Here is a 118,454-nt window from a genome sequence, read left to right as displayed (position 1 = left end):
CCCCACCGCACCACGAGGTGAGGGTCTCGCAACCGCCGCTATGCCCCGTCTGGCCGTAGGATTCCTCCTAGGCCGGGGCCTGCTAACCGCTGCCCTTGCCGGCACCCGGCCTGGAGGGTCCCGGGAGGGGCTCCTGCGCCTGCGGGGGGCATGTGGCCCAGAATCTGGCGACAGCCGCTCGGGGGGCCTCGACCGCCGAGCTCGCCGCTCCAAAGGGGGGACCGCTGGCGAGGATCCTCCACCGCCGCCATCCACTAGGTGAGCCACCTGCGCTTCCAGCCACCCAGGAGGGCGCGAAGCTGCAGCCGCCCTCAGGCTCTCCAAGACGGCATCCACGCTGGCCATGTCGCTTCTGCAGAGGTGAGCGGGAAACTGACCAGCCCCCACCCCCTGCCCCTTACACTACCTCTCACAGCAAGCCCACCCCCCACATAATTATCCTAACAACGCCCACCTCCTCTCCTAACCCATGTCATGATGGCCTTCGCTTAGGGGGGAGGGGGCGGCTGGCTCCGGCCTGTCCTTTCCTACACCAGGGGTTCAACAAATACACATACCATAATGGCTCATTTAGACAGGAGTATTATATGGACGTGTGCTGCCCAAATAGAAATGGGGCGGCACACTCACCAATGTAGGGGCAGATACCCTGATTCCAGTAATGTATCACTTACTTTATCTGGTGCTACAGTTTTGATTAATAACTGTTTTATCTGCTGTAAATCTCCCAGTTCTCTGAGTGTTGATCTCTGTATAATCCCACCCACACCACTGATCGGCAGCTTTTTAAAGTACACTGTGCATAGGCAGAAAGTTGTCCAATCAGTGGTGTGGGTGGGGTTATATAGAGCTCATGAATACGAAGGACTACATGGCAGCAGGTTTACTAGTCCTATAACAATAATCTACTGCTGATAAAATAATGATTTTATCAAAACTACAGCAAGCAACCCAGTAAGTGACACATCACTGGAATCAGGGTCTCTGTCTTTATTTTATGGTGTTCTCAGTTTAGGTAGTAAAAACTTGATTCTACATTTTCTTTTAGGCCCTAACGCTGATTGTTTTCAAATATGAAAGGAGCATTGATATAAGATACATATAATGCTTGGTGGAAGAGGAAAGTAAGTTGGCTGCAGTTTGAGAATGGGTATCTCTGATTAGCCAACCCCTATAAAGTATATAGACACATTGGGGGAAATGTTTATTTTATTTAAATGCATCTATTCTGGTCTAAACACAGTTGTGTTTCATTAAAAAATGTTGCCCCATTTGCCTTCTATGTCTTCCAGATGTGCCTTTTCTGCGGTGGCTGGGGGCGGATGTTTTTAGCCAGGGGGGGCCAATAACCATGGACCCTCTCTAGGCTATTAATATCTGCCCTCAGTCACTGGCTCTCCCACTCTGGCGGAGAAAATTGCGCAGGAGCCCTCGCCAGTTTTTTTCAGTGATTTAACCCTTTATATTAACACCTAGAGCTCCAAAATTTTGCACACAGACACTTCTAACATTAGTAGGAATATGTAAAAATCTAACGGATATGAAATGGTTTACTGTATGTAACCATGTCTCATATCCTGTCAGGTTTGGTAAGGACTTGGCAAAAGCCGGCAATTGAATTACCGGCTTTTATGCTATCTAGCTCTGTATTAAATATAAATATAAATATATATATATATATATATATATATATATATGTGTCTCATATATATATACACTCACCGGCCACTTTATTAGGTACACCATGCTAGTAACGGGTTGGACCCCTTTTGCCTTCAGAACTGCCTCAATTCTTCGTGGCATAGATTCAACAAGGTGCTGGAAGCATTCCTCAGAGATTTTGGTCCATATTGACATGATGGCATCACACAGTTGCCGCAGATTTGTCGGCTGCACATCCCAAAGATGCTCCATACAAGGCAGGATGGATCCATGCTTTCATGTTGTTTACGCCAAATTCTGACCCTACCATCCGAATGTCGCAGCAGAAATCGAGACTCATCAGACCAAGCAACGTTTTTCCAATCTTCTACTGTCCAATTTCGATGAGCTTGTACAAATTGTAGCCTCAGTTTCCTGTTCTTAGCTGAAAGGAGTGGTACCCGGTGTGGTCTTCTGCTGCTGTAGCCCATCTGCCTCAAAGTTCGACGCACTGTGCGTTCAGAGATGCTCTTAGGCCTACCTTGGTTGTAACGGGTGGCGATTTGAGTCACTGTTGCCTTTCTATCAGCTGGAACCAGTCTGCCCATTCTCCTCTGACCTCTGGCATCAACAAGGCATTTCCGCCCACAGAACTGCCGCTCACTGGATTTTTTTTCTTTTTCGGACCATTCTCTGTAAACCCTAGAGGTGGTTGTGCGTGAAAATCCCAGTAGATCAGCAGTTTCTGAAATACTCAGACCAGCCCTTCTGGCACCAACAACCATGCCACGTTCAAAGGCACTCAAATCACCTTTCTTCCCCATACTGATGCTCGGTTTGAACTGCAGGAGATTGTCTTGACCATGTCTACATGCCTAAATGCACTGAGTTGCCGCCATGTGATTGGCTGATTAGAAATTAAGTGTTAACAAGAAGTTGGACAGGTGTACCTAATAAAGTGGCCGGTGAGTGTGTATATATATATATATATATATATATATATATATATATATATATATATACATATATACATATATATATATATATATATATATATATATATATATGTATACCTAGTCCATGTGTAGACTTTTATTTTATCTGTTCTATTCTATTCTGTCAGTGTGATTTTACTGTACACCGCACTGAATTACCGGCTTTTCTATAGAACACCGGTGCATATTTCTTGCAAGTCACACGTGTGGTCCGTGTGTAATCCGTATTTTTCACGCCCCCATAGACTTGCATTGGTGTATTTTACTCGAAATACGCTGACAATGGCAGCATGCTGCGATTTTCTCAGCCCGTAAAATACGGCTGAGAAATATACCGCTGATGGAAGCTGCCCCCATAGAGAAACATTGGTCCGAGTGCAATGCGTAGTTTTTGCACCTCTCATACGTCCGTATTTCTCTCTAGTGTGACCGATGCCTTAGAGGCAGATGATGGCTGATAATCAGCCATCATCTGCCAGGAAATATGTGGGCTTGGCTTGCGAGTCTGCATCAGAGGCAAGGACACAACATATGACGAAACTGTACACCATATGTTGTGAAGGGGTCAAAAGTGTCAGTGGGCCCAGTTCTGATGCTTCCCTCGTATTATCGTACAGCGCACGTGAAATTAGAACGTTATGGTAGCATTCAAAAGAGGAGTCCATGGCATCCATACTATGCTAGTGTCACATTAGAGGCCAATTTCACCCTAGTTGTAGACTTCTGTGCTACTATACACTAGTTATACTAGAGTGGACTTGCATGATCTTGTCTGTACTACGGTACTTCAAAGCATTGTATGGTGTTATCCAAAATAACGTTGTGATCAAGTTGCAGTTCTGCTCACCTGGTAGGGTTGTGTTAGACGTATCTCTAATATCCTATTAATTAAGGTTCCAACTGCTGCAGCCCCTCTGGTTGGTAGATGTAGGATTGGAGATAGTGGGTATTCTGTGTGGCGCTAAACTTCTTTAACAGAATTTGTGGTTCTCCTGAAGAAGTTGTAATACTTGGAAACATGTCGAGAATAAACCACACTGCAATATCTTTGCTCGATTGCAGCTCCTTTATTGATTGCAGACTAGCAGCCCAGAATACAAGCTATCTCCCTTCCTATATACAGTCGTATGAAAAAGTGTTTGCCTCCTTCCAGACATCCTATTCCTTTGCTTGTTTGTCACACAATCCAAACACATCACCAAACAAATTTAAATATTAGACAAAGACAACACAAGTAAACTCAAAATGCAGTTTTTAAATGAAGGTATTTATTATTAAGGGAGAAAGAAATCCAAACCCATAGGGCCCTGTGTGAAAAAGTTATTTCTTCACACCCCACCCCCTTCCTGAAAACATAAATTAGCTGTGGTTTATCACATCTTTGGGAAGCTGAGTTCAAATTACTTAGCCACACCCAGGTCTGATTATTGACACACCTGTTCTCAATCAAGAAATCATTTAAATAGGACCTGCCTGACAAAGAGAAATAGACTAAAAGATACTCAAAAGCTAGACATCATGCCCTGATCATAAAGAAATTTTGGAACAAATGAGAAATAAAGTAATTGATCTTTCAGTCTGGAAAAAGGTTATAAAGCCATTTCTAAAGCTTTGGGACTCGAGTGAACCACAGTGAGAAACATTATTCACAAATTGTAAAAACATGGAACAATGGTGAACCTTCCTAGGAGTGTCCGGCTAACCAAAATTAACCCAAGAGCGCAGTGACAACTCTTCTAAGAGGTCACAAAAGACCCCACAACAACATCCAAACTACAGGCCTCACTTGCCTCAGTTAAGGTCAGTGTTCATGACACCACCATAAGAAACAGACTGGGCAAAAATGGCCTGCATGGCAGAGATCCAAGACAAAAACCACCACTGATGAACAATAGGAACATAATGGCTCTTCTCAGTTTTGCCAGAAAACATCTTGATGATCCCAAAGACTTTTCTGAGAATACTTTGTTGACTGATGAGACAAAAGTTGAACTATTTGGAAGGTGTATGTCCCATTGCAACTGGTGTAGAAGTAACACAGCATTTCAGAAAAGAAGCATGAAAGCAACAGTAAAATATGGTGGTGGTAGTGTGATGGCCTGGGGCCTGCTGCTTCTGGACCAGGAAGACTTGCTTTGGTAAATGGAACTATGAATTCTGCTGATTACCAAAAAACCCTGAAGGAGAATGTCTGGCCATCTGTTCGTGACCCCAAGCTGAAGCACACTTGGGTTATGCAGCAGGACAATGATCCAAAACACACCCGCAAGTCCACCTCTAAATGCCTTAAGAAAAGCAAAATTAAGACTTTGAAGTGACCTTGTCAAAGTCCTGACCTTAATCAGATTTAGATGCTGTGGCATGACCTTAAAAAGGTGGTTCATGCTTTGAAACCATCCAATATGGCTGAATTACATTGATTCTGCAAAGATGGGTGGCCAAAATTCATCCGGAGCATTGTAAAAGACTCATTATCAATTATCGCAAACGTTTGGTTGGAGTTGTTGCTAAGGGTGACCCAACCAGTTATTAGGTTTAGGGGGCAATCACTTTTCCATACAGGGCCCTGTAGGTTTAGATTTCTTTTTCCCTTAATAATAAAGACCTTCATTTATAAACTGCATTTTGTGTTACTTGTGTTATCTTTGTCTAATATTTAAATTTGTTTGGTGACAAACATTTAAGTGTGACAAAATACAAAAAAATAGGAAATCAGGAAGTGGGCAAATACTTTTTCACACCACTGAATCTAGCCTAAATGGCATGATAAAACTTATGTATGGAGTCATAGCATGGTAATATGGGTATTCTTCTAAACGTGCAAAAAACAATGCAGGTCTTCATTAGTGTAATTTCCACTTTGCCAAATATTCAGATGGTATTTTCGAAAGTAACCTTCCTTTTTTGTGAGATTGTAGCTATAGATCAAAGAAGAAGGGAGCTAAAACCATAGGTGCATGCCAAGTGTTCATACTCGCATTGCCATACATGGGACACGGTGTTCTCCCCACCACTAATCTGCTCTTCTCCGGTTAGGACGTCATGTCAAATGACATTATACACACTACTTGTTTAAGTAAACCTCCTGTTTCCTACACAGAATTCAGCCCAAAGATATTTTTATTCAGAGCAGAAAACTCTCCAAACCACTAACAGGGAAAAACAAACTTTTCCATTCTTTCCAGATACGTTTACTGGACGGTAATTAGCTTACCAGATGCGTACAGTCAGTGATCCTAGAGAAATGCAAATCAGTGCTGCGAGGTGAGGCTGCTCTTCTGCATACGGACATAAATTGAAAGTTTGAAATAATATTTATGATTTGGCCCTTAAAAAAATATTTACTTGGTGAAGTAAAAAAATATAGATTTCAATGTATTGGGTGTAGATAAAGTTGTGTGCACTAATATATGGATGAAACAAATGAAAACTGAGGGTTCCCTGAATTCCGGACCTGGGACTAAAGGTGTCATCACCCCAACACACCAACTCTCTCTGGGCTCATTCAGATGGCCGATTTTTCTACGTATGAGAAAAATGGACCAATTGTTCTGATCAGAGTTTGGTCCACTTTTCTCGCATGTGGAGCAATAAAATTTTTTGGGGCCACCTCCTTTCTAAGAGTCCATGAAAATCGGACTGCACTCTGATGATATCCGTGTGCAGTCCAATTTTTCCACATACCCTTTGACCCTTAGCTCAAAATTGGACATGTCTCTGTGGTTTTTCATGGACCTTTTGGTCTAAGGCAAGAGTCGGACTTGTGAATAGCCCAGTAGACTGTAACAGGTACGAGTGCTGCCCGTGAAAACCATGGATAGCACTCGTACAAAAACTTTGGACATCTAAATGAGTTCTAAGATAGAGACTATAGAATTAGTGCAGTAGTGAGTAATGCACTCTGTCTACAAGGAAAGTGCCCATCTGTACAGTTTATATAGGGTTGAGGGTGGACCCTCTCCCTTGCTGACCCCATTAGGCTCTATTCTATCAGTGAACCATTCAGTCCAGTTACTTCATAATGTTTACTCCACGAAACCTCATGACTCACCTAATCATAAATTGAGAATGTCAAATTTGATGGCACAACACTAGTACCCCTGTACCTGTCACTTAACCCAAAACTATAGCAAAAGCTCGGTCACCAATTTAAAACCTATTTTGGTGCACATACCAGTGTAATATGCCCAGAAACTATCCCAATTATTATGTTCAGTAACTTCCCATATTGAGAGGGAGATACTTCTTCACTGACGTTTTGCCAGCACTATAGGTTTTGGAATGTTGTTTCCTTTGCTTCCCAGTAAACACTGTACCTGCTATTATTCTGTTTCTTGCCTTTCCTGGACTGAAACCTCAACCTGCTATGTACAGTGAGGAGCAAAAGGGTAATAATGTTTTGAACTTTTGACTTTCAGGCTCCATATCTCACCATCCACTACTGCTTCGAAGATGAGACTACATCATGACAACAATCTGCATAACTAATCATATGCTAAATAGTTGCAAGCCAGATTTATGCATGACATAGAGAAGATGTCTATAAAGTGATGGTAGTTTCATGTTTGATGAAGTAGTGGATGGTGAGATATGGAGCCTGAAAGTTAAAAGTTCAAAACATTATTACTCTTTTGCTAATGATCACTGTATATATGCTATTTATCACAAAGACAAGCAGGAGCGGAAAGATTAGGACCCCACTCTGACATCCCGATTTAATAAAAGACAGCAGGAAGTAATCAGCATATTAGGCAAAAAGGAACTTAAAAGGTCATATTTACTACATAAAATACTTTGCTATTTTATTAATCATTGTTTTGGCCATCAGACGAACCTAAGTTTATTGAAACAATAGTGACCATTAAAGATTTGTGGGAACCAATGAAACAAGAAGCGGTGTCGTCCAGACGCTGCACAGAAGGAACACACCGACCAGCCAGGTCCAGGTAATGAAAGCTGTTGAATTGGCTACACGTTTCAAGGACTGTCTGCCCTCTTCATCAGGCACATACACACAATACATACATACAGGACCTGTATACAGGCAGATAATGGCATCACAATTGCATATAACATGAATAAAAAATATACATTTTATGTATAAAAATATAAAATAAATAATCTACTATTCATTCCATTAAGAGCAAAATGATGACCATAGAAACCGCTGATAGCAGTGCACCCCAAATTGATCTTGGTCTATAGATATCCACAAGCAAAACTCACTGTTCTATGATATTTATTTACCTTTAATTGCATTAAAGTATAAACCTTAGTTAGGGAATTTGGAGAAGGTTGTTGTTACTCATCTATTGTTACCGATCATTCTTCAACCTAATTACAGCTGAAAAATATATAAGCCCACATACCTACTTCTATGTTCAATTACATCAAGACTATGTATACGGATGAATATAATCATTTTCTTGAATTGGAGATTATATAAGGGAGGGTTATACTATAAATCCCAACAGCAAACTCCTAATCGCCCCTCAATCCAGAAAAGGATATTCTATTGTTAACCCTAACCTTACTATGGGCGCTCAATGGTTTCATTAAGACCCTCAGGGTTAATTGTTGCCAATTTAAAGATCCAAAAGGACTGATTGATCAATCTCTGAAACCGATCAGAGATTTTGTCTGATATATGTTCTAATATTTTTAAAGGCAGACTCTCAGCGTTATTTTATGATAAATCAAAAAAAATGTTTTGATAAACTGTAGGCCAATACCTCACTTCTATTGTGGGTAGCTGGCACCACCAACCTACTGAAGTCCACAGCTGCATTTGAGTAGATAAATTAAAAAAAGATGAATTACAATTTAACGATTGATGGGAAAGACCTCACCAGTAATGGAATAGAATGGAAGTGTCTTCACCCATGTGGAATCGTCCCGCAACATAAACATTTAGAACCCCGCATCCATAAACCTCTACCGATTCAGGATAAACGGAATAATAACCAGTTTGTAGGTTCAGTACTTTCTTACTAATACAGCTAGGTGTAAATAAAATCCTTCAAATTTCTATTTTTCCTAAAAACAATATGGTTTTCTTTTTTGGTATACTCTGAGCAAGTATAAGGTCATTCCCCAGAATGAACCAATACTTCCTAAGCAATCCCCTAACCTGATTGTGGGAATTGTTAAAAGGTTACAAAACTGAATTTGGACTTTTCATCAATCTAATATCCCGACCCAGTCATAGATTGCTTTATACTCATTATTGATTTTCGCTGAACAATCCAACTGCCTTAAGTTCCTAGTACTTCTGAACGCAACTTTTAAAATGCCCTTAGGAAAGCCCTTTTCCCGGAACCGTTTCCTCAGAACCCGTAACTCCTGAAGAAAATCACTATCATTTGTTCACTTTTTTCGTTTCTGCCAATATTGGCCGTACGGCACGTTCCATTTAGGTCAGTGGCTACTTGAGAGATCCAAATGGCTACTTACATCCACTTTCTTGAAATGGGTAGCCGTGAAGACTGAAGATCCCTACTGAGTCATTCTTAGAAATAACCACATCTAGGAATTTTATACAAGTATCAGAAAAAGTGAACCCCCAAACCCATGAGTTTATCTTCAAATTGTCCACAGACATTGGGCTTCATCTCGTGTCCCTGTCCAAATGAAAAATAAATTATCTATAAATCTCTTGTAGAACAGAATGTGGTCCATCGGCACGAACAACTGCCCAATGAATAGGGATTCGAAACTCCCCATGAGCAGATTGGCATAACTGGGTGTGAATCTTGTCCCCATGGCACAGCCCCTCAGCTGCTGTTAGGTCACATCCTCAAAAGAAAAAACATTATGATCCAAAATGAATTAAAAATTAATTAAATTATAAAAGATTTGTAAAATGCTATGTGAACATTGCAATAGTCATTTTTGGGTTTTCTCCATCAGGGCTTTAAACTATAAGTCCGCAGTAATTCTATGCGACTGAAGACTTGTGAATCCTCACATCAGGCTCTCCACGAGAATTCAACGTATCAGCGCCGGAAGCAGGTAGTCCTGTGACTGGAAGTACGTTATTTGCCTACTTCGGGCCACTTTCCGACAAGACTGTATCTGGCCTCGCTCAATACACTGGCATTGAGTGCCCAATGGAAGGATTCACAAAGAGTGACTGCAGACTTCTAATTTAAGACCTTTCAACTCCTTTAAAAAAAAAAAAAAAAAAATACCGGTACATGTTTTATATGCTATGTTTGCACAAAAATTGTGTGACATATCACCATTTTGTGCTTTCGTTCCCCACACATTTCAAAGCTGTGACAAGTGAGGTGGACAGTGGTTATGGGAGGTGGTTGACAGATTTGCAATAATTTACGCCAGATATTGGAATTAATTACAAAACAAATCTACACCTGCTATGATTTCATTTTCTGGTCCATGGACAGATAAAGAAATGCCAAATTTCTAAAGCGAAGTGAGCCGCTTATATTTGGTTCATCCTGCTCCAACACAACTGAATGTAAGATTGGTACATGACACGCCAGTCACAGTAAAATCTGCCCATAATCGTGATGTTCGGGGGCGTTTTAGATGAAGTGTATATAGAAATGTCGGCCAAAGTCATCATATGCAGGGCTCCACGCCACGAGGACAGAACAGAGAGAACATGGATTCCTTTCTTGCTTCTCAGGCTGATTATATCACTTTGTGAAGACCAGGTGTCCTTCTTCAGATAAGTCGGGACTGGCCGTGTCTACACTCAGACCACAGCTGATTGGGGATGTTTTGATTGGTATTGGTCAGATAAGTACAATGTGGAGCAGCTGTGGATTACATCGTCCTGTTTTATATATCTACGTCAAAAGCTTTGACATATGTTTATTGACATTTCTGTGTTTTCGTGGAGTAAGACAAGGGAATTTCAAAGTGCTCAGTGCAATCAAAAGAAGCCCAAATTATGAGGTCAGTTCCAGAGCAAGAAAATTGTGATTACCAAAACTTTACAATATCAGGAAAACTCTATGTGACATAAGTGTCACTTTGAAGAGGACCAGTCAGCTTCTGAGATATCTGCTTTTGTATACAGTACACAAAAATAACATTGCTGGAGAATATTTTCTTTGAACACTGAGTTGTGCTTCTTTTATTCTCTTGTCCCTGCTGATTGTCTGTGCCCTATCCCATCCTCCTTTCAGTGTTAGAGATAGCAGAAGAGATAGGGACTTGTAAACAGAGAGGCCAGAAAGTATTTTGGAGGGTACAGAAAACTGGCTGAAAACACATAGAGAATAAATAAATACTCTATTACACATATGCTGATACATGAATGCAAGTGAAGACAGTAGCAACCTGGATATACACAGAGCTCACATCCAGCCTATATTACTGGAAGAGACACTCTCACAAGAGAATCTGACACTTGGATCATACTGCACCTGCCCATCTTTGGGTTGAAAATTAATGACAGAAAGAAGATTACAGGATGAACTTAGTGGTTACCTTTACTAAAATTGTACTAATACAGTTGTGTGAAAGTGTTTTCCCCCTTCCTGATTTCTTATTCTTTTGCATGTTTGTCACACTTAAATGTTTTTGATCACTAAACAAATTTAAATATTAGACAAAGATAACACAAGTAAACACAAAATGCAGTTTTTACATGAAGATATTTATTATTAAGGGAAAAATAAATACAAACCTACAGGGCCCTGTGTGAAAAAGTGATTGCCCTTCCCCCCCCCCTTGAAACATAAATTAACTGTGGGTTATCATGTCTTTGGGAAGCAGAGTTCAAATTCTCTAGCCACATGCAGGCCTGATTACTGCCACAGCTGTTCTCAATCAAGAAATCACTTAACTAGGGCCTGCCTGACAAAGTGAAGTACACCAAAAGGTCCTCAAAAGCTAGACATTATGCCACAATCTAAAGAAATTAAGGAACAAATGACAAAGTAATTGAGATCTATCAGTTTGGAATAGGTTATAAAATCATTTTTCAAGCTTTGGGACTCCAGCGAACCACAGTGAAAGCCATTATCCACAAATGGTGAAAACATAGAACAGTGGTGAACCTTCCCAGGAGTGGCTGGCCTACAAAAATTACCTCAAGAGCGCAGCAATGACTTGTGCAAGAGGTCACAAAAGACTCCACAACAATATCCGAAGAACTGCAGGCATCACTTGACTCAGTTAAGTACAGTGTTCATGACTCCACCATAAGAAAGAGACTGGGCAAAAATGGCCTGCATGGCAGAGTTCCAAGATGAAAACCGCTGCTGAGCAATAAGAACATAAAGGCTCCTCTCAGTTTACCAGAAAACATCTGGATGATCCCAAGACTTTTGGGAGAATAATCTGAGGACTGACGAGACAAAAGTTGAACTTTTTGGAAGATGTCAGATTACATCTGGCATAGAAGTAACAGCATTTCAGAAAAGGTACATCACACCAATAGTAAAATATGGTGGAGGTAGTGTGATGATCTGAGGCTGTTTTGCTGCTTCAGTACCTGGAAGACTTGCTGTAGTAAATGGAACCGTGAATTCTGCTGTCTACCAAAAAAACCTGAAGGACAATGTCCGTTCGTGACCTCAAGCTGAAGCAAACTTCGGTTATGCAATATGACAATGATCCAAAACACACCAGCAATTCCACTTCTGAAGGGCCTAAGAAATACAAAATTAAGACTTTGGAGTGGCCTAGTCAAAGTCCTGACATTTATATAATTGAGATGCTGTGGAATGACCTTAAAATGGCGATTCATGCATGGAAACCTTCCAATGTGGCTGAATTACAACAATTCTGCAAAGATAAGTGGTCCAAAATTCCTCCAGAACATTGTAAAATACTCATTGTCAGTAAGCTTGATTGCAATTGTTGCTGCTAAGGGTGGCCCAGCCAGTTATTAAGTTCAGGAGGCAATCACTTTTTCACACAGGGCCCTGTAGGTTTGTATTAATTTTTCCCTTAAAAATAAATATCTTCATGTAAAAACTGCATTTTGTGATTACTTGTGTTATCTTTGTCTAACATTTAAATTTGTTTGGTGATCTGAAACATTTAAGAGTGACAAACATACAAAATAATAGGAAATCAGGAAGGGGGCAAACACTTTTTCACACAGCTGTATATTTAAAAAAAAAGCTTGTTTCAATGTTCCATACTATAGGCCTCTATACTAATGTGTATGACGACCCCCGACAGATGGTGTTGAAGCAGATTTTGAAGGCCCTGCATATCTGATTTTGGAATCCTTTTGTTTTCTAAGGGCTTAGCCGCTGCCAGAGATGTCTGACAGTGACTTTTACCTGGCAGGCACGTAACTACAACAAGTGCAGGGGTTGCAATAGCGACCCGGGCCCTAGAACTGAAGGGGCCCCAAAAGTCTCTTTGGTCTATATAAAAAGACCAAACCTATGAAAGACTTGCAATAATTGGGGGGCCCTGTTGGAATTTTTTCAGTTGGGCACACGAGCTTCAAGTTACGCCACTGACTCCTGGTAATAAGAGAGTCAGGCGAGATACCAGACAGCCGAGTGTTGTGAATTCCGTTCTCGAACTCCCTACTTTGGTCATGAATGGTACTTCGGCGAGTTCTGTCCGTGGACCCCCTCTGGTGGCTGTGAGTGGAACTGCTGGTTCTGAGGTTCCTTCCTCAGCTGCCTTCGTTTGCGGCTAGGCTGGTTTCTCTATTTAACTCCACTCAGATCGTTACTCCATGCCAGCTGTCAATGTATCTGCACTGGTTCAGATCTCTCTCGGATCTTTCTGATGACCTGTCTACTCCAGCAGAAGCTAAGTCCCTGCTAGTTCATTTGTTGTTCATTGTGTACTGAATATTTATTTCTTAGTACTTGCTAAGTTCTAGTCCAGCTTGCTAACATGATATTGCCTTGCTAGCTGGAAGCTCTGGGTTGCAGAGTGGCACCTCCGCACCGTGAGTCGGTGCGGGGGTCTTTTTGCACACTCTGCGTGGCTTTTTGTAGATTTTTGTGCTGACCGCATAGATCCCTTTCCTATCCTCAGTCTATTTAGTAAGTCTGGCCTCCTTTGCTGAAACCTGTTTCATCCATGTGTTTGTGACTTTCCTCTTAACTCACAGTTAATATATGTGGGGGGCTTCCTTTACCTTTGGGGAATTTTCTCTGAGGCAAGGAAAGGCTTATTTTCCTATCTTTAGGGGTAGTTAGCTCTTAGGCTGTGAAGAGGCGTCTAGGGAGAGTTAGGTACGCTCCACAGCTATTTCTAGTGTGTGTGTTATAGGATTAGGATTGCGGTCAGCAGAGTTCCCACTTCCCAGAGCTTGTCCTGTTTTTTAGTTTAACCATCAGGTCATTCCAGGTGCACCTAACCACCAGGTCCATAACAGTACAGCTGGCCAACAAAGTGTTAATGCTTCTCAATAGAGGGATAAGAGAAGTTCTGAGACCATTTTTTTTTCTTTGCAGTGTGTTTTGTCTTTCTTTTCCCCTTAACCTCTGGGTGGTCCAGGACTCAGGTGTAGATATGGACATTCAAGGTCTGTCCTCTTGTGTTGATCAACTCACTGCAAGGGTACAAACATTCAAGATTATGTAGTTCCGAATCCTATGTTAGAGCCTAGAATTCCAATTCCTGATTTGTTTTCTGGGGATAGATCTAAATTTCTGAATTTCAAAAATAATTGTAGACTGTTTCTTGCTTTGAAACCCCGCTCCTCTGGTGACCCCATTCAGCAAGTAAAAATCATTATTTCTTTGTTACGTGGCGACCCTCAAGACTGGGCATTCTCCCTTGTGCCAGGAGATCCTGCATTGCTTAATGTAGGTGCGTTTTTTCTGGCGCTTGGATTGCTTTATGACGAACCTAACTCTGTGGATCAGGCTGAGAAAATCTTGCTGGCTTTGTGTCAGGGTCAGGGTGAAGCGGAGGTATATTGCCAGAAGTTTAGAAAGTGGTCTGTGCTCACTCAATGGAATGAGTGTGCCCTTGCAGCAATTTTCAGAAAAGGTCTTTCTGAAGCCCTTAAGGATGTTATGGTGGGGTTTCCCACGCCTGCTGGTCTGAATGAATCAATGTCCTTGGCCATTCAGATCGATCGGCGCTTGCGTGAACGCAAGCTTGTGCGCCATTTGGCAGTATCCTCTGAGCAGAGGCCTGAGCCTATGCAATGTGATAGGACTTTGACCAGAGCTGAACGGCAAGAACACAGACGTCAGAATGGGCTGTGTTTTTACTGTGGTGACTCCACTCATGCTATCTCTGATTGTCCTAAGCGCACTAAGCGGTTCGCTAGGTCTGTCACCATTGGTACTGTACAGCCTAAATTTCTTTTGTCCGTTACTCTGATTTGCTCTTTGTCTTCCTACTCTGTTATGGCATTTGTGGACTCAGGCGCTGCCCTGAATTTGATGGACTTGGAGTTTGCCAGGCGCTGTGGTTTTTTCTTGGAGCCCTTGCAGTATCCTATTCCATTAAGGGGAATTGATGCTACGCCTTTGGCCAAGAATAAACCTCAGTACTGGACTCAGTTGACCATGTGCATGGCTCCTGCACATCAGGAAGATATTCGCTTTTTGGTGTTGCATAATTTGCATGATGTGGTCGTGTTGGGTTTGCCATGGCTACAGGTCCATAATCCAGTATTGGATTGGAAATCGATGTCTGTGTCCAGTTGGGGTTGTCAAGGGGTACATGGTGACGTTCCGTTGTTGTCAATTTCTCCTTCTACTCCTTCTGAAGTCCCTGAGTTTTTGTCGGATTACCGAGATGTATTTAATGAGCCCAAATCCAGTGCCCTACCTCCTCATAGGGATTGTGATTGTGCTATTAATTTGATTCCTGGTAGTAAATTTCCTAAGGGACGGCTTTTCAATTTATCTGTGCCGGAACACGCCGCTATGTGGAGTTATATAAAGGAGTCCTTGGAGAAAGGGCATATTCGCCGTTGTCGTCACCGTTGGGAGCAGGGTTCTATTTTGTGGCCAAGAAGGATGGTTCTCTGAGACCTTGTATAGATTACCGCCTTCTCAATAAAATCACGGTCAAATTTCAGTACCCTTTGCCTCTACTGTCTGATTTGTTTGCTCGGATTAAGGGGGCTAGTTGGTTCACTGTCATGGTTCCCAATGGCAAGGGAACGTAAAAAACACATAAGTAACGAACGAGCTCTCGGGTGATGGAAACTCGAGTTGACCGTGAGCTAAATCTACCACACAACTAACAGTAGCCAGGGAGCATACCTACGGCTTCCTATATGCCACACGCCAGCCGGAGGACTAACTACGCCTGGTAGAGGAAGAAACAGACCTGGCTTACCTCTAGGGAAATACCCCAAAAGATGATAGCAGCCCCCCACATGTAATAACGGTGAATTAAGAGGAAAAGACATACACAGTATGAAAGTAGATTTAGCAAAGAGAGATCCACTTTCTAGATAGCAGAAGGATACAAAAGAGGACTTCACGGTCAACTGAAAACCCTTTCAAAAAACCATCCTGAAATTACTTTAAGACTCCTGTGTCAACTCATGACACAGGAGTGGCAATTTCAGCCCGCAAGAGCTTCCAGCTACAGAGAATCACAAAAACTGCAAACTGGACAAAAGGTACAAAACAAAAGGACAAAGTCCACTTAGCTGATCAGCAGACTAGTAGCAGGAACATGCAACCGAAGGCTCTGGTTACAATGATGACCGGCAAGGAAATGACTGGAGAGCAAGGCTAAATAGGAAACTCCCAAACACCGATGGAAGCAGGTGAACAGAAGAAGCAAAGTGCAAACAAGTCACCAATACCACCAGCAACCACCAGGGGAGCCCAAAAAGCGGATACACAACAGTACCCTCCCCTTAAGGAGGGGGCACCGAACCCTCACAAGAACCGCCAGGGCGATCTGGATGAGCCCTATGAAAGGCACAAACCAAATCCGAGGCATGAACATCAGAGGCAGTTACCCAAGAATTATCTTCCTGACCATAGCCTTTCCATTTAACCAGATATTGAAGTCTCCGTCTGGAAATACGGGAGTCCAAGATCTTCTCCACGACGTACTCCAATTCACCCTCCACCAGCACAGGAGCAGGAGGTTCAGTAGAAGGAACCACCGGTACCTCATATCTCCGCAACAACGACCGATGGAACACATTATGGATAGCGAAAGATGCCGGGAGGTCCAAACGAAAGGAAACAGGGTTAAGAATCTCCAAAATCCTATAAGGACCGATGAACCGAGGCTTAAATTTGGGAGAAGAAACCCTCATAGGGACAAAACGGGAAGACAACCACACCAAGTCCCCAACGTGAAGGTGGGGACCAACATGACGACGACGGTTAGCAAACTGCTGAGTCCTCTCCTGGGACAATTCCAAATTATCCACCACTTGTCCCCAAATCCGATGCAACCGATCCACCACCGCATCCACTCCAGGACAATCCGAAGATTCAACCTGACCAGATGAAAAACGCGGATGAAACCCTGAATTGCAAAAGAAAGGAGAAACCAAAGTGGCAGAACTAGCCCGATTATTAAGAGCAAACTCCGCCAACGGCAGAAAGGCAACCCAATCATCCTGATCCGCAGACACAAAACACCTCAAATAAGTCTCCAAAGTTTGATTAGTTCGCTCCGTCTGGCCATTGGTCTGAGGATGGAATGCAGACGAAAAGGACAAATCAATGCCCAACCTGGCACAGACTGCCCGCCAAAATCTAGACACGAACTGGGTACCCCTGTCAGAAACGATGTTTTCCGGAATACCATGCAAGCGAACCACATTTTGAAAAAACAGAGGGACCAACTCAGATGAGGAAGGCAACTTAGGCAATGGCACCAAATGAACCATTTTAGAAAAACGGTCACACACCACCCAGATGACAGACATCTTCTGAGAAACAGGGAGATCCGAGATAAAGTCCATAGAGATGTGCGTCCAAGGCCTCTTCGGAATAGGCAAGGGCAACAACAACCCACTAGCCCTAGAACAACAAGGCTTGGCCCGAGCACACACATCGCAAGACTGCACAAAAACACGCACATCTCGAGACAGGGAAGGCCACCAGAAGGATCTAGCCACCAAATCTCTGGTGCCAAAAATTCCCGGATGACCTGCCAGAGTAGAAGAATGAACTTCCGAGATGACTCTAGTGGTCCACTCGTCAGGAACAAACAGTCTACCAGACGGACAACGATCAGGTTTATCCGCCTGAAATTCTTGCAAAGCACGTCGCAAATCTGGAGAGACAGCAGACAAAACCACTCCATCCTTAAGGACACCAGCAGGTTCAGAATTCCCAGGAGAGTCAGGCTCAAAACTCCTAGAAAGAGCATCTGCTTTCACATTCCTAGAACCCGGTAAGTACGAGACCACAAAATTAAACCGGGAAAAGAACAACGACCAACGTGCCTGTCTAGGATTCAGGCGCCTGGCAGACTCCAAATAAATTAAATTCTTGTGATCAGTCAAAACTACCACCTGATGTCTGGCACCCTCAAGCCAATGACGCCACTCCTCAAATGCCCACTTCATGGCCAAAAGCTCCCGATTACCAACATCATAGTTTCGCTCGGCGGCCGAAAATTTTCGCGAAAAGAACGCACAAGGTCTCATCACTGAGCAGTCGGAACTTTTCTGCGACAAAACCGCCCCCGCTCCGATCTCGGAAGCATCGACCTCAACCTGAAAGGGAAGAGAAACATCAGGCTGGCGCAACACAGGGGCAGACAAAAAGCGGCGCTTAAGCTCCCGAAAGGCCTCCACGGCAGCAGGGGACCAATTGGCAACATCAGCACCCTTTTTAGTCAAATCCGTCAGAGGTTTAGCAACGCCAGAAAAACCAGCTATAAATCGACGATAAAAATTAGCAAAGCCCAAGAATTTCTGGAGACTCTTCAGAGAAGTAGGCTGCGTCCAGTCGTAAATAGCCCGAACCTTGACAGGGTCCATCTCAATAGAAGAAGGGGAAAAAATATACCCCAAAAATGAAATTTTTTGAACTCCAAAAACACACTTTGAACCCTTTACACACAAAGAATTCTCCCGCAAAACCTGAAAAACCCTCCTGACCTGCTGAACATGAGACTCCCAGTCATCAGAAAAAATCAAAATATCATCCAAGTACACAATCATAAATTTATCCAAATATTCCCGGAAAATATCATGCATTAAGGACTGAAAGACAGAAGGTGCATTAGAAAGGCCGAAAGGCATTACCAAATACTCAAAATGGCCCTCAGGCGTATTAAATGCGGTCTTCCACTCATCCCCCTGCTTAATTCGCACCAAATTATACGCCCCACGAAGATCAATCTTAGAGAACCACTTAGCCCCCCCTTATGCGAGCAAACAAATCAGTCAGCAAAGGCAACGGATACTGATATTTGACTGTAATTTTATTCAGGAGACGATAATCAATACAAGGCCTCAGAGAGCCATCCTTTTTAGAGACAAAGAAAAAACCGGCTCCTAAAGGTGATGAAGAAGGACGAATATGTCCCTTTTCCAGGGACTCCTTAATATACTCGCGCATAGCAGCATGTTCAGGTACAGATAGGTTAAACAAACGACCCTTTGGAAATTTACTGCCAGGAATCAGATCTATGGCGCAATCACAATCCCTGTGAGGAGGGAGTGAACCAATCTTAGGCTCTTCAAAAATATCACGATAATCAGACAAAAATGCTGGAATCTCAGATGGAATAGATGACGAAATGGACACCATAGGAGTGTCCCCATGAGCCCCCCGACATCCCCAGCTTAACACAGACATAGCCTTCCAGTCAAGGACTGGGTTATGAGACTGTAACCATGGTAATCCAAGCACCAAAACATCATGTAAATTGTACAACACAAGGAAGCGAATCACCTCCTGATGGTCTGGAGTCATACGCATAGTCACTTGCGTCCAGAACTGTGGTTTATTACAAGCCAAAGGTGTAGAATCAATACCCTTCAGAGGTATAGGGACTTCCAGAGGCTCTAAATCAAACCCACAGCGCCTGGCAAAGGACCAGTCCATAAGACTCAGAGCGGCGCCCGAGTCCACATAGGCATCCACGGTAATAACTGATAATGAACAAATCAAGGTTACAGACAAAATAAATTTGGACTGTAAAGTGCCAATTGAAATGGACTTGTCAACCTTCCTAGTACGCTTAGAGCATGCCGATATAACATGAGCAGAATCACCACAATAGAAGCATAACCCATTTTTACGCCTATAATTCTGCCGCTCGCTTCTGGACATAACTCTGTCACATTGCATTTTCTCTGGCGTCTCTTCAGAAGATACCGCCAAATGGTGCACGGGTTTGCGCTCCCGCAAACGCCGATCAATCTGAATTGCCATTGTCATGGACTCATTCAGACCTGTAGGCGCAGGGAACCCGACCATAACATCTTTAACGGCATCAGAAAGGCCCTCTCTGAAATTTGCCGCTAAGGCGCACTCATTCCACTGAGTAAGCACAGACCACCTACGAAATTTTTGGCAGTATATCTCCGCTTCATCTTGCCCTTGAGATAGGGCTATCAAAGCTTTTTCAGCTTGAATCTCCAAATTAGGTTCCTCATAAAGCAACCCTAAAGCCAGGAAAAACGCATCCACATTGAGCAACGCAGGATCCCCTGGTGCCAATGAAAATGCCCAATTTTGAGGGTCACCTCGCAGCAAAGAGATTACAATCTTAACCTGCTGGACAGGATCTCCTGAGGAGTGAGGTCTGAGAGAAAGGAATAATTTACAATTATATTTGAAATTCAAAAACCGAGATCTATCTCCGGAAAACACCTCTGGTGTAGGGATTTTAGGTTCAGAAATAGGAGCATGTATAACAAAATCTTGTAAATTTTGAACCTTCGTAGCAAGATTATTTAAACATGCAGCCAAACTCTGGACATCCATGTTAAACAGCTAAGGTCAGAGCCATTCAAGGGTTAAGAGGAGGTAAGAAGCAGCTAGACAGCAATTAAGGGCTAGGCAGCAAAACTCTGAGGGAAAGAAAAAAAAAAAAAAAAATTTCCCTTCAACACTTCTTTTTCTCCTGCTTCAGCCCAAACAATTAACACTTTGTTGGCCGGTCATACTGTCATGGTTCCCAATGGCAAGGGAACGTAAAAAACACATAAGTAACGAACGAGCTCTCGGGTGATGGAAACTCGAGTTGACCGTGAGCTAAATCTACCACACAACTAACAGTAGCCAGGGAGCATACCTACGGCTTCCTATATGCCACGCGCCAGCCGGAGGACTAACTACGCCTGGTAGAGGAAGAAACAGACCTGGCTTACCTCTAGGGAAATACCCCAAAAGATGATAGCAGCCCCCCACATGTAATAACGGTGAATTAAGAGGAAAAGACATACACAGTATGAAAGTAGATTTAGCAAAGAGAGGTCCACTTTCTAGATAGCAGAAGGATACAAAAGAGGACTTCACGGTCAACTGAAAACCCTTTCAAAAAACCATCCTGAAATTACTTTAAGACTCCTGTGTCAACTCATGACACAGGAGTGGCAATTTCAGCCCGCAAGAGCTTCCAGCTATAGAGAATCACAAAAACTGCAAACTGGACAAAAGGTACAAAACAAAAGGACAAAGTCCACTTAGCTGATCAGCAGACTAGTAGCAGGAACATGCAACCGAAGGCTCTGGTTACAATGATGACCGGCAAGGAAATGACTGGAGAGCAAGGCTAAATAGGAAACTCCCAAACACTGATGGAAGCAGGTGAACAGAAGAAGCAAAGTGCAAACAAGTCACCAATACCACCAGCAACCACCAGGGGAGCCCAAAAAGCGGATACACAACAGTTCACTAAGATAGATCTTCGAGGGGCGTATAATCTTGTGCGTATTAAACAGGGCGATAAATGGAAAACTGCATTTAATACGCCCGAGGGCCATTTTGAGTACCTGGTGATGCCATTCGGGCTTTCTAATGCTCCATCTGTGTTTCAGTCCTTTATGCATGACATCTTCCGAAAGTATTTGGATAGATTCATTATTGTATATTTGGATTATATTTTGGTCTTTTCAGATGATTGAGAGTCTCATGTGAAGCAGGTCAGAATAGTGTTCCAGGTCCTTCGTGCTAATTCTTTGTTTGTGAAGGGGTCTAAATGTCTCTACGGAGTTCAGAAGGTTTCCTTTTTGGGCTTCATTTTTTCCCCGTCTACTATCGAGATGGATCCTGTTAAAGTCCAAGCTATTTATGATTGGACTCAGCCTACATCTGTGAAGAGCCTTCAGAAATTCCTGGGCTTTGCTAATTTTTACCGTCGCTTCATCGCTAATTTTTCTAGTGTTGTTAAACCGTTGACTGATTTGACCAAGAAAGGTGCTGATGTGGTGAATTGGTCATCTGCGGCCGTTGAGGCCTTTCGGGAGTTGAAACGTCGTTTCTCTTCGGCCCCTGTGTTGTGTCAGCCAGATGTTTCGCTCCCTTTTCAGGTCGAGGTTGATGCTTCTGAGATTGGAGCAGGGGCTGTTTTGTCTCAGAGATGTTCTGATGGCTCTGTGATGAAGCCGTGTGCTTTCTTTTCTAGAAAGTTTTCGCCTGCTGAGCGTAATTATGATGTTGGCAATCGGGAGTTGTTGGCTATGAAGTGGGCGTTCGAGGAGTGGCGACATTGGCTTGAGGGAGCCAAGCATCGCGTAGTGGTCTTGACGGATCACAAGAATCTGACTTATCTCGAGTCTGCTAAGTGGTTGAATCCTAGACAGGCTCGATGGTCGCTGTTTTTCTCCCGTTTCAATTTTGTGGTTTCATACCTTCCGGGTTCTAAGAATGTGAAGGCCGATGTCCTTTCAAGGAGTTTTGTGCCTGATTCCCCGGGAGTTCCTGAGCCGGCTGGTATTCTCAAAGAAGGGATAATTCTGTCTGCCATCTCACCTGATTTGCGGCGGGTGCTGCAGGAGTTTCAGGCTGTTAGACCTGACTGTTGTCCAGCAGAGAAACTGTTTGTCCCTGATAGATGGACTAGTAGAGTTATCTCTGAGATTCATTGTTCGGTGTTGGCTGGTCATCCTGGGATTTTTGGTACCAGAGATTTGGTGGCTAGGTCCTTTTGGTGGCCTTCCTTGTCACGGGATGTGCGTTCTTTTGTGCAGTCCTGTGGGACTTGTGCTCGGGCCAAGCCCTGCTGTTCTCATGCCAATGGGTTACTTTTGCCCTTGCCAGTCCCGAAAAGGCCTTGGACGCATGTTTCCATGGATTTTATTTCAGATCTCCCTGTCTCTCAAAGGATGTCGGTCATCTGGGTGGTTTGTGATCGCTTCTCTAAGATGGTCCATTTGGTACCCTTGCCTAAATTGCCTTCCTCCTCTGATTTGGTTCCACTATTTTTCCAGCATGTGGTTCGTTTGCATGGCATTCCGGAGAACATCGTGTCGGACAGAGGTTCCCAGTTTGTTTCAAGGTTTTGGCGGTCCTTTTGTGCTAAGATGGGCATTGATTTGTCTTTCTCTTCGGCTTTCCATCCTCAGACAAATGGCCAAACCGAACGAACTAATCAGACTTTGGAGACCTATCTGAGATGCTTTGTTTCTGCTGATCAGGATGATTGGGTGACCTTCTTGCCATTGGCTGAGTTCGCCCTTAATAATCGGGCCAGTTCGGCTACTTTGTTTCCGCCTTTTTTTTGTAATTCTGGTTTTCATCCTCGTTTTTCTTCAGGGCAGGTTGAGCCTTCGGACTGTCCTGGTGTGGATTCTGTGGTGGACAGGTTACAGCAAATTTGGACTCATGTAGTGGACAATTTGACATTGTCCCAGGAGAAGGCTCAACGTTTCGCCAACCGCCGTCGCTGTGTTGGTCCCCGACTTCGTGTTGGGGATTTGGTTTGGTTGTCGTCTCGTCATGTCCCTATGAAGGTTTCTTCTCCTAAGTTTAAGCCTCGTTTCATTGGTCCTTATAAGATTTCTGAAATTCTCAATCCTGTGTCGTTTCGTTTGGCCCTTCCAGCTTCTTTTGCCATCCATAATGTGTTCCATAGGTCGTTGTTGCGGAGATATGTGGCGCCTATGGTTCCCTCCGTTGACCCTCCTGCTCCGGTGTTGGTCGAGGGGGAGTTGGAGTATGTGGTGGAGAAGATTTTGGATTCTCGTATTTCGAGACGGAAACTTCAGTACCTGGTCAAATGGAAGGGCTATGGTCAGGAGGATAATTCCTGGGATTTTGCCTCCGATGTCCATGCGGCCGAGTTGGTTCATGCCTTTCATTTGGCTCGTCCTGATCGGCCCGGGGGCTCTGGTGAGGGTTCGGTGACCCCTCCTCAAGGGGGGGGTACTGTTGTGAATTCCGTTCTCAAACTCCCTCCTGTGGTCATGAATGGTACTTCGGAGAGTTCTGTCCGTGGACTCCCTCTGGTGGCTGTGAGTGGAACTGCTGGTTCTGAGGTTCCTTCCTCAGCTGCCTTTGTTTGCGGCTAGGCTGGTTTCTCTATAACTCCACTCAGATCGTTACTCCATGCCAGCTGTCAATGTATCTGCACTGGTTCAGATCTCTCTCGGATCTTTCTGATGACCTGTCTACTCCAGCAGAAGCTAAGTCCCTGCTAGTTCATTTGTTGTTCATGGTGTACTGAATATTTATTTCTTAGTACTTGCTAAGTTCTAGTCCAGCTTGCTAACATGATATTGCCTTGCTAGCTGGAAGCTCTGGGTTGCAGAGTGGCACCTCCGCACCGTGAGTCGGTGCAGGGGTCTTTTTGCACACTCTGCGTGGCTTTTTGTAGATTTTTGTGCTGACCGCATAGATCCCTTTCCTATCCTCAGTCTATTTAGTAAGTCTGGCCTCCTTTGCTGAAACCTGTTTCATCCCTGTGTTTGTGACTTTCCTCTTAACTCACAGTTAATATATGTGGGGGGCTTCCTTTACCTTTGGGGAATTTTCTCTGAGGCAAGGAAAGGCTTATTTTCCTATCTTTAGGGGTAGTTAGCTCTTAGGCTGTGAAGAGGAGTCTAGGGAGAGTTAGGTATGCTCCACAGCTATTTCTAGTGTGTGTGTTATAGGATTAGGATTGCGGTCAGCAGAGTTCCCACTTCCCAGAGCTTGTCCTGTTTTTTAGTTTAACCATCAGGTCATTCCAGGTGCACCTAACCACCAGGTCCATAACAGCCGAGCAATCGGCCGAATCATTGTTCGGCTGTCAGATATCTAAAGTGTATGGGGGGACTAAGAGTACTATGATGGCAGACACAGGGACCGTCATGTTACTAATCAGTATTTTGCTGCATTGTAAATTATAATTACCAGAGTTCCGAGAAGGCCGCAGTGTTTCCTATCACATCGGCTCATTGTGAATTCACAGCTCAGTACAGAACCTCTTGGTGAAATGTAACACTGTTAACCTCATTACATCCTGCAGACGGCACAGTACTCCTCCATTTATCTGCAGTATGAAGGAAATATGTGATGATGCTGAAGTGGTTGCCTAGTAACAGCCATCAGTACAGTACCCTGCAAAGCAATGAGCACAAAACTTCAGGCTGAGATGTTCCCATTAACACCTCAGGGACAATTCAACATGTAGCCAAGAAAATCAAATTGATGTCTCCCCCTTAGAAAGCATGTCTGTGTAAAGTGCACAATATAATGACAGCTAGAGCAAATGTGCTCAATCTAATGTATTTCCTAGCTATCCATCATATAAATGCAATATCGATCCATGTATCTATCTATGGAAATCCCAGGATGGATAGACATGTGAATGATATGCAAATTATTTAAAAAATGGAAAAAAATGTTTTGAAACAACTCGATTTATTCACTATGAGCGCCATGAACATCCCTTCAGTTACACATCTTGGCTGCAATACATGAGGCTATTAATGGCTGTCTGAGGAATGTGTAACGTGGCACAGGGTGGTAACCGTGGGTGAAGAACTTGTGCTTCATGTCCCGGCATGCTAAATGAAAATGGGGGTCCTGGATGGGCGTGTGGACTTTGGTGGCGATACGACTTTGCATACCGCATGGTGCCGTTGTTTTCAACCGGCCAGGACCAGGTGTTGCAAAGATCAATGAGAGAGGCCATTGCTCATAAATAAACTTATTTTTACTGAACAATAACGTCTGAAGAACTATGTTCAGCAGATAGTAGACATTCATCTTCGTGGACGTTTCTGTTATTACAGGGAACATTATCACACACTTTCCTGGAATCACTCTCTCTTTCCGCTTCTCAGCTCCTCTCTCTCAGCACAGCCCAGCACACTATCCCAGGAGCCTCCTCGTCCCCCAATAACGGCACTACAGTGCAGCAAGCAAGAGTCGTATACTTTCACCTGCGGTTCCATATCCTTCTCCTAGGTTAGTTTTCTATGCCAATAATTGCGCAACTTAGCTTTCCGCTTTATTGATGCTTCTGGACCATGACACAGGGCACTTCCTCTTCATTTCGCTTATCTTTCCTTCTCTGGCCCATTACCCAACTGCCAGACAAGTCCATACCGTTCCTCTAGGCTTCCTGCCCCAGGCCTGATACTTACTTTCCTCTCTTTCACTCTGAACAGATTCCAGACTGTGACTCGCTTCTCCGTAGGATTTTACTATCTGCTCGGTTGTCCCTCTTTTGTCACAGGACACCCACTGCACGCAGTTCTGCTTCTCAGTCAGACCTAAGGTCTGTAGTGCTGCATGCTCGTCCCTATCTGACCCACTACCAGGAAGTTATTTGCTGTGCCGTTACTTAGTTTATCCCCCCTTTTTACCCTGGGCTAGTCCCAAATATTAACTCCACCTATTTCTGTCAAGTACCCAGTTCTGGGCAGAACAGAACTCCATTTCCAACAATATAAATCATTAGACACTTCAAACACCGTAAGGCATAACATTATTTTACATATCTTCAAGGTGAAACATGGGCAACACTTCCACTTCCTTACTAATGTTCTGGCACACAGATTGCACTTGGGCATCAAGATCCACTGCTGACAGCTCCATATGCAACCTCCCAGATGTGGTTGATGGTAGACAAGTGTAAAGTTACAAGAGCTGTGATCAAGACTGAGCTTCTCTCCGGTAATGCTCTGGAACTTTAAAGAAAAACAATGTCCCAGTCAAAGTATGCTGGCAGGCGTGGGGTGCATCACACTCACTTGTAGACCGCAGGTCTCTGCTATCTTGACGCCTCCATCACGAGCTGCTGCACACAGTTCAGGGGATACCAAGTTCATTGCAACAAGCAAACGTTTACTGGTCAGTTCAAATTCATCAGGTTGTGACATGTGGGATAATACACAACACTTCATACTTCCTTAGTACATCACCTCTTCAGCCCTACCATTTGTTTGTTCTGGACTGTCCGTAAAGGCTGAGTCACACATAACGATATCGTTAACACGTCACGCTTTTGGTGACATAAGCAACGATCCCGCTAACGATCTCGTTATGTGTGACAGCGACCAACGATCAGGCCCCTGCTGGGAGTTCGTTGGTCGATGGGAATGATCAGGACCTTTTTTTTGGTCGCTGATCACCTGCTGTCATCGCTGGATCGGCGTGTGACGCCGATCCAGCGATGTGTTCACTTGTAACCAGGGTAAATATCGGGTTACTAAGTGCAGGGCCGCGCTTAGTGACCCGATATTTACCCTGGTTACCATTGTAAAAGTTAAAAAAAAAAAAACACTACATACTCACATTCTGATGTCTGTCATGTCCCCCGGCGTCCACAGGGTTGACTGTGTCAGCGCCGGCCGTAAAGCAGAGCACAGCGGTGACGTCACCGCTGTTACTGCCGGCGCTGACACATTCAGTGCAGGGAAGCTCTCGGCAGCAGCGCGTGCATTACCAGCGCTCCTGCCGAAAGCAGTTTTAACCCTGTGGACGCCGGGGGACGTGACAGACATCAGAATGTGAGTATGTACTGTTTTTTTTCTTTTAACTTTTACAATGGTAACCAGGGTAAATATCGGGTTACTAAGCGCGGCCCTGCACTTAGTAACCCGATGTTTACCCTTTGTTACCCGGGTGCTGCAGGGGTACTTCGGCATCGTTGAAGACAGTTTCAACGATGCTGAAGTCGTTTCCCTGATCGTTGGTCGCTGGAGAGAGCTGTGTGACAGCTCCCCAGCGACCACACGACTTACCAATGATCACGGCCAGGTCGTATCGCTGGTCGTGATCGTTGGTAAGTCATTTAGTGTAACGGTACCTTAAGACTGCTGACTTCATCAGCCTCAAGAATTTCCTGTCCACCTAAACAGTGCACCTGGGATCCAGTATCTTCCATCTACACAGGTCACTGTTCATATTTCCCTGTACGCCAGAGGACAAGATGTGCCCCACAGCCCCCTATCCCAGACCTTGGGCTCCAGACATGACAAGAGCTTCCTCTCAAGACTCCAATAGGCCTCTCACTGCTTCAAACGACTGATACATGCCAGACCTAGCAGCCCACTGTACTTGAACTTGACCTTGTCACTGCACTGTTGTTGTTGTTCTAAAACGAGTAAATAAAACTGGCCAGACAGAAGTAAAAACCAAGTACATGGGCAATAACCACAGGGTAGAAGAACTCACATGGAGTCAAAGAAATAACCTTATAATTAATGAGCAAGTATCTAACCACTTGGTGGCATTAGCGTATACAAATGCTGTCAATACTCTAAATTGCCATACTATAAATGCATATTAGCGATGAGCGAACATGCTCGGATAAGGCATTATCCAAGCATGCTCGTGTGCTAACTGGGGAGTTTGGTAGGCAATGCCTGGATGCGCTGCGGCTATCGAACAGCCATGAGACATGCACCTGCGGGAACTCGCACATATTTTTCGAGCATTCTGAAGACAGTCAATTCGAACAAGAACATGCTCGGATAACACATTACCCAAGCTTGTTTGCTCATCACTAATGCATATATGCTAAATGGTAGGATAATAAGCCTCAAGAAATCTCAATGTAGGAGGCGAAAATGCCTTCAAAAGAAATACCAACGAACCCTGTTGAACGCACACAAGCTAAATACATATGTCCTATTAAACATAATAAAATACAGTGTCAAAGACAAACAAGCTCAGGTGGAGCCAGTTTTGTCTGAAATAAAAAAGGTACTATGGTCTGGCTATGTCTATTATCCAGAAATCCATAAGCCAAGTAACTTTTTACTTCAGGCCATATTGTCTCCACCTGAGCGTGTTTTTCTTTGATACTGTATATTATGTTTGAGTCAGTGATGTCCACCACCTAGGACAGTGTTCCCCAACTCCGGTCCTCAAGAGCCACCAACAGGTCAGGTTTTCAGGATTTCCTTAGCACTGCTCAGGTGACAATTGCAGAACCTGCACAGGCAACAAGTCCATCACCTGGGCAATACTAAGGAAATCCTGAAAACATGACCTGTTGGTGGCTCTTGAGGACTTGAGCTGGGGAACACGGACCTAGGAAATACTCATTTTAGTGGGATGAAACTGCTTTGGCATTAGTTTACCACCATTACTATTTTCATCTATTTAACACGACACATGCATTTAGCATGTGTGGGTTCCACAGAGTTCAAATTTCTGTCTTGAATGTTGAGCTTTTAATTTTAAAAAAAAGTCCCTAACGGACGATATACAAGAACATGAAGTGGATGAGTTATTATTCTCAATAACATTTTGGACTTCACGGTCTGGGAAATTCCATGTAATTCCTTTCCACATCTCCCTTTAGAGGTCAATCATTATCAACCCTCTACACTAGACATCTCAGCCAGATGCAGGGTGTAGTACTACTAACGCGTGTATATCCCATAAATATAAAAGAGCATCACATTAAATTGTTACCTTTCACCTCATTACATAATTCCCATAAAATACACTATAAATGTGTTTATTGGGACTTTGTAGTACAGTTACTGTCCAACGTTTAGGGAATGTGCACACAATGCCTTTTAGATGATGCTTTATTCCTGAAGAGTCTTTATTGATACCTTTTAGAGGTGCTTTTTTTATTTCTGTTTTATAACCTATTGAGCGAATGGAAGCCGCCTGAAGAATAGTCAGGTCACTTTTTTTATAACGTCAGAATCCTGAAGAGATTAAAATAATTTCAAAAGACAGAACATATGTACAGCAATTCATTTTTACATAGAAAAGCATATGCTTATTCTTCTTAGAATTTATTTAGTGCTGTTGTAAAATGCTGCAGAGCGGTAGCCACGAGCGAGCTGCTGTCCGGTTACGCTCAGCACTTTATAGACAAGGGGTGTCCCTGTCCCGGTGTGCTGTAGGGTCCTGGGGTGCACCACACTCACTTGTAGGCCGCAGGCCCCCGCTGCGTCCAGGCCTCCATCATCAGTAGCCGCCGCACACAATTCATGGGACACCAAGTTCTTTATAACAGGCAAACGTTTACTAGTCAGTTTAAGTTCATCATGTGGGTGGAGATGGGATAGCGCACAGCAATTCGCATTTCCTTCCTCCTTAGTACATCTCCTCTTCTGTCTCGCCACCCGTTCATCCTGAACTACCCCCAAGCCCCCTGACTCCATCAGCCTCAGAGATTCGTTATCCATTCCGGCAGTGCACCGGCCTCCTGTCCCCCACCTAATTCCACATTTACTGACCTAGTGATGTCAGAAGACCAGGCCCGCGCAGTGGTACCTGGCCTGAGCCCTAGGCCCCAGACTTTGTAGAATTGTCAATCAGAGCACTCTATGCCGTCTCCCACTGCCTCGAAGAGTTGGCCCATGATGTCCCTAGTAACACACCGCACCTGAACTTGGCCTTCACTATAAACTTCTCTAACTACTCCTACCTCACTACCCCACGTCTACCAGGAAGTGCCCCCCTTTTATTAACACTAGTGCCCATCCCTGGGCTAATCCTATTTTTAACCATTTCCTATCTCATATGCTGTTGCTAAACCACTTACTGTATTAGCCTTACTTATGCTATCCTAAGCTATAGTCTACTCACATTATGCATCAACACTTCACATACTGTAGAAACAGGGTGAGACAGTCCACATCCCTACATTTCTTCAAGTGTAGAGCACCTCTTCGTCCCTTGTTAAAGTAAATGTTAGGCCCCGATAAAATAATAAAGCCTATACTCACCTCCCGTGCCGGCGCCATTCCCGCATTGCCGGCACTCGCGGTCCTGGGGCTGTGATGCGGTGGAATGACACATGATGCCGACGCCCAATCAGTGCTGGCGTCACTGTCTCCGCCTTCAGACAAACTGAAAATGAAGAGGAAGCCAGGGCTCCAGCTGATCCCGGACTTCCTCTTCATGTTCAGTTTGTCCAAAATCAAAGACAGTGATGCCGGTGCTGATTGGGCGCGTGTCATTCCGCTAACATTTAGTTTAAGAAGGGGTTTTCCTACTAATGATCAACCCCTTTAAGAGTATGGTAAAAATGAATTTTTTTGAAAATTATGCCAAAGGACTCAGCTAGATCACATTATGTGAACATGTCCTTACAGCGATATAAATGGCAAATTCACACTCACGCGGGAGATCAGAAACCAAATTGTTTTCATTATTTATTGAATGTGTCGGCTTTGTTATTTTTGTATACTGTTCTGATTCTGCATTATTTATGGTGTTGGAATATTATTTTCCCTTACAGCAGCTTAACAGGAGCAGACTTTTTTTGTCCTTTTTTTGCAGATCTCTACTGACTTCTATATCGGATATTCTGCGTTGCAGATTAGTAAGGTTTAGCTGAGGTTTCTGGATCCTTTGGATACTTCCGCCTGGATTAGCAACTCCGGTTGTTCTGGGCCACAGCGATTCCAATGAGCCTTGTTCTCTTTTTCAGTTCTCCACCTTTACAACTGGTCTCAAAAACTTGGGGTTTGTGCACACAGTTTTTTTCTGAGCTTTAGGAGCAGAAACTCCTAACACTGGGGATTACATAAATCTATCCCCCCATTAGATTTTGTTACCAGTCTCTTTCCACCTTGTATTGTATTCCATCATATGAGGGGCCTCTGGATTTACTACTGGTCATAGCCATTGATCATGGATTCCATGTGAATTTTCAAATATTTTTCGCTCAGTCTGTTGTTTTTGTGTTATTTTTTACTTTACTTGTATAAGTCAATTAAAACGCCAAATGCATAGATATTTTTCAGACACATGAAGGTGTAACCAGGTGCTCGTTCATCAGCTGATTGGCCCATTAATACAGGTCATTAAATTGTTAAATGCGTTTTGTACAAGAGCTGATCAACTCGTTTACAGTTGGTAAGAGATCTGCCCATGTATACACATGCCATGGCCTCAGTCAGTTATTTTCTTTTACACCAAAAAAATGAGTTTCAACAGTCACTTTTCAGGTATGAAAAAGAAAAAAAATAGAATGCTTCACCTACTGTGAGCAAAATAAGTATTTGATACAGACGATTTTGTAAGTTTTCCCACCTACAAAGAATGGAGAGGTCTGCAAATTTTATCAAACTGCAACTATGAGAGACAAAATCTTTAAAAAAATAATCCAGAAAAATCACATTGTACGATTTTCACATAGTTCAAATCTGAAGTAATTATTTGCTCACCTACTAACCAGCAAGAATTCTGGCTCTCACAGACCTGTTAGTTTTTCTTTATGAAGCCCTCCTATTCTGCACTCATTACCTGTATTAATTGCACCTGTTTGAACTTGTTACCTGTATAAAAGACACCTGTCCACACAATCAATCACACTCCAACCTCTCCACCATGGCCAAGACCAAAGAGCAGTCTAAGGACACCAGGGCCAAATTTGTAGATTTGGACAGGCTACAGGACAATAATCAAGCAGCTTGGTGTGAAGGCAACAACTGTTGGCACAATTATTAGAAAATGGAAGACACACAAGATGTCTGTCAATCTTCCTCAGTCTGGGGCTCCATGCAAGATCTAGCCTCGTGGGGTAAGGATGATTCTGAGAAAGGTCAGGAATCAGCCGAGAACTACATGGGAGGACCTGGTCAGGAACCTGAAGAGAGTTGGGACCATAGTCTAAAACATTACCATTAGTAACACACTACGCTGTCATGGACTAAAATCCCACAAGGCACACAAGGTTCCTTTGCACATGCAGCACATGTCCAGGTCCATATGAAGTTCACCAATGACCATCTGGATGATCCAGAGGAGGCATGGGAGAAGTTCATGTGGTCAGATGATACCAAAATAAAACTTTTTGGCATCATCTCAACTCGCCGTGTTTGGAGCAAGAATGATGAGTACAACCCCAAAAACACCATCCCAATCATGAAACATGATGGGGAAAACATCATACTTTGTGGGTGCTTTTCTGCAAAGGGGACAAGATGACTGCACTGTATTAAAGGGAGGATGGATGGGGTCATGTATCGCAAGATTTTGACCAACAACCCCCTTCCCTCAGTAAGAGCATTGAAGATGGGTCGTGGCTGGGTCTTCTAGTGTGATAATGACTCAAAAAAGACAGCCAGGGCAACTAAGGAGTGGCTCCGGAAGAAAGGTCCTTATTTAATGCAATAAAATTCTAATTAATTATGTAAAAATCATACAAGGTGACATTGTTTTTATTTTTAGATTCTCTCACAGTTGAAGTGTACCTACAATAAAAATTACAGACCAGTAGGTGGGAAAATCTGCAGCGTATCAAATACTTATTATTCCTACTGTATCCATTAAATTGTTAGTCAGTGATGCCATCCGTGTGTTGTCCGCGATTTCACTTGGTTAAGTAATTTTGATCCATAATTTGGATCTAAAAACAAACAAGTCTCTATGGTTTTCTTTTTGCAGATGCAAAAAAAACACTCCAACTCCACAGACAATAACGGGAACATTTTAGCTTCGAAAAACTGGTAGAACATGTACATTGATTAACAGATGTCTGAATGAAGCCCACCAATGACTACTGATTGTCTGCAGTGGTCATAGGCAGAAAGCCAGTAACTAAAAGACAGGAAGAAATAAACAAGCATCAGTGCAGAAAGAACAAAAACAAATGGGAATATTGTTTTCTAACATTTGCATAGGCAAATATCAGGCTGTTGAGTTTGGGCTGGGAGACTCACAGACAGCCTGAGGATTGGGGGTCCGTGTTCAGAGTTCCACGGACACCTGCATAAGCCCAATGTCAAAATTTAACATCTATATTGAAAACGTGGTCTGCTTTGCATACGCATTCTGGAACTCAGTCCTAACCTATGGCCCAAAGTGAAGTAGAACAAGTGCAATAAGATTCTGGTATTGTGGGGTGGATGTAATCAGTGTTAGACTGGGGTGCCAAGGACACACCAGTAACCAAAGCCAGGATCCCACGTTTCAACTACATGCAAATGTGACATTAACCTCAATCACAATTCTATAGAAATGATCCGGGCAGATTGTGAAATAAATAAGATTCTGCCTGTGTCGGAACATAGTGATTCAAGTATATAGTGCCAAGTACTGCTCATAAAAGAAGGTAGTGGCCCACCAGAGGATTCTCCTGTGGCCCAGTCCAAGGCTGGCTATAATCAAAGTTCTAGCAATTGTGTCCTGTTTGGGTGAAATTAGCTTTAGTTAGTGGCTAATAATCACTACTCGGATTTTAGTTCCAGGAACTCACATGGTTAATTCATCCCAAATGGCACATGGTATTGAAATTAGCAATCATTTACACAATGTTCAGAGACCTATACAGAACTAATGCCATGTGTGACCCAATTCGCTATACAACAACAATTCAGTGAGAAACTCAGATTTCACGTCCTGAGCTGCTGTAACTGTGGCTATTCACCGGCATTTACCCGGCTGACCTGGTAGATCAACATGTACAAGTGCTTGTCACAAAATTAGAATATCATCAAAAAGTTAATTTATTTCAGTTCTTCAATACAAAAAGTGAAACTTATATATTATATAGAGTTATGACAGAGTGATAGTGATCTATTTCCAGTGAAACTGCAAAAGGGATTATCTCAGTAAATTAGAATACTTTGTAACACCAGCTTGAAAAATGATCTTAAAATCCGAAATGTTGGCCTCCTGAAATGTATGTTTAGTAAATGCACTCAATACTTGGTCGGGGCTCCTCTTGCATCAATTACTGCATCAATGTGGCATGGCATGGAGGCGATCAGCCTGTGGCACTGCTGAGGTGTTATGGAAGCCCAGGTTGCTTTGATAGCAGCCTTCACCTGGTCTGCATTGTTGGGTCCAGTGTCTCATCTTCCTCTTGACAATATCCTATAGATTAGGACAGGCCAGTTTGCTGACCAATCAAGCACAGTTAATGTTTTATTAATCTTTATTTTTTATATAGCGCTAACATATTCCGCAGTGCTTTACAGTTTGCACTCATTATCATCGCTGTCCCCGATGGGGCTCACAATCTAAATTCCCCATCAGTATGTCTTTGGAATGTGGGAGGAAACCGGATAACCCAGAGGAAACCCACACAAACACGGAGAGAACATACAAACTCTTTGCAGATGTTGTCCAAGGTGGGATTAGAACCCAGGACCCCAGCGCTGCAAGGCTTCAGTGCTAACCACTGCGCCAGTTGTTTCTAAACCAGGTATTGGTACTTCTGGCAGTGTGGACAGGTGCCAAGTCCTGCTGGAGAATGAAATTTCCATCTCCAAAAAGCTTGTTGGCAGAGGGAAGCATGAGGTGCTCTAAAATTTCCTGGTAGACAGCTGCGCTGACATTGGTCTCTATAAAACACAGTGGGCCTACACCAGCAGATGACATGGCTCCACAAACCATCACTGATTGTGGAAACTTCAGAATCACAATAGACTTCAAGCAACCTTGGATTGTGGCCTCTCCGCTCTTCCTCCAGACTCTGGAACCTTGATTTTCTAAATGAAATGCAAAATTTACTTTTATCTGAAAACACCTTGGATCAGAGTAACAGTCCAGTTCTTTTTCTCCTTGGCCCAGGTAAGACACTTCTGGCGTTGTCTATTGGTCATGAGTGGCTTCACACGAGGAATGCGACACTTGTAGCCCGTGTCCTGGGTACGTGTGTGTGTGGTGGCTCTTGAAGCAATGACTCCAGCAGCAGTCCTCTCCTTGTGAATCTCCCCCAAATTTTTGAATGGCCTTTTCTTAACAATCCTTTCAAGGTTGCGGCTATCCTGGTTGCTTTTTCTGCCACACGTTTTCCTTCCACTCAACTTTCCATTAATATGCTTGGATACAGCACTCTATGAACAACCAGCTTCTTTAGCAATGACCTTTTGTGGCTTACCCTCCTTGTGGAGTGTGTCAATGACAGCGTTCTGGACATCTGTCAGGTCAGCAGTCTTCCCCATGATTGTGGAGCTACTGAAACAGACTAAGGGGCCTTTATAAACGCTCAGGAAGCCTTTGCAGGTGTTTTTTGTTAATTCTAATTTACTGAGATAATGACTTGAGTTTTCACTGGCTGTAAGCCATAATCATCAACATTAACGGAAATAAACACTGGAAATAGATCACTCTGTAATGACTATATATGAGTTTCACTTTTTGTATTGAAGAACTGAAATAAATTAGCTTTTTGATGATATTCTAATTTAGTGAGAAGCACCCGTAGAAGATCAATAAGGTCCACATTATACAGACCCGTATGTTCTCTACCCAACGGGACACCTCCCACATCACGGAGCCGCAGCGCTTCCTGCACCAGCCTCGGGGTTACAAGAGAGTAATTAAAAAATACAGGAAGCCGGGGATTGAATGATCAGATTCTAAAAACACATTACTTTCCACAGGGTGAGACTACGCTCCACTGCACCTGTAATTCAATGATATCCCATGACACAATCCCCCCTCCCTTGATGTACGCCATTTACTAGAATACTAACAATTGCCGTGCTCCAGTGAAAGGATAACACTGCGTCATTTATAGCTCTGACCTATTGCTCCATCTTCTTTCTTCCTCCGCAATAACAGGAGAATGGAAGCAATTTTAAAGAGTAAAGGTTAGAAGAATAAACATTGAGAAACCCGTGTGCCTGATGGAATGGCTGAAGGAATGGCAGATTATGAAACGGTTACTCCATAGAGGAGGCAGCGTGCAATGGTTCCTATACATTGTGTTTGGAGAGCAGGTATCCAGCACATAATATGTGAGCCAAACATGAATCTTTATATTTTACCATTTTTAGGACTTTTCAGATGATCTAGAGAATGATGGAGAAATTGGTTTATGCTCCAATACTGCCATCTAGTGGCTGAAATAAAATACAGCATTTATTGTAACTGCATGAATTAAAGTGTCACTTTAAGACCTCATTCAGACGTCCGTGTTGTATGTGCTTCTTTTACATGTTCTAGCCCCTTTTTTTCCTCGCAGATACAACCCATACCCATTATAATCCATGGGGCCAATCACAGGTCCATATTTTTTTCACAGACTGTCTGTGCAAAGGTCTCGGAAACCTGTTTTTCGGCGGTATCACAGATGAAAATAGCCAAATACAAGATCTACGGGTCTGTGAAAAATACATACAGCACCAAGATGGCAGTGGTGTGCAGTTCGCGTTCAATATTGCAAAGTAAAGGAAAAGCTTTCTAACACAACACTTCCATGGCAAAAATGGACACACGGCCCATACACCGATCACCCAGTACCATTTTTCACATAAGTCTTTAAAGCACAGGTGTGAATGAGGCCTAAAAGGAAGTCTGACAGACAGAAAATTACTGTTAAAAAAAAAAAGGCGCATGGTGCACCCCTAACATGGTCAAACCGTTTATTTGACCTTCCTGCCTAAAATCAGTATTTATTTTACTCAGACAGCGCCATTAATGCCACAGGGCATTACAGATATCATCGCATATGTATATATTGCACAGTGCTAACCACTGAGCCAACCTGCTACCCTATATATTGCAGTGCTAACCACTAAGCCACCATGCTGCCCTATATGTAGCACAGGGCTTACCACTGATCCACCCTGCTGCCCTACAAATAGTAGTGCTTACCACTGAGACACCGTGCTGCCCTATATATAGTAGTGCTAACCACTGAGCCACCCTGTCCTATATATAGTGCAGTGGTTACCACTGAGCAACTTTGCTACCCTATATATAGTAGGGCTAACCACTGAGCTACTGTGCTGTCCTATATGTAGTACAGAGCTAACCACTGAGCCACCGTGCTGCCCTTTATACAGCACAGTGCTAACCACTGAGCCACGTGCTGTCCTATATGTAGTACAGTGCTAATCACTGATTCACCGTGCTGCCCTATATACAGCAGCAGTGCTAACAACTGAGCCACCTTGTTGCCCTATATATAGCACAGTGCTAACCACTGAGCCACCATGCTGCCCTTTTTGTAGTACAGTGCAAACCACTGAGCCACCCTGCTGCCCTATATAGTAGTGCTTACCACTGAGCCAGGTTGCTATATATATATATATATATATATATATATATATATATATATTGCAGTGCTTATCACTGAGACACCCTGCTGACCTATATGCAGTACAGTGCTAACCACTGAGCCACTGTGCTGCCATATAAATAATAATCTTTATTTTTATATAGCGCTAACATATTCCGCAGAGCTTTACAGGTTGCACACATTATCATCGCTGTCCCCGATGGGGCTCACAATCTAGATTCCCTATCAGTATGTCTTTGGAATGTGGGAAGAAACCGGAGTACATGGAGGAAACCCACGCAAACAAGGGGAGAACATAAACTCCTTGCAGATGTTGTCCTTGGTGGGAATTGAACCCAGGACTCCAGCGCTGCAAGGCTGCAGTGCTATTCACTGAGCCAACATGCTGCCCTATATATAGCGCAGTGCTAACCACTGAGCCACCGTGCTGCCCTATATGTAGTACAGTGCTAACCACTAAGTCACCGTGCTGCCCTATATGTAGCACAGGGCTAACCATTGAGCCACAGTGCTGTCCTATATATATAGTACAGTGCTAACCACTGAGGCACCATGCTGCCCTATACAGTACAGTGCTTACCACTGAGCCACCCTGCAGACCTATATGTATAGCACAATGCTAACCATTGAGCCACCATGCTGTCTATATAGTAAATTGCTAACCACTGAGCCACCCTGTTGCCCTATATATAGTACAGTGCTTACCACTGAGCCATAATGCTGCCCTATATGTAGTACAGTGCTAACCACTGAGTCACCCTGTTGACCTATATATAGTACAGTGGTTAAAAGAGCCACCCTGCTACTCTATATATAGTAGTGCTTAACACTGAGCCAATGTGCTACCCTATATAGTAGGGCTAACCACTGAGCCACCCTGCTGCCCTATATACATCGCAGTGCTACCCACTGAGCTGCCCTATATATAGTAGTGCTAACCACTGAGGCACCCTGCTGCCCTATATAGTACAATGCTAACCACTGAGCCACCCTGCTGTCCTATATATACCACAGTGCTAACCACTGAGCCACCATGCTGCCCTATACATAGTAGTGCTTACCACTGAACCACCGTGCTGCCCTATATGTAGTACAGTGCTTACCACTGAACCACTGTGCTGCCATATATAGTAGTGCTAACCACTGAGTCACCCTATATGTAGCACAGGGTGCTTACCACTGAGCCACCCTGCTGCCCTATATATAGCACAGTGCCACTAGTGTTGAGCCAACCCCCTAGTGTTCGAGTTTGGTTTGTCGAATTGGGGCGTGTTCGACAACACCGTCGAACCCCATTGAAACCAATGGCAGGCAAACACAAAAACATAGAAAACACCTTAAGGGAACCTGTCGCCTGAATTTGGTGGGCCCTTTTTTCAGTCCGATGGGCGGTGTTTTATTCACCCTTTCCTTTCCCGCTGGCCGCAATATCGTCTTGAAGTTGATTCGCTTTCCTTCGTAGAACACGCCTGCGCAAGGCAATCTTGCCTTGCGCACGTGCAGTATGCTTTGCCCAACTGCGGGCAAAGCTGAAAAGCATTAGTGCGCATGCGCCGGCGCACTATGTCCCGGAACACAGCGAAATACTTCCGGGACATAGTGAGGCGTTTAGTTCTCTAACAGAAAATTTGCTTGCAAAAAACAAACACTCTTACGGTATGTGCACATGTTCAGGATTTTTCGTATTTTTTCGCGATAAAAACGCATAAAAAACGCATACCTATGCTTCCTATAATTTAGAATGCATTCCGCAATTTTTGTGCACATGATGCTGTTTTTTCCGCTAAAAAAAAACGAATCGCGGTAAAAAAAGCAGCATGTTCATTAATTTTGCGGATTTTTAGCATTTTTCCCGCTATTTAATGCATTGGGAAAGCTCAAGAAAAAAAAACGCGCAAAAACTGCATGCGGATTTCTGGCAGAAATGTCCGTTTTTTGTCAGGAAATTTCTGCAAGAAATCCTGAACGTGTGCACATACCCTTATACCGTATAGCGCCCACAGCAGCAGCAGTGCCGTCTAACACTAAGCTGCAGCAGTGAGGAAATGGTGGCGACGGAGAAAATGGCTGGTTCTTATAGGGCAAGGACATGTAACATACACAGCCAATGACACATGCCCTTGCTTGTGTGCATCACATGCACATTGTTGTGTGTGTGCACTGCTGATAGGCTGAGAGACTGCACCGCCCCACTGTAAATGCGGGAAAGAAAAAAAAAAATGGAGATCGGCGTTATTTCAGCACAGATCTATCACCCGTCCACTATACACTGAAACAGTCTATTAACATTGATAAACAGTTTTAATGTGAAAATCAAGTTAGGCTTTTGTTGAACAAACCGTTATCGAACAGAGACTCAAACAGCCGAATTTTAAGCAAATTGTTCGAGTTCGTCAAACGACTCGAACACCGCCCAAAACAGCTCGAATTTGAAATTGGCGAACAGTTCGACTAGAACACCGCTCATCTCTACTTACCACTGAGCCACTGTTCTACCATATATAGTAGTGCTAACCACTGAGCCACCCTGCTGCCCTATATGTAAGCACAGGGCTAACCATTGCGCTACCATGCTGACCTATATATAGCACAGTGCTAACCACTGAGCCACAGTGCTGCCCTATATATAGTACAATACTTACCACTATCGCAATTAACGACCTCACACTTTCCCTCGTACCGGAAGTCCGCTGCCTCGGCGTAACCCTTGACTCTGCCCTGTCCTTCAAACCGCACATCCAAGCTCTTTCCACCTCCTGTCGCCTCCAGCTGAAAAATATCTCCAGAATTCATCCTTTCCTCCATCGTCAATCTACTAAAATGCTTGTGCATGCCCTCTTCATCTCCCGCCTTGACTACTGCAGCATTCTTTTCTGTGGCCTCCCTGCTAACACCCTTGCACCTCTCCAGTCAGTCCTTAACTCTGCTGCCCGACTAATTCATCTCTCTCCTCGCTACTCCTCCGCAAATCTCTTCACTGGCTCCCATTCCCTCAGCGTATCCAGTTCAAATTACTAACACTGACCTACAAGGCCATCCATAACCTGTCTCCTCCATATATCTCTGAACTAATCTCCCGATATCTTCCCTTACGTAATCTCCGGTCCTCCCAAGACCTCCTTCTCTCCTCCACACTTATCCGCTCCTCACCCAACCGCCTCCAAGACTTCTCCCGAATATCCCCCATCCTCTGGAGTTCTCTGCCCCAACACGTCCGGTTATCAAGCACATTCAGAACCTTCAGACGGAACCTGAAAACTCACCTCTTCAGGAAAGCTACAGCCTGCACTGACCCCGCTGCCTCCTCATCACTACCGGAGCTACCGACTCACCAACACCGGAGCTCCTACAACCCCCAACCTACTGTCTCCTTCCCCATAATCCTGTAGAATGTAAGCCCGCAAGGGCGGGGTCCTCGCCCCTCTGTATCAGTCTGTCATTGTAAGTTTATTTACTGTAGGTGATATCTGTAACTTGTATGTAACCCCTTCTCATGTACAGCACCATGCAATCAATGGTGCTATATAAATAACTAGATGGTGGCCCGATTCTAACGCATCGGGTATTCTAGAATATGTATGCGTAGTGTATAGCGCAGCCCACGCTGTACATTGCGCAGCCCACGCTGTACATTGCGCAGCCCACGCTGTACATTGCGCAGCCCACGCTGTACATTGCGCAGCCCACGCTGTACATTGCGCAGCCCACGCTGTACATTGCGCAGCCCACGCTGTACATTGCGCAGCCCACGCTGTACATTGCGCAGCCCACGCTGTACATTGCGCAGCCCACGCTGTACATTGCGCAGCCCACGCTGTACATTGCGCAGCCCACGCTGTACATTGCGCAGCCCACGCTGTACATTGCGCAGCCCACGCTGTACATTGCGCAGCCCACGCTGTACATTGCGCAGCCCACGCTGTACATTGCGCAGCCCACGCTGTACATTGCGCAGCCCACGTAGTATATAGCAATGTGGGCATCATGTCCCTGTTAAAAAAATAAAAATAAATAAATAAAAAATAGTTATATACTCACCTTCCGGAGCCCCCAGATCCAAGCGAAGCGGTTACCGACGCTGCCCGTGCGCTCCGGTCTCAAGAGTGCATTGCAACCTCGCGAGATGACGTAGCGGTCTCGCGAGACCGCCACGTCATCATCTCGTGAGATCGCAGCATGGACCGGTTACCGGAGCGTTGCGAGCGGGAAGGGCCTGTTGTCGATCCGGGGGCCGACGGACGGTGAGTTTTTTTATTATTTTTAACATTAGATCGTTTTACTATTCATGCTGCATAGGCAGCATGAATAGTGAAAAGTTAGTAACACAGGGTTTAGGGTATGTGCACACGTTGCGGATTTGCTGCGGATCCGCAGTGTTTTTTGAGGTGCAGAAACGCTGCAGATCCGCAATTGATTTACAGTACAGTGTAAATCAATGAGAAAAAAAAATGCTGTGCACACTTTGCGGAAAATCCGCTGCGGAAACGCTGCGGTTTAAAAGAAGTAGCATGTCACTACTTTTTTGTGAATCTGCAGCGTTTTTGTACCCATTCCATTATAGAAAACGCAGCAAATCCGCAAGAAAACCTCAGCAAAAACGCACAAAAAACGCTGCGAAATCACACAAAAAACCGCAGGTGCGTTTTCTGCCAGGAGAGACAGAATCCGCACCAGAAATTCCTAAGCCTAATCCGCAACGTGTGCACATAGCCTAATAGCAGCTAACGGAGTGCATTACACTGCGGCATAACGCGGTCCGTTACCGCTGCCATTAACCCTGTGAGGGCAGACTGGAGGGGAGTATGGAGCGGGCACTGACTGCAGGGAGAAGAGTGGCCATTTTTCCGCCGGACTGTGCCCGTCGCTGATTGGTAGTGGCTGTTTTGCCACGACCAATCAGCGACTTGGATTACATGACAGACAGAGGCCACGACCAATGAATATCCGTGACAGAAAGACAGAAGTGACCCTTAGACAATTATATAGCAGATAATATATATAGTACAGTGCTAACCACTGAGACACCATGCAGCCCAAAAGTTTATCGTCCATTTCTATATTCTTCCTGCATTCACAGCTCAGGCTTAACAACAGCTGAGAAGGGCAGAAGCAGGTGGGACGTTGCACTGAACGGTTTGGTGAAGCCAAGGGTGCATTGGATGCCTGTGCTTGGTTTGAGTAGGCATTTTGTTCTGACCCCATATAAAAAAAAAAAAAAGTTACTAATATTATGACACAAGATTAGAAACCCGTTTTTCGATCACCACTATGATTACCCTGGCAGTAATCACGGCCAAGTGTCGACCTGACATTTGGACTACCAATTCCTTTCTGTAGCAATAGTGTGAAGGGGGGGGGGGGGGACAGACAAATTCTATGGGTACATTTCCACTGCCGAGAGACAAATCGGTCCGTAATCTGGACCGAAAAAACGGATGTAACGTATGCGATTGTCATGCGAGTGCAATGCGATTTTTAATCGCATCATCAGTATGACATCCGTATTGCTGTCCGATTTTTACGCACCAGTGTCCTTTGAAAAGCCGGCAAATCAGCGCCGTGTACAGTAAAATCACACTGACAGGTTAGAATAGAGTAGATATATGCACATATATATATGTATATACACACATTCTATGTCAGTGAGACACCTATATATGTATATTTATATTTAATGCAGCGCTAGATAGCATAAAAGCCGCTAATTCAATTGCCGGCTTTTGCTCTCTCCTTCACAAACTCGACATGATATGAGACATGGTTTACATACAGTAAACCATCTCATATCCCCTTTTTTTTTTGCATATTCCACACTACTAATGTTAGTAGTGTGTATGTGCAAAATTTGGCCGCTGTAGCTGCTCAAATAAAGGGTTAAATGGCGGAAAAAATTGGCGTGGGCTCCCGCGCAATTTTCTCCGCCAGAATGGTAAAGCCAGTGACTGAGGGCAGATATTAATAGCCAGGAGAGGGTCCATGGTTATTGGCCCCCCCGTGGCTACAAACATCTGCCCCCAGCCACCCCAGAAAAGGCACATCTGGAAGATGCGCCTATTCTGGCACTTGGCCACTCTCTTCCCACTCCCTGTAGCGGTGGGCTATGGGGTAATGAAGGGTTAATGCCACCTTGCTATTGGAAGGTGACATTAAGCCAGATTAATAATGGAGAGGCGTCAATTATGACACCTATCCATTATTAATCCAATTGTTGGAAAGGGTTAAAAAACACACACACACACATGATTTAAAAGTAGTTTAATGCAATAAACACAGCGGTTGTTGTAATAATTTATTGTTCTCTCAATCCATCAGGAACACCCTCGCTTTGAAAAATAATAAACGCACAAGATACATACCTTCTGGTGAACCGTCTCGTCCCACGAAGTAATCCATCTGAAGGGGTTAACTAATATTACAGGCAGGAGCCCTGCTAAATGCAGCGGTGCTCGTGCTTGTAATTCCCCGGTGAATGAATGAAATGTAGGTCATTGACCTACATTTCCTTCAGTCGCGGTGATGCGCCCCCTGGTGGATGTCCTCATATGACCTGGAGCGTGGGAAAAAGTTCCCAGGCTGCAGTTCATGAGAACATCCACCAGAGGGCGCCTCACCGCGACTGAATGTAAGTATAGATCCTGCTTTCCTTTCAGCACCCGGGGATTACAGGTACGAGCGAGTGGTTTATCGCAGCTCTGCCTGTAATATTAGTTAACCCCTTCAGATGGATTACTTCGTGGGACGAGACGGTTCACCAGAAGGTATGTATCTTGTGCGTTTATTATTTTTCCAAGCGAGGGTGTTCCTGATGGATTGAGAGAACAATAAATTATTACAACAACCGCTGTGTTTATTGCATTAAACTACTTTTAAATCATGTGTGTGTGTGTGTGTGTGTGTTTTTTAACCCTTTCCAACAATTGGATTAATAATGGATAGGTGTCATAATTGACGCCTCTCCATTATTAATCTGGCTTAATGTCACCTTCCAATAGCAAGGTGGCATTAACCCTTCATTACCCCATATCCCACCGCTACAGGGAGTGGGAAGAGAGTGGCCAAGTGCCAGAATAGGCGCATCTTCCAGATGTGCCTTTTCTGGGGTGGCTGGGGGCAGATGTTTGTAGCCAGGGGGGGGGCAATAACCATGGACCCTCTCCTGGCTATTAATATCTGCCCTCAGTCACTGGCTTTACCATTCTGGCGGAGAAAATTGCGCGGGAGCCCACGCCAATTTTTTCCGCCATTTAACCCTTTATTTGAGCAGCTACAGCGGCCAAATTTTGCACATACACACTACTAACAGTAGTGTGGAATATGCAAAAAAAAAGAGGATATGAGATGGTTTACTGTATGTAAACCATGTCTCATATCATGTCGGGTTTGTGAAGGAGAGAGCAAAAGCCGGCAATTGAATTAGCGGCTTTTATGCTATCTAGCGCTGCATTAAATATAAATATACATATATAGGTGTCTCACTGACATATATATATGTATATACACACATTCTATGTGCATATATCTACTCTATTCTAACCTGTCAGTGTGATTTTACTGTACACCGCGCTGAATTACCGGCTTTTCAAAGGACACCGGTGCGTAAAAATCGGACAGAACTCGCATGGTGTGAGTGCTGTGCGATTTTTTTCTCGCACCCATTGACTTGCATTGGCGAGTCTCGTCCAAGACTCGCAGCAAATCGCAGCAAGCTGCGATTTTTTTCTCAGTCCGATTTCGGCCGAGAAAAAAATCGCAAATGAAAAGACACCTATTGAATAACATTGGTCCGAGTGCAATCCGATTTTTTATCGGATTGCACTCGTCCGTTTTCCTCGCCAGTGGAAATGTAGCCTAACAGTGTGCTTATGGGCGGAGGTGAAAATCCCTTTTTGCCTGGATAATTTACCCTTCCAACCCTCCACCCACTCATTGTCTCCCAATGTCCAATACATAAAACTAATTTAGAAAGAAACCGGGCAAGTTCTCACCGATGTATTCTATACATGATGGTAACAGGTGTCAAAACATTCATTTCCAGGAGGAACATCAGAAATCACAACCATTGCTCTGGCATTATTATTGGTTGAAAATATTTAGATAAAATTGGCATTTGTGACCAGTGGACAAGTTCCTCCTTATGACCGGACAACATTTTTCAAATCTGCCCAGTGTCACCTTATGTGGCAATAACTCTGGTACTTCGACAGTGATTAGACCTTCCCTGACACGTAGGGTTGAGCGACTTTTGCTTTTTTAGGATCGAGTTGGGTTTTGTGAAACCCGACCTTCTCGAAAGTCGGATCGCGTGAAATCGGCCGATTCTACAAGTCAATGTGGATTATTTTTTACATTTACTTAATCTCTCTCTCTCTCCTCTCCTCCGTGCAAAGCATATGTTGTGTTTGACTGCGGAAATCACTGCAGCCCAAACGGTAATATGGCTCTATGACGCCGCAGAAACCAGGCCGGAACCTATGTCATCACGCTGCCCACACGCCTTAATTGGCTGAAAAAATGGCGGGGAAGGCGTCATACAAAACGCGACTTTGGCGCCAAGATCGCCGACCACGTGGCCGATCCCACGCTGGAGTCGGGTCGGGTTTCACGAAACCCGACTTTGCCAAAAGTCGACGACTTTTGAAAATGAACGATCCGTTTCGCTCAACCCTACTGACACGTTCTATTTTATGACAATGCTAAAATTTAGGTCGATCACATATACACACAAAAATTGTAGCACTAGTTTTTCAAAAAAATGTACAACTTTTTTACGGGCCTATTCATCTTTGAAGTGACTTATTAGAAAACTCCCAAAAGTGATACCATTTTGATAACATTGTCAGTGAACATTCAAACCTGTTTTCAGGTAGTTAATTAAAGGGAACCTGTCACCCCGTTTTTTCGGTATGAGATAAAAATACTGTTAAATAGGGCCTGAGCTGTGCATTACAATAGTGTATTTTGTGGACCCCGATTCCCCACCTATGCTGCCAAAATACGTTACCAAAGTAGTCGTTTTCGCCTGTCAATCAGGCTGGTCTGGTCAAAAGGGCGTGGTGTCTTCCCCCAGATCTTGCTTAGTTTTCCGTTGGTGGCGTAGTGGTGTGCGCATGCCCAAGGTCCCGAATCCACTGCACAGGGGAGTTAAAAGAGCGCGATGTGCACTATTTCATTGGTGATCGGTGGGGGCGGCCATCTTCCTTTGGCCGCGCGTGCGCAGAAGCGGCGCTTTGCTGGCTGCGGCTTCAGGAAAATGGCCGCGGGATGCCGCGCGTGCGCAGATGGAGATCGCGGCGGCCATTTTCCTGAAGCAGAGTTCGCATCTCGGCTTCAGGAAAATGGCCGCCGCGATCTCCATCTGCGCACGCGCGGCATCCCGCGGCCATTTTCCTGAAGCCGCGGCCAGCAGAGCCAAAGGAAGATGGCCGCCCCCACCGATCACCAATGAAATAGTGCGCATCGTGCTCTTTTAACTCCCCTGTGCAGTGGATTCGGGACCTTGGGCATGCGCAAACCACTACGCCACCAACGGAAAACTAAGCAAGATCTGGGGGAAGACACCACGCCCTTTTGACCAGACCAGCCTGATTGACAGGCGAAAACGGCTACTTTGGTAACGTATTTTGGCAGCATAGGTGGGGAATCGGGGTCCACAAAATACACTGTTGTAATGCACAGCTCAGGCCCTATTTAACAGTATTTTTATCTCATACTGAAAAAACGGGGTGACAGGTGCCCTTTAACCCTTCAGGTGCTTTTCAGGAATTTATTCTGAGTAGGCCCCCTATAGCAGGTAAACTCTAAGGCCATTGTTTGGCTATGGCAAACCATAAGGACCACAGTCATGATCTCAGGGTGCCGAGGGGGTTAATGAAGGAGCACCCACATTCTGTTAACCATCTATATGCTGTAGTCTCCTATTGACCGCAGCATCTAAGGAGTTAAACGGCCATGGTCAGTGCCAACACCAATCGTGGCTGATGCAGCAGGGTGCCCGCTATAGTGCACAGCCGACATCTTCACCCCTCCGGGGATGCTGTTCACTTTTATCTCAGGTCAGTTTTAGGTCATATTGGTGGTCACTAAGGGGTTAAATGTGGTCTTTGAGTATTTAACATTTTAACAAGTCTGCTTTTTACCTCTAGAAACTGAGCAAAGTAATTTGTGTCCATGGGCTGCGCCTGGTATCGCATCAAAGCCTATTGAACTGAATCATGATGAGCAGCAATACTGAACACAGGTTTTGGATAAGCACAATTTTTTCCACCTCCTAATAAGAAAATTACAAGCTCCACACTTGTACATAATTGGGTCGAGTTATTCTTATCCTTTTCATAAAGGTTATAAAAAAGAAAAAAAAAATGCAGCACAAACCCAGCCTTAAGGGGTATTCCCATCTTCAAGATCCTATTTCAAAATGTAGCAATTGTATTATTATTAATAATATTAGCAAATGCCTACAAATTACTGATGTAGAATAGTTTTTCTGATTAGTCATGTCTCTTTCTTCATGTGCAGGCATTGCAAGACATTAGGTATCCATGGTTACGGCCACTAGCAACTAACCAATTACCTGTCACTGTATCAGTGGTCGTAACTACGGATACCTAAGGTCCGACAATTTATAATTTGCGGCATTTGCTAATATAATTACACCTACTACATATTGGGATAGGATCTTGGAGGATGGGAATATCCATTTAAGGCAAATTGAGATCTTGCTTCAAAAGTTGAAGCATAATTCTAGTGTTAGAGATGGTAAAAAGCTTGTAAGTTATGCCCTATACCAGTGATTTTCAACCTTTTTTGAGCCGCGGCACAGTTTTTATACTTAAAAAATCCCGGGGCACACCACCAACCAAAATAGCACCAAATGACAATAAAACAGTACATATTCTACATATAGTTAATAATATAGATTCTAAATGTATTTATACTCACTCAGTGTGCAACCCTAGCCCTAAGTGCAACCCTAGCCCTAAGTGCAACCCTAGCCCTAAGTGCAACCCTAGCCCTAAGTGCAACCCTAGCCCTAAGTGCAACCCTAGCCCTACCCCTAACCCAAAACCCTAATGGAAAAACAAAAATAATTATATTTTCTGTATTTTATTATTGTCCCTACCTATGGGGGTGATAAAGGGGGGGGTTTATTTACAATTTTTTTATTTTGATCGCTGTGATAGAACTTATCACAGTGACCAAAATGTACAGGAACGAATCTGCCGGCCGGCAGATTCGGCGGGCGCACTGCGCATGCGCCCGCCATTTTCCAAGATGGCGGCACCCATGGAGAAGACGGCCGGACACCGGGAGGGACTTCGGAGCTAGGCAAGTATGGGGGGGTGGGATCGGAACACGGGGGGGAAAATCGGAGGACCGGGGGAGCGGACAGGAGGGAGGAGGGGAGCGGACAGGAGATCGGGGCAGAAAGGACGACTGGGGAGGCGATCGGTGGCGGTGGGTAGATCGGGGTCTCCAGCCATGGCAGATGCTATTGCAGCATCGGCCATGGCTGGATTGTAATATTTCACCATTTTCATAGGTGAAATATTACAAATCGCTCTGATTGGCTGTTGAAAGTGAAACAGCCAATCAGAGCGGGTGAAGCCACCCCCCCTGGGCTGAAGTATCACTCCCCCTGTCCCTGCAGATCGGGTGAAATTGGAGTTAACCCTTTCACCCGATCTGCAGGGACGCGATCTTTCCATGACGCCACATAGGCGTCATGGGTCGGATTGGCACCGACTTTCATGACGCCTACGTGGCGTCATGGGTCGGGAAGGGGTTAATGATTATACACAGCATTATTGGCGGGCATTACCTTGGCGGCGGGCAAATGTGAGAGTCTCTCCGCTCTCAGGATGACGCGCCGGCCTCGGTGACGTCATTAAGTCGCGCGAGCGTTCAAAGCTCGCGCATGTGTTATTCCGTGACTGCGCATTGCCGGGGAACAAAACAAAGGGGGCACCATAGTTTGGGGAACTTTCCCCGCGGCACACCCGACCATGTGTCGCGGCACACTAGTGTGCCGCGGAACACTGGTTGAAAATCACTGCCCTATACACAGGATAGCAGATAACTTCCCAATCGTTGGAGGGTCGCCCGCCCGCCTGGCACCCCACTGATCTGGAGAGAAGAGCTCTCTTCGCCCTTCATTCTCTATTGGAACGGCGTAGGTAGCCAAGCGCTGCATTCAGCTGGTCTCCGGCACTCTCATTAGAATGAGTGGAGCGGCAGTGATCAACAACCGCTCCAGTCACAAAGACTTCTTCAGAGCCTCCGTTCTTGGGAGCGGTGGGGGTCCCAGCAGCCATATTCCTAGCAATAGGCAATAACGTTTTACCCAGTTTGGAAGTTAAAACCAAACCGAACGTCAGTTCTACTAAGTCAGGAAATACGGTCGGTGTTGGAATTTTAATTTTCCTTCCCGAGTTTGACATCAAGGTTACTACGAGGCCAGTTTCACACATCCACGCATAGCAATAAATACGGACCATGAAGCACAGACCCTCTACAGGGCTCCTGATCCGGACTCCGCAGACTCAGGAACATACGACACGGTCACATTTGGGTTAGGAAACCTGTGGTCGACACTGACATCACAGCACAGACACGGATCTGTGAAATTGGCCTTCTGGTAGACCGGAATGACCGTCTCCAGCACTTACATGACCCTAGTCCACACGCAGGGCAATATGAATTTATACATATCCAAGTTTATACACAGGCAAGACAGAATTTGGACATATTGCAATAATATATCAATGCGCAGTTTGATATATTGGCAGGCGCTAATAGATATCTACAGCAGTCCGCTACAAAATGTGTCTCCAAGAAAATAAAGCAGGATTAAAAAGGAATTTGTTGCTGATAACACAAGAAACAGAGCAGATATTGGAGATCCGGTCTCTTGCACATGGCCACATGGCTCAGATTCACACTGAGAAGCGTTCGCATAAAAAAAGGTACCTGAGGGCTCATCAGTAGCCAAATCCCATTAACATGTCACCGGACACAGCCTGCGTATACCATGGTACAAGGTTAGGTAAATGTTATTTTTTCCCCTCACACCACACTGGGGGCACATGTAAAGTCAAAGAATGGGGTGGAAAACCCCATTTTCAGCATATGACAGAACCATACCTGGTCCATGTAAAAGATTCATGGGGAGAAGAGATCACTAATTGTGTATAATGGAGCACGCCAGAATACTACAGGTATGGCCCAGTATAACATATCAGCACTTCTACTGGAGCCCATCATGGAGCTGTAGGATGGCCATGTGCATGAGGCTCCACATATTTATTCATAACGTAGGAATTCATCTTGACCACAAGAGTAAGAGGTAAGTGGCACTTGTCCCATCATGCCTTCAGTGCGTAGGTGCCACTTTTTAGTCTTTATACTCTAATATGACAGAATTACGGCTCACACCAGAGTGGGTCAAGGAGGCACCTTGCACTTATCTCAGTGTAAAGCCAGAGAACTCATTGAAATTTATACCTCAACGGTCAATTTAGCAAATCTATACTGAAGGGACGTGAGGTTCCTAATTAGCACAAGTCCAGCCTTGTCTTCAGGTTGACCAGATAACATGTGTGCTAGTCCCGTTAAACTAACAAAGCCTAAGCCCTCGCCACATCCCACAACCATGGAGAAATCTCCTTGGGTTACATAACCTAGAAGCAGCCGCCTGCAGTGTGTGGTGAGCGCCGGTAGAGGACTAGGCCAGAGCCCTAGCGTCAGGTCATCACTACACGAGGGCTCTTCTGTGGCATCATTTCTGTCCGTTTCATCATTTGTCTTTACTTTCTTTTTCTTTTTGTCCTTCTTAATTTTCAGTATTTTCTTCTTAAAACGATCCCCATGTTTGGGTTCCACGGGACCAGCGAATGACTTGTCTTGTTGCAGGTTAAGAAAGTCCTGCTCAGATGGGATGCAGATCAAGGAGTGGAGCTCGGGACTCCCCTTAGTCACCATTGACAGCCGGACCCAAACCAAGGACCGTGGGAAGTCGGACAGAACGGAGCCCAATAGACTGGACAAGTCGTGAGTACGCAGATCACTTGGTCTTTTACTTCCATGGCCAACTGGAGCAACAAGGGCAGAAAGCATCTTCAGGATCTTTTTACTCCTAGTGAACAGAAAAGAAAAAAATATGTTTATCCGGGCAGGGCCGAGTACATGAACTGCTAAAGGGAACCTGTCAGGCAATTCACGCAGAAAGAATCGCAGACCAGCTGCACGATTGAGGCAAAGCATATTATTCTCCGAAATTCTTCTCAGAGACGATAATCTTTGAAGGAACAAGTCAAGCAAGTCCCAGCAAGAGCTTGCAAGTGCTGCACTCCTAACCTAACAGACTGGGAACCTCAGAAGTGGCCGGTAACCTAGGCATCGAGCAATAAACTATACAAAATGAAAAAAAAAAAATATCACTGTTCTTGAAAAGGGCAAGTATTATTAATAAGGGAAGTTGCAAAACAGCTTGCTTGCAATTTTACCCATTTATGGTAACTCCCCATTCATTTTCCAGCCACATCTGCTGCAACTTTTTTCCCAAGCAGTTATTACTTTTCAGTAAAAAATACTTTGACATTATTTCAGCATTAAAAATTCTACAAACCTTAGGACAGAGAAGTCTCTTCTCGTGTCCTCCTCCAGCGTGGTCTCCTGCCCAGCGTTGACTGCAGATAACTCCATTTCTTCATTATTTGGAGAAGTTTTTACTTTGGTCTCAAGTTCATCGATCTGTGGCTTCACTTTAGAAAGTTCCACCCCAATGGGAAGCCGCATCTGCCATTCTCCTGTGAGCTGATTCCAGGGGCAATAAAAAGGGGCCAAAACACCATGCTTGATAAAATTTGTTCGCTTTGCGGGTGGACGTCTAGTGTAGACCATAAAAAGTGATGTTAGATCTTTAAATATTATCCTAAAGTGCAAATGTTTCTTAATGATTAGTGATGAGCGAGTATACTCGTTGCTCAGGTTTTCCAGAGCACGCTCGAGTGGTCTCCGAGTATTTGTGACTGCTTGGAGATTAGTTTTTGTTGATGCAGCTGAATGATTTACAGCTACTAGCCAGCCTGAGTACATGTGGGGGTTGCTTGGTTGCTAGGGAATCCCCACATGTAATCAAGCTGTCTAGTAGCCGCAAATCATTCATCTGCGGCAAGGAAAACTAGATCTCCGAACAGTCACAAATACTCGGAGATCACTCGAGTGTGCTCTGGAAAACCTGAGCAACGAGTACACTCGCTCATCACTATTAATGATAAAAAAAAAAAAAAGTACTTTTTTTTTTTTTTTTTGAGGGTGGTGGCGGGGGATTTACATACCTTTTTTTAGGCTCAAATTATTATTTATTATTGTACCCTCAAATTATAATAAAATCATGGCCACATCAGTGAATTGAGCAGTGGGCGTGAATCCACATTTTCCCTCCATTAACACAGGGCACATTAATTGTTATGTTTCAGCAACAGGAGAGGGTTGGGCGTGCACAGATCCCCTGCGACATGTAGTGAGAAATTACTTTAAGCCTTTTGTGCCTCACAGCATGGTTGGATGGCAGCTGTGGGTGCAAAGAACATAATTGACAAGCCAATGCCGATTTACCATTTTTTTAAATTATTTTTTCGGACTATAAGAACCACTGGACCATAAGACGCACCTAGGTTTTAGAAGGAAGTTCGGGGGGGGGGGGGGGGGGGGTAAATGAAGCAAATAATATGGTCAATTTTGTACTTCTGTAATATCCCCTTATCCTGGTATGCATGGCCCCCCTCATCCCCTTATCCTGGGGTGCATGGTCCCCCCCCTCATCCCCATCCTGGGGTGCATGGTCCCCTTATCCCTAGCCTAGTATGCATGGCCCCCCTCTGTTATGATCCGGTGACCTTGGAGCCGCATGAAAACTTTCTCTGGAGTCGGTGGAACCTGTACTGACCACAAATCCTGAACTAACACCGCAACTAGAAGTAGCCGTGGGGTGTGCCTAACAAACCCTAGACACCTCGACACAGCCGGAGGACTAAATACCCCTATAGATGGAAATAGGAATGCTATCTTGCCTCAGAGCAGACCCCCAAAGGTTAGGCAGCCCCCCACGAATAATGACTGAGTAGTAGAAGAATAGACACAAGCAGGTAGAAAACAGGATTTAGCAAAATAGTCCACTCTAGCTAAATAGGAAAGGATAGGACAGATTACTAGGCGGTCAGTATTAAAACCCTTCCAAAAATATCCACAACAGATAATACAAAAAGTTCCACAATCTAACTAAAGACATGGAATGTATATCTGCCACTCCAGAGAATCCAGCAAGACTGAGAAAATACTGACACAATCTAAGCTGGACAAGAAAACACAAAGAATAGCACTGAATTGTGAAGCACACAACATGTGTGCCACAGAAAAAAAAAACCAGACACTTATCTTTGCTGATTTGGCAGAGAGACAGGAGGAACCAGGCAGAGGTCCAACACCTCCCAACAACAATTGACAACTGGCAAGGACTAATGAATCCTGCACACCTAAATACCCCAGTCAGAACTGCAATCAGCAGACACCTGACCAGGACTGCAACCCAGGGACAACTGCATTACCACCTACTACCACCGAAGGGAACCCAAAAGCAGAATTCACAACACCCCTCATCCCCATCCTGGGGTGCATGGCCTCCCCATCTCCATCCTGGTATGCATGGCCCCCTTCATCCCCATCCTGGGGTGCACGGTTCCCCCCCCCCCCCCCATCCTGGGGTGCATGGCACCCTCAGGCCCATCCTGGTATGCACTGCCCCCTCCTCATCCCTAGCCTGTTGCGTCTTATAGTCTGAGAAATACGGTATATATTGGCCAAAAGATAACTTTTGAAAGCTACATCTGAATAAAGCCATGACTCTGGGGTTGTCCACATGTGCTACAAAAATATGAAAACACCACAAAATACCGCAGTTTAATGGTCTTACCTGTTGTACTTTTCAAGCAGCTGGGCTTTAGCCTCCTGTGCAGACAGGACTCCAGCAAGGGTGTCAGGGAAGTCACCTGGCACATTTGGAGCCCCCATATATCTATAGTGTTGCAGCCCTTGCTGTTGACCCCCAACCCGGACACCCCTGTAAATCTGAAAATTTGCATTATATAGACTCCAAATGGCATTGCAATAAGTTAAACAAATAAAATAATAATAAGTTATAAAACCATTCACTTACAAGTGGAATCCAGAAGGCCATTGCCCATCCTTTTGGAAGGCAAATGTCCCATCCGCTGCCCCATCCTGGGCGATCTTTACCAGTCGCCTTGCCAGGCTGCTGGATTAACAGGACCGGGATCTTGGACTCATGATTGCCTAGCTGCAGCTTTGAACCTGGTACAAGCAGCGAACTCCTTAGTCTGTTAATATCCTGTAATATAACAGCTGTAAATACTAGAATTCAGAAGTAACACACTTTGTTTGCCATCTCTGTTAGTCAGCTAGATGTAGTTGCGCTTGCATAAAAAGTTTTAGGCTAAGTGCACACGTTGCCGGATTGCAGCGGAAATTTCTGCGGCAATTCTGCAACTCCTGCCGCGGGTATATCGCATGCGGAATTGGCATGCGTTTTCCCGCTAAACACTAGCATTTTACATGCGTAATTAGCTTGCAGAATGCTAGCGTTTTCCAAGCGATCTGTAGCATCACTTGGAAAACTGAATGACAGGTTGGTCACACTTGTCAAACATAGTGTTTAACAAGTGTGACCAACTTTTTACTATTGCTGCTGCCTATGCAGCATCAATAGTAAAAGATAGAATGTTCAAAATAATAAAAAAAAATGTTTGTTTTTTTAAATGGTTATACTCACCTTCTGATGGCCCCGGATCTCCTCAGTGGCTTCCGTTCCTATAGATGCTGTGTGTGAAGGACCTGCGATGACGTCACGGTCACCTGACCGCGACGTCATCGCAGGTCCTTCACACACAGCATCCCTGGGAATGGAAGCGGTAGCGTGCTCCGCTGAGAAGCGGGAAGACTCCGGGGCCATCAGAAGGTGAGTATATCACGATTTTTTATTTTTATTTTAACAATTATATGGTGCCCAGTCCGTGGAGGAAAGTCTCCTCTCCTCCACCCTGGGTACCAACCGCACATGATCTGCTAACTTCCCGCATGGTGGGCATTGCCACATGCGGAAAGTAAGCGGATCAATGCATTCCTAGGTGTGCGGAATCCCCGCGATTCTGCAAATTTAATGAACATGCTGTGTTTTTTTCTGAAATGCGAATCCGCTCAGGAAAACAACGCAGCATGTGCACAAAAAATGCGGATTGCATTCTATTAAATAGGATGCTTAATGTGAGTGTTTTTTTTCACGGTTTTATAGCGTTTTTATAGCGAAAAAAAACACGAAAAATCTTCTTCGTGTGCACACAGCCTTAGGGTACTATAAACATACCTCTAATTCAGGTCATAGACCAGATCAGGATTCCTCCCACCCCCCCATACACATGCATGCTCAGATCAGCAGATCACACATGTGTTCTCAATAGTGAGGAATACTCGGCCCAATTTTATTCAAATGAGGCAGTGCAGATCTAAGTATTTTTTCTTAGCTGTAATTCGCATGTTGCGATTTACTCTGAAATCTGATTGGTGGGGGGGGAGAGAAAAAATAAATAAATGATAAATCTGAAGCCGTATGGACCACCAGTATGACATTTAATTTTTACAAATGGCACACAATTCTGTAGCATAGGAAACTGTAAATGGTCCTGTGAAAGATTAATATTAATGAGATCTCTCAAGGGCAGGTGCACAGGACCAAGAATAGGGCCAATCATGCAGATGACACGCTGATCAAACCTTAATCAGTGTCAGCATAGTGTGACCCGATTCTCTTGAATGAGAGATCCGGAGTACACTGTGGAGAAGATGAAGAACACAATTTCTCCATCTTCTCCATTGTGTCAGTGCATGGAAATCAGAGGACATCTGTGTGCAGTCCGAGGAGTTCCATGCACTCCCTGATTTGCATGGCCGCATGCGATCAGATAATTGGATAAAGCGGACATGCTGCAATCTTTTCCTGAGGCCGGCTTGGTCCGAGGGGAGAAGATAAAAAAACAACAAAAAAAAAACAACAAAAAAAAACACACACACAGCACGAGACGTCTATAAATGTAATTTCCTTTTCTGGAACTGAAAGACCATGTGATTTTTTTGCGCAGTGAAAATTTCCAGTGTCAAAAACTCATTAGGGGAACTTTACCTAAAGGTTGCATTCATCACAACAGTTTCCGGTCAGGCCCACCTCGTGTTACTATGTGACTAGGAGACCTCACATACAGAAACAGCAGCGGTGACTGAGCAGAGTGGGTCTAAAAGGGCTACAACGCCATCTTAGGAGTCTAACAGAGAGCAACACTATCGCAAAGGGACAGTGGCCTATTACAGCAGTCATAAGCCCAACTATGGCCTCCAAGTCTGCTACATCTTTCTTTTAGGCCATGCCATATACATGGCCTAATAGTTTCACAATAACACAGGAATCGCTCGATTATGAGGCCCCACATAAGTTTGCAGCATGCCTATATTCAGATCTTTGCTTGAAATCAAAGTAAACAAAATGTCCGAAGAAATATTGCCTTGAGCAGAATGACCCTAGAGCAGACCTGGGCGAAATATGTATGTATATATATTTGAGATGAAGACGGCAGTGAATACATTGGAGAAGAATGGCACCGCCAGCTCCTTCTTCCACCAATCTGTCTGTGTGACACAGCAGCCGCGAGGAAGTCACAAGATCACGTCTGCTGTGCAGAGAGTCAGTGCACCGGAGACCATAGAAGAGTGACGGGAGAGGAGTGTGTGGGTTTTTTTCTAATTGTAGGTGTATGGGATGTATGCCTGTATATATTTGGCTATGGGGAGGGAGTGGAGCGCAGGGGCTGGAAGGAGAGTCAGCATACTCCATTTTGCTCAATATTAGGCGATACAAATTGTATTAATATAAAATAATTAAAAACACAATAATGTTGAGCAGAATTAAATTTCAGCCTATTCGTGCAGCCCTCCACAACAGTCACAGTCTCTCATACAGACCCCTTGGGAATACTGATTGCCCACCCCTGCCTTGGAGATATTGCCCTGCATTCACCTGCTCTGACATTTTATTATCCACCACGTGCGATCGCACATCAGAAGACCAGATGAGACTCTCCGTGCACTCCACGGGAACTCCTGCCACCACTAAGGACTTCACCTTCTCTCCATCTAGAGGATGAAAAAACAGAGGACAAATTCCATCTATCAACAGGCAAACGCTGCCGAATCTGGAACATCTGTACAGATCGCAGCGACAGGCTCCGAAGGGTTCACCCAACTCCACCAGTGACCTTTAACGGAAATTCCTACCATCACCAGGGGTGTCTACATACATACAGGACATACATATAGACACACACCACCAGGAATAATGCATGAATCAGCAAGAAAATCAGCAGCGTAGTCTATTTGGCCAAGCCAGGAATCGAACCTGGGTCATCTGTATGGAAAGACAGAGGCTCCCACCGAGCACAAGGCCAGTAGAGAAATAAAAGGGCAACCTAAAATCCTCAAAAAGGCTGCCGGAAGATCGGAGCTTCACCTGTGTAGTTTTCTAGATTTGGAATGGATTTTGTCCTTTTATTGGGCAAGTTCAGCCTTGGATCCCCGACAGTGAGGCCCAAAATGGTTCCAGCTGGTATCTGTGCGGGAGACTCTAAGCCTGGAAACACACAGCACAACAGGTTTATACAGATTTGTGAAATTAAAAAATGGCTACCATGGGACAAAATAAAAAAAAAAAAAAATATATATATATATATACAGCTTTATTACATTAATTAAAAAATAAACTATACACATTTTGATGCAAAGATGAACAAACAAGTTATGATAAAAACAAAAAAAATGTATTAGAAAATCATGGATCAATTATCCTCATAAGACGCACTATACCTGTCCGTAGGTAGTGTCTGGTATTGCAGATCTGCCTAAATGAAGAGAATGGGTCTGAGCTCCAAGACAGATGTGGCGCTTTTTCCCCATTGGAGCTAGCAGCCATGTTTTTGCAATGTTTTGAACCTATTAAAAGTTTGCAGCCATAAAAGCCACTCTCCATTTACTGAGAATTGTACCAAAGGTGGATATAAGATGCGCCATCAGGACAGCCCTGTGTTCGCCTGGATATAAATGTTGCGCCATCAGGACAGCCTCTATTCGTCTTGTAGGGTATATGTAGCCTTTGTTCCCGCAAATTTAAGTTCAATGTAATACTGCAGCGATACACCAAGTGTGCGCCTTACTTAATTCTATGACAAATGTAGTTCTAAAAGAATACTTTTACTTTAAATAGTGCTTACCGGTAAAGGCAAAAGGGTGGGTGGCATCGGACTGGATCCAAGAATACCCCAACGTACGTTTCGCTTCTTTAATGCATAGCTTTATCAAGGGGATGGAACCAATATAAACATGCAGATGCTGAATAGGAAAGACTTACTTTTCAGTAACTTAAACAAAGATTCCTGACTGCTATGACGAAGAACATCATCTGGATTTTGACAATAATCTGACCACCAGTTGTGCGGTCCTGAATCTTCAGTGTCCTGTGTGGGAAACCATTATTCACCATCATAGTTAAATTTATTATATCAAAAAGGAAAAACAAAAATTTTAAAGGGAAAAATATTTCAGCTTCTGTAGGGTAAACAGGAGCCTATGGATACATTTAACAAAATGGCCAAGAACCAGATTACAAAACGCACACATTAAATCTTGTGCACCTGGTGAGGCTGGTGTACATTCTATGTTAGATATAATTTTTTTTGCTTCTTTTTTTAATGTAGAGATCGATAAGACAAAAAAAGGCAGGCGCTAATCATCTGCTCACCTTATGCAGTGGGGCAACATGCAGGGCATCACCAAGCACACAGCTGGACATTGGCCCAACAAGTCTATAGCGTACAATTTCCATTGTCAGGTCTCTGGGGGAAAAAAAAAAAAAGTTAAATTCTATTTATTATTTTGAGGTTGAGCATTTATTGAGTTCGACTAGAGAACGCGCGAACGTAAAAGCCAAATATATTGTGCAGAAAACCAGGCCTACAACTTGTAATAGACAGTAGAACGAGTCCCATCCTTATGTATAGGAAATAGTGATGAGCGAATATACTTGTTACTCGAGATTTCCTAAGCACGCTTGGGTGTCCTCCGAGTATTTGTTAGTGCTTGGAGATTTAGTTTTCATCGCCTCAGCTGAATGATTTACAGCTACTAGCCAGCCTGAGTACATTTGGGGGTTGCCTGGTTGCTAGGGAATCCCCACATGTAATCAAGCAGGCTAGTAGCTGTAAATCATCCAGCTGCAGCAAAAAAAAAATCTCCGAGCACTAAAAAAAATACTCGGAGGACACCCAAGTATTCTCGAGTAACGAGTATATTTGCTCATCACTAATAGGAAACAAATATATTTACCATCATCTTGGCCACCCTGAGTATGGGGCCAGAATATCTGTGTAGCTAGACAATGTAATCTCTAGATCAGCTTTAATTCTCAGGACATACAGCAGATCTAGAAAGTCTGCATACTGGAAAAAGTGTCAGGATGCTTTTTTACATGACAAGAAGGAAGTCATACAATCATTTGAGAACTTTTTGCACCTTTATAATGGGTTGTCCACTACCAGGACAAACTCTTCTTGATCTAAATGTTTGGTTTCGATCAAAAAAAATAAAAAAAAATAAAAAAAATCTTGTACCGGCGCGGTTCCTGCAGTGTCTGCACTCACTTTCCCGGGTCTCGCGTGTGGTTGTATGACACGTGGTGCCCAACGTCCAATCAGCGCTGGTGTCACTGTCCAAGCCCCTTGTCGAATTGAGCAGGAAGAGGCAGTCAGAAATCAGCTGCACCAGGACTTCCTCTTCATGTTCAATTTCGTATTAAGAGAGGGACAGTGACGCCACCGCTGACTGGGCGCCAGGCTCACGTGTCACAACAACCGCACGCAAGCCCCGGGAAAGCGAGTGCAGACACCGCCGGAACAGTGCCAGCACAGGAGGTGTTTTTTTACTTTATCGAGGGCAAACATTTAAACCAAGAAGAGGTTGTCCTAGTAGTGGAAAATCCCTTTAATGTCACCATAATCTGTACAAATCCAGAGAAACAACCTGAACTCATTTTGAAGGGGAAAATAAATGTATCCAAACTAAAAACGTTGTTGCACAAGTGTGATCACCCCCTTATAATTGGGGATGTGGTTGTGTGCCAAATTCACCACAGTTAAACTCACTTAGGCTACTTGCACACTAGCGTTAACTGCAATACGTCGCAAATGCGTCGTTTTGCCGAAAAAACGCATCCTGCAAAAGTGCTTGCAGGATGCGTTTTTTCAGCATTGACTAACATTAGCGACGCATTTGCGACGCAATGACACACGTCGCAACCGTCGTGCGACGGTTGCACCGTGCTGTGGCGGACTGTCGGGACCAAAAAACGTTACATGTAACGTTTTTTGCTCCCGACGGTCCGCTTTTTCCGACCGCGCATGCGCGGCCGGAACTCCGCCCCCACCTCCCCGCACCTCACAATGGGGCAGCGGATGCGCTGGAAAAATGCATCCGCTGCCCCCGTTGTGCGTCGGGGACAACGCTAGCGTCGGGGACCTCGGCCCGACGTACTGCGACGGGCCGAGCCCGACGCTAGTGTGAAAGAAGCCTAAGTAGTAGTGAGACAGTGGTCATCATTTAAAGGAATTCTAATTATCCCAATATATTATGTTTAGCTGCTCTCGGATTCCATTTTTTTATTTTTTTTTTACTCTTGCCATGCTTTAATAGCCTTGGGAGGCTAGAAGCTGACATCGCCTGATCGGCTCTGCTACATGGGAACAATGCTCAGATCGCTCCTATGTAGCAGAATTACAGCATTGCTATGAGCGCCGACCACAAGGTGGCGCTCACAGCAATCTGGCATCAACAACCATAGAGGTCTTCAGAAGAACTCTGGTTGTTATGCCAATGCACCGATGACCCCCAATCACATGACAGCGCTTGTTAAATGCTGATGTCAGCGTTTGACAGCGGCATTTAACTAGTTAATGGTGGCGGGTGGATCGCGATTCTACCTGCCGCTATTGCGGGCACATGTCAACTGTTTTGTACAGCTGACATGTCCCAGCTTTGATGTGGGCTCACCGCCGGAGCCCGCATCAAAGCAGGGGATCTGACCTCGGATTTACCATTTCATCCGATGGCAGAAAGGGGTTAAAGACACATGATGGCTGAATAAATCAGCATGTGAGCCCGCATCAAAGGCAGATACAAAACAAATGACATACATTAAAAAGTCACAAAGCAATTTAACTTGGCTCGGCGATATAGGACTGGATGTCCCTCATAAATTGATGAAATGACAAGTAGAAAACTGGTCCAGGAGGCTCCATGAAGCCCACAACAACATTAAATGAGCTGCAGCAATTTCTGGCAATTACTGGTTGTGTACTGCATGCAACAACAAGCTTTCATATTATTTATATGTCTGGCCTGTGGGGTAGGATGGCAAGATGGTAGCTTGTTCTTTTAGAGAAAAACCATCCATGTCTATCTATATTTTGCCAAAACCTACATCAACCCTGCCAAAAGCAGCAGGAGGGGGGTGGAATATGTGTTATAGACTGATGAGTCCAAGGTTGAATTTTTGGCTACAATTATATATATATATATATATATATATATATATATATATATATATATATATATATATATATATATATATATATATATATATATATATTTATTAAAAAAAAAAAAAAAAAACACGTATGTTTGGGGCAAAGCCAGCACTACTCATTAGCAGAAGAACACCATACGCACAGTGAAGAATGGTGGAGGCAGTGGGGCTGTTTTTCCACAGCAGAAACTGGGTATTTGGTTAAAGAGGAGGGAATTAAGAATTCCTCCAAGTATCAGTCAATTTTGCTATCAAAGTTTCAGGCCGCTGATAAAAACTGAAGGGGAATTTTAACTTTCAACACGACAACAACCCTGAGCATAACTAAAAAAAATAAACAAAAGAGTGGCTTTGCCAGAAGATGATGAAATAGCCCAGCCAGAATCCAATTGAAAGTCTGTGCATTGATACACAGGAGAAACCCTCAATCTGACAGATTTAGAGCTGCTGCAAGAGTGGGCAAAGATTGGCAATTCTAGATATGCCATGCAGATAGATTCCTACCCAAAAAGGCTGAATGCTGTCAAATTCAAAGGGTTCTTCAACAAGGTTTAGTTTACAGGTGAGTATATTTATGCAACCACATTTTTTTTTCGTCTTTATATATCCATTTCCATTCGAAAAGATTACAATCTATTGATCAATGGAAATGTACAGATTATGAGTGACATGAAAAAGGTGGAAGAAGTTCTGAAATATTTCTCCTTTGCATGATTTTTTTTACATTACAAATTGACATTTTAACATGGGTGTGTAGAATTTTTATACCCTTTACATCAGTAATATCAACCTCATACAGTATTCCCACACCACCCGATCAAATGATTTATTTATTTTTTGCCAAAAATTTGAACATTCAAGAGCCAAGGTGTAGACAAAAAAAAAAAAAAAAAAAAAAAAATATATATATATATATATTCCCCAACAGTAAAGAAAGTAAAAAAAAATAAATAAATACCGTAAATATATGGAAGTATGGAATACCTTAAAATGATAGAATGAAGAAAAAAATTAAAATAAAATTCAAACCCAATAATAGTCTGTTCGTACCGTACGGTAATGCCGGTTTGTGTTGAGGTCCAGTAATAAGGTTCAGGGGTTGCCCTTGTTCCATCCCCGATGATCTTTTTCACAGGCACAGCTTTTTCTCCTTCTTTGTCGCGCAATTTCCTCTTTCTCCCTGCGCTGGTCACCCTTGCTGGTGGCTCTTCCTTCGGAGGAGGTTGTGCTGGCTCTGAGATACTTACAAAGTTGTCAGGCCTGTCTTCACACACGCAAACAAGTCTCAGCTCCTTTAGGCAATCCTGACAAAGAAAAATCACATGGGAGCACTAAATATAACATTAGATTGCCGCCTTGTCATGGTAAAAACAGTCTACGTGCATGCGATTAGTCCACGGTCCTCCTGTAGATGCGGTTTTCCTGTAAAACTGAATTTTGATGAAGTTTTTATTTCAAAAGGTCACAATTTAGGTGTAATGGAAAAAGAAGAAGGTCAATCTTAGCCCATGATAAGTGGTCCTACTCTAGCATAGTGGGACGGTATACACAACAGTGAGGAGGTGGTCCATTATTACCGCTTTTAGAGCAGGGTGCATCCATATCCAGAGCTGTCTCTTATCACTCGCGGTTTCTGAAACACTCCTGGGCTTCCAGATAAAGCTGACATGACCGAGTGCCTCCGATGGGTATTTATCAGCTCTGTAGAGGACCAGGGAGCCCTGCCGTCTCCCAGATATACATGGGGCAGCCATAAATGTTGGACCTAGGCACAACAACATATAAACATAAGGCGGAAGACTAAACATAACCTAGAAAAAAGGTTCCCTCCCCATAGACCATAGTAAGTAGAATTGAGCAAAAATATTCAATCTAACCTGGTAAGGCGTCCAATTAGGTCCACCATTGCACCCGGACCAGCGCAGTGTTCACTGGCAATGCGCTGGCACCTCTGCTGCTTTCTAGGCTGCTGCACGGTCAGGAGGTTGTGCGAGGTCTAGTAAGCAGCAGAGGGGCCCAGGATGCTGGTCAGAGGATTGTCAGCGCACAAGAAGTGAACCCTGTCCTGGTCCGGCTGCCATAGAAAACTGCACTGGATGTCGGACCGGGTGACTTAATCTTTTGCTCATTTCTAGTAATAACGCTGCACTACAAATACGACTTTACATTCACCAAAAGTCCCAGCAAATATATGATCAGATATGTACAACTGGATCCCATTGCACCTGTGGCACAGATTTATATTACATCCAATACGCTTTTTTCTTGTATACAGTTGTAATGAAGTCACTTTTACATTTAATACAGTTGGAGTCGTGTGATCTGAGCCAAACATACAATCACACGTCCGTGGATAAACTGGGATATCTTCTGCAGGGTATTAAAAGGGTATTCTCAAGTTTGGAAACAATCTTATTCATGCATGTGAAAGATGACAACATTCCAATCGTTGGTTACCTGACCACCAAGACCTCCATCGATCCCGAGAAAAGTCTTGTGTGAATGGTGTGGTGGTCACTCATGCGCCCTGCTGCTCCATTCATTCTCATGGGACTGCTGAAGACCCACCGGCGGTTCCACTAAATGACTGTCTGCACAGAATGACTGTTCAAACCAAGTACAGTCGCTCAATGCTTCACTGCGGGGCCAAATATTTATGCATGCCTTCCAACCTGCTTGGTTTCCATCTGTCTCCATAAAGTCAGACATGTCAAAGACTAGTGGGAGGTGGAGATAAAGAGAAAGCAGGTGTGACTGTGTATATAAGTGACTGGAGCACTGAGCTGCAGGACTTTGTCAGCATAGAATGACTGTTCAAAAGTCCCTTTAAAGAATGAATTGAGCCGCAGCATGCATGATCGACCACTACTTCATTCACACAATCCTCTTCAGAGCCCCGGTACTCAGGATAGGTGGTGGTCCCGGTCAGACCCATAAATTAGGGGATAATTTCCAAACCCAAGAATACAGCGTTAAGCATTGGAGGGTCCAAAAGATGCTCTTTAATGTGCTTGTGAGTTAATTAACGTTGCTATTTTTATTATATGCACTGCAAAAAGGTAAAGCAATGAAAGGTTTTTGAACATCTTTTCAGAGCAAATGCATAGCAAAAATATTAATACCTGTATCTACACTGCAAAGTCTGGACAGCGCCTTCACAAGATCTTCCTCTTTGCCCAATACCTCCACACAACAGTAGTAAGACAGATCCTAGCAAAACAGGACAGTCATGATATAGATCAGCAAGATGTAAAACTAACACAAAGAAGTAACTGCATTAAAGTTCTATTAGTAAGATAGTCGTTACAGACTGAGGAACGTCCAACAAACTAGTAGTAAGGTGAAACAACCCCCATGCAATCTGGCAACTCGCATGTTGTCACCCATGTTTCCTCTAGGATATTCCGACAATATCTAACTGGTGGGAGACCAACCACCATGACGCCTGCTGGCTGCTGGCACAATGTGGCAGCACCGTGTCCCTTTGACTTCACTTAATAATGAGCCAATAAGATCGTTACCTGGAGAAGACAGTGATTAGACTGGGCGCGGTAACACGCTCTGTAACTCTTCATTGTCGGCCGGTCTGCCAGGCAGTAACCCCACTTCTTCAACATGTGAAAGCGCTTTGTGTGCCATATGTGGGTCTCCAGCCAGATGTTCTTCCTCTGCCTTCGGTTAAACTCCAACTGAAGATTGCCATGGCGTCTAAGTGCTTTACGACATTTGCTTTTTGACTGTTCTTTCTTCTGGTGCACAGTTTTCTCCATCTAAAATATACAAAAAATGTAGATCCATAAGATCTCAAAGCAACAGAAAAAAAACAAACACTAAATATTGCAGTTGTTTTAGCTGTAGCTACATGCCTTAAAGCATCTTGGAATTTTCCACATTATTCTTGCACAATGACAGGTTTTTACCTATATGGCAAGTGTGTAACCCGAGGGTCAAGACATGCAAGGCCAAAAATCCATTACTGACAAATGCAAAGGGGAAAGTCCAAGTTCAGCAGAACTTCTACTTTACTATTCTGTGTGGCACATACCTCTTTTTTCGCAATCTCACGCAGTCTTCTAGGCAGTCGTTTAATGTTGTGCCCCATGGCTCGCCTCCGCATGTGTCTGGGTAAAGTCTGAAACACCAGGGAGTTGGAAGATTTCTGAGAGACAGCCTTCAGCATGGCGTTTATTTCTGCAGCACGGGCCTGAGCAAACATTGTGGCTGGAGAATAAATGCCGAGAGTTATAAAGGACAGGAGTGCCATAATATATTAACGACAGACCAATAGATGAATCCTAAAATGTAAATGACCCCACAGTTCTTATGTGCCCAATTAAAGGGAGATCTGGCCAAGAATTTTCTATATCGCAGTGATTAAAGTCTATCGATAGGATTCCATGTCAATGCAGCTCAGTTACTGTACTTTATAGCAGGGCTGTGGAGTCAGAGTCGGCATTAAATGGACAGACTCCTAAAATATATAATAAATTGGGTTCAGTAATACAATGCAGGATGTGCTGTAAATGTTTTTATCAGACTCTTGTTATCCAAGAAGTATCGTTTCTCCTTGCGGAGATTGACATGCTAAGCATGCTGAGATGAGGAGACTTAAAGCCTCAATGCTCCTCTGGGTAATATGCTAATTATGCAAATTGTCTCTTCAGAGGGGAAGAGAACTAGAACACTAGTGCCACCTATTGGAAGGTAGCAATCCTACAAGTCAATGTTGACCCTTTAACGAGCCTTGTAACATGACTTAGGATAATAGTCAAACCAGAATCTCAATTTGCAGATACTGTTAGTACCCGAAACACAGTGTCTGCAAATTGAGATTCTGGTTTGACTATTATCCTAAGTCATGTGACAAAGCTCGTTAAAGGGTTAACATTGACTTGTTGGATTGCTACCTTCCAATAGGTGGCACTAGAGTTCTAGTCCTCTTCCTCTCTGAAGACACAATTTGTATAAGAATCTTAGAAAGTTATGAAATGTCCTATAAATGTCTGTTCTGTTCCTGATCTAAGGATCTCGGCCTTTAGTCTAGATAAATCTGTGCTGAAATTTATGTACATGCTCAGTAGTAACCAGTGCTGTGAAGTCGAGGTCAGGGAAATTAAAGAGTTGGAAGTTTGGCTTACTGACTCAACAGCCCTGCTTTAGAAAGCAGAAATGCGCAGGACGGCTCTTGACGACAAAGCAGTGACACAGGTGAGTAGAAAACATCATAAAAGAGGCCCTCAGCCACAGCATACACTTACCAGTCACATATTTTGGAGTTGTCTGGGACTCGCTGTGTCCCCCCCTTCCTCTACCTCCCCTAGAGTGGAAACGTGACTGGTGGGCATCCCTCTGCTGCTGGCCAGAGGAACCAGGGTTACATCCTTAAAACAAAACAAAAATTATTTATTTTTACAAGAAATGAAATAGCTGTTTCTATGTATAATAATTAGCAGATTGTGCTAGCCTCATCTTATCAATTCCTTTTCTATCTAGAGTTGCCCCTTCCAGCCCATTTAGTGTTCATATAAATGCGGTAATGAAACATTCAGGCAGTGTCAAGTGATCACAATGATCCAGCCCATACTCAAAAAAGTGATATTCTGTTCTCAATCATGCCACATGGTAGCGAATAGCCACCATGGTGTCACCTTGATTATTCATGGGGGGTGGATGACAATTGGAAGCTCCAGTCATGTAATAGACATGGACATCATGCAATAACATGCATGTAAAAACCTGAGGCTGGCAAGCAGGACATGCAGAATAGGTTTTTTAACAAACTTTATTTTTACATTTTAAAGAAGCCCTTTCACTGGAGGGTTGTGTTGTTTTTTTTTGTTTTTTAACATAAACCAAGTACTTCCTCAGCTGCATTTCTGGACTGCTTTTTCTTTCATATCGTTCCATTCCAAAGTCATGCTCCATAGTAATAAAAGTACAAAGTTTCAATTCAACCAACTAGTCCTCTACCACCAAAGCGTAGCCATGTTTTCATAGCTTTTTTCTCCTCTGATGTTGGCCAAAGGCCAAAAAGAAATTCTGTGTACATGTCCAGGTGACTTACGAGAAAATTTGCATCTTTATTACCAGGGGTTATAGCTTTGGAATGAAAGGGGGGACAGAAGACAAACGAAAAGTTTTCCATACTCAACGGTACAGCACCGATTGGAGGATGGGCTCCATTTAATTAAAAAAAAAAAAAAATCAATTGAAAAAGTCTTCATTATAGAAATTGCTTCAAAGAAGGAACCGTGGCTCAAAAAGGAGTTTACCTCTGTACGGTTGAAAGGAGGAGCCGCGTCCTTCATGGTGGGGATGGCCATCGCTCTGATCAAGACTCACATTAGAAGGCTGATTTCGCATTCGCTTGGCATATTTCTTTTCTTTTGCTGTAGACATGACGTCATTTGTTTGATGAGAAGCTGCAAATGAAATAAGACAGCTGGAATTTACTACACAGCCGTCAGGAAAAGGGAAAAAACTAAAAATGACAAAAACCACAGCACTGTGATGCCAAGGCTGGATCTATACATAGTGATAAAAGGAAAAGCTTCTTCGTATTCACTCCCATTTGGCTCGAAAAGTTCTGCAACATCACAGCTTATATACATCATTCACGTGACTGCTGCAGACAATCATTTGCTCAGAGATCACCTTGGCATGTTCAGCCAAAGGCCGCAATTGGCTGCAGCGGTCTCACAATTAATGGCTGTAATGCCTTTACTGCCCGACTGATGGAGCAGCAGGGGAGTTGACATGTAAGTAATGGATATTTCTTTATTTTAGAACATGCTTCATTCCTGGTCACGTTTCTCAAGAGCCATGCTAAACCTTCACCCTGTAATGTCAAATTGGTCAAATATTCAGACACGAAGAAGCTGCTGCAAGGTAAAGAGGACCTGACCAGTTCAGACATGGGGGGTTCTATTTAGGGCTCATTTTTATTGTCTTTAACAAGGGGACGACGCTTCCTGGATTCTCTGGGGTGGGGGAATTTAGGTTTTTCTACATAATTATCTGTAAGCATCAGGCCCTTATAAAGCCCAGAAAAATTGTGCCAAAGAGGCCCAGAGCTGTGCAATTATATGGTGGATTTAAAAATGAATTAAAAAAAATAAATACAATTTGGAACACTCAGGGAAGCAGCGACAAACCAAGAGCAAGAACTGGTGACAGGTCCTTTTTAGGCTACGTTCCCATAATGAGTTATTGGTGAGTTTTTGATGTTGCAGATTCTCTGCCTTTTTCTTGGTAAATTGGGCTATTTGATATTTTTTTTTTAACATGCATTTCTAATTGCATTTTTTTTTTAAGCTGGTGTTTGTCTGTTGTTGGTATATTATGTTTCAAATAAAGCTTTTTTTTAATAGTTCCTGGGATTTGGCTTTAACAAAACTTTATTGATCTAGTCATGTTCTTAGGGCTGTCCCACACGTCCAGATAATTCCGGTACCGGAATAAATCGGTACCGGAGTTATCCGTGTCCGTGTGCCTGGGAACTCACGGAGGCCATACGTGCGGCACACGTGTGCCGCCCGTATGGCGAGTGGGTACCACACGGAGCGTGTGGTACCCACTCTGCATCGTGCTGAAGCCGCGATTCATATGTTCCCTGCAGCAGCGTTTGCTGCAGAGAAAATATGAATAATAGTGTTTAAAATAAAGATCTATGTGTCCGCCGCTCCCCCACCCCCTGTGCGCCCCCCCGCTGGTCAGAAAATACTTACCCGGGTCCCCCGTCGGCTGTCGCTCCTTCCTGGTCTGGCCGCGGCTTCTAGTGTATGCGGTCACTTGGGCCCGATCATTTACAGTCATGAATATGTGGCTCCACCTCCCATAGGGGCGGAGCCGACTATTCACGATTGTAAATGATCGGCCCCACGTGACCGCATACAGTAAGCCGCGGCCAGACCAGGAAGGAGCAACAGCCGACGGGGGACCCAGGTAAGTATTTTCTGACCAGCGGGGGGGCGGCGGACACATAGATCTTTATTTTAAACACTATTATTCATATTTTCTCTGCAGCAAACGCTGCTACAGGGAACATATGAATCGCGGCTTCAGCACCATGTGGGGGGGACAGCGTTTACTGTAGCGCTGTCTCCTGCACGCACACGGACCCCAGACGGAGAATGTCCGTGTTTTACACGGACCCATTGACTTTAATGGGTCCGTGTAATACGTGCGCTCCCACGAACACTGACATGTCTCCGTGTTTGGCACACGGAGACACGGTCCGCAAAAAATCAATGACATCTGAACAGATGCATTGATTTTTATGGGTCTACGTGTGTCAGTGTCTCCGGTACGTGAGGAAACTGTCACCTCACGTACCGGAGCCACTGACGTGTGAAACCGGCCTTAGATGGATTTCAGCCATGGCAACGAGTGTGCGTTTTTGTTTTTACCTGCATATTTTCATGCTTCCAGTGCAAGTCTATGGGGAAAAGTGCACAGAACACTCGGTGTATCCACAAGAGAAATTGACATGTGGATGTGAAACGCGCAGCGCAGGTCAGGTCAGGTTACACCGAGTGAAAAACAAGTACACACAGTAGGAGATTTCAATAAATCCCATCCACTTGGCTGGGACTATAAGATGCTGCGTTTTTCATGACTTGAAAATAGAAAATACGCAGCAGGAAAAAAAACAAACATACAAACAAAAAAAACAAACAAACAAACAAAAAAACACACAGTGAGCACAGAGCCTGAAAATGAACGCATTATCAGAAAATTACCTATTGTTTGGGGGAGCTGCTCGTCATGCCGGATGTGGGGATCACAGATTACATATTGGGCAAGTGTGGCTCCCCCAATACACACTGTGCAAGCATGGGTGGGATATACAGCAAAAATCACAGGACATAAATCAAATTGCACGGGTGGGGACAACCCTAACAAAGGCATGATGCACAGCCCTACGACTAAACAAGCAGGTAACCAAGAACTACATAAATACATGATTTTGACCACTGCCTCCTACTACAGATCCTCTCCTCCTTTGGCATCAAAAACCTTGCCCTATCCTGGATCTCCTCGTACCTTTCCAACTGCACATTCAGCTTCTCCCACACTCGCACACTACCTCCTCATCCCATCCTCTCTCTGTGTAAGTCCCCCTACTCTTTTCAATCTACACACTTGGCCTGGGACAACTCAAAGTCCCATGGATTCCAGTACCATCTTTATACTGATGACACTCAGATGTACCTCTCTGGCCCAGACGTCACCGCTCTGCTGTCCAGAATCCCAGAGTGCCTTTCAGCCATATCCTCATTCTCCTCTCGCTTCCTCAAACTCAATGTGGACAAATCTGAACTCATCATCTTTCCTCCATCCCACAGATCTTCCTTACCTGACCTATCTATCGCAATTAACGACATCACGCTTTCCCCCGTACCGGAAGTCCGCTGCCTCGGAGTAACCTTCGACTCTGCCCTGTCCTTCAAACCGCAAATCCAGCTCTTTCCACCTCCTGTCGCCTCCAGCTCAAAAACGTCTCCAGAATCCGTCCTTTCCTCAACCGTCAATCTACTAAAATGCTTGTGCATGCCCTCATCATCTCCCGCCTTGACTACAGCAACATCCTTTTCTGTGGCCTCCCTGCTAACACCGTCGAACCCCTCCAGTCCATCCTTAACTCTGCTGCCCGACTAATTCATCTCTCTCCTCGCTACTCCTCCGCTTCCCCCCTCTGCAAATCTCTTCACTCGCTCCCATTCCCTCAGCGTATCCAGTTCAAATTACTAATACTAACCTACAAAGCCATCCATAACCTGTCTCCTCCATATATCTCTGAACTAATCTCCCGATATCTTCCCTCACGTAATCTCCGGTCCTCCCAAGACCTCCTTCTCTCCTCCACACTTATTCGCTCCTCATCCAACCGCCTCCAAGACTTCCCCCAAATATCCCCCATCCTCTGGAATTCTCTGCCCCAACACGTCCGACTATCAACCACATTCGGATCCTTCAGACGGAACCTGAAAACCCATCTCTTCAGGAAAGCTACAGCCTGCACTGACCCCGCTGCCTCCTCATCACTACCGAAGCTACCGCCTCACCAACACCGGAGCTCCTGCAACCCCCAACCTAATGTCTCCTTCCCCATAATCCTGCAGAATGTAAGCCCGCAAGGGCAGGGTCCTCGCCCCTCTGTATCAGTCTGTCATTGTAAGTTTGCTTACTGTAAGTGATATCTGTAACTTGTGTGTAACTCCTTCTCATGTACAGCACCATGGAATCAATGGTGCTATATAAATAAATAATAATAATAATTTTGTTATAAGGATTACAGCGGCGATTTTGATTAAAAAAAAAAAAAAAAGTGTTAGTGATGCCCCAACAGCGCACTGGGGAGACTTTAGATGCTGCAAATGACGTGACTGGTTCTCTTTAAGCCAGGACCCCTTTAAAAAGTGCATTTGCTGTGGCAGATATACAGGCAACACCACAACTGTACGGCCCTGCACGTAGTCACTGCTCCGTGCCCCATATTGGCTCAAGAGGGAGACCCAACCAGGAGGCCATTATGTAGATCTAGAATAAAGGTCTGGGGAGGGGGGATGGTACAAAAGGCCCAAATTTCAGATTAAAAGAAAAAAAAAAATACACAAGAAAAAAAAAGTATCAGAAAATCATTTTGAACAAGAAACCCAGAAATGAAAACAGAGGATCTGCTGAAGTGACTGCCACCAGGTCAGGTGGGATTATTAACCCTTTAGGTGCTGGAAGACGCAGCAGAGAACAGGACAGCAGACATTGTGGACTCCCTCTCCTTTGACGAACTTTATATTTCCTACCTCAAGTGGCTGATAACAGGGAACAATAGACTGCACTGACTGCATGACTAGAGCAGACAATGCACGTGTAGATACGTCTGACGTGCGCCACACCGATCACTGTGCAGACCGAAGGCAACAGGAAGCCTCGACTCTCGGCTACAAGAAAACCAGCAGTAAGCAGATAACTGGAGATCAGTGTACCGCACCAGAGAGCATGGTGAGCGCCGCAGACCCGAGAACAACTCACCAGCACACAACTTCCAGGGTCAGTGACTGCTCTTCATTCACACGTGGTAAAGGTGCTCTGCGTTCCAAGCCTCGCTCTAAAACACCGGCTGTGATTGTGATTGGTGGCTTTAGGTACACGTGACGTCTTTAGAACGTTTCCCTGAGAAGCTGAGCACTACGCATGCGCGGAGCACATGTGAGCGTTCTCTACTCTAGACTGAGCTGTAGAAAGTCCATAGTTTGTGTCACGTCGGGTGGAGCTGTCAGCCATGGCGTCCGTGGTCAGGAGGATTATCTGCAGCGCCAAAGCGCCGGCGGCTATCGGCCCCTACAGGTAATGTGCACTGGAGTGTAATACAGTAGTATAATAGTGTGAGGTGACTGAGCTGACTGCACCGGGTGCAGACCGTGTACTGCTCATTACCTGTGTGCTCACAATGGATAGAATACATATTCTAATATTACATATCCTACATATTATTATACCTTCCTCAATATGGAACTGCAATGCAAAGAAGAAAAAGTCATAGAATGATGGAACTCTCTGGATGGAGCCATTACTGATCTGTAACTGAAAAACATCTGTATTTATTCAGTATCGAGTATGGGCGCAACACAGAAATCCCTGCGCTTACACATGTCGTGTGATTGCAACGAGGTTATTAATGGTTGAGGAATGTTCTGCCAGGTTGAATGCACTTTGGCAAATCATCAAGATCCACTGCTGGCAGCTCCCTGTGCAATTACTGAATAATGACATCCCAGATGTGCTCAATGGGACACCATTCTGGAGGCGCTGCAGGCCATGGTAGAACGTGTAGGTCATGTAGGATGCTCAAAGTAGCATGAGTAATATGCGGCCTGGGGTTGTCAAGTTGAAAATGGCTCCTGTGACACATGGTGAAATAGCCGTACCACTGGTTCCACCACCGAGTCAATGTAACGCCGAGCTGTTAGTAGATCTGGAATGAAAACTAGAGGGGTCCGGCTATTGCACATTGTGCCACCCCCACACCATAATCCCAGGATTAGGACCAGTGTGACATTCCTTTCTGAAAGCCTCTCATAGTGTCGCCCACGTGATCTCCATCATTGCATCCAAGATAAAAGTGGGATTTCTCACTGGAGAGGATAGACCCCCATTGCTGCTTTACTCTGCACCATGGTAGCCTTTGAAAGTGGTGGCGTGAGATCCTTGGACACCTGTAACTGGACGTCTGACTGGTAGCCCAGTTTCTGATGGTTTGTGTAGACACTGACCACTTATCCTTTGTATGTGACATCCAATTTCACTTGCAGTACAGAATGGATCAATTGTGGATCTAGTACCACAATCATTTCTTCAGTGTCCCAAGAGACATTTTTGAGCACAACATAAAGGGCTGCATGTTGCTTGTACTATTGTGAGCAGCCTGCGTGGCCTAAATGTGCTACCATGGCCTGCAGCATCTCCCGATTTGTTTCCCATCATGCACATCTGGGACATCATTGGTCAGCAATTGTAAAGGAGCTGCCAGCAGCGGATCTTGATTATTTGCCCAAGTGCATTCACCCTGGCAGAATATTCCTCGCATAATCAGTAATAACTAGTGATGAGCGAATATACTCGTTACTCGAGATTTCTCGAGCAGGCTCAGCGGTCCTCCTAGTATTTTTTAGTGCTCGGAGATTTAGTTTTCATCGCCGCAGCTGAATGATTTACATCTGTTAGCCAGCACAAGTACATGTGGGGGTTGCCTGGTTGCTAGGGAATCCCCACATGTAATCGACCTGGCTAAGAGATGTAAATCATTCAGCTGAGGTGAGGAAAACTAAATCACCGAGCACTAAAAAATACTCGGAGGACCCCCGAGCGTGCTCAGGAAATCTCGAGTAACGAGTATATTCGCTCATCACTAGTAATAACTTAATTGATAGCAGCCAAGGTGTGTAAGTGCGGGGATTTCTGCGCCTGGTGGCGCTCCACCGGACCGGGGCCGGGAACAGCTGAAGATGAAGGCTGGTAAATATAATACAAGGGTCAGGGACCATATGACAGAAAACACTGGAGCTTTAAATAGTTACCTGGCTGCTTACAGGAACGGACGGCGTGGTATGTGACGCTTGCAATCCTTTTCAGTATTGAATTGTGGCCAGTATAGGCTGAATTTTTACATACCGTCTTCCTCTATATGCCATATTTTACTTATCGCCCCTCTGATATTGCTTACATACCGGTCCGACATCCTTCTTCTTTTTTCCGCCTTTGAATATTTTAAATGATGCCATTGTGTACATGTAGCACTACTGAAGAATGGGAAGTCTTGCTGTGTTCAAATGGTAACCAAGAACCCCCATCTCCAATAAGTCCCCACTCCCAAGTTCCTCCTTCCCAAAGTTGTCCTTCCTTCAGATGGTGTATCGTTCGTTGCCCAGACGAAGCAGAATATCATCTGTGACGCTTCATTGGGAGGGTGCCCGGTGTAGTCATATCGCCTGGACCATTTTGTATTTTATAGATTCACAAAGGGCAAAAGAAGTGAAGACCACTGGCCATAACATTGCAGGAACAATCTTTGGGACTGGTATTCATGTGACTGCTTATTTGAGTATACTAGAATGATGGAAATATTGTCACGTAGCATAAACCATTTAATGTATTTCTGAGGTTGCATTTATGTAGAAATGTTATAGGAACACCAGTATAAAGGGCATTGTGGAATAGGAAATTATTAATGTAGTTATATGTATTTTGGAGACGCTCCTGGTTTTGGCTACAAATACTATACAAATACTGATGGAATGCTGATGCAAAAAACTCATGTGTGAATGAGGCCTTAGGCTGTGTGCACACGATGCGGATTTAGTGCGGATCCGCAGCGGATTTGTCCGCGCAGAAACGCTGCAGTTCCGCAAAGTAAGTGATTTACAGTACAATGTAAATCAATAGAAAAAAAAATGCTGTGCTAATGGTGCAGAAAAATCTGCATGAAATCCACTGCGGATCAAAAGAAGTAGCATGTCACTACTTTTGTGTGGAACTGCAGCGTTTCTGAACCCTTCCATTATAGAAATCCGCAGGGGTAAAAAACGCAGAAAAAACGCACAAAATTCGCATAAAAAATGCGTCAAATCTGCACCTGCGTTTTCTGCCAGGAGTTGCGGATTTTGTGCAGAAAATTCTCCACCCCAATCCGCAATGTGTGCACATAGCCTTAAACTGTGGCAGCTGGCAGGGAAGGTGAAGCAGCGAGTTCCTTTCGAGTCACTGACACTGACCCTGGTCTCTTGCATCAGCCATCCATACAAAAAAATTAAAAAGCTTTAACATATGGCAATAGGTTCACACTGAATTGTTTTTGGAGCAGAAACTCTCCATATCTTCCTTTGAAACTCCCTCCTCGATTCATCAAGGTGTTTACTCCAGACTTCTGGGCAAAAAAAGACTTTGTTGAAAAATTAGACCCATTTTCAATGATGAGCAATTCCAACTTTTGGTGTTTTCATGCCACTTTCGACCAATTCTGCTAAAGTAGGACCGTGCCTGTGAACACGCGCCTGACAAATTCATCAAAAATTGCAGTGTACATCATGTGAGAGATGATACTCCAGGCCCTGACTGCAGTAACATTTCTGGCGAGGCGCACGCCACTGAGAAGATGCGCCAAATTCATTAAGTGGTGTGCGCTGAATTAATTTAAAAAAAAAAATGTTTATTTCTGCACTCCCGTCGTTAAGACAGATGCATGAAACGTCAATCTTACTCCACAAAAAGGCTTAGTGTGAACATACTCTAAGAATGCGTCACCTGCACTCATGAAGACAGCCATAAGTTCTGCGTATTTGATCCTGTTTCTGCACCTTACAATATGAATTGATATCACTCTGCCTCAAACCTGTCTTTCTTGTTTGCAGTTTGGGAGAGCGAATTGGTGCTTGTATGCGTTATTTTAGTAGCCACTGACTTCTTTGGGAAAATTGGATGACATGTAATGTAGCATGGCATGTTATCTTTTTATTTTTTTTATTTTAACTTGCAGTGTGATAATATGGCTGCTGAATTATAGTTATAATCTGCGTGATGGCTTGGAGTATGTGCACATGTTGTCTTTTTTAGGTGACTTCTGCCACGGAAACAGCCGTTTATATGTTCAGGATTATGAACGTCTTTTAATCGCATCAGGGTTCTAAAAACACCAAGTGGTAAAAGAAATGACCTGTCCATTCTTCTGGTGTTTCTGCTTGAAAAACAATGTTTTACACTTCAAGTCTATGAGAAAGCTCGAAAGACACCCAGGCGACTTTTGGCACATTTTTCCATGGTTTTTGCTTAAAACAAAAAACGAAACGCTAGAAGTTTCTTCATTACTCAGTGAACTGAAAAAACTTCCTCAAAGCAGCAGTAAAAAAAAAATGTATATATTGGAAGAACTATTGAAAAAATTCTTTGGAAGTGTCCTCAAAAACAACTCAAAACTATTCAGGGAAAAAAAATGCTGGATTTCCGAAAGTGTGTTCTGCTTGAAAGGTTTCCCTGAGGTTAAAAGATGTTGTTGGCAAATACCCATAAAGGGTTTTTGTTAATCTTTGTAGCATCTGGGAAGATTACTTATTTGGACTAGTGATGAGCAAGTGTGCTCAATACGTGATCGAGCATCGGGGTGCTTGGGCACGCTCTGTATTCGGTCACGTATCACAGGTTCTCGAGCGCCATGCTTGAGTTCCCAGATGTCTAACAGGCGCCAGACAGCCAATGAACATGCAGGAATTGCACTCCATACACTTTAATGTCGGACCCATGTTGGATACTTTCATTACTGTGATTAGTTAGCCACATCGCGTCATGACGTGAAGCCACTTTTAAAGCCAGAACAGTGTGACCAAGTGTTTGGTTGGATACCAGTTAATGATTCCAGTATGTTTCCCAGCACCTCCCTGTCTTCCACCTAGCCCAGTCTCACCAGCCAAGAATCTAAACCACATAATCTTCATCCTGATCCTCCTTCCTCCCACCATGGCGACTCCCAGGAGACAAAGGATTCCACACTCGGACACTTCTGGGAGCTCTTTACATTTCCATTTACGGATTCTCGCCTCTCTCCCTGCACTTTTCATGAGCGACATTGAGGAGCTTGGGTGTAGTGATGCCTAAATAGTTGAGCACCCAGAAGAAGACGGTGGGTAATGGCAGTTAGTGTCTCAAGAGGGAGATGATGATGATGATGATGATGATGATGATGATGATGATGATGATGATGATGATGATGAGACACAGTTGTCAACAAGTGATTTTGTAAAGTCCATAAATCAGGAGGACCAGAGTGCAGAAGTGGAAGATGAGATGGTGTACGATTGTCACTGACCCAACCTGGGAAGGTGCTATGCAGAGCAAGGCCTGCAATGCAGAGGGTCAGGGATCGTCAGCACTTCCACTGGCAGGAAGAGGCAGTTGGGTGGACAGAGGGAGAAGGTGGGTAGGTGTTCCCCAGTCTGGCTATTTTTTTTAAAGAAAGTGTAGTGTAGACAATAAACAAAACAAATGGTCATTTGTAGCCTGTGCCATACCAAGATCAGCAGGGACCTGACCACTAACAGCGTGATCACCTCCAGCATACTCAGGCAAATGTCATGAAAGAACCCGACTAGGTGGGCCAAACGCCTGGGTCCACAATCTGTTTCTGCAGGTGATACCACTGCCTCTTCCCCTGTGCTACGTGTTTACCAATCTCCTGTCCATGACGTAAGCATGGATGTTTCCTGCCCTGCACCTGTCATTGCAGATTTGCAAGCACCATCAGCAACCACGTACACTTCCTTATTCCAGCGCAGCCTTCAGCTGTCCATACCCCAGGCTTGGAAGTGTAAGCAAAAATACCCACCTACAGGCCCAAACACTAAACGGGCACATTTCGAGTCTGCTTTCCCTGGAAATGTTGCTTGCTAGGCTTGTGGACGCCGAGGCTTTTGGAAACCTCATGTAATTTTCCCATTGTGCTGACCTTGCCTGACACCAGCTCTTGTCCCATAATATCACCCATGCCCTGACCAACACAGTTACTGGGAAGGTCCACTTAACAATCGACACGTACACAAGTGCTTGTGGCCAAGGACGCTCCATTTCCCTGACTGCATGCTGGATGAACCTAGTGTAGGCTGCGACCGAGTCGGAACCTGAGATGGCACACGTGCTACCAACGCTGGGGATTGCAGGCCCTAGTTTCATAGGGTTTCCTCCACCTCCTACACCAGTTACTGCATCCCCTCATTGTCATCCATCTTCGAACTGTCATCCATGTCAGTTGCAAGCTGGAAGCACTGCCCGGGTGAAGCAGCAGCAGGCTGTACTGAAACTAAATTGCTCAGGTGGCAAACGGCACCCCACCATCGACTTATTGAAAGGTATAACAGACCAGATAGATCTTTTGTTTCTCGCCACTGTACCTTCAACCAGGAATTGTGTGTGATAATGGCCGTAACCTGGTGGCGTTTCTGACACTTGGCAAATTCTCACACGAACCATGCCTGGCCCACATGCTCAACTTAGTGATTCAGCGGTTTCTGAAAACCTACCCAGATTTGCCTGAGCTACCTCTGAAGGTACGCCATGTGTGCGCCCATTTCCAAGTCGGCTACAGCTGCTGCCGGTCTGGCAGTGCTGCAGCATTTGCAAATGCCAGCTCGCCAACTGGTGTTGCAATGTGACCAGGTGATGGAGCTCCACATTTCATGTGCTGGCAAAGCTTTGTGAGAAGCAGAGGACAGTACTTGAATACACGCTACAACGTGCCCGTCTGTATTCAGGTCGGCATCTGCACATGACAACCGGCGAGTGGCCATGGATGTCTGACATCTGTGAGGTTCTCCAAAACTTTGAGGAATCGAGCAAGATGGTGAGCACAGATGACTCCATAATCGGTGTAACTTTCCTTCTTCTGTGTCTACTCAAACGCTCACTGCTCACAAATAAAGGGGAAGCTTTGCATCTGGACCAGGTAGAGCTGGAAAAAGTAAGTAAACAGGCTGATACTACCCAGCCCAGCATCATCTCCTCTTCTCAGTGTGGATTGGGTAATGATGAGGAGGAGGAACAGGAGGTTGCGCTACTGATGGTACTACCCCCACCGGCTTCATCCTGTCTGTTCAGCTTGGATGGGCTTAAGAGGAGGAGAGGGAGAGTCATCCTCTTGGTGGAGACAGGGAAGTCTTGTCTGCTGGGAGTCTGACACACATGGCTGACTGTCCTGCTGCCTTTCCTGTAACCCTTGTGTTTTAACTTATAAGCATTTTGGCCAACACTAATTACTGTTTTTTCAGCCATCTCGACCCATGCTACAAGGAGATCTTTCCATCTCCCCTTCCTGCGGCTGAGAGGTCTAGTAAATTGGTACAATACCAGAAGACCCTAGTCGAACAATTAGTACAGAAATTCCCAACTGACAATGCTGGCAGCAGAGGTCCTAGATCCTTGAGCATCCAAGGAGGAAAGGCAAGAGAGGCACACATCAGGTCCAACAGAGGCAGGGGAACACTATCAAAGATCTGGGACAGTTTCATTAGACTGTCCTAGCACCCAGGCCCTGATGTGCAGGGTAGTCTGACAAGGAGGGAAATGGTTTTTTTTTTTTAAGGAGTCCCTAACAAACTGTACCAGCATGCTCCATGATTCCTCTGTGCCATACAACTATTGGGTATTTCTTCTTTTTCCATCACCACCACCTCACGCTTTCCCTGTTCCCTTACCTGCGTTGAGTGAAAGGATCGTTTTGGATTAGTGGCATCTAGGCAGGGTTTAATATTGCTATAGCAGTACTTGTATATCACTGCACTGTTAAAACAGTCTTTGTCAGGACTAAATATTTTCCTCTCTTTAGTAAAACCTTTTACCTGCATTGCGTGACCATGGTAGGCACAAAGTACCATTGAGAGATAATAGGACAGACATCCGAATGGATGGTCGCAGTCACAGGGATGTGTAAGCGGCCTGAGGTTATCCAAAGTCGCAACGCTTACGGTGAAAGCGCAGCTGGGGAAGGCCGCAACAGACCGTCTCGACTCTGCGCCCGGTACCCCGGATTGGTTTTGGTCTGATAAAAGCACAGTTCTCTGGCGGTCAGCGCATGTTTGCATATATTGGCTCTAGAATTACCGCAGTTGTCCATGTCAACGGTTTTGATTAATCAAAGGAGCCATAACTGATTTAATGAGCTGTTTGCAGTTTCATTGTACAGTCAAACTTTGTAGGCTCCAAATTTTTAGAGGGTCATCATGCGGCACTCGTTCAAAAATTGTCTTCCATGGTGTATTGCAGTCCCTACTTCTAATTTTTAGACAGCCCTTGAGCTTACAGCATAGGCTTTCCCAGTCTAGGAGTTCCATTCCTTTAAAAACAGGAAAAAAAAAAATGTTTTTCTGAGGACCTCCTCGACGTGTCTACCAGGGTTTATTATTGCAGGCCCTCCTTGTAATTTTTGGCAGCCCTTGCACTTGGTACATGGGACTCCTAGACTCATAAAGCCTATTACCTAACAACAATTTTACCAGAATGTGTATGAGGCCTTTATGTCTAATACAAGGTGTATTGGAGTCCATTTTCCTTCTATTGTTTGGCAGTTCTTGCATTTTCAGCATGGGCTTGGTGAGTGAGTCCCTCTTTTTAGTAATTAAATTAAACAGTATGTATCTGACCATGTCACACACCACATGCCCAGGTAAGGTAGTAAAATGTTAACATTTACCCGTGAGTGTAGTTTTTCTTTCCCCCTCTACTACGTCATCTACTGTAGTCATAGGTGATGGGATAATATGGTGAGAAGTGCTCCAGCTATTAAGGGGTAGAGGAGGCTTTTCTTTTCTTTTCTATTTTTCATTTTGCTTTATATACACGTAATTATACAGGAAAGAATGTCTCCTAACGTTTTTTCCTATAAAATCATTTTATCTTCTGTTTTGAATGTTTTATTGTCAGTCCGTAAAAGTGGTGTAAAGGCCCCGTCTCACATAGCGAGATCGCTAGCGAGATCGCTGCTGAGTCACAAGTTTTGTGACGCAACAGCGACCTCCATAGCGATCTCGCTATGTGTGACACGTACCAGCGATCAGGCCCCTGCTGCGAGATCGCTGGTCGTGTCAGAATGGCCTGGACCTTTTTTTGGTCGTTGAGGCCCCGCTGACATCGCTGAATCGGTGTGTGTGACACCGATCCAGCGATGTCTTCACTGGTAACCAGGGTAAACATCGGGTTACTAAGCGCAGGGCCGCGCTTAGTAACCCGATGTTTACCCTGGTTACCAAAAAAACCAAACAGTACATACTCGCCTTTCGGTGTCCCTTGCCGTCTGCTTCCTGCTCTCACTGACTGCCGGCCGTACAGTGAGAAGTGAGAGCACAGCAGTGACGTCACCGCTGCGCTCTGCTCTCGCTGTACGGCGGCTCAGTCAGAGCAGGAAGCAGACGGCAAGGGACCTGGACACCGAAAGGCGAGTATGTACTGTTTGTTTTTTTTGGTAACCAGGGTAAACATCGGGTTACTAAGCGCGGCCCTGCGCTTAGTAACCCGATGTTTACCCTGGTTACCCGGGTGCTGCAGGGGGACTTCGGCATCGTTGAAGACAGTTTCAACGATGCCGAAGTCGTTCCCCTGATCGTTGGTCGCTGGGGAGAGCGGTCTGTGTGACAGCTCCCCAGCGACCACACAGCGACTTACCAACGATCACGGCCAGGTCGTATCGCTGGTCGTGATCGTTGGTAAATCGCTTAGTGAGACGGGGCCTTTTCACTCCGATAACACTGATCCCAGCGGCAATTTGGGAGTCAGAGATGTGTCCAGGTGTCTTCCCCATGGTGTTCCAATTCCGTTTGAGCACTATTTCCTACCATTTCAGTGATTTTTCCAGCCCTCCTGTTTAAAGTCTGCTGGAAAAAGGCTGCAGCTAACCACTGGCACCATCGGTCTTGTTCCATAAACCGCTGAGTGATTGGCTGCAGTGGATTAGTAGGGTATAAGGGGCCATCACGAATGGAGGTGCTGGAACAGCAAAGATGTGTAAATATCCTTTTTTTATTATTATTATTGCCTGATTTTGCCTATTTGTGGTCGGGGACAGATATTTAATTACCTTAGTCCCTGTGTCGGATGTAAGTGGTTGCTCATACAAACCTCTCGTTAAGCAGTTGTGCTTTCAGGAGGCGACACGTGTTTATGATAAACACTTCTCAGATTGATGTTGTTTTTATTGGTCAGATCGAGCCAGTAGGATCTCCGACCGTAACTTGGGTGACTCCCTAAGTCAATAGCAATCAAAGGTTATGTCTTCCGCTGGCTCCTCAGATCCTGCAGTTACAGGTCGACGCTCCAGAAAACATCATGTCATTCACAGTGAGACGCGTCATTCTTACGCCGAGAGCGCCTGTTCTCAAGGGGGTTTACAGGTACGAGTGTTGGTGATTTGTCTATTGTACCGTCTGTGACTTAATATATCGGTGACATATCAATGTGCAGAAATAAACTTATTCATATCATTACATTACATTACGTTCTTCATGAAAAAATTATTTTAAAAGATGCTTTGGTGAACCTTCACGTTTCAGACCACATTAATGATTGTATGGGGGAATTGCATAAATAGCAATTCCCCAAATGTAATGTTATTGCAGTCCTTCCCATTTCATGCAGGAATATTTCTAGAATAACATAGGGCTGTAATACAAACCTGCAAAAACTGGATTGTCAGTGCAATGATCATTTTATTCTAATGTTCAGCATCCATATTGGTTTTTGTTGCAACTACTACTGAAATTCCAGAATATAATCATTCATTTCCACACCAATATACAAAATGCCTTAATAAAGCAAAGCCGCAATGTTAGGTTCAAATCAGGAGTGACTTGCTGAGATATAGATAAATGTCCTGTAGATATATAATTCCCCCCCCACCCCCACCCACACGTTTTAAAATTGGACCCTTTGGTGCCTTTCATGTGGAATTTATTCTACAGCTGTTGATGCTTGTTTAAACTAACGAAAAAAAAAAAATGACATGGGGTTCCTCCTTTTATACGAAAGCAGCAAAGGTAAAGCAGACAGCTGTGAGCTGATGTTATCAGGCTGGGAAAGTCCATGGTTATTGGGCCCTTTCTAGCCCAAAAATACCAGCCCGCTGCCGCTCCATAAGTGACGCATCACATCAGATATATAAGGTGTTTTCGCCTTTGCTCTTCCACATTGCCCTGATGCGTTGGAAATTGGGGTAATGGGGCTCGGGGTTGATGTCAAATGTAAATTGTCCAAAACCACTGCTGACATCAAGCCCTGGTGTTAGTAATTGAGAGGTGTCAGACACCCCCATTACCCACCCAATACTAAAAAGAAATAGACACACAAAAAAATACTTTATTTAACCCCTTAGTGACGGGGCCAAATTTTTGAAATCTGACCAGTGTCGCTTTATGTAGTAATAACTCTGGAACACTTCAAAATATCCCAGTGATTAAGTTTTTTCGTGACACATTATACTTTATGATAATGATACTGTTGTGTTAATTTTAAAAAATTATCAAATTTAACAAAACTGTAAAAAAAAAAAAAAAAATTGCAATTTTCAAACATGGAAAGATTATCCCTTTAATCCAGATAGTCATAGCATAGAAAAACATTAATAAATAACCTTTTTATTTTGTTAGCATTTTAGTAGGTTTAAAAATGTAGCAGTAATTTATCCTTTTTCCAAGGAAATTTCCAAAATAACTTTTATTTTAGGGACCTATCCAGGTTTAAAGTGACTTTGGGAGTCCTATATATTGAGAACCCCCCCCAATTTTAAAAACAGCACCCCTTGACATATTGAAAACTGCTGTCAGGTAGTTTATTAACCCTTCAAGTGCTTTTCAGAAATTAAAGCAAAGTGACATAGCAGGAATGAAAAAAAATGTATTTTTACGACCTAAATGTTGCTAACGTCTGAACATGTTATTATAGCCGGCAGGCTCTAAAGCCGCTATTTGGTCATGAATTGCCATGGCAAACATCAGGAACACAGAATCATGATCTTGGGGTGCCGACAGGGATAAATAGGAATCCCCCACAGTCTGTTAATCATTTATAAGATGTAGTCACTATTGACAGCAGCATCTAAGGGGTTAAACAGATATGGACGGTGCGAACACTGATTATGGCTGATGCAGCAAGTTGTCAGCTATAGTGGACAGCTGCTGGATTGTCACCTGTATGGGGATGCTATTCTCTCATATCTCTGGTCAGTTAAAAGACATTTTGGCTGTCATTAAGGGGATAAAAAAAATCCAAGACCCTTTCCTTGGTAGTTCACCAATATATTAAAAAATAAAAAAATCATGCAGGTCCAACGTTATCCAGGTAATCCGACGTAGTCCACAAATGGAAACCTGAAAAACCTAAAAAGACAGAAATAAAAACAAGACACCGTCCCTTGTTCACCAATTTATTCTGGGGAAAAAAATGTCCGATGTAGTTCAGCGCTTCCCATGATGTTCCGTGAATCCATTGTCCAAAGCCTATGGTGCCACGTTCTGAGGCTCCTTGTAAATTTAGATGGCAGTGACACCAGCGCTGTTTGGGCGCCAGAGTCACGTGTCACAACTGCATGAGAGCCCAGGGCCGGGAAAGATGGCACTGCTGGAACGGTGCTATCACGGGAGGTGAGAATAAGTTTTATTATTTTATGGAGGTCAAACTTTTTCATCAAGAAGGGGTTGTCCTAGTAGTGGACAACCTATTTAACCTTTAAATTCCCTGCAGATTCTGTAAAAATAATAGTAAATGTAACAGTTTCCACATTACATCCACGTTGCTCAGCATTAGATGATATTATCACCTGTATGTGTGAAGATCTAGTGGTCTGTTCTGCTGGATGACTTGTCTGTGGCTCGCACTGTATAGCAGTAATGGGGCAGGATCAATAATCTTCTCTGGCTGACTCTCTACGTCACTAGAATTCAAAGGTTACAACTTTCACTGAATGCAGAGATTTGCAATGTCCGGGCAGACACACCACAGACCAACATGTCTGATACACTTAGGCGCATTATTTATACTCCCACAGCCCCTGTCCGAAGGGATGTCTACAGGTATGAGGTCTTTATACTGGTCAATATATGGTAAATTGCTGCATAACAGTCATCCTATACGGAGATTATATAATTGCATTTGACTTTACAGTGTCTCGTGTCTCGTTTTACAGCTTTACATTGTGATAATACCGTCGGCAGAAATGTCCTAATGCATGTAATATGCCTTTGTGTCATTTGCTTTATTGTACATACAGTTAGGTCCATATATATTTGGACAGAGACAACATTTTTCTAATTTTGATTATAGATATTACCACAATGAATTTTAGACAAAACAATTCAGATGCAGTTGAAGTTCAGACTTTCAGCTTTCATTTGAGGGTATCCACATTAAAATTGGATGAAGGGTTTAGGAGTTTCAGCTCCTTAACATGTGCCACCCTGTTTTTAAAGGGACCAAAAGTAATTGGACAGATTAAATAATTTTAAATAACATGTTCATTTTTAGTACTTGGTTGAAAACCCTTTGTTGGCAATGACTGCCTGAAGTCTTGAACTCATGGACATCACCAGACGCTGCGTTTCCTCCTTTTTGATGCTCTGCCAGGCCTTCACTGCGGTGGTTTTCAGTTGCTGTTTGTTTGTGGGCCTTTCTGGCTGAAGTTTAGTCTTTAACAAGTGAAACGCATGCTCAATTGGGTTGAGATCAGGTGACTGACTTGGCCATTCAAGAATATTCCACTTTGCTTTAATAAACCCCTGGGTTGCTTTGGCTTTATGTTTTGGGTCATTGTCCATCTGTAGTATGAAACGACGACCAATCAGTTTGGCTGGATCTGAGCACACAGTATGGCTCTGAATACCTCAGAATTCATTCGGCTGCTTCTGTCCTGTGTCACATCATCAATAAACACTAGTGACCCAGTGCCACTGGCAGCCATGCATGCCCAAGCCATCACACTGCCTCCGCCGGGTTTTACAGATGATGTGGTATGCTTTGGATCATGAGCTGTACCACGCCTTCGCCATACTTTTCTCTTTCCATCATTCTAGTAGAGGTTGATCTTGGTTTCATCTGTCCAAAGAATGTTCTTCCAGAACTGTGCTGGTTTTTTTAGATGTTTTTTAGCAAAGTCCAGTCTAGCCTTTTTATTCTTGATGCTTATGAGTGGCTTGCACCGTGCAGTGAACCCTCTGTATTTACTTTCATGCAGTCATCTCTTTATGGCAGATTTGGATATTGATACGCCGACCTCCTGGAGAGTGTTGGTCACTTGGTTGGCTGTTGTGAAGGGGTTTCTCTTCACCATGGTCTTTTTGCATTGATGAGTTCACCAGTGCTTTCTTTCTTTCTCAGGATGTACCAAACTGTAGATTTTGCCACTCCTAATATTGTAGAAATTTCTCGGATGGGTTTTTTCTGTTTTCGCAGCTTAAGGATGGCTTGTTTCACCTGCATGGAGAGCTCCTTTGACCGCATATTTACTTCACAGCAAAACCTTCCAAATGCAAGCACCACACCTCAAATCAACTCCAGGCCTTTTATCTACTTAATTGAAAATGACATAACGAAGGGATTGCCCACACCTGTCCATGTAATAGCCTTGGAGTCAATTGTCCAATTACTTTTGGTCCCTTTAAAAAACAGGGTGGCACATGTTAAGGAGCTGAAACTCCTAAACCCTTCATCCAATTTTAATGTGGATACCCTCAAATGGAAGCTGAAAGTCTGAACTTCAACTGCATCTGAATTGTTTTGTTTAAAATTCATTGTGGTAATGTCTATAACCAAAATCAGAAAAATGTTGTCTCTATCCAAATATATATGGACCAAACTGTATAGCTGATCTATCTCTGTGGGTTCTTATGTATTGTACATGTAGCTGATCTCTGTGCGTTCTTATGTATTGTACATGTAGCTGATCTCTGTGCTTTCTTATCTGCAGTGTTACACTACACAGCACAGTAAACTAATGCTCCTCTATGGGGAATTAGATGTACGGTATATAATACACTGCTCAAAAAAATAAAGGGAAAGCTAAAATCCCACATCCTAGATATCCCTGAATGAAATATTCCAGTTGTAAATCTGTATTCATTATATAGTGGAATGAGTTGAGAACAATAAAAGATAAAAATGGTAAACGTAAATCACAGCTAATGTCCCACGGAGGTCTGGAGTTAAAATAATGCTCAAAATCAAAGTGGAAAATGAAGTTACAGGCTGATCAAACTTCAGTGGAAATGCCTCAAGACAAGGAAATGATGCTCAGTAGTGCGTGTGGCCTCCATGTGCCTGTATGATCTCCCTACAATGCCTGGGCATGCTCCTGATGAGGCAGCGGATGGTCTCCTGAGAGATTTCCTCCCAGACCTGAACTAAAGCATCCGTCAACTCCTGGACAGTCTGTGGTGCAACATGACGTTGGTGGATGGTGCGAGACATGATGTCCCAGATGTGTTCGGATTCAGGTCTCGGGAATGGGCAGGCCAGTCCATAGCTTCAATGCCTTCATCTTGCAGGAACTGCTGACACACTCCAGCCACATGAGGTCTGGCATTGCCCTGCATTAGGAGGAATCCAGGGCCAACCACACCAGCATATGGTCTCAGAAGGGGTCTGAGGATCTTATCTCTGTACCTAATGGCAGTCAGGCTACCTCTGGCGAGCACATGGAGGGCTGTGCGGCCCTCCAAAGAAATGCCACCCCACACCATTACTGGTCCACTGCCAAATCGGCCACACTGAAGGATGTTGCAGGCAGCAGATCGCTCTCCACAGCTACTCCCGACTGTCACATCTGTCACGTGCTCAGTGTGAACCTGCTTTCATCTGTGAAGAGCACAGGGTACCAGTGGCACCAGTGGTTAGGGTTGGGGCTAAATTTAGGGTTAGGGCTAGGGTTGGGGCTAAAGTTAGGGTTGGGGCTAAATTTAGGGCTAGGGTTAAGGCTAGGGTTGTATTAGGGTTAGGGTTGGCATTAGGGTTACGTTTGGGGTTAGGGTTGGGATTAGGGTTAGGGGTGTGTTGGATTTAGGGTTTTGATAAGGGTTATAATTAGGGTTGAGATTAGGGTTGTTTTGGGGTTAGGGTTGTGATTATCGTTAGGGTTGTGATTAGGATTATGGATCGGGTTGGGATTAGGGTTAGGGGTGTGTTGGGGTTAGGGTTGGAGTTAGAATTCGGGGGTTTCCACTGTTCAGGTACATCAGGGAGTCTCCAAACACGAAAGCCAATTTTGCGCTCAAAAACTCAAATGGTGCTCTCTCCCTTCTGAGCACTGCCGTGCTGCAGGACAGGTAAGAGCTTATTTAAATTGAGACATGCGTAGTAAGCTGCGTTTACACAGTTATTACGCATTTGACTAATCATTAGATGCGATTTTACCGCATCTAATGATTATCTATGAGAAATTTATGGTGCGGCGACGGAGCGTCGCCGCATTGTAAACAGACATGCTGCGTTCTGAAAAGACGCGCCGCATGTCCGTTTACATGGGTCTGCTGCATGAGTGTTTTAACGCATATTGGAGACGGGATTTCATGAAATTCCCCTCCACTATGCTGTAACATCTGGATGCTGCGTGTTTGACGCTGCAGCTCTACGCAGTTTCCAACACGCAGCGTTTCCTGAACGTGGAAACACACCCCCTAAGACTCACTGGACCATAAGATGCACCTAGGTTTTAGAGGGGGAAATTAGAAAAACTTTGAGCTTGGAGAGCAGTGAATATTCATTTCTCTTTACAGTGGGCACAAGCGTTAGCCGCAGCCACCGGCTCCTGTCTCCTTTCACCTACTGCCGCTCCCTCACCACCCATCTATAGCCACAGCAGGTACATCGGGACTATAAGACGCACCCCCCATTTTGATCCACATTTTTGGAGTATAAAAGTGCGTTGTATAGTCTAAAAAAATATGGTAATTGAGGAAACAAAAAAAAATGCAGCTCCAAAAAATGTTAAACGCTCTAAACAGTACAATCAACAAAAATAGGAAAGAAAAATAGCAACCTAAATTAGGCACTTTATGCAGAAACTAAAAATGAACCAAGAGGGAACCATGGAAACTTAGTGTTTTTAACATGGATTTTAATAAAACCGCCAATCTAGCAGGCTCGATATCTGGGTGTTATGTCTCCTATAAACAATGTCTCGCCGCTTACGCCTGAAGAACATCTCTAGAATCCGCTCTTCTCACCATGGAAATAACGCCTCACCCCCACTCTACTTTACTTTCCCTTCTCCAGTCCATCTTCAATGCAACAGACGGGGTCATCTTTCTGGCTAATTTTTACTCTGACGCCTCCGTTCTGTGTCGGTCATTGCACTGGCTGCCCATACATTAATGGATCCAATTTAAACTGCCTGTTCTCACCCACAAAGCTTTCCACAGTTCCGTACCCCTCCCCCCCTACATCTCCTACCTCATTTCTGTTTAATGGCCTTCCCGCTCGTTACGCTCTGCATATGACTTTCGACTAAGGCCTCTTTCACACTAGCATCGTGCTCTGCACGTCGCTATGCGTAGTTTTGCAGAAAAAAACGCATCCTGCAAAATTGCTTGCAGGATGCGTTTTTTCTCCATTGACTTGCATTAGCAACGCATTGCCACACGTCGCAACCGTCGTGCGACGGTTGCGTCGCACCGTCGCCACCAAAAAACATTGCAGCGTCGTCTGCAGCATTTCCGACCGCGCATGCGCGGCCGGAACTCTGCCCCGCCTCCCCGCACATCACAATGGGGCAGCGGATGCGTTGGAAAACTGCATCCGCTGCCCCCGTCGTGCGGCGCTTTCACAGCTAGCGTCGGTGCGCCACAACGTCGCATAGCGATGTGCAGTGCACGACGCTAGTGTGAAAGTAGCCTAACGTCCGCACTGACCTGAGTCCAAAACTTCTCCCGAGCTGCATCTATTCTTTGGAATGCTCAACCCCAAGAAATTAGAACTAACCACAACTTTAAACAGTTTTAGGTGCTCCCTAAACACACATCTGTTTAGGGCGGCCTATCACGTCCCCTAATCGAAGTCCTTTTCATATATAGCCCATTCTCTATTTCTTTGAACATAATTCTCCATCAAACTCCACCACACCCAAAAACACTACAAATATTGGCTGGTGATCAGCTCATGCTGCCTTTATCTATCCCCCAATCCCTCAAGATGGCTGGACCATCATTGTAAATAAGCCCCTTGTGTCACCCCCACCTCACTATAGATTGTAAGCTCTGAAGAGCAGGGGCGTCATTATTTTGCTTAAATTATTGTATAATCTTTTAACTTTATTACTTATGAATGTTGTATACGAACTGTTGAATTGTAAAGCGCTGCGGAATATGTTGGCGCTATATAAAGATTATTATTATGTAGGATATTGAACAAAACATAACGGCAAAAAGTGTAGTAGCTCGGCACGTTTTTTTACCAGTACTTGAGTCTTAGTTGCAGGCTGTCGGCTTTACCTCCAGCCGAGGGCACGACGACCTTTTGAACTGTCTGTAAATAAGTAAAACAATATCTCCGGGGAGTTGCCTCGCGCTGTCCAGTCATATGGGAGTCCTTCGGCAAGTCCCACCAAGCTCCTCCATGCCCCAGTGCTGCGCCGACACTAGATCGCTTCTCATGTAGGAAAAATCAGGAAATGGTTAATGTAGTAACTATTCACCTGTCGCAAGTGACACGGGTAAATATTAACTTTGTGTCATCATATATTAAAGGCAACGCATTTATTTTTTAATAATGCAGAATTTCTGAGTAATGACAAATGTTCCCAATCTCCCTGTGTACTTTGTTAGCATTGTCTACATGTCTTCTTATTATTGGTGAATGAGAGGACTTGTTTTTTACATTCATGTGGTTAAACCACGACTATAGCTACTCCTACAGTTATATACAGTCCAGACAAAACTTTATGCCCGATTCATCACCTTATTCTTTTTAATTTGCATCTTTTTTTAAAGTCTTGTTCGCCATTGTGGGCAGAGCTTGGGGTTTCCAGATGTTTTCACTTGATTTATCAACTACGACTTTTTACAAAAGTCGCGAAATTTGTCACAAATGTACTCAAGTCCTCCCTGGAGTGATTCTCCACATTATGCCTCATTCAGACATGGTGGGGGGAAAAAGGATCACGTTCCATCAGTGTGCTGGATACTCATCGGTTTCTCATGCGCCATATCTGCAGTCGCACCCCTATAAATGAAAGCCGGAGAATGCCGGGAGGAATAAAGTTAATTTCCTCCAGGCAGCGGGGCTCTCAGTGCGGCGGCAGCACAGCTTTAGAACACTGATTAAACCCATGTCTGTAGGTTAATAGCGTTTTGGGTTTTTTTTGTTTTTTTTTACCTCTCCAGTTCAAGGTAAACTTTTTTGTTCTATTCAAAGGAATGGGAAAAACAAATGTATGTACAAAGTGGATCGTTTTAATTAATGCAAATGGAAGCAAAGAGTTTCTATTGACTATTATGGGCTCCGACACGGTCCCATATTATCTAATATATAAAGCTGAATGTGTGTATGTCTGGGATTGGCATCTGCACCGTCGCAGCTACAGCCACAATATTTTGCACAGTCACACGTCTGGACCCCGAGAGCGTCATAGGCTATGTTGTGAGGTGAAATTTTAACCCCGCGCTTTCCAATTCACCAAACAATTTTGTCCCTATCTACATAATGGGAAAAAAGTGAAAGGAAAAGTGTTGGAGGCAAATTGACAGCTGCCAGATGTGAACAAGGGGGGCATAAAGAATGAGAGCAATGGCGCCAAAGAGTATATACCGTACAGTTGCTAAGGTGGGGCCCTAACATGGGATACTCACCACACACGGGGATATGAACACAAAATGCGCCACACACTACCACGTGCTTGAACACATATCACCCTTAGCACACATTTCACCACACATACACCAACCTCGCCACATAAAAGTCGAAACACAAAAGTCGCCGCTCAAAACTCGCCTCAAGCAAAACTCGCCACACGTGCAAAACTAGGTTCACGCAAAACTCGTCACACGTGCAGAACTCACCTCATGGAAAACTCGCCACATGCAAAACTTGCACACGGGGAAAAATTGCCACATGGACAAAAGTTGCAACACATGCAAAAGTTGCCTCACACAAAACTTGCACATACTCAAAACGCACCACACATAAAACTCGCCACCCGCAAAACTCGCCATGCGCAAAACTTGCTGCACACAACTTGCTACACTAACCTGTCACATGCAACTCGATACACAAAAAGTTGCTACACGCATGTCGCCACACAAAACTCCTCTCACAAAAGTCGCTACATGCATGTCGCCACACGCAACTCAACACACACAACTTGACACACGAAACTCGCCCTAAAACACACACAAGTCTGGTATTATCCTTCAAAAATAAAAATCTGATTAATAAGCAGACAAACTACAAGAGCAACAAATGTGCCATATAGGAAATACGGCAGCTGTCAGTCACATGACCAGTCTATTATGTGTATGTGTGAGCTAATATATACTGCCAGGGGGGAGGGCTTACTGTTGGCTGGGGATTTATCAGGCTGCCAATTTAGCTTACAAATACTGAGGTAAAAATATTGACCAAATAACGTGTGAATGCGGTCTAATACAGGAGGAGATGACATACAGGTATATACTATATACAGGAGGAGATGACACACAGGTATATAGTATATACAGAAGAAATGACATACAGGTATATACTATATACAGGAGGAGATGACACATAGGTATACACAATATACAGGAGGAGATGACATACAGCAGGTATATACTATTTACAGGGGAGATGACATAGGTATATGCTATATACAGGAGATGACATACAGGTGTATACTATATATAAGGGAGATGACAAACATGTATATACTGAGGGGAAAATGAGAGGTGTGAGGTGAAAATGAGGGGTGTGAGGTGAAAATGAAAAGGTGTGAGTGCAAATTGAGAGGAGTGAGGGAAAATAGTGGAGTGATCGGAAAATGACAGATGTGAGGTCGAAATGACAAGTGTTAGGGGGGAATGAGAGGAGTGAGGGGGAAAATGAGGTGTAAGGGAGAAAATGAGATGTGAGGGGGGAAAATGAGAGGCGTGATGGGAAAATAAGAGAAGTTACATAGTTACATAGTTATTAAGGTTGAAGGAAGACTGTAAGTCCATCTAGTTCAACCCATAGCCTAACCTAACATGCCCTAACATGTTGATCCAGAGGAAGGCAAAAAAACCCATGTGGCAAAGAGTAACTCCACCATGGGGAAAAAAATTCCTTCCCGACCCCACATACGGCAATCAGACTAGTTCCCTGGATCAACGCCTTATCAAGGAATCTAGTGTATATACCCTGTAACATTATACTTTTCCAGAAAGGTATCCAGTCCCCTCTTAAATTTAATTAATGAATCACTCATTACAACATCATACGGCAGAGAGTTCCATAGTCTCACTGCTCTGACAGTAAAGAATCCGCGTCTGTTATTATGCTTAAACCTTCTTTCCTCCAGACGTAGAGGATGCCCCCTTGTCCCTGTCTCAGGTCTATGATTAAAAAGATCAGCAGAAAGGTCTTTGTACTGTCCCCTCATATATTTATACATTAACATAAGATCACCCCTTAGTCTTCGTTTTTCCAAACTAAATAGCCCCAAGTGTAATAACCTATCTTGGTATTGCAGACCCCCCAGTCCTCTAATAACCTTGGTCGCTCTTCTCTGCACCCGTTCTAGTTCAGCTATGTCTTTCTTATACACCAGAGACCAGAACTGTGCACAGTATTCTAAGTGTCGTCGAACTAGTGACTTGTATAGAGGTAAAATTATGTTCTCCTCATGAGCATCTATGCCTCTTTTAATACATCCCATTATTTTATTTGCCTTTGTAGCAGCTGCCTGACACTGGCCACTGAATATGAGTTTGTCATCCACCCATATACCCAGGTCTTTTTCATTGACGGTTTTGCCCAGAGCTTTAGAATTAAGCACATAGTTATACATCTTATTACTTCTACCCAAGTGCATGACCTTACATTTATCCTCATTAAAGCTCATTTGCCATTTATCAGCCCAAGCTTCTAGTTTACATAAATCATCCTGTAATATAAAATTGTCCTCCCCTGTATTGATTACCCTGCAGAGTTTAGTGTCATCTGCAAATATTGAAATTCTACTCTGAATGCCCCCTACAAGGTCATTAATAAATGTTAAAAAGAAGAGGGCCCAATACTGACCCCTGTGGTACCCCACTGCTAACCGCAACCCAGTCCGAGTGTGCTCCATTAATAACCACCCTTTGTTTCCTATCCCTGAGCCAGCTCTCAACCAACTTACACATATTTTCCCCTATCCCCATTACTCTCATTTTATGTAACAACCTTTTGTGTGGCACCGTATCAAAAGCTTTGGAAAAGTCCATATACACTACATCCACTGGGTTCCCTTGGTCCAGTCCGGAACTTACCTCTTCATAGAAGCTGATCAAATTAGTCTGACATGAACGGTCCCTAGTAAACCCGTGCTGATACTGGGTCATGAGGTTATTCCTCTTCAGATACTCCAGTATAGTATCCCTTAGAATGCCCTCCAGGATTTTACCCACAGTAGAGGTTAAGCTTACTGGCCTATAATTTCCGAGTTCAGTTTTTGCCCCTTTTTTGAATATTGGCACCACATTTGCTATACGCCAGTCCTGTGGTACAGACCCTGTTATTATGGAGTCTTTAAAGATTAAAAATAATGGTCTATCAATGACTGTACTTAGTTCCTGCAGTACTCGGGGGTGTATCCCATCCGGGCCCGGAGATTTGTCAATTTTAGTGATTTTTAGACGCCGCTGTACTTCCTGCTGGGTTAAGCAGGTGACATTTAATGGGGAATTTTTATCACTAGTCATATTGGCTGCCATGGGATTTTCTTTTGTAAATACTGATGAAAAAAGTCATTTAGCATATTGGCTTTTTCCTCATCCTCATCCACCATTTCCCCCAGATTATTTTTAAGGGGGCCAACACTGTCATTTTTTAGTTTCTTACTATTTATATAGTTAAAGAATATTTTGGGATTATTTTTACTCTCTCTGGCAATGAGTCTCTCTGTCTCAATCTTTGCTGCCTTGATTTGCTTTTTACAGAATTTATTTAATTTTCTGTATTTATTTAAAGCCTCCTCACTACCTACTTCCTTTAATTCTCTAAATGCTTTCTTTTTGTCACTTATTGCGCCCCTTACAGCTCTATTTAGCCATATTGGTTTCCTCCTATTTCTAGTATGTTTATTCCCATACGGTATATACTGTGCACAGGTCCTATCCAGGATGCTAATAAATGTCTCCCATTTTCTTTGTGTATTTTTGTGTCTCAGGATATCGTCCCAGTTAATTGCACCAAGATCCTCTCTCATCCGTTGGAAATTTGCCCTCCTGAAGTTTAGTGTCCTTGTCACCCCCTACTACCCATCTTATTAAAGGTTACATGAAAACTTATTATTTTGTGATCACTATTCCCCAAGTGACCCCCAACCCTTATATTTGATATGCGGTCTGGCCTGTTGGTTAATATTAGGTCTAGCAGTGCCCCCCTCCTTGTTGGGTCCTGAACCAGCTGTGAAAGGTAATTGTCTCTCATAGTTGCCAAAACCCGATTACCTTTGCTGGAACTGCAGGTTTCTGTTCCCCAATCTATTTCAGGGTAGTTGAAGTCCCCCATAATAATGACTTCTCCTTGAGTCGCAGCTTCATCTATTTGCTTTACGAGGCTATTTTCCATTGCTTCCATTATTTTTGGAGATTTATAACAAATCCCTATCAGTAATTTATTATTTTTTCCCCCTCCCCTTATCTCCACCCACAGAGACTCTACATTTTCATTAAATTCACCTATATTATCACGCAGGATGGGTTTTAAGGAAGATTTTACATATAGACACACCCCTCCCCCTCGCTTATCTGTACGGTCATTTCTGAACAGGCTATAGCCCTGCAAGTTAACAGCCCAGTCACGGCTCTCATCCAGCCACGTCTCAGATATCCCCACCATGTCATAATTATGCTCCAACAACATTAGTTCTAATTCATCCATTTTGTTGGCGAGGCTTCTGGCATTAGTATACATGCACTTGATGTTCCTCTCTGTACCTCTATTCTTTCTTAAATTACTAAGTGTTCTAACCCCACCCCCCATGCCTCCGCCACCCCCAACTTCCTTATTTGTGCCCAGGTCTCTATCTGCACTATCTTCCCCTCCTATAAAATGAATACCCTCCCCCCCAATCCCTAGTTTAAACACTCCTCCAACCTTCTAACCATTTTCTCCCCCAGCACAGCTGCCCCTTCCCCATTGAGGTGCAGCCCGTCCCTAGCGTAGAGCCTGTAGCCAACTGAGAAGTCGGCCCAGTTCTGCAGGAACCCAAACCCCTCCTTCCTACACCAATTCTTGAGCCACTTATTAGCCTCCCTAATCTCCCGTTGCCTCTCTGGCGTGGCACGTGGTACAGGCAGTATTTCGGAAAATACCACGTAAGTGAGGTGCTATAACTAACCACAGATATTTACTATGCCCAGGCAACGCCGGGCTCTTCAGCTAATATTAATATAATAATTTTACATGTCTGGGGACCACTTATTGAAAGTGGAAAATCCCTTTAATGTTTGAACTTCACAGAGTTCCTATAATGATGCGATGACCATCATTATCTTTTGATCTTATCTTATATACTTCTTGGATATCGGTCGGACGCCTCTCAGAGAGCCAAACCAGATCTCCACTTTGCACTGACGAGGGACAGTACCCCGAAACAGAGTCTGCAAATTGAGATTCTGGTTTGGCTTTTATCCTAAGTCATGTGACATGGCTTGTTAAAGGGTCGACATTTTAGGATTGCTACTTCCAATAGGTGGCACTAGAGTTCTAGTCCTCTTCCTCTCTGAAGAGACAATTTGCATAATTAGCATATTTCCCAGAGGAGCATTGCAGCTTTAAGTCTCCTCATCTCTGCATGCTTAGCATGTCAATCTCCGCAAGGAGAAACAATACTTCTTGGATATCTTATAGGTGTGACTGACCACTCAACAACTTTAGCACTTGGGTATTTTCTCAGGAGCCAAGCAGTTTTGCAAAGCTGAAGTTTTTCTTTCGTTAGGCTAATTAATTAGTATTTATATGGGGCTAAGTTTTTGGACTATTTCGTAGAAGCAAAGTGCAATGGTGCATTTTATTTTATTTTTGATGTCTCTTGTCTAAAGTCAGGACCGCACAGAGATATATTGCTGTATTTGGGATATGGATCAGGACTTGGGCCATGTTCATGAAGCCTTAGGTTATGTGCACACATTGCGGATTTTCTGCATATCCATACTGCAGGAACCTACAGGAATGCCAGATCTGCTCCAAGCGATATAGATCTTGATGACAATCTCTCTATGGACTTTAGTAGCCTATTTGAATGTGAAAAAAAATGTAGTACTTCCCTCTGCCACCGCTTTCTCTGCCCCTAGTAGAGTGTGATTGGCTGCAGCGGTTATACACCACTGAACGTCATCACAGGAGACCAGAATGAAACGAGACCCAGCATGGAAATCCATGATTAATCTTCAGTAGAAGTATAGTGGTTTGTTTTGTTGCCGGATGCACAGGTACAACAAAGCATAATCTGTACAAGTAACAGGCTTTATTGCTCCTTTCTGATTAATTGACATTATGGTTTCAGAAAATAATGATTTATTGATTTTGAAAGTGAATCTGTCACCAGATTTCATGATACTGACAATAAACTGTAAAACGAGCATCAAAAACGCCCCGTGTGAACAAGCGTCATTGTTGTAACCGTAAAATGAATGAGATTTGGAGAAGCTCATTCACATAGTACAATTTTTCTCCTTTTCATTTTTGACCATTTTCTTGCCTAATATTAAAGTAAACAAGATTTTAAAGGGGGTTTTCAGCTCCAGGAAAGTGGGACCCCAAATCCTCTTAAATAACAAACAGTAAGTTTTACTCTTGGCCACGACAGCACCCCACTGGAGAGAGGGATCCGCCCCGCAGGAACAGGAAACCTACCGAGTAATAAAAGGGGGCGGTCCGCCTCTCCTCCTCAGTTTAGGTTTCCTGTTCCTGCGGGAACGTACAGGAACGACAGGACTACACGGCATACCTGGGCTAGCATGCCGCCTGCGCGGTATCCATGAGAACGGCAGGGGCTGCGGCTCAGAAGCAGCGTCGGGGGAGTTCCGTTAGACGGCTCCCTCCTCGTCTGAAGGAGCACGCAGACGGCCGGGTCCGGGGAAGGCCACCTGGCATCATCTGCGGTGGCGGTACGGCAGTATGAGGAAGCCGGCTGGAGGTAAGAGAGCGGCTGCACTCCTATTGCGGTCCGATGCGGAAATCCCGGACCGCACATGCACCGACCGCCGCAATACAGGCTACCCCGGAAATGGATGGTGGACTTCCGGGGCGCCTAGGCCGGATCTAGGGCGGGGGAGCCAGCGCCGATCTGCGCACTGGAGAAAAAAAAAATAAATTTGGGCGCACTATTTAAACCGTACATGAACGGTAATACGGCGATGCAGAGATGTCATCCCCAGGTGCCATGGACCCCACAGCTGGAGATCCAGTACCCCCCGCTAAAGATCACGCCAGAGGATCCTCGGAGACCGCTCGTAAAAGCGACGGATCCAGAACAGGATCTCGGCCTTCTGATCCGGTATTATTTGCTTCACTGGGTGAGTTCGTGAACTCTGCCTATTAAGCTGACGTTGTCTCCCTACTTCTCTCTTTTCTCTTTCTCTCTCTACTTATTACGCTTAGTCCAAAAAGTGACAAAAAACGAAGCATAAGGAATGTGCCTTGTGTAGCCAGCCCCTTCCAGACTCATACCCCCAAAAACTTTGCAAGGATTGTTTTAAGGAAACAACACAGGGAGCAGCAGTGTCCATTACGGACTTACGGGCCATTATTAGGGAGGAACTAAAAAATATGGCCCAGGACAAACCACGCAGTACTAAGTCCAAAACACCGACACCTGTGTCAGACTCCGATAGTGACCAACCTGTACTGTCAGACGCCTCCCTATCATCATGTTCATCATCCTCATCAGAGATCGAGGGACGCTCATGTTTTCCCTTAGACAGTGTGGACAACTTGGTAAAGTCAATTCGAAATACCATGGGGTGTGAGGAAACTAAGGGTGCGCAAACCACGCAGGACATAATGTTCGCGGGTTTGGCAGAGAGAAAGAGATGTTTTCCAGTTATACCAGCAGTGAATGCATTAGTTAAAAGAGAGTGGGAGAAGCAGGATCAGAGAAGCTTTCTACCCTCAGCGTCAAAACGAAAATATCCGTTTAGTGACGAGGAGCTTCTTACATGGACCAAAGTCCCTAAGGTCGACGCAGCTGTAGCCTCTACCTCTAAACAATCCACTCTACCTGTGGAGGATGCGGGACTACTGGTCGATCCTTTGGATCGTAAGGCTGAATCATCCCTTAAACGTTCTTGGGAAGCGGCTACAGGAATATTCAAACCTGCAGTAGCCAGCACTTGCGCTGCCCGGTCAATGATCATCTGGATTGATCAGTTAGACCAGCAAATTGAAAATAAAAGTTCAAGAGAAAAACTACGGGCGGCCATCCTCTTAATACGAGGAGCAGCGGCCTTTATGGCAGACGCTTCCGCCGACTCACTCCGTTTGGCAGCAAGATCTGCAGGCCTCGTGAATAACGCAAGACGAGCGCTATGGATGAAAAGCTGGAAAGGGGACGCGCAATCTAAATCTAAAATATGCGCAATCCCATGTGAGGGTGAGTACCTCTTTGGTAAAACCTTAGACGAGATACTCAAAAAGGCAAAGGACAGGAAGAAAGCCTTTCCTGATTCCTCTATTCCCTTTTACAGGAGAGCCTTTAAAAGGAGACCGTTTGGCAAAAGGAGGCAAACGGATAGGTCTACAACATGGACCGCTAAAGACGACAAGCAGAGAGGTACCATGTTTAGAAGACCCAACCCCCCAAAAGACAACAAATACTGAGGATATACAAGTTGGGGGCAGACTGAAGTTTTTCACCACTCAATGGGAAAAAATAATATCTAGCTCGTGGGTTTTAAATATCATCCGAGATGGAATTAAACTAAAATTCTCTCGTGTTCCCCACGAGTCTTATATTATAACATCCCTCAGCTCGCCTATACAACAACAGGCTCTAGAGCTTGAAATTCAAACCCTATTATCAAAACGGGTCTTAGTCCAAGTTCTGGTGGGACAGGAAGGTAGGGGATTCTACTCTCCCTTATTCCTAATTTCCAAGCCCGACTGTTCTTTCAGGACAATCATAAACCTTAAAAAACTCAATTCATTTATTGAAATCTATACATTTAAGATGGAATCCATTAGGTCCACTATACAACTCCTCTTTCCAAACTGTATGATGGGGGGCATTGATCTAAAAGATGCTTACTATCATCTCCCTATTCATGACAGATACCAAAAATTCCTCAGGGTGGCGGTAATAATCAACAACGTGATTCGTCATTTCCAGTATGCGGCCTTGCCCTTCGGCCTTTCAACAGCGCCGAGGATCTTCACCAAGATAATGCTAGAGGTGATGGCCTACCTTCGCCAGAAGGAGACTTTAATTGTGCCCTATCTGGATGACTTTTTGGTAATAGGAAATTCAGTTACTCAATGTACTGATCGTTTAGCTCACGCAATTTCCTCTCTACAGGACTTGGGCTGGATCATCAATACCAACAAATCCAGACTCACTCCGCTTTCTCGTCAGGCGTTCTTGGGGTTCCATTTAGACTCCATATCTCGAAAGTGTCTTCTGCCTCAGGTAAAGATACTACTGATCAGACACAAAGTCCTAGCCGCGATAAATAATCCACGTATATCCCTAAGACAAGCTATGTCGTTAGTAGGGTCTCTTATCTCTTGTATACCTGCAGTAAGATGGGCTCAATACCATACTCGAACACTACAACATCAAATTTTACAAGAAGATAGACGGTTATTTGGTCACCTAAATGCAAAAATAACCTTATCTCAGGAGGTTTTATCTTCCTTAGCGTGGTGGCTAGACTCAAATCATTTGAGTGGTGTTCCATGGGTAATAATGCCATCTCATACCATAACCACTGACGCCAGCCCTCATGGATGGGGTGCTCATATGGGGAATGATTTTTGCCAAGGGTTATGGAACATGGAGGAAAGCTGCAGCTCCTCTAACGTTAAAGAACTAAATGCAGTAAAATACGCCTTATACCATTTCCTCCCACAGCTCTCGGGGGAAAGACGTCAGAATCCTTTCCGACAACACCACCACAGTGGCGTATCTAAACAGGCAAGGAGGCACGCGATCAGAGACTCTGATGTCTTCTGCTACAGAAATCTTGAATCTAGCAGAAAGTCACCTAACATCCCTTACTGCGCTGCACATAAGAGGAGAAAACAATCAGCAGGCAGACTTTTTAAGTCGACACACCTTGAGACAAGGAGAGTGGTGCCTAAACCAGCAGATTTTTCTGGACATAATATCCCTATGGGGCCGTCCTCAAATAGATCTCTTCGCCACAAGAAGAAACAGAAAAGTCCGGAGGTTTGCCTCCTTATCTCCAGCGGATCATCCGGACATTCTGGACGCTCTCCAAGCCCCTTGGCAGTTCAGTCTGGCGTACGCTTTTCCTCCGATCATATTACTACCCCAAGTCATACGCAAAATCAGAGAAGAAGGAGCAAAAGTGATACTGATAGCTCCATTCTGGCCCAAGAGACCATGGTTCTCGTGGCTACAAACCATGTCGGTCTCAGATCCTTGGGTCCTCCCCTCAACACCCAACCTTCTCTTCCAGGGTCCGTTTTTCCACCCTCAGGTGGACAATCTCCATCTGACGGCCTGGAATTTGAGAGGCAGATGCTAAGATCGAGAGGATTCTCGGGGGGTTTGATTGACACACTTCTCCAGAGTAGAAAACCTTCCACCACAAAAATTTATACGAGAATATGGAAGAAATTCTTACAATTCCATACATCTACCAACACATCAGAAATTCCGATACAATCTATCCTGGAATTTCTTCAAAAAGGGAGAGAACTAGGTTTAACTGTAAACACCTTAAAGGTTCATGTTTCAGCACTAGGAGCCCTCTATGGCCATAACATTGCGGGAGATAGATGGGTATCCAGATTTATCACAGCCTGCGAAAGAATAAATCCAGTTAACATACCTAGGATTCCACCCTGGGATTTAAATTTAGTTTTACAAGCCCTAACAGACTCTCCATTCGAGCCAATAGACTCAATACCCATTAAATGTCTATCACTAAAAACGGCCCTCTTGGTAGCACTGACTTCAGCTAGGAGAATCAGTGACATCCAAGCACTCTCTATAGATCCACCTTTTTTGTTAACTTTTCAGGATAAGTTAATTCTTAAACCAGACCCTTTCTACCTTCCCAAAGTAGCAAAAAAATTCCATAGGTCACAAGAAATAATCTTGCCCACTTTCTTCAGTAATCCCTCCACTCCTGAAGAACAGAAATATCACACTCTAGACGTTAAAAGAGTAGTGTTAAAATACATTGAAAAGACCAGTAGCTGGCGACAGAGTAGGGCTCTGTTTATTTCCTTCCAGGGTCACAAGAAGGGTCATGGAGTAACAAAAAGCACCTTATCCCAGTGGATCAGAGAGTCTATCTGACTGGCTTATTCCGCGAGGAAAGAAAACCCTCCGGAAGGCATAACAGCACACTCTACCAGAGCGATGGCATCCTCCTGGGCAGAGAGGGGAGACGTCCCAATTGAAACTATATGTAAGGCGGCAACTTGGTCAAATCCTTCTACATTCTATAACCACTATAGGCTAGACCTATCGTCAACTTCTGACCTAGACTTTGGCAGGACTGTCCTTAGCACGGAGCACGGTGGTCCCCTCCCTAGGTGATGGTCTCTGAAAGATCTCCAGTGGGGTGCTGTCGTGGCGAAGAGTAAAAAGCCGGATTACTCACCGGTAATTCTCTTTTAGTGAGTCCACGACAGCACCCTCTTACATCCCTCCCTAGATTAATATAGTACATACTATTGAGTAAAAATTCTTTTAATCATAAGCAAATAAGTTTGAAAAATGAAATAAATGATATTTGCCTAATACTGGCGGTCCTCCGGGTACTCTGAAATCAAAACTGAGGAGGAGAGGCGGACCGCCCCCTTTTATTTCTCGGTAGATTTCCTGTTCCTGCGGGGCGGATCCCTCTCTCCAGTGGGGTGCTGTCGTGGACTCACTAAAAGAGCATTACCGGTGAGTAATCCGGCTTATCCCCCCTCCCAAGTCCAACACCAGCTCTCCGCTGCTACTTGGGTTTCAGTGCTGTGGATGCAGCTATGAAGTAACGTCGACAATGAACGTCACTGCTGCAGCCAATCACTGCAGCCAATCAATTTAGCAAAAAATCCATCCCCAGCAAAATCAGTGTAAGTATGGGAGTAGAGGAAAATTACATTACATTTCACAAGGAAAACATAAGGTCACATGCTGTATTATTCTTTTTTTCTTCATGGCTAACCATCGGACACCATGGCAGGCCTTGAATCTCGTTATAGTCACTTGGGAGTTTCCGCACCCTCAGCCCTCATCAAGTGCCACATACTGGTTTTGCCGTTGCTGTAAGCAAATAAATCTGGGGAGGAGAGAAAGTTCTGAGAGAATTTGTCAGCCTAAATCTTGTTTTATAACTGACCTTATTCTTGCTCATACAGGGCGCTCGCCGATAACATGAATCATCATTTGATTTCCAGCATTTTCAGACTTCTTACCTGATAACTAAATACCGGGAGCCCAATGAAGAAACCGCTTATCTCAACTTTCTACAAAACGCACCTTTTCTATAAATGTCCTGTTGGGGGTGGGGGGGACTAATGGAAAACGTGTCTTTTTCTACTTGCTTAGTTAAAAACGTTGTTTTTGGTAATGGTCGGCTTGTGTTCTGTGTTGCAGTCAAGCAGTGGTGGTGGATAAGACCATGTATGTGTCCGGGCAGCTCGGCATGGATCCTGCGAGTGGGCAGCTTGTGCCTGGCGGGGTTAAGAATGAGGCAAAGCAGGTAAAATATTATTTCTACTGTACTTTATATGATTCTCCAATGGCTGACATTTTATAAGTGGCCATGTAACTGTGGTGAGTCTTAAGTGAGAACATTTATTTGCCAGTTGCTGAATCTTTTTTAAGGCCAAGTTCAGACGGACATATTTCACGGTTCGAAAACTGATCGTAATTCCTGAGATGAACATTTGTCTATGAAGCTGTCACTGCAGGTCAGGAGGCTCGTGGTTAGCCTGGGCATTGTGGTTCATATATGAACCATGAAATACATTACAATGAATCTATTTTGACCAATCTTGACTGCACTCCCTCCTACCTGACCCCAGCTGCTCTTCTTACCACTTCTCAAAAGCGGTAAGAAAAAGTTAAAAATTGTTATCTTTGGCACAGACATATTATTATTATCATTTCTAAATAGAGATTTACAATAAACACCCAATATCTGAATATCCCCTGTAATGCGAGCTGCTCATTCACTGAGCTGGACCTCAAAGTGTGAGGCTCTGTGCACACGTTGCAGAATTGCCGTGGAAATTTCCGTGGCATTCATATTCCCGCTAAACACTAGCGTTTTGCAAGCGTAATTAGCTTGCAGAATGCTAGCGTTTTCCAAGCGATCTGTAGCATCGCTTGGAAAACTGATTGACAGATTGGTCCCACTTGTCAAACATAGTGTTTGACAAATGTGACCAACTTTTTACTATTGATCCTGCCTATGCAGCATCAATAGTAAAAAAATATAATGTTAAAAATAATAAAAAATCGTGATATTCTCACCTTCCGGTGGCCCCCGCAGCTTTCCCGCTCCTTGCGATGCTCCAGGCAGCTGCCGTTCCCAGGGATGCCTTGTGACAATGACCTGTGATGAAGTAGCGGTCTCGCGTGATGCTATGTCATCTGGGGTCATTGCTGCGAGGCATTACTGAGAACGGGAAGTGCCGGGAGCATTGCGAGGAGCGGGAAGGCTGCGGAGACCGCCGGAAGGTGAGAATATCACAATTTTTTTACATTTTTTATTATTTTTAACATTATATCTTTTTACTATTGATGCTGCATAGGCAGCATCAATAGTATGAAGTTGGTCACACTTGTCAATCTGTCAATCAGTTTTCCAAGCGATGCTACAGATCGCTTGGAAAACGCTAGCATTCTGCAAGCTAATTACGCTTGCAAAACGCTAGTGTTTAGCGAGAATATGCATGCCAATTCTGCATGCGTTATACCCACGGCAGGGAGTTGCAGAATTGCCGCGGAAATTTCCGCAGAAATTCTGCAACGTGTGCACTTAGCCTTAAGGTCGGAAGTGTAACGATCAGAATAGGAGGAATTGTTCCGTTCTTGTATTGTCCGTAGTTTGATTCCTATATTTGGCCGCTGTTATTTTGATGTTTTTGAAGACGAAGGTAGAATATCGCCACCATGTTAGAATAGTGCCGTATGGCATTAATGCATTCACATTAATTACATATTCCTTTGTAAAATAACACAAAAGAAAATGAAGTGTAGAAGAAAAAAATATATTTAAAACACAAGTTTATTAAACAAATATTAAAATTTTAACAAAGACTGTATACAGTAAAAAAAACACAAAGTGTGATAAAGGAAAGGGGGAGGGGTTTTAAGCCACCAGACTAAAATAGAGAACAAATCTGCACTATATCATATAGGGTTAAAGAATGTAAACCCAATAGTAATATGCTGGTAATTATAATATGAGAAGCAGGCTAGGTATACAGAAAAGTTATATAATTGACCACAGGGAATTACAATAGACCCCCAAGAAAAATATCTTATTAGTAAATTGGTATACAAATGTGGAATAAATGTATATCTATCCGGATGTGCAGGGCAACCTGCCATATAAACCTGAACAATATATCCACAAAGAATACCAAGGTGGAAATATTACCACCAAAGAAACAAGCATAAAAGGGGAAAAAAAAATAGTTTACCTGTGGTACAAGACGAGAGAAATAATACCTAGCACTGATGATACTGGTGCAGATGGTTCCCCGGTGCCCGACAAGCGCTGTTTCGCCGTAGCTTCTTCAATAGGGTCCTCGCCCCTATTGAAGAAGCTACGGCGAAACAGCGCTTGTCGGGCACCGGGGAACCATCTGCACCAGTATCATCAGTGCTAGGTATTATTTCTCTCGTCTTGTACCACAGGTAAACTATTTTTTTTCCCCTTTTATGCTTGTTTCTTTGGTGGTAATATTTCCACCTTGGTATTCTTTGTGGATATATTGTTCAGGTTTATATGGCAGGTTGCCCTGCACATCCGGATAGATATACATTTATTCCACATTTGTATACCAATTTACTAATAAGATATTTTTCTTGGGGGTCTATTGTAATTCCCTGTGGTCAATTATATAACTTTTCTGTATACCTAGCCTGCTTCTCATATTATAATTACCAGCATATTACTATTGGGTTTACATTCTTTAACCCTATATGATATAGTGCAGATTTGTTCTCTATTTTAGTCTGGTGGCTTAAAACCCCTCCCCCTTTCCTTTATCACACTTTGTGTTTTTTTTACTGTATACAGTCTTTGTTAAAATTTTAATATTTGTTTAATAAACTTGTGTTTTAAATATATTTTTTTCTTCTACACTTCATTTTCTTTTGTGTTATTTTACAAAGGAATATGTAATTAATTTGATATTATGAAGTGCTTTTCAGCCCTATAAAATAAGGACTATGGGAACATTAATGCATTCACGTTGTTTCCAGGCCTTGGTGAATATGGGTGAAATTCTTAAAGCAGCAGGATGTGATTACAGCAACGGTATGTATGATGTTTTAGTTATACAGTGTGTGTATGTTGTATAAGTGCTCATCTCTTTTCACGAGAGGTTCGGACCGCCTGCAGCCACGACAATGCAGAGTTAGAGCTCAGGTGGTGTATGAGCGATGGCGCTCTAGCCATACTCACTAGATAGCGCTGCGCTCTGCTTTCTCCATCAGTCCTGTACAGGAGCAGCAGCAGCAGCAGCAGAACCTTCGCCTCATTCACACAGGGGAATTTGTGATCCTCGTTCTTATGATTGTTGGGGGTCCCAGCGTCTGATTCCCTTGTGATCACAACATTTTGGTTTCCTAAAACTGGATTTATTGGCACAAACACTGACTGGTAAAGAAGCAATGCAGTAGCCAAACGTCTTTTTGCATACGCCACTTTTATTTCACCTGCATATATTGTCTAATTATGATATTGAACTTATCATCCCATGATTTTCTTCTAGTTGTGAAGACTACAGTCTTATTGGCAGATATCAATGATTTTAATGACGTTAATGACATTTACAAGCAATGTAAGTATTGGGAAAACGTCATATATGTAGCGTCAACTTTTCTGAATAAAAAAAATCAACTATCCAAGCAAAATCAAATATTAAGGACTATGGACATCCCATCACTGAGAAGAAGCCATTCTCCTCTATCTACAGTAGTTCCAGGATGACCACCCACCGACTCATATATGGCACATCGACAGGGATGGTCTTCTGCTCAGTGCAACCAGTCAAGTGTTTCCACACCGCCCTGACAGAAGAATTGGGTGTACCCCGCGCTGTGACACTTACAGCACTACCGTGCTTTGTATATGGAGAATCCTTAGTCTAACGCACATGGCTCTGGGATATAAGCGGGTTGTCATTTTAATATCTCTATTTTCTGCACTTGGTACCGTAATGATGTGCTTTTATTTCACAGTTTTTCGGAGTAATTACCCCGCAAGAGCCGCCTACCAGGTTGCTGCTTTGCCAAGAGTAAGTGTGTGTTTTGTAAAAATTATTCTACACCGGCTAATAGATTTCAACAGGATATGTGTCGGCAAATCGTCAACTCACAGACAGACTTTGCACAAGCCACTCCACATACCTCACCCTTTCAATCCTATCAAAGGATCTGTGGGGACCCCTGGGTTGTGTCCATAAAGTAGCTGCTGACCAATGGAGAAAGCTGAAGGACTAAAATATCCCATAGGACACAGACTAAAAAAGATGGTCAAGAGTAGTTAGGTTTATGTACAGGAGCTCCTGTGTGGGGCGTAGAATGCAGGTTTACAGTTTTTATTATTATTCAACATATATATAATTTGGTAGAGGAGCTTGGCTGGACCTGGAGTACATGAGCCATTCATTGTATACATGTAATACTGCAGTCCCTGATAGCGAGGGGCAACCTGCTGATCACCAACACTGATTTTCAGACCACTCTCTAAGATAAAATGCTTTTCCGGAGCCACGTGATAACCTGACAGTCTTCCCATTTTGCCTTTTAGTATTTCACTGTATTCCTACAGGTATACCATCTGCACCCTAACATCTTTATTGTTTTTGCTTTTTTTTTGAGGGAGGAAGAGTAGAAATTGAAGCCATCGCAGTCCTTGGACCGATCACTGAGGTTTCCAGTTCCCTATAAATATCATTTTCATAGAACGGTCTTTTCTTTAGTATTTCATAAAATCACAATAACTTTAATGGTTTCAACATTCCTAATGTTTAGTGCCCAGATGCATCCTGGACATTGTATACAACATTTTGCTGGGCATTGGTATTTTGGATTGGAATAAATGTTACTACTTCCAGACTTGTGTGAATTTTTATTTTTTTCCCTGTGGATTTCTGCAGGTAGGACGTGGCTCCCATACAAAGGCCACAAAATACTGATGTGGCCGTTAGGCCAAATTCTATCAAATCGATTTGCTCATCTCTAACAGTGTACCTTTTTTGCCTGGTGTGTTTTTGTTTTGTTTTGTTTTTTACATCAACAGTAAATCCATCTTTTAATATTTTTGTTGTCGCCTATAAACCAGTTTTGTTATTAGGATTGCAATTAGAGTTGAGCAGATTTTTCAACATTCGGTTCCCATTATGATCGGCAGCGAATATTGCTATTGTAATATTCGCCGAACACCGCCAAACGTCATTGGAGTCAATGGGAGTAAAAATTGAGGAATATATTCGGAATCGATCGTCAAACATAAATTCGGCACGATTTAGGTACCAAAATGACACGAATATGGCAAATTCAGATTCGCCGACCGATTCCGAACATATTCGCTCACCTCTAGGTGCAATACCCCATATTTGGCTGTACAGTACAGTTTGGCCACCCGGCGAGACTTTGGAGGAAAGGAGCACTACTTGACTTTTGGAGTACAGATTTTCCTAGAGTAGTTGCAGACGCCCATGTGCAAAGCCCTTATGTCCTAGAAGAGCAGAATCCCCCATGAAGTGACCACTAATTGGAATTTTCACTCTTCTGGGAATTCATCTATACATGAATTGACTATTTTGAATCCACGGGTGCTTTCCAGAAAATTGCCTGTGTGGAATGGACGGGTTGCTACTGACATCTGGTGAGAATTTCATGTCCATAGCACCTTTACAAATACATTTACTAGAAAATTGGTGACGGGTGCAATGCTTATTCCAACCCCACAGTGTGTATGTGTGTGCATGTATGTATATGTATATACACTATGTTCCAAATTATTATGCAAATTAAGTTTTTCTCAGATTTTCCTAAATGGTCGGTGTAAATGAGTCAGTCTAATAAAAGTCATCACCCGTTAGATTATACATCTAATTTTATTGAAGAAACCTCCCCATTATAACAGTATAATCTCCAAAATGAATAAAAACTCAAAATGCACTGTTCCAAATTATTAGGCACAGTAGAATTTCTAAACATTTCATATGTTTTAAAAAAATTAAAATGCTCATTTGTTGAATTTGCAGCATTAGGCGGTCACATCCACTGAACAAAAAAGCTATTTACCTCCAAAACATCCTAACAGACCAAGTTACATGTTAACATAGGAACCTTCTTTAATATCACCTTCACAATTCTTGCATCCATTGATCTTGTGAGTTTTGGAGAGTTTCTGCTTGTATTTCTTTGCATGAAGTCAGAATAGCCTCCCAGAGCTGCTGTTTTGATGTGAACTGCCTCCCACCCTCATAGATCTTTTGCTTGATGATACTCCAAAGGTTCTCTATAGGGTTGAGGTCTGGGGAAGATGGTGGCCACGCCATGAGTTTATCTCCTTTTATGCCCATAGCAGCCAATGACTCAGAGGTATTCTTTGCAGCATGATTTTGCTCCTGAAGGCACGTTTCTGCTTTTTATACCATGGAAGAATGTTGTCAGTCAGAAACTATATATTTTGCAGAGGTCATTTTCACACCTTCAGGAACCTTAAAGGGCCCTTCCAGCTGTTTCCCCATGATTCTGGCCCAAAACATGACTCCTTCACCTCCTTGCTGACATCGCAGCCTTATTAGGACATGGTGGCCATCCACCAACCATCCATTACTCCATCCATCTGGACCATCCAGGGTTGCTTGACACTCATCAGTAAACAAGACTGTTTGAAAATTAGTCTTCATGTAGGTCTGGGCCCACTACAACCGTTTCTGCTTGTGAACACTGTTTAGGGGTGGCCGAATAGTAGGTTTATGCACCACAGCAAGCCTTTGAAGGAGCCTACACCTTGAGGATCGAGGGACTCCAGAGGCACCAGCAGCTTCAAATATCTGTTTGCTGCTTTGTTATGGTATTTTGGCAGCTGCTGTCTTAATCCAATGAATTTGTCTGGCAGAAACCTTCCTCATTGTGCCTTTATCTGGATGAACTCTGTGCTCTGTTTCAGTCACAAATCTCTTCACAGTACGATGATCACTCTTAAGTTTTCGTGAAATAGCTAATGTTTTCATGCCTTGTCCAAGGCCTTGCACTATTTAACACTTTTCAGCAGCAGAAAGATCCTTTTTTTTCCATATTGTTTGAAACCTGTGACCTGCTTAATAATGTGGAACATCATCTTTAAGTAGTTTTCCTTTAATTTGAATCACCTGGAAAAATTATTATCACATGTGTTTAAGATTGATTTCAGTGATCCATTGAGCCCTGAGACACAATACCATCCACAAGTTTATTTGAAAAGCAAAACAATTAAATCTTTGACACTTAAATCCAATTTGCATACTAATTTGGAACACAGTGTGTGTGTGTGTGTATGTATATGTGTGTGTGTATATACAGTGCCTACAAGTAGTATTCAACCCCCTGCAGATTTAGCAGGTTTAGGGTACTGTCACACAGTGGCACTTTGATCGCTCCGACGGCACGATCCGTGACGTTGCAGCGTCGCTTGATTATCGCTCCAGCGTCGTAGACTGCGGTCACACTTTGCAATGCACGGCGCTGGAGCGATAATTTCATGACGTAGTTGCGATGTAGAAGTCATACGGGACATTGGGAATATCGTGCACACCTTTGTTACACGCTGCGATCATGCCGCCACAGCGGGACACTTGACGACGAAATAAAGTTTCAAACGATCTGCTACGACGTACGATTCTCAGCGGGGTCCCTGATCGCAGTAGCGTGTCAGACACAACGATATCGTAACTATATCGCTGGAACGTCACGGATCGTGCCGTTGTAGCGACCAAAGTGCCACTGTGAGACAGTACCCTTACACATTTGGAATTAACTTGGCATTGTGACATTTGGACTGTAGATCAGCCTGGAAGTGTGAAATGCACTGCAGCAAAAAAGAATGTTATTTCTTTGTTTATTTTTTTTTTTAAATTGGGAAAAGTTTTTTCAGAGGGTCATTTATTATTCAACCCCTCAACCCACCAGAATTCTGTTTGGTTCCCCTAAAGTATTAAGAAGTAGTTCAGGCACAAAGAACAATGAGCTTCACATGTTGGGATTAATTATCTCTTTTTCCAGCCTTTTCTGACTATTTAAGACCCTCCCCAAACTTGTGAACAGCACTCAAACATGGTCAACATGGGAAAGACAAAGGAGCATTCCAAGGCCATCAGAGACAAGATCGTGGAGGGTCACAAGGCTGGCAAGGGGTACAAAACCCTTTCCAAGGAGTTGGGCCTACCTGTCTCCACTGTTGGGAGCATCATCCGGAAGTGGAAGGCTTATGGAATTACTGTTAGCCTTCCACGGCCTGGACAGCCTTTGAAAGTTTCCTCCCGTGCCGAGGCCAGGCTTGTCCGAAGAGTCAAGGCTAACCCAAGGACAACAAGGAAGGAGCTCCGGGAAGATCTCATGGCAGTGGGGACATTGGTTTCAGTCAATACCATAAGTAACGTACTCCACCGCAATGGTCTCCGTTCCAGACGAGCCCGTAAGGTACCTTTACTTTCAAAGCGTCATGTCAAGGCTCGTCTACAGTTTGCTCATGATCACTTGGAGGACTCTGAGACTGACTGGTTCAAGGTTCTCTGGTCTGATGAGACCAAGATCGAGATCTTTGGTGCCAACCACACACGTGACGTTTGGAGACTGGATGGCACTGCATACGACCCCAAGAATACCATCCCTACAGTCAAGCATGGTGGTGGCAGCATCATGCTGTGGGGCTGTTTCTCAGCCAAGGGGCCTGGCCATCTGGTCCGCATCCATGGGAAGATGGATAGCACGGCCTACCTGGAGATTTTGGCCAAGAACCTCCGCTCCTCCATCAAGGATCTTAAGATGGGTCGTCATTTCATCTTCCAACAAGACAATGACCCAAAGCACACAGCCAAGAAAACCAAGGCCTGGTTCAAGAGGCAAAAAATCAAGGTGTTGCAGTGGCCTAGTCAGTCTCCTGACCTTAACCCAATTGAAAACTTGTGGAAGGAGCTCAAGATTAAAGTCCACATGAGACACCCAAAGAACCTAGATAACTTGGAGAAGATCTGCATGGAGGAGTGGGCCAAGATAGCTCCAGAGACCTGTGCCGGCCTGATCAGGTCTTATAAAAGACGATTATTAGCTGTAATTGCAAACAAAGGTTATTCCACAAAATATTAAACCTAGGGGTTGAAAAATAATTGACCCACACTTTTATGTTTAAAATTTATAAAAATTTAACTGAGCAACAAAACTTTTTGGTTTGTAAGATTTATGCATCTGTTAATAAATCCTGCTCTTGTTTGAAGGCTCTAACTTATTTGCATCTTATTAAACCTGCTAAATCTGCAGGGGGTTGCATACTACTTGTAGGCACTATATATATATATATATATATATATATATATATTTATTTTTTTTTTTTTTCTAAAATGGTAATTTTAGTGTACAAAAGTATCAGAACATTGAAAACCTATAAAAATGTGGTCTGACTGATGGGAATTTTTTTTTGGATCTGTACCATCACTTTTACTGCACAGTGAATGGTGTATGGAAAAAAAACAATAAAAAAATACTGTAGCCTAGTTATACCTCTCAGAATATGGCAAGGCAAACTTTTTTAAGGGTATGTGCACACGCTGCGGTTTTCACTGCGGATTCTCACGCGGTTTCTTCTGCGGATTCCTCTGCGGGTTTTCAACTGCACTTTCCTATTGGTGCAGGTTGAAAACCGCTGCGGAATCCGCAGAAAGAAGTGACATGCAACTTCTTTTTTTCCGCAGCGAATCCACGCGGAATTTTCCGCAGCATGTGCACTGCGGTTTTTGTTTTCCATAGGTTTACATGGTACTGTACACCGCATGGAAAACTGCTGCGGATCCGCAGCGTCAAAACCGCTGCAGATCCGCAGCAAAATCCGCAGCATCTGCACATACCCTTACTGTTTTTAATGTGCAAAAATATCAAATAAATAATATGTAACACTAGTGTCACTGTAATTGTAGGTAACAGCATAAAAATAAATTAAAGGCAAATCCTAAGTTTCTGCTAACTTGTCCTTTCTGCTTCCCAAAAATTAGAAAAGTGATTTAAACAAATAAAATTACAGTTAGGTCCATATATATTTGGACAGAGACAACATTTTTCTCATTTTGGTTATAGACATTGCCACAATTAATTTTAAACAAAACAATTCAGATGCAGTTGAAGTTCAGACTTTTAGCTTTCATTTGAGGGTATCCATACTAAAATTGGATGAAGGGTTTAGGAGTTTCAGCTCCTTAACATGTGCCACCCTGTTTTTTAAAGGGACCAAAAGTAATTGGACAATTGACTCCAAGGCTATTTCATGGACAGGTGTGGGCAATCCCTTTGTTATGTCATTCTCAATTAAGCAGATAAAAGGCCTGGAGTTGATTTGAGGTGTGGTGCTTGCATTTGGAAGGTTTTGCTGTGAAGTAAACATGCGGTCAAAAGCGCTCTCCATGCAGGTGAAACAAGCCATCCTTAAGCTGCAAAAACAGAAAAAACCCATCAGAGAAATTGCTACAATATTAGGAGCGGCAAAATGTACACTCTGGTACATCCTGAGGAAGAAAGAAAGCACTGGTGAACTCATCAAAGCAAAAAGACCTGGGCGCCCACGGAAGACAACAGTGGTGGATGATCGCAGAATAATCTTCATGGTGAAGAGAAACCCCTTCACAACAGCCAACCAAGTGACCAACACTCTCCAGGAGGCAGGCGTATCAATATCCAAATCTACCATAAAGAGATGACTGCATGAAAGTAAATACAGAGGGTTCACTGCACGGTGCAAGCCACTCATAAGCATCAAGAATAAAAAGGCTAGACTGGACTTTGCTAAAAAACATCTAAAAAAGCCAGCACAGTTCTGGAAGAACATTCTTTGGACAGATGTAACCAAGATCAACCTCTACCAGAATGATGGAAAGAGAAAAGTATGGCGAAGGCGTGGTACAGCTCATGGTCCAAAGCATACCGCATCATCTGTAAAACCCGGCGGAGGCAGTGTGATGGCTTGGGCATGCATGGCTGCCAGTGGCACTGGGTCACTAGTGTTTATTGATGATGTGACACAGGACAGAAGCAGCCAAATGAATTCTGAGGTCTTCAGAGACATACTGTGTGCTCAGATCCCGCCAAATGCAGCCAAACTGATTGGTCGTCATTTCATACTACAGATGGACAATGGCCCAAAACATAAAGCCAAAGCAACCCAGGAGTTTATTAAATCAAAGTGGAATATTCCTGAATGGCCAAGTCAGTCACCTGATCTCAACCCAATTGAGCATGCATTTCACTTGTTAAAGACTAAACTTCAGACAGAAAGGCCCACAAACAAACAGCAACTGAAAACCACCGCAGTGAAGGCCTGGCCGAGCATCAAAAAGGAGGAAGCACAGCGTCTGGTGATGTCCATGAGTTCAAGACTTCAGGCAGTCATTCCCAACGAAGGGTTTTCAGCCAAGTATTAAAAATGAACATTTTATTTAAAATTATTGAATCTGTCCAATTACTTTTGGTCCCTTTAAAAACAGGATGGCACATGTTAAGGAGCTGAAACTCCTAAACCCTTCATCCAATTTTAATGTGGATACCCTCGAATGAAAGCTGAAAGTCTGAACTTCAACTGCATCTGAATTGTTTTGTTTAAAATTCATTGTGGTAATGTCTACAACCAAAAATAGAAAAATGTTGTCTCTGTCCAAATATATATGGACCTAACTGTATGTATCTCTCAAATGGCCCCAATATAAGCTTTACCTCCTCCCACAAAAAGCAAGCTACCACTTGGATCTGTCGCCTGTCAACAGAAAATTTGGAGGTTCAGACTGTTGGAATGAGCTCACTGACGAATTCTCAGGTAGAGGGCGGCCACCTTCTCTTTTTTCTGTGTAGCCTTCCTCACATACTCTCTACCTGTCCTGTCCATATAATGGCTGCCAGCGGAGGAGCATGTGGCCAGACCTGTCCATCAGTCTCCTCCAATTGTAAAACACCTCACAGAGGAAAGCTGCTTTTCTACTGGACACAAACTTGAGATCCAAAAAGCACTACTTTGGTTTGGAGCCCGTTCGGGTGCCAAATTATGGGGTATCGCTGTACTCGGGAGAAATCAAATTGTGTGCTCCATTCTCTACTGTCACCTTTGTAAAAATGAAAAATTTTGGGCTGAAATATTGACATGGGGGAAAAAAAATATTTCATTTTCACATCCCAATGTTACAGACTTTCATGAAAAGCTCCTGTAGCTTCAAAAACGATCACTACACCCCAAGATTAATGAAATAAACAGGTATAGTTTTGAATATGGGGTCACTTGTGGGATGTGTCTGCTGTATCGGCATCTGGGGGGCTCTGCCAATGTGACGTGACGTCCGCAGTCTGTTCCAGCCAAATTTATGCAGTAGTTTCTGACCTCGTATCGGATACTAGTGCGGTCAACAGAAATTGCTCAAACACATTTTTCAGTTCATTCTCTCATTCCAGCTTGTGAAAATGAAAACAAAAAAACATTTTAGTGGAAGTTTTTTTTTTTTTTTAAATTTCTATTACACTTTGCATTAATTTCTGTGAAGCGCCTGAAGGGTTAACAAACTTACTATGTACAAATGTGAATAGTCCAAGGAGTGCACTCTTTAAATAACAATTTTGGAGTTTTCTAACATGTAGGCCCATCAAAGTGACTTAAAATTGTAATAGGTTTAGAAAAAAAAAAAAAAATTTGGTAAATTTTGTTAAAGGGAACCTGTCAGCAAGATTGTGCACAGTAACCTACAGACAGTGTCAGGTCGGCGCTGTTATACTGATTACAGTTTACTGTAATTTACTGTAATGTAGTTTACTGTAATTACTGATCTGGGTGATGAAATCCGTCTTGTGGTTGTTGTTTAAATTTATTTTCAGTTTTAGTTAATGATATGCTCGTGCCCCGGGGCGGCCTGTGGGGGTCTTCATGTGGTGCTCTGATTAGGTATTCATCAGTATGGCTTCTGACAGGTCACTGATCCCTCACTGACCTGACCCC

General features: G+C 43.8%; 2 protein-coding genes across 4 annotated transcripts; one reads left to right on the top strand and one right to left on the bottom strand.

Annotated features, from left to right (window-relative positions):
• Positions 1 to 50,572: 50,572 nt before the first annotated feature.
• POP1 (POP1 ribonuclease P/MRP subunit) lies at positions 50,573 to 73,734 on the bottom strand. 2 transcript variants are annotated; one of them, XM_077270864.1, is made up of 16 exons: positions 73,660 to 73,734; positions 68,898 to 69,047; positions 67,884 to 68,006; positions 66,671 to 66,846; positions 66,147 to 66,395; positions 65,748 to 65,835; positions 64,203 to 64,390; positions 63,676 to 63,929; positions 59,788 to 59,881; positions 59,398 to 59,503; positions 58,504 to 58,623; positions 58,015 to 58,130; positions 55,090 to 55,281; positions 54,847 to 55,001; positions 52,501 to 52,761; positions 50,573 to 52,008 (listed from the first exon to the last, which is right to left on the bottom strand). In XM_077270864.1, the coding sequence occupies exons 2-16, from the start codon at positions 69,022 to 69,024 to the stop codon at positions 51,372 to 51,374; spliced, it is 2,886 nt and encodes a 961-aa protein (XP_077126979.1). In that variant the 5' UTR covers positions 69,025 to 69,047; positions 73,660 to 73,734; the 3' UTR covers positions 50,573 to 51,371. The 2 variants fall into 2 exon arrangements, with proteins under 2 accessions (XP_077126979.1, XP_077126980.1); XM_077270865.1 differs by having other exon boundaries at positions 73,431 to 73,668.
• Positions 73,735 to 73,817: 83 nt separating this feature from the next.
• Positions 73,818 to 110,339, top strand: RIDA (reactive intermediate imine deaminase A). Of its 2 annotated transcripts, none has more exons than XM_077270866.1 (6): positions 73,818 to 73,974; positions 105,638 to 105,743; positions 108,482 to 108,536; positions 108,994 to 109,062; positions 109,463 to 109,518; positions 110,105 to 110,339. In XM_077270866.1, the coding sequence occupies exons 1-6, from the start codon at positions 73,910 to 73,912 to the stop codon at positions 110,171 to 110,173; spliced, it is 420 nt and encodes a 139-aa protein (XP_077126981.1). In that variant the 5' UTR covers positions 73,818 to 73,909; the 3' UTR covers positions 110,174 to 110,339. The 2 variants fall into 2 exon arrangements, with proteins under 2 accessions (XP_077126981.1, XP_077126982.1); XM_077270867.1 differs by lacking the exon at positions 73,818 to 73,974 and adding an exon at positions 86,588 to 86,720.
• Positions 110,340 to 118,454: the final 8,115 nt, after the last annotated feature.

Source organism: Ranitomeya variabilis, chromosome 6, assembly GCF_051348905.1.
Source record: "Ranitomeya variabilis isolate aRanVar5 chromosome 6, aRanVar5.hap1, whole genome shotgun sequence".
NCBI lineage: Eukaryota > Metazoa > Chordata > Amphibia > Anura > Dendrobatidae > Ranitomeya > Ranitomeya variabilis.
The sequence above is the reverse complement of the archived record's forward strand: the minus strand, read 5'-3'. Positions and strand labels throughout refer to the sequence as shown.

What these genes read in the sequence shown, in the direction of transcription:
- POP1 (XM_077270864.1), bottom strand. Translation starts at nt 69,024, where the DNA reads ATGTCTACAGCAAAAGAAAAGAAATATGCCAAGCGAATGCGAAATCAG. An exon ending in GTGAGATTGCGAAAAAAGAG is followed by an intron (nt 66,396 to 66,670) that starts GTATGTGCCACA and finishes TGTATATTTTAG; the next exon opens with ATGGAGAAAACTGTGCACCA. An exon ending in ACTTTGCAGTGTAGATACAG is followed by an intron (nt 64,391 to 65,747) that starts GTATTAATATTT and finishes TGTTGTGCCTAG; the next exon opens with GTCCAACATTTATGGCTGCC.
- RIDA (XM_077270866.1), top strand. Translation starts at nt 73,910, where the DNA reads ATGGCGTCCGTGGTCAGGAGGATTATCTGCAGCGCCAAAGCGCCGGCG. An exon ending in GCGGCTATCGGCCCCTACAG is followed by an intron (nt 73,975 to 105,637) that starts GTAATGTGCACT and finishes TCTGTGTTGCAG; the next exon opens with TCAAGCAGTGGTGGTGGATA. An exon ending in TTAAGAATGAGGCAAAGCAG is followed by an intron (nt 105,744 to 108,481) that starts GTAAAATATTAT and finishes CGTTGTTTCCAG; the next exon opens with GCCTTGGTGAATATGGGTGA.